At 37.9% G+C, this 139,026-nt stretch overlaps 2 protein-coding genes across 2 annotated transcripts; both read left to right on the forward strand.

The window, feature by feature from the left end:
* Window positions 1-1,285: 1,285 nt before the first annotated feature.
* On the forward strand, window positions 1,286-89,802 carry LOC139709418 (sodium/glucose cotransporter 4-like). Its single transcript, XM_071621389.1, has 13 exons — window positions 1,286-1,394; window positions 28,768-28,839; window positions 29,605-29,709; window positions 34,280-34,444; window positions 47,799-47,985; window positions 48,935-49,143; window positions 54,476-54,611; window positions 64,140-64,241; window positions 80,180-80,375; window positions 82,493-82,617; window positions 83,304-83,569; window positions 84,491-84,689; window positions 86,272-89,802. The coding sequence occupies exons 1-13, from the start codon at window positions 1,311-1,313 to the stop codon at window positions 86,496-86,498; spliced, it is 2,073 nt and encodes a 690-aa protein (XP_071477490.1). The 5' UTR covers window positions 1,286-1,310; the 3' UTR covers window positions 86,499-89,802.
* Window positions 89,803-101,634: 11,832 nt separating this feature from the next.
* On the forward strand, window positions 101,635-122,834 carry LOC139709296 (sodium/glucose cotransporter 4-like). Its single transcript, XM_071621246.1, has 12 exons — window positions 101,635-101,706; window positions 102,918-103,022; window positions 105,957-106,121; window positions 115,308-115,494; window positions 116,060-116,268; window positions 117,373-117,508; window positions 118,438-118,539; window positions 119,005-119,200; window positions 120,007-120,397; window positions 120,894-121,055; window positions 121,640-121,730; window positions 122,608-122,834. Exons 1-12 carry the CDS (start codon window positions 101,638-101,640, stop codon window positions 122,832-122,834), a joined length of 2,040 nt encoding a protein of 679 aa, XP_071477347.1. The 5' UTR covers window positions 101,635-101,637.
* The last annotated feature ends 16,192 nt before the right edge of the window (window positions 122,835-139,026 follow it).

Here is a 139,026-nt window from a genome sequence, read left to right on the forward strand (position 1 = left end):
GAATACTGGTGCAGTAGACATTTGCATTCAACCCTCGCATTGAATAATTCCCGTAGACACTAATCATAGGGGTAATTGCCGAGGGGGTACGTAAATTTTGTTTTTCTTTTGCGCTTTTGTGGATACCATCAAAGATCGTACACTCATACGACCTTTGATATCATCACACTCTCGGCTTGCTATAATCAAAATATCCCGCAAGAAAACGGCGTATTTCTCGATTTTTAGCGCTTTTTCCGCGACCCGTCGCGTAGACAATACTCTTAAAACTGGACTTAATTCGCGCGCGCTTGGAAAAGTTCCGATTCTGCACTTTTGACGGTGGAATTTGGGATTTTCGATGGATTTGTGGAGGAGACTTAAGGACTTTCCTGTACGTGAATGAGTGTTAATACCGTATGTGTAATGATGTGATTTGCGTGTGATGTGACTGTAGAACCAAAGATCGTACACTTCAGTGTACGATCTTTGGTAGAACTCACTGGCTGGTGATAAAGCACACTGGCAATTAAGTGGCCGAATTCTGGTAGATGACCGAATGCACATTATGTTTACCCCGACTTTGTACTTAGGCGTGGGTCTGCCGCCTTTGACGGCCTAGTCTGGTTTCCAGACCCTTTGCCAACTGGACTCCGCGGCGACGAAGTCGCCGCCTTTGCCGAAGGCAAAGGCGCGAGAAAATCAACTTAAACTATACTAGTTTTTGACGTTGATGGCGTCAATATCATGGATAGCGAAATAGTATGGGCAGAGGGTCTGGAAGCCAGACTATTGACGGCCCCTCTCTAGTTTGTTTTTGTTTTTTGTTGTTTTTTTTTTAAAACACGAACTTAGTAAAGAGGTGGAAGCTCCCAACACCCAAAACGGGTCTAGGGTAATAATTACCCCCTGGGCAATTACCCCGGACCCTTCAACTGGCCCTAATCCTAATCCTAATCCTGAACCTAATCCTAACCCTAACTCAAACTCCTAACCCTAAACCTAAACCTAACCCTAATCTTTACTCTAACCTTACCACTAACCAGTATTAAGCCCGGGGGGTAATTGCCCTCTGGGGGTAATTGCCTGGATACGAATTCGGGTACTTTAATACACCCTTCCAAAACAACGTTGCGTTGTCCACGTCATGTGAATCCTCGACTGAGCGAATGCGTGGCAAACTACTAGTACACTGTACCCGGCTATGAGTATGATGAGCGCGCGACGAGCGACTGCAGCGCTGCGTTGGCTAGCAGACGGCGAATATCTCCCATAAAGCCCCAGCGGAAAATACAAATTGGTGCATGAGCAGATCGGAAAGATCCCACATCATGGACGGAACAGGAAGTTTAGCCGCAGTCGATGTCGGCGTCATCGTCGTATATTTTGTGCTAGTGTTAGCTGTCGGTTTAGGGGTGAGTATGCAGAAAACTGATGTTTTCTTTTCCGTTGTTGTTTACTGTCACTCCTCCGCTCCTCCCCCTGTCGCGGCACACCCTTCCCGCCTTTCGTCGCTTCTTCCCTCCCCGACCGTGCGCCTGAACGAGCGGACATAACCAATGTAACCCGCGGCGGCCTGTGGCTCAGTCACGTAAACGAGAATGAAGAGTGCACACCGGCCGCAAACACAGTGGTCAAAGAACAATCCAGATGGTTGCAGAATGTTTGCGCGGTACTACGAAGAGTATGCACGTGTTCATGTGTTTGTAAACATGTCCCTTGCACGTAGACCGTAGTAATTCCCCCCACCCCCCCCCCCCCCGCTCTCTCTGATGTTTCGGTGTACACACTTTGCATTGGTCAGGATAATGTTCCAATAATTGGATGATCCTAAAGCGATGATCCAGCTATCACTGCTTATCAGCAATGAAAAGTTGTAGGAATTGATGATGAAATGAAAGCTATGACAACACAGCATTCGCCGCGGTCGGTGAGGTGAGGGGGTATACACGTACTGTCATTGCATCGCATACAGTATTTAGTAGATAGATATATGGCATGCATGCAGTGTTGTGACTAAATCCATGTATTTTGGGGGGTTTTGCGATGATATTAACAGTCATTATCATGTACGGTATACGCACGCAAGCCTGATTGATGAAATATAAATGGGAGAATAGAACTTTGCGAACGCATCGAACGATCGTGAATCTACGATTACACTACCCCCCCCCCCCCCCCCCCCTGCTAGTTGCTAGCTGCTCACTGCTCACACGGTCCATCCCCGCCCGGCCCCAGAGATAATAGACCAGCATAAAATATGTAACTGTACGTCTGGGGTGTTATATTGCGTTCCAATAGTAAAGAAAAGTACATGTACAACTGTATTATAGTTTCTTACACGACTCCCAATTTGTATCTTTGTGTATGCATGTGTGTGTATGTGTGTGTGTGTATGTATGTGCTTTGTGTTAGGGGGTATAGTGGGTGGGTTGGATCTTCGATAAGGGCGCTCCGTCGCAATGCTTGGCATGGTCAAGGTCAGAAGGTAGCACTGGCACCCTCCCCCAAGCCCCTCCCACTCACCTCCCCCCTCCCCCCCCCCCCCTCCCCCTTCCTTCCCGGCACACTCAGAAATGATTCCTGCATGTGGTCTTTGTTTTAGTGGGTTTGTAATCTTTATAACAGAATTTCAAATATTTATATTAGAATTTCCATACGATGAAAAAAAAATGTATCTACGAGCTACACGCACACACGCATAACCCACCAGTAAGAGTTACAATGATTATTACTATTGATATTATCATTGCCATTTTATTATCATTATTGTTGTTATTATTGACACTGTGCAGGTAGGTCTATAGTTAGAAGGAAGTGCAAAGACGCAAGACAATACAAATAAGCAGTAAAGCACACTTCACATCCAGTGCTTTCAGTCTTTTTTTTTCTTTTTTTTTTCTTTGTATGTGAAGTTTAAACGAATAACACGTAATACATTAAGAATGAAGTATACATGCGCTGTAATACATAGTTTTTTAATTTTTCATTTCATTTTTTTTTTTTCACTGTTATCGTGCATACAGCGTAATAATTATCTGGCAACCTCGTTATATATCGACTTCCTTGTCAGGCTATTATTGTTTTCTCCTCGAGATGAATCATCTTTATGAGCAATAAAATAAAGGCAAAAAAAAAAAAATGTCGAGCTAGCACTTGACTTAACGATGCTTCCATTTTGGAAGATTGCCTTGATAGTGAAAAGCCGAAAGTGTAGGCTATCACGTGAGTCCCCCCCCCTCAAGCGACGATCATTAACCAGCGTGTACACGATGTTTGGAAATACTCGCAGCGAATAATAATCTATTTATTTATTTATTTATTTCTAATCTTTTGTCAGGGTAGTCCATTCACCAATAAATAGTGGTCTTCCATGGAGCCCTGAATAATATTGATGAACATATGTACATTAAATAGCAAAACGTATATACAGAAGATGACATAATACAGTGTAGATACATACCAGCATACTGTACATTGCAAAGTAACATAAAAAGTATAAATGCCACAGCAAGAGTTCACCAGAATGCCGAAATAACAATTAAAAACGCTATTATACAGGAATGATAAAGCCCAGAATGAATTTCGTGTGTTACTTACAAATAGCAACTTTGCTTAAACAATCTCTTAAATGAATATATGGAAGAAGCTGATCTAATTGAATGATCTAGCCTGTTCCATTCAAGTACAGAGGATACGATTGGGCTGCACTTGTGACAATCAGAGCGAAATCTTGGCACACATAGATTTCCACTGTCTATTAGCCTTGTATGATGTTCATGTACATCACTAGGCTTAACTAAGTGCACCTGAAGGTACGAAGGTGCTAAGTTATGGACGCATTTATATATCATCATAACGCGGCTGAAATCAAAACGTTTGTCTAGTGTCATCCATTTAAGACTTTTGAATAAATCAGCCGACGGTGTGTCATATGTTTTGTCCAAAATTATTCTTGCTGCCCTCTTTTGAATTTTTTCTAGCTTAGTTGTATGGTATTGAAATCTGTTTGACCAAACAACAGAACAGTAATCAAATTGTGGTAACACTAGACTATTATAAAGTAATTTTAGGGATTGTTGGGGCAAAAAGGCCTTCGCTCTCTTTATCATGCAGACACTTTTTTGGGTACGTTTACATACATTTTCGATTTGTTTAGACCATTTCAGTTCTTCATCTATTAAAACACCTAAACATTTAGTGAACTGAACTCTTTTAATCCGACTACCATCTAATGAAATACTGAAATTTTCAATTTTCCCGAGATTAGCACGGGAGCCGATAATCATGACAGAAGTTTTGTCAGTGTTAAGGACGAGCCGATTTTTCTTAATCCACCCCATTACTTTATTTAGTGCAACAGTTATCTTTTCTTCTAAAACTGTTGCGTCATTAGCACTGACAGTGAGGGTCGTATCGTCAGCGTACATATCTATAACACCTTCTGAAGTACACTCGGGTAGACTGTTGACATATATTGAAAATAAAAGGGGACCAAGAATTGACCCTTGAGGTACACCCAATTTAATAGTTGAAGGGTGGGACTTGGCTCCTTTGAATTGCGTCACTTGCTGTCTGTCACTTAAATAGGATTTAAACCAATCTACAGTCGTCTTACTACACCCTATACACTTTAATTTATGTAAAAGTAGGTCATGATCTACAGTGTCAAATGTCTTCCGAAGATCTATGAAGGCAACTCCAGAAATTTGATTATTATCTATATTCAAAGACCACTGATTCACAAGTTTTGCAAGAGCAGTTGATGTGGAATGAAATGGTCTAAAACCAGATTGATTAGGGTGTAGTAAATCATTCGCATTCATGAATTCGCTCAGTTGTTGATGTACGGCCCTTTCGATAATTTTACTCACTGTTGGTAAGATTGAGAAGGGGCGGTAGTTATTCAACGAAGAAATATCTCCCGCTTTAAATATCGGTACTACCCGAGCCTTTTTCCATTCACGTGGAACAACTCCCGTAGACAGGGATTTGTTGATAATATCGCAAAGAGATTCTGCAATAACATTCTTTGTCATCTTTAAAAGTTTGCAGCCGATGTGATCTTCTCCGGTTGCTTTATCTATGCCAAGAAGCTCGATCTGTCTCAATACAAAATCTCTCGTTATCATACTTAAATTAAATTGAGAATGAGATGGAACAAAGCCTTTGTCCTCATCAAATATCATTTGCGAAGTATTCCTCTGCAGGTCTTTTGTAATTTTAGTAGCATTAGATATGAAAAAATTGTTGAATGCTTCAGCAATACTTGCGTTGTCCGATACTTCTGCATCATCAACCTTTATGGTATTGGGAGATTAATGGGTGATGATTTAGGCGTAAGTTCCCTCAAGCTCTTCCACATTTTCTTACTGTTACGATTTTGTAAAATTTGGTCAGTGTTATACTGTTTTTTTCTTATTCTCATGAGATGAGTAACTTTGTTTTTTTAGATATTTATAGGTATTCCAAAGATCATCACTATTGTTAGATTTAGCAGCTTTGAGAACTTTATCACGTTCCGTCATGAGCTTAACAATCTCATCAGATATCCATGGACATGCATGTTTTCTTATCCGCTTTTTGCGCAAAGGTATGTGCTTGTTGATGGTTCGGTGTAAAAATGGCAGAGGTAAAAATGGCAGGGGTAAAAATGGCAGGGGTAAAAATGGCAGAGGCAAAAATGGCAGGGGTAAAAATGGCAGGGGTAAAAATGGCAGGGGTAAAAATGGCAGGGGTAAAAATGGCAGGGGTAAAAATGGCAGAGGTAAAAATGGCAGAGGTAAAAATGGCAGGGGTAAAAATGGCAGGGGTAAAAATGGCAGAGGTAAAAATGGCAGAGGTAAAAATGGCAGGTGTAAAAATGGCAGGGGTAAAAATGGCAGGGGTAAAAATGGCAGGGGTAAAAATGGCAGGGGTAAAAATGGCAGGGGTAAAAATGGCAGGGGTAAAAATGGCAGAGGTAAAAATGGCAGGGGTAAAAATGGCAGAGGTAAAAATGGCAGGGGTAATGTCAGAGGTAAATAATTATGTCAGTGGTAAAAATGTCAGAGGTAAAGTTGTCAGTGGTCGAAATGTCAATGGTCAAAATGCTTGAGATAAAAATGCCATTGATAAAAATTTAGTCGTTGAAATGCAAAAGGACGAGGTAAAAGTGACAAATTTTTTTCTTCATGTTTCTGACACCTTTCTCGCAATACGCGCTTTTCGTGCCTTCTGAAATAAAGCACGGGGGAGACCGGGGAGAAATGGGACACGAGAAATATGTGACACTCATGTAACTTGAAAAATGCTCGGCCAGTCAACAATCCAATTATATCAGTAAACAGATGAGCACACCTGAAAATGGACATATTAACCACTATACAGCTCTACAGGTATCTTGTCAGTAAAACGTCAAACTTACTTTAGATCTGGTAGGTCCTATACTATTTTAACATAGGTATTTTAATATCAGTGTGCAAACTTCTGAAAATAAAATTGCTTGATAACAAACATGCAGGTATGAAAAATTGGCAGGGATCTTTTACTGTTTCTGTTACCACTGGGAGAAATCTAACAGGGCAGTGTTACATTTATCCCCGCGGCACATGTAAATCCTACTTTGGTCATGATGGTTATCCAATTTCTTTCCAGGTTGTCTCATTTCTCCCCGCTTGATGTCCCGCTCCCCCAAAATTAGGGGTTAAAGAAATAATTAATGACACGAAAATGTTTTTTGGGTATCACTATAAAATACTCTTAGTGGGGCAGCTTAGCAAACCTATCGTGCATTTTGGGATACAAGCACCAAATTTAGCACAAAATGTACATTAACATATTGCAAACATTTTCAGATATTGGGCCACTTGGAATTCTCTCTTTCCGCCATATTGAATTTCAAAATGGTCGCCATTTGAAATCTACAGTTGCGATTATCTCAGGGTCTAATGGTGCTATTGACCTGATTCTGGTGTGTTCCGGGATTTACACCCATGCTTTGGGGCAACAGCTAAGTTTGAGAGGCATCAAACATTTACATTTTTTCGCCTGCGGATTCGTTCAACAATAGTTGAAAGAAATCCAATGGCAAACTATCGGTTTTTACTCTCACTAGAACAGTCTATTGCTAATGTTCCTCTTCAGTTTTAATAGGCATAAATTTGTAAAATGACCACAAAGTGTTCATTAAACTTCGAGATATTTGTTTTTGCGTCATGTGATACTTGTAATAATGTAATAAAATGTTTTGCAAGAGCTTACTTATGTCTGCCGGTACATCTGCTGTAGTTTTTTTTTTTTGCGTTTTGTATTTTTACTTGTACATTATGTCGCGATCAGGCCTTGTGAGATAAATAGACTCCTACGAAACATGAATGTGAGAAAATAACATATAGAACAGATGACAATTTAACGGTTTGCCTCGACTATGTCTCCTTCACTTCTTTACACTAAACAGTTCAAAAAATGAAAAATAATGACAATATATATTTATATATATACAATGACAATAGCCTGGACGTGAGCGGAATTCGTTTGTGTAAGGGTGTGTATGTGAGAGTATATGTACATGCGTATATCTGCGTATAGAAGTGTATGTTTATACCAAAAGTGGGTTCGTGCGTGTGTGTGTGTGTGTGTGTGTGTGTGTGTGTGTGTGATAACTTCATTGGGCAAAATAATGTAGGATTATACTGTTTAAGGGCTTTGCAGCATTGTTGCAACCCCCTTATAATGATAGATACTCTGTAAAAACATCGGTGTTAGATTTAACACCACGGGTGTTAAATCTAACACCGATCAAACTTCAATAAAGGACCACACCCACAGGTGTTAAAAATGCACTGTGATGGTGTTGAAAAGTGTTCACCTGACACTTCGTGGTGTTAATTTGACACTGTACCTGGTGTTAATTCAAAAATGACACCACATGGTGTTGATTTGATATTTGATGGTGTTAATATCAATGGTTTAACACCCGTCCGGCTTCAATAAGAGACCACACCAGCTGGTGTTACTTTGGTGTAAATTTATTTTCACATTTTTTCAAAAATCTAGTATTTTGATGTAAAATTCTTGATCGTCTTGTTTAAATTAAAAATCAACAAGAAGTGCAGTTACTAAGAAACTCTTCAAAAAACAGTTTAAAATTTGGAAATGACACCCGGAGGTGTTAATTTAACACCATAAATGAGCACCGAAAATTTAACAACAGCTCGGTGTTCACTATTTAACACCGGACTTTTTGCAGTGTAACATTAATAATAATAATGATAATAATAATACTGAATAATAAAAATAATTTCCCATAGGCCTACTAGGCTCTCAGCTGGTTTATCATTCCTCTGAACAGACAGATTACATCACTGCACTTGAATCAAACTCAGAATGAGAGTGCTATAATCTTTTTAAAACATAATCCAATAAACTTTCTTCAAATCTGCAGTTTGGATTTGATAATTCGATAACACTTTGATCTGGCTAGGTTATCATTCAAAACCTCTTCATACGCTTATCTCTGACGAAATCGCTCTCATTACTTCTAACATTTTACCTCTGCCATTTTTACCTCTGCCATTTTTACCCCTGCCATTTTTACCTCTGCCATTTTTACCCCTGCCATTTTTACCTCTGCCATTTCTACCCCTGCCATTTTTACCTCTGCCATTTTTACCTCTGCCATTTTTACCTCTGCCATTTTTACCTCTGCCATTTTTACCCCTGCCATTTTTACCTCTGCCATTTTTACCCCTGCCATTTTTACCTCTGCCATTTTTACCTCTGCCATTTTTACCCCTGCCATTTTTACCTCTGCCATTTTTACCTGGCACCTTGTTGGTTACATCATTGAAAAGAGTCAACCACATATCCCACGCATCATCAACGTCGTCTATATCTTTTATGACCTGCCTCATATTCCTCCTCATATTCCTCCTCATTAAGATTTTTGAATGAGCGAAATTCCGCACATTCAGATTTTTTATGGATCTTTGCACTGAAGTGCAAAGATCCATAAGAAATCACGCCATAAAAGATCCATAAAAGATCACGCCATCTATGAAGATGGCGTGTCCTATATCAGGCCTATACCTTATAATTATACACAGGATCACAATGCCTTGTTTATCCTTGGGTGCTCGTCGATTCAGCACAATATTTTAACTTTTAGTTTTTATTCTAATTGTTCTCGATGTTTCTTATTGATCACAAGATCTCAAATTCTCATTTTTCAACCGATAGCCAATGAATGTACAGTAAATGTGTGATTCTCGTCCAGCCCGCGTTACGTGTATACTTCATAATAACCTGTATCATTGAAGTTATATTCATTATGCGATAATTATTGATCATTAAAGTCCGTTTAGGCCTTGATGTTTTCATGTTTATTATCATCTTTATCATTTAGAGTGGGTAAAAGCAAACTTTGTTTATATAAATATATTAGTTATATTATGTCTGAGGTTGAAACCATAGTTCTGAGGAAAGCATTTTCAATGCTAACGTTTCTATCGTTTATCTCGTCTCCTTTGAATCTGGTAATATAAGAAGATACACGATGATATTTCACCTAAAGGCCACCGCACACTATATCCACACGATCAGACTGGTCTTAAAGTCTTAAGCCAAGCTGGGTCTTAAGACCAGTCGTACGACCGGACACCGCACACTATACGACCCGACTGTAAAGCGCGCGCAGTGCGCACTGCGTGCGTTTGCATTTTGCTGCATTGTGAATGGCTGAAAGCTCACGACTGGTCGTAGAGATTCAACATGTCAAATCTCTACGACTGGCGCTAAGACCCAGTCGTACGACTAGAAAATGGCAAGACTGTGACGTCACACTTCTAGTCTTAAGGTCTTAAGACCGGTGAATCGGGGCAAAATCGTGTAGTGTGCGGCGGGCTTTACAGTTAATAACGATATGCCTATTTATTGTTTGTACACTTTGGGAATTCCTTATGTACTTTTTCGGTTGTCCCCCCCACCTTTTTTTTTTCTTTAATCTATACCCAATGTGTATCGGTGCCTCGATTCTAGCACATGCGTTGCGTTACAGAAACTTTATCCGGAAGGCGTTTGTTCAACATGACTTCTGTTCAGCTTCATTCATCTTCACTATAATCTCGGGTAGTTTTCACCCTCATGAATATTCACAACCTCGAACGGCCTCTTAGCTGAATGAAGTTGGGAGTTGTACACGCTTGCGCGGGAACTCAGAGACGCGTATCACCGCCCGTCAGCTCGAGCTCGTTGATTATAAACCACGGACAGCACTTGGACACCGCATTAGTGCTTATACTTCACAGCTCTAATGAACTGTGCAAGTTTACAATATTATTCATATTAATTTCATTTTCGATTATCCGACCTTGGGAATCATTTAGTTGTGGCACTAACTCGCGATTGATCACTACTTCATCATGGAGGGAAGGGAGAATTTAGCAAAGGCTGACATTGCTGTTATTGTTCTCTACTTCATTGTAGTGCTAGCTGTTGGATTAGGGGTGAGTATATCGCTCAAAAGACTCGCGTCTTTGATGTTCGTGAAGCGAAAATACTTCAAGCGGCAATAACTGTAATCTGGGTGAAGAAGAGTGTGTGAGCAAACGTTGTAGGAGGCAGCAACTCGTCTATTTTATTCATATAATTGGTTTGCTTTTCTGCGTGATATACACGGGTTTAGATTTCGTTGCGTATGGTAATAACATTATGCGCAAGGCGCATCGTCGACTTTGTTGAAATTATTAAAGGAAGATTCATTTTGTTGACAAGATTATCATTCATTAGCAAGTCAATCTTTGGTAGTGTATTTGCTCATTTTACTGTTTGTTGGTAAATATCGTAATAACCTTTTTTTTTCTCTGTCATTTTCATTCCCAGTGTGCATATATATTATACGAAATGTGAGCTCAAAATGTGATTAACTACATAATTTCTCATGTATAGTTGGACCTTGTATAAACGTTTCCCTTTGTTGAAGTACACCGTTAGAATGCATAGATATTGCCTTTATTTTGTTTTACAAAAGAAAGTTACATTGAAGCACAATCTATAAAATATTAGTGGGGTGGATCAAATAAATCTCGTCGCTGTGATACGTTGAAGTCAACCACGATTAAATCGATTTCATGCATACAATTCTTTTACTTGAAAAGTTTTACCAATCGAGTTCTTCCAGTGTATACAGAGCTGAGCGTTGCGGGTATAGGGGGGAAATGCAACGGGGTTCATACGCCACCACCCGTTGACATTTTACGACCGCGAATCTCATTATGGTGATGGTTATCTCCATAATTATAGCGCACAGCGAACAATTGTCTGTGATTATAATGATACAAAACAGTACCGGTAGGTTGTAAGTTCAGTAGTAACTATTGTTCAGTGGTCTGATAAATATACGCGTATGGATACTAAGATTTCTGAACTATATCACCTTGGTACAAAGGATAGTAGAATAGATTGGGGGAAATTATTGGAAAACTACGGCATCACCAGGCAGCGCGATGGAGCTACCCACTTTTCGGTTTGAAGCTGTAAAAATTCTTCGTCAAAATACAAGCAAACACTTCGTCACCTCAAGCATAAGCCCTTCGTCTGCCGTTCTTCAAATTTTTGGAGAGCTGCTTTTGTTTCGGTCACGGTGGATAGACTCGCCCGAAAAACGTTTCCATCCACGTACACTTCACGAGTGGAAAAGAACATCACACTCACAGTAGAGCGGGGCGTGTGCATAAAAACAAATAATAAAGCAAACCAGAGCCTCCAAATTTCACAACTTATGTAGTGGATCAGTCGCATACGAAACTCTTCGAATCGTATGTGCACTGGAAGTGTAAGACCCTACACAGTTCATTTTTCTTTAATGTCATTTTTTATATATTTCTTTATTGTTGAATGGTATACTCTTTTTACGAGGTTACTGCGGACATACTAATTATGTGTCGTGATGTTTGATTTTTTATTGTAGTTATACACACGCACTATAGCTTTGATGATAATTATGTATAAGATGTTTTGCTTGTGCCTCATCATCAGCCACGACATAATTGAGAAGTAAGTCAAGTCGAGCCATGATTGGAACTCTTTTATTCCTCTCAGGGGAGAGCCGTGTATCATGATCGCGTGACCAAAAAAAGTCGTTTTAAGGGGACCGTTTTATATGGCGCCTCCAGAGTGTCATTATAGTGACACAATATAGGTGTGGTGTTAAAGGGATCGTATAGTTTTGGTTGAGACTTAAAGGGAATGCAAATCCAAAGAGCGATGTGGATTGAGTGAAAGCAGTAACATTAGTAGAACACATCAGTGAACGTTTGAGGAAAATCGGACAATCGATGCAAAAGTTATGAATTTTTAAAGTTTTCGTGTTGGAACTGCTGGGTAAGGAGACTACTAGAGGTTATGACGTATGAGTGGACTACAATAATCATGAAGGCAATATAAAGGGAATTCCACAAAAAAAAATCATTTTTCATGAAAATTACACATTCCATCAACTTGATACTGACATGTTAGGGGTAGCACTTATTCCCCCTGCTTTCTGAAAGCGGTTAGTCAAGTACTCTTTCATTTTACTAGAAAATGAACTTTTGTGGAATTCCTTTTATATTTTCTTTATATTGTTGTCCACTCATACGTCATAACCTCTAGTAGTCTTCATCCAGCGGTTACAACACCAAAACTTTAAAAATTCATAACTTTTGCATCGATTGTCCGATTTTCCTCATACTTCACTGATGTGTTCTACTATTGTTAATGCTTTTACTCAATTCACATTGCTCTTTGGGTTTGTGTTCCCTTTAATATCGCCCCTAGGGCGATTCCCCCTTAGGAAAACTACCCCCTGGATAACTACCCCTCGGATAACTACCCCTGGATAACTACCCCCTCGGATAACTACCCCCTGGATAACTACCCCCCGGAGAATACCCCCTGGATAACTACCCCCGGAGAACTACCCCCTGGGTAACTACCCCGCGGAGAACTACCCCCTGGGTAATTACCCCCTAGGACAACTACCCCCCGGACAACTACCCTCCTAGGGCAATCACCCCCTAGGGCGATTCCCCCTTAGGAAAACTACCCCCTGGATAACTACCCCTCGGATAACTACCCCTGGATAACTACCCCCTCGGATAACTACCCCCTGGATAACTACCCCCTCGGATAACTACCCCCTGGATAACTACCCCCCGGAGAACTACCCCCTGGATAACTACCCCCCGGAGAACTACCCCCTGGGTAACTACCCCGCGGAGAACTACCCCCTGGGTAACTACCTCCAGGATAACTACCCCCCGGATAACTACCCCCCGGATAATTACCCCCCGGATAATTACCCCCCGGATAACTACCCCCCCAGATAATTACCACCAGGATAATTATCCCCAGGTTGATTACCCCCTCCTCCGAAAACTAGACCCCAGATAACTTCCACCCGATAACTACCCCCTCCGATAACTTCCCATGGATGATTACCCCGGATAAGTAGGCCTACAACTCCCCCCTCCCCTATAACTATCAAGAGGAAAATTTCCCCCAGGACAGTGCACCACGCCAATTACCCCCTGGGTAACTACCTCCCGGGTCATTGTCCCCACCCCCCCCCACCCCCAATCTTACTTTTAATAAAAAGAATATCATTACTACAGGAAACGAAGTTCTTTGTATTATTTGCCAGGAATCACGGAGATGCCACACTGATACATCATCTTATGAAAACAACATCTTAAGGATTTACGATTTGTATCGTTTGCATTTAGGACGATTTGTGTACAAGCTTAATTTCTCCCTCTGTATTTTGACTCTATGTTCATAAAAAAACGAAGCTGTCCCTTCATATCCTACCCGGTAATACAGTAAATGTCAATGCCTTTAACCAAAACTATTTTCGCTAAATCTGTATTTTCTTTTACTGTTCCGAAATCTTGAATTTTTCTTGATAGTGATAGTATAAAAAAGTTTTAAGTTTGAATGCCTTTACCATTGAACTAAAGACATTTTGAAGAAATGTTACACTTCAGAATGAGTTAAACTTTTTGCACTATATTTTTTTTTTTACCACAATCGTCTATCGTTTACCACAACTCCATGTAACACTTCTTTATTTTGAGGCGCTTATATCTCATGCCTCACGTGCCCTGGTTTTGACCCATCATCTTCCTCTTCCCTCTCGCTTTTCTCTGTCCACCGTGAAGGTAGTCTATTCCTGTCATTCATAACTCACCTTTCCTCTTTCTCTCATTACAAGGGATTTATCTCGTTTGTGTTCATGTGCAGTGCACTCCCGTTAAAACGAAATGCTCAGGACCGGCATTTTTTTTTTCGTTTTAACGAAATTTCGTTATAACCGAACAAATATAATATGCAATGCATAACGAAAAGAAGGAAACAACGCATAAAAAAATTATGTTTGTTGAATCCTCATCATACGCTGGAAAGCTATGTGAAATGGGAGATTACCTTTTTAATTTCGTTTAAATATTACATTTTAAAAAGAGCATAAAGTTGTTTGTGTTGTCACACATGTGTAGAAAATGACGGTGTACGATTTGGTTACAGTTCGCTATTCCAAAGGTTCTTTTCTTACTAAAGTACGTTACTCCGAAGGCTCCTTATTCCGAAGTTTCGCCATCCCCGGGATTCCGATGGTTTGTTTATGTGAAGATTCGCATTTCCGCAGAATCATTATTCCGAGAGTTCATAATTTAGATCAAAATAATATATTGTTCATTTTCCGAAGGTTCGTTGATCTGAAAATGAAATGAGGTTCGTCATTCTGAAGGTTTATAAATCAAAAAAAGAGAAAGGTTCACTATTCAGAAAGTCCGTTGTTCCGAAGGCTTTTTCATCCGAAAATGAAATAAGGTTCGTTATTCCGAAGAAATTTTGTTGATGAAAAAAAAAAATGAGAAAGGTTTGTTATTTCGAAGATTTATTTATCTTAAGACGATTATAAGAATTGCAATTCTTAAGCTTTGTTAGTGTACTCTCCTTTTTCCACCATTGATTAACGATACTTTTTGTAATGTTCCGATTAACGAACGTTTTGAATTCCTTTCATTTTCGGACTAACGAACCGTATAAGAATAAGAATAAGGACCATATTTTATTATCGGATTAACGAACCTTTGGAATAACGCCAAAATGTGCTTAATAACAAACCCTCTTTCATTTCCGAACTAACGGACATTTAGTTGTATCAGAATCTGTGTGTTTTGTATTAAAGGACTTCGGAAGAATGAAACAAACCTTATCTGAATTCAGATTATTGGATTACAATAACGCAAGTTCCCCTCGGAAACTGTGCGTGATACACGGGAGTGAACTTTCAATGATGCGTTCGCTCATGCAGAGACGCTTTAAAAATGCTTGTTCCGCTATGCATTTTCGAATGCGATCCGCATTTCGTTATAACGGAGCACATTTCTTTTGTTTTTCTTTGTCAGTGGCGCTCAGAAAAGACTTCGTGATAACGAAAATTTTGTTATAACCGTCTCCGTTATAAGCGAATTTTGTACCATAGACTTTAATGGCGATGATTTTGGGACCAGAAGTTTTGCTTCGTTATAACGAAATTTCGTTATAACCGTGTTCGTTGTAACGGGAGTGCACTGTATCTTTATTTGTGTATTTCGTCTCTGTCTTAATGTGCTTTCTTTGTATTGTTTCATCAATTTTGTAACTATTTTACTGTTATACCGTTAACGCTCATTTCAGAATTACCCTACTGCATTATTGGGCATTAACAACTAGTATATCAAGGATGTGGGAAGAGATTGTCACCTCCTTGGTATGATCACCGCAGAGCATTACCTCCCTTGACAATTACTCCTTATTAAAATTTGGCTCCAAACAATCACCCCTCTTACAATAACTCTCCCCCAGAAAAGTACGTCTCTCATTGTTATTTTCGAACAACGTTTGCTATTTGAATTGAAAAAAAAAATCATATCGTCTGGTTTTGGTCGAGACCTAACTTCAGGTTTTAAACATCTTTTGGGTGAGATAATTAGAAACCCCTTACGAAATATTAAGGAGCATGTTATTCCAAGAAGGATTCAAGTTTTTGTGAAAAAAAAAAATACTCTTGAAATGGCCGGGATAAAACAGAGCAGCCCTACAATGTAAAAAGGATTCTGTCAACTACAACTCTCTATAGATCTATTCAAAAAGAGGGTGCAGGACAAAAGACTTCGTTAACAACTAGGGGTGTTTTATAAAAAAAAAGAAATACCGTTAAACTCGTAATATTTTACTCTTTCTAATGACACTAACTTATATTTGAACTGGATTTCCTCTTAAAGTGTCGAGAACATTTAATTTGAAAACTAGCACAATTCTACTTGTATGTAAAACAAGCTGTAATTTTACTCTTATGACAGATTAGGGCACCGTTTGATAAAAGTTGCCAGTTATGACATCTTGTTAGTCTCTAACAATTTCAATAAAACCATGGGTTCTGCTTGATTGATAAGCTCGAGTCACTGACTTGTCACCATGGACCTGCTTTGATCGACCTCCAACGATTGGTAATTGTGTGGAACTGACAGCTTGTCAGGACTGATAACTTTCATAAAACCGTGCCCGGATCCTATCAGAAAGTATGGCTTTATATCGAAGGGTCCCTCGCTAATGTTAAGGAAATATGAATTGCAGTGAAATCCACTCTCCTTTTCTTATGTTTATCGTCTAATGTGTTATAACGGTAGAAAATGACAAGCCAAAAGAGTAAATGATGACAGTGTAAGAGAAAGGTGCATCTTCTGATATGGTGTTATGAACTTATAGAAAAATTACAACGGGTGGTAACTTTCGGGGGGCGGGGAGGGAGGGTTGTCCAGTAGGTACGTATCAGGAGGGGGCGGGGGGGGGGGGTTCGGGGTATGGTTAGGGGGGGGGGGGTAGTTATCCGGGTGGTAGTTATCCTGGGGGTAGTTATCCGGGGAGTAATTATCCGGGTGGTAGTTATCCTGGGGGTAGTTATCCGGGGGTAGTTATCCGGGGGGTAGTTATCCGAGGGGGTAGTTACCCAGGGGGTAGTTCTCCGGGGGGTAGTTATCCGGGGGGTAGTTATCCAGGGGGTAGTTATCCGGGTGGTAGTTATCTGGGGGGTAATTATCCGGGGGGTAGTCATCCAGGGGGTAGTTACCCAGGGGGTAGATATCCAGGGGGTAGATGTCCTAGGGGTAATTGCCCTTGGGGGTAGTTGCCCTAGGAGGGTAGATGACCGGGTGGTAGTTGTCCTAGGGGGTTATGGCCCTGGAGGGTGATTACCCTAGGAGGGTAATTGTCCGGGGGGGTAGTTGCCCTAAGGGGGAATAGACCTGGGGGGTAATTATCCGGGTGGTAGTTATCTGGAGGGTAGTTGCCCAGGGGGTAAGTGCCCGGATACGGGATAATTCAACAGCTAGATGTTGTATTGTCATGATTTTGCTTTTGCTAAAAGAAGACTTGCACTAGTGTGTGAAATATGAGCCATGTGTAGCGTGATAATGGCGATCATGAAACACGCTTTTCAATATTCCATGAGTTTGACTCCTCAAAGTTTGATGTGTAAAAGTCGCGGTTTTATTTTTGACAAAATATAAAAGTTTGTTTAATTCTTTCCAAATCGTATATTTTGTAATACAATATTCACGGTTTTCATGTGATGTTCGCTCATTACCTGGCCGACATACGAATTATGCAAACAGAAGGACAAAATCTTTTGACATCAATCATAACTCAACTTAAATCAATTTCAGTGTGCACTATCGAGTAGCCGCGAAGATGTTTTTAACAGCCCTTATTGTCGAGCCCACCGGAGGTGCGGAGAGACTATCGGCCTAAGGGATCGCCTGTGGCGTCTGTCCGACCGTCCGTCCGTCGTCCGTCCGTAACGCTACAAAAACTTGAATAACTCTCTACTGAGGACTTCAATTTCAATCAAACTTGGAGAGAAGAGTGGTTATGCAAAATTACACATTTTACCAAACACGATGTACAGCTCAAGGTCAAAGGCCTCAGACAGGGGCCAACAAACTTTAGGGCCCAATGTTAAGTTTTTACGGCGCATTTCGATTATGGCTCATAACTTTTGTACCCTATGTCCTTTTGGGACCAAACTTGTATGGTAGCTGTCCCTTGGGGAGTTGAAGGTCATCACAAAGTCAAGGGCCACAGACAGGGGTTAACAAACTTTTAGGGCCCAATGTTAAGTTTTTATGGCGCATTTCAATTATGGCTCATAACTTTTGATCCCTATTTACATCTGTTTATTGTGACCAAACTTGGCTGGTAAATGTCCTGTGGGGATTTGAATGTCACCACAAGGTCAAAAGTCATAGGCGGGGTAACTGAACTTCCGGGAGTTAGAAAATATTTATTTCTTTTACGAGATATATATAATGGGCGAGACACATTTTGGTACTTGCCTTTTTTCTTTTCTTTTCTTTTTGCAATAAAGAGGAAAAAGTTATTTCATAGTGAAGAAAGGTCTGTGATGAAGCATAAGGCATTTCTATTTATATTTATTAGTACAGCGATAGACATTGTCTTCCGCAAAGTGTATGATGAGTGAAGCTTTCATATTTTACCCATGCAAGAAATAAAAAACAAGACAAGACAAAATAAAACAATCAGGCACCCCCCCCCCCCATGCATTGCCCCTATGCATTCAAATATACAACTTATTTTCGTCATTCTTTGTACTTGTTGCCAGAGAGTGTGCACGTTTGGTGTAAAGCATAATTACTAGTACATAAATACTATAGCCCTTCAAACGTACTTTCAACGAAAGAACCATCTAACGTGGGGATGAGGGTGAGGATTTGTCAAGAATGCCCCACCAGGGAGGTGGTTCCACCTCCCTGCCCCCACGCTGTTGATAGCGCAACGGCTATATAAGAGCAAAGGCCTTTGAGAAAGGCTATTGACGGGATGCATTGCACGCTTCACAAGCGATGCGTGGGAATCCTCGGATGAAAGTATCGTATCTCTCTCCATAGTTTTCCGCAGCTTCATGTGAAATTTTGAATACACGCTCATATATTCGTGTTTACACAGTTAATAGACATTATTTTAAAGTGTCTTCGCAATCAGGAGACCGAAAGAAAAGTAATATTATCTATGAAAAGAAAAGAATCATGGGATAATGTTCGTTATATTCCAAACCTTCGTTATTCCGATGGTTCGTTATTTCCAAATACTACAAAAGATGCCTTATAAATGTTCTTTAATCCGAAAATGATATAACGGTCGTTTTTCCGGAGGTTCGCTCATTCAAAAAAAAGAAAGAAAAGAAAAGCAAACAAGAAAACAAACGTTCACTACTTAGTACGTTCGTTTGTAAAAACAAAACAAAACAAAACAAAACAAAACAAAACAAAAGATAATACACACAAACATACAAAAAAGAGGATGCGAGCTTTATTTTGTTTTGTGATTAACGAATCTTGTTTAATGCGTGGATTTCCAAATGAACACCTTCGGAATAACGAACCTTCGGAATATCAAATTTTAGGGATAACGAACTGCAAAACCGTCTGTTGCTAGTAATCATTATGATAAATTTAGCTGAAATGTCCCTCTAAAGCCATAAATGCCGAATACGCGAGTTTCGAATTAGTGCAATATCGTTATTTGATGTAGTGGATAGACTAAAATTGAAAATATTTCTTTCATGCTGAATGGGATAATTTTCAAAATCAATGTAATCCAAGCAATAGATAGTGAGGGGGCATAATTATTATTAGCTCACCTGAGCCAAAGGCTCAAGTGAGCTATTGCGATCGTTCTTCGTCCGGCGTCCGTCGTGCGTCGTGTGTCGCGCATAAACTTTTTACATTTTCATCTTCTTCTTGAAAACCTCATGACCGATTTTCACCAAACTTGGCAGGTAGCATCCCTAGGGGGTTAGGATCTCGAATTGTTAAAATGGGCACCATGCCCCAGCCAGGGGGCTCCAGGGGACCCAACCCCCCCCCCCCCAAAAAAAAAAAAAAAAAAAAAAAAATTAAGGAATCTTTAAAAATCTTCTTCTTTAGAACCAGAAGTGAGAGAGCTAGGTTAATAAGATGAGTTAGTACATTGATGAATCGGAATCAGGGGTGCCCCCCCTCCCTCCCCTTGGGACCCGGGGAAGGAGGTGGGGGGGGGGGGGGTCCTGATGGGGCCTAGATTGTACATTTTGTACTTCTTCTCGAGAACCCCTTGACTCATTTTTACCAAACTCGGCAGGTAGCATTCCTATAGGGGCTGATAGGATCTCAATTTGTTCAAATTGGAACTGTGTCCCATCTGGAGGGCCCCAAGGGGCCAAAACCTCCCAAAATTAAGGAATCTTAAAAAAATCTTATCTAGAATCAAAAGTGATAGGGCTGAGATAATACTATGAATTAGTACATTAATTACTGTAGTTTCAAGTTTGTTGATAGCAGATCCAGGGATGCCCCTCTTGGGGGCAGGGGGAAGGGGTGGTGAGGTCCAAATGGGGGCCTGCATTGTACATTTTTATCTTCTTCTTGAAAACCTCATGATGGATTTTCACCAAACTTAGCAGGTAGCATCCCTAGGTGGTTAGGATCTCAATTTGCTAAAATAGGCACCATGCCCCACCCAGGAGGGGTCCCAGGTGGCCTCCAATCCCCCCCCCCCAAAAAAAAAAAAAAAAAATTAAGGAATTTTAAAAAATTTAGACCCATATTGTACATTTTCATCTTCTACTTGAGAATGCCTGGTCAAATTTTGGTAGAGCTGTGAATAGATTAGATTAGTGACTGCGTGAAAGGTGAACTTGCGATACTCAGGTGAGCGGGTGACCTGCGGGTCTCTTGTATCGGAGTCATCCCATCAGTTACATAGGATTTTTAACTTTCTGCATTCATTTCAATGCCATGATAATGACATTTTTTCCCAATTTGTCCAGGGTAGCCTCTTTGATTTGCCACTACACTGCAAAAAGAAATCATACCAATGGTTACCTGGCATTGACAAATTCCCATGTATACACTTGGGTGGAGAGAGACCCCCCCCCCAAAAAAAAAAACAAAACAAAACAAAACAAAACAAAACAAAACAAAACAAAACAAAACAAAACAAAACAAAACAAAACAAAACAAAACAAAACAAAAACAAAACAAAGAAACAAACAAACAACCAAACAAATCTTGTGCTCTGAGGTGCACTCATAAGATTCGAACTCAAGACTCTACTCCAGTGTGCCAACTTATCAGGTGATGTTCGTTCTTCCAAATGTTTGTTAATCCGAAAATGAAATAAGCTTGGTACCGTTCGTTATTCCAATGATTCTTTATTTCGAAACACATATTGTTCGCTAATCCTCAACTAAAAGATCGTAAATGAGCAGGAAGTGTCTAACTGACCTTCGGAAGTGTACAAACATTATGTTGTTTTCAGATTAACGAACCTTTGGAATTATGAACCTTTTTTCTTTCTTTTCATATTCATCAAGCCCACCGGAGGTTAGGGCTCACTGAGCGGCGAACGTTTGCGAACGTAGCGAATTTGGGAATTCGCCAGGGTTCGTAAACGGTTGCAAAAGGTTCGTTAACATTCGCAAGAAAGTTCGCAAACGGTTTTTATTGTCGCAAACAGTTTTTCTTGTCGCAAAGAAATTTTGAACATGTTCAAAATTTCTTTGCGAACCTTTGCGAATTTGTATTTTCGCTAACAGTTGCAAACATTCGCAAACATTCGCAAAACACTCGTAAGAATTCGCAAACGGTCGTAATACGGTGTCGCTAACGTTTTTATAGGATTCGCCACTGCTAGCGAACAAGTAACCACATGGTTCCTATATAAAAGCTTCTGAAACAGATAAGGTTCCTCTCTAAGAAAGTTCTTGAAGCTCTTGACATCTCCATCATGATTGTAATTGCTTCAAAAGCTTTTCATATTGACTTAAGTCTGTCCTCTGCAACAAGCACTCTCTGACTCTCTTTCTTTTCTTCTTCCTTTCTTGTTTTTCTTTATTTTATTTCTCTTATGCTGCACAACTCTCTAAAAAAGAAAGAGTGAAAATGTTCACTCTTGAAGGAGTGAATTACAGAAAAGAGTGAGTTTTGAGTGAAATTGGAGTGAATTTTGAGTGAAAATATCTATTTTCACTCATTTTGGAGTGACCTCAGGGATCACTCGAAATTCTTGGAGTGATCCCTGAAGTCACTCCAAAATGAGTGAAAATGAACATTTTCAGTCCAAAATCACTCTAATTTCACTTGAAACTCACTCTTTTCTGTTATTCACTTCTTCAAGAATGAACATTTTCACTCTTTCTTTTTTAGAGAGAATAGCTGTAGCAGCAGCCTGACAGAGCAGCTCTTCAAGGATAGCAACACCTTGAGCCTCTTCTTGGCAGAAATTTATTTCCATATCCTGGAAATCCATCTTGAACGGTTGTCACAAGAGATCTGAATTCAGTGGAAGGTTTTATGTCGTTTTATGGGTCTTACTATACACAATCGCCTGGTTCTTTTCTAGGTCCAAGAACATTCGCAAAATTGTCGCAAAGGATTTGCAAACAGTTGCTAATATTTGCAAAACTGTCGCTAACATTTGCAAAATTGTCGCTAACGTTTGCAAAATTGTCGCTAACATTTGCTAACATTCGCTAATAGTCGCCACCTGTGTTCGCAAACACTTTCGCAAACATTCGCTAAAGTGTTGTTAATTGTCGCTAAACATCGCAAAAAGTCGCTAACTGTCGCTAATGGCAGAAGCGAACTTTGATTTTTCGCAAACATTCGTCAGAAAAGTTGGCGAATCTCAAATTCGCTACGTTCGCAAACGTTCGCTGCTCAGTGAGATACCAGCGCTGGTAAGTTCGCTTCTGCCATTAGCGACAGTTAGCGACTTTTTGCGATGTTTAGCGACAATTAGCAACACTTTAGCGAATGTTTGCGAAAGTGTTTGCGAACACAGGTGGCGACTATTAGCGAATGTTAGCAAATGTTAGCGACAATTTTGCAAATGTTAGCGACAGTTTTGCAAATATTAGCAACTGTTTGCAAATCCTTTGCGACAATTTTTCGAATGTTCTTGGACCTAGAAAAGAACCAGGCGATTGTGTATAGTAAGACCCATAAAACGACATAAAACCTTCCACTGAATTCAGATCTCTTGTGACAACCGTTCAAGATGGATTTCCAGGATATGGAAAGAAATTTCTGCCAAGAAGAGGCTCAAGGTGTTGCTATCCTTGAAGAGCTGCTTTGTCAGGCTGCTGCTACAGCTATTCTCTCTAAAAAAGAAAGAGTGAAAATGTTCACTCTTGAAGAAGTTAATAACAGAAAAGAGTGAGTTTCAAGTGAAATTAGAGTGATTTTGGACTGAAAATGCTCATTTTCACTCATTTTGGAGTGACTTCAGGGATCACTCCAAAGATTTTTCGAGTGATCCCTGAGGTCACTCCAAAATGAGTGAAAATAGATATTTTCACTCAAAATTCACTCCAATTTCACTCAAAACTCACTCTTTTCTGTAATTCACTCCTTCAAGAGTGAACATTTTCACTCTTTCTTTTTTAGAGAGTTGTGCAGCATAAGAGAAATAAAATAAAGAAAAACAAGAAAGGAAGAAGAAAAGAAAGAGAGTCAGAGAGTGCTTATGTTGCAGAGGACAGACTTTAGTCAATATGGAAAGCTTTTGAAGCAATTACAATCATGATGGAGATGTCAAGAGCTTCAAGAGCTTTCTTAGAGAGGAACCTAGTTTGTTTCAGAAGCTTTTATATAGGAACCATGTGGTTACTTGTTCGCTAGCAGTGGCGAATCCTATAAAAACGTTAGCGACACCGTATTACGACCGTTTGCGAATTCTTACGAGAGTTTTGCGAATGTTTGCGAATGTTTGCAACTGTTTGCGAAAATACAAATTCGCAAAGTTTCGCAAAGAAATTTTGAACATGTTCAAAATTTCTTTGCGACAAGAAAAACTGTTTGCGACAATAAAAACCGTTTGCGAACTTTCTTGCGAATGTTAACGAACCTTTTGCAACCGTTTACGAACCCTGGCGAATTCCCAAATTCGCTACGTTCGCAAACGTTCGCCGCTCAGTGAGATACCCCCTTAGGGATCGCCTGCTGCGTCTGTACGTCCGTCGTCCGTCCGTACGTCCGTCCGTAACGTTACAAAAATTTGAATAACTCTCTACTGAGGACTTCAAATTCCATTAAACTTGGAGAGAAGAGTGGTTGTACGAAGTTAAGATTAAGGTAATCTCAAGGTCAAAGGTCACAGGGAGAGGTCAATGAACTTTAGGACCCAATGTTAAGTTTTTACGGCGCGTTTCGATTATGGCTCATGACTTTTGATCCCTATGTCCGTTTGTGACCAAACTTGGATGGTCGGTATTCCTTTGGGAGTTAAAGGTCACCCCAAGGTCAAAAGTCACAGACAGGGGTCAGCGAACTTTTAGGACCGAATTACTTATTAAGTTTTTATGCCGTGTTTTGATTATGGCTCATAACTGTTGATCTTTATGTCCGTTTGTGACCAAACTTGTATGGAAAATTTCCCTAGGAGAGGTGAAGGTCATCACAAGGTCAAAGGTCACAGACAGGGGTCAACAAAGCTTAGTGCCCAATGTTAAGTTTTTACAGCGCGTTTCGATTTTGGCCCATAACTTTTGATCCATATGTCCATTTGTGACCAAACTGGGCTGGTAAATAATTCCTTGGGGAGAATGATGAATACTTATTAAGTTTTTATGCCGTGTTTCGATTATGGCTTAAATTTTGATCCCTTTGACCGTTTGTGACCAAACTTAGATAGTAAAACACAATGGTTCTTCACACACCCGTGCATGAATAAAGGAGTTGAATAGTGGGAACTGTACACAAATTGCGTGCCAAAACTTTGATAGAGCAAAAAAAAAAAAGATTATTATGTTTCTCCAGTGACCTGTTTACTTCTGCTACACTTGTTGCAAGATCAATGACGGATACAAGGTTGTACCAGTGGTAGTGTAATCAGATTTCAGATCTCAGATTGTGCCGTGAAGGAGGTGTGTTTAAAAAGTGGGTGTCTTTTCAAACATTGAGTAATTTGGTATTACTTATTTTGGACATGCAGAATGTTTTCCATGTGATGTTAAAGGGATATTCGAGATGATTTGATTTTACAGTAAATTGATAGTGTCATCTATATATTTTTGGTTTTATCGGATGGTCGTAGAGCAGACAACGCAATATCCTGAAAAACCAAAAACACCATTATCCCAATAACTAAAAATGGTAGATCTCAGTTTTTGTCTCTTTTTTTTTGGTAACCACTATAGATAGAGCAACACATCATCTTTCTTTTCTGTTCTTCTCTTTGGATGAAAACTTCAGATATTCCGCCAAAAATGTGCACCAGATTATTGAATTTCAATTCTAAAAATGCAGATACTCCCTTGCATTTAGTGGAAAGGGGATGCCCTCCCTCCATACACCCTTCCTCCACCCGATATCTGCGCTCGCATTCATGATTGCATGTTTTCCAAATGATGAACATAATAAATTCGTGCACAATACCCCATGAAAATATAAATTCTACCATGAACGTGAGGTATAATCATTTTCGCTCCTCCATATTCATTGTCAGAAAGTGATCAACCCACATGAAAAAGGTATTAAACAATCCTCTTCAGCAACACAAATCCAAGAAATTAAACTAGAGATTGTAATTTGTCATTACTGACAAATTAAGGTGATCCGATTTTTTTTAAATCAATGATTCGAGGTCTGATCGCAATAGGCATGACCATACAGGTTTCATCTGTGTTTAGAGACATTGGCCGTGTGATGTTTGGATTCTCATTTAAAAAAGGGAGTCATATCTGTCATCTTTGGTACCAAATTCTGTATACACTAGATAACGAAGATTCAGCAACAAATACATAATTTAGGCATGACCATACAGGTTTCATGTGTGTTTAGGGACATTCGCCGTGTGATATTTGGAATCTCATTTACAAAAGCGAGTCAGACCTGCCATCTTTGGTACCAAATTCCGTATACACTGTAACGAAGATACAGAATGAAGTATATTTGACCATTGACCCCACTTTGCACAGCCAGGATGGCATCTAAGCAAAAAGTGGTTATTTCGTAAAATGATTCTTGTAACATGGTCTTTGCGTGTGCAAAATATGGAAGAGATAGGACATGTATTCACTAAGATACAGAATGAAACATTTATGACCTTTGACCCTAATTTACATACCCAAGATGGTGTCTGACTAAGAAGTTGTTATTTTATGAAATAATGTACTTGACATGAACTAAACATGTGCAAACTTTGAGGGTGATAGACGCTGTTTTTCTTGAGTTATTGCAAAGAAAGTTGCAGAAAGAAAGACATATCTCAATACATTGAAGATAAGCTTTAATTTCAACCAAGTTTTTTAACGTGATCCCGACATCGTATGAAAAAACGAAGGGTAAAATACGATAGCCCAAAGTCTCAGCTACAACATATTAAGATCTGGGAGCAATTCACCGAAGCATAAGTGAGCTAGTGCTCGAAAAAGATAGTCATGTCAAATTTCATTTGCAGAAAAACTGCACTCCCATAGAGATAACACGTCATAATGAAGATACAGAAAGAAGAATATATGACCTTTGACCCCACTTTGCACAGACATGATGGCATCTGAGCAAAAAGTCGTTATTTTGTGAAATGATTCTTGTAACATGGTCTTTGCGTGTGCAAAATATGGGAGAGATAGGACATGTATTCACCAAGATACAGGATGGAACATTTATGACCTTTGACCCTAATTTACATACCCAAGATGGTGTCCGATCAAGTAATTGTTATTTTATGAAATAATATACGTGACATGAACAAAACATGTGCAAAATATGGGATTAATAGCCATTGTTATTGTTCATCTATTGCACAGAAAGTAGTAGAAAGAAAGAAAAATAAAGAAAAAATTATGTTATTTTTATAGAAATTTGAAGGAGAAGCATGAAAAAATCAGAAAAAGATAAAGTTAGGAAAGGAGATTCAGACTAACTAAAGAAAAAGAAGAAAAAAAGTGTTTAAAAAATATTAAAAAAAAGTGGCAGGGGTGAGCATCGAACCAGGGACCTTAGGATTACGAGTCGGATGCGCTATGCAATGACCTATTTCATGCTCCATAGGCCCTGTGTATTAAGCAAAATGACGCTGCATCGAAACCACATGCAATTTTTCAACCAAGTTTTTCGACGTGATGCCGACGTCGTATGAAAAAATGGAGGGCACACTTACGATAGCTCAAAGTCTCAGCTACAACATACTAAAATCTGGGAAAAATTCACCGAAGCATGAGTGAGCTAGTGCTCGAAAAAGATAGTCATGTCAATTTTCTCTGCCAGAAAAACTGCTCTCCCATAGAGATAACACGTAAACTGGTCAAATTTTACAAGGATACTTTCAATCCATTTTTACGAGGTGATGACGTTATCCAATCAAAATGTTGTTTTAATATTAATGAAAGAACATTTCATAAGCTACAACATACTGAAATCTGGGTGAAAATTGGGGAAATTTAAGTGAGATACGCTCGAGTGAATTTGAAATTTGATGACGTCATTTTGAAAATTTACTTTTTTACTTTATTAAGAAATTTGATATCTTTTAATCATTTTTTCAGTATCGCCAACCCATGAAATGACATGTACAACTCATCAGCTTTTAGAATATGTCAAGAAAATGGGGGGTCACCGTCCATCCAGACGAGTAAAATCCGATTTAAAATTGGCGGTTTTTTGGCATAGTTGCACTGTGTATCCCCATTGACGCACGCGCGGAATTTTGAATTTGACGGGCCCGTATAACGTCATATTAAGTCAGATCGACTTGAAACTTGATAGAAATATTCCTTGACATTTCGGACATCCGATCCGTGTGAAAAAAATGAAAATTTCTATTGCATATGAGCTGTGCGTGCGTATATGCGCGCGCGCGTACGCGTCCGTCCGATTTTTTCAATTTTTCAAAAAATGCTCTAAATGGTCTGAAATGTGTGCAAAAATTTGAGCTCGATTGGAGCATACAAATATTTCAACGCGCGCGTACGCGCACGTATCAAGCGAAAATGTGAATTTTGAGAATATGAGTAGAATGCGCATAACTTGAAATATATGTGACGTAAATTTCATTGAACAACTCCATTCCATTAATGAGATATGATTGAGAATGTGTTTTCATATAATGACGTCATAGTGACGTCACGGTCGACTAATCAATTTGATTTTAATTCGATTGCCGTCTTTGGGACACGATACATACATGGTATAAGTTTGAACTTGATAGGTATAGCACTTTCTGAGCTAACCTCTGCACAACTTTTGGGGAGAAATAAAGAAAGAAGAAGAAGAAAGAATCCGTACAGATACAGAAGGTGATCCGAGAGGATACTCGGATCACCTAATAAATGAAATGAAATGAAATAAATGAAACTAAATGAAGAAGGATGGTGCTGAATTTCATATAAGTTAGAATTGTAAGTTTATCCATTTTCAGTGACGATCATCAGCAACTGATTGTGTTTTCGCCATGTGAGATATACAAATGTTACATTGAGTTGGTTTGAAATTATGCTTGCTCATTTATGCTTGCTTGGTTTTGGTTTATGTTACAGATGAGTTTGAATATAATGTGCAAATGTGATGGTTGCATAAACAAGAATGCTTCTGTTCGTATGCATTTAACTGAGAGTAGAATGATAAGGCTGTCATACATTTGATTTTCTTCCATACTTGTTGAAAATGTATGACTTCTAAAAGGCCAAAGTGAATATCTCTACATTTTTTCCCTCTTCTTCTTTGACAGTCGATGTTTCGATCCAATCGCGGCAGCGCAGAAGGCTACTTTCTAGCTGGAGGAGCAATGTTATGGCTTCCTGTGAGTAGAGCTTTGTCTTTTCCAGGTGATGGTGCCAACATGTACCTTTTTTTTCAAGGACCAGCATGGCTCACATAATTTTTATAATCAAATCCATGTTTATTAGTGATCTTGATGATGATTTCATGAATGATCTTCGTTATTCCTGATCATTTTGAATAAAAGTGTTCATTGTTCATTTTGAATTTAAAAAATCCCAAATTGAAATGGGGTTCATTATTCCAAAACATACATATTCCATATTACCTACATGCTCATTAAATTGAAATTGGATTCATTAATCCATACATTTGTGGCATTATTTCAAAGGTGCATTAGTCAGCATATTAAATGGGACTAGTGTTTCGTGAAACCAATTTTAAGTGGTTTGAAAGTATTTCATCATTAGGTATTAAACAGTTAAGTATCTGCTGATCCCCATGCTTTTACTACTCAGAACCTTTATATCTGTGTCATATTTCATACAGACATGATAATTATTATGATAATGGAGAGAATGCATATTTGCGCATGTGTTTACTGAAGAATATTGACTATTATTGCAATAAATTATCACCATCATGTTTTCTGTTGTACAAAGTGCCTTTTTGCTGACAAGGATGTGTTTGTGTTTTGAAACCAATCACCTTTTAAGAATGTGATGTTTGTTTGACTCTAAATCTGTGTTAAAGTGAAGTATATCCTCCCATTTGTGCAATCATGGTACCAGTAATTGCTTGTTTGAGAATATTGGTCCCCCATATACAATTTATGTTCCAATCATAGGTAGGAGCCTCTCTCTTTGCCAGTAACATCGGCAGTGAACACTTCATCGGCCTGGCTGGCTCTGGAGCGTCTTCAGGGTTGGGCGTTGGTGCCTTTGAGCTCAATGTAAGTGGTATTCATTCCTCTGTCTTTTACAGAATGGGTGGTAGAGGACACAAGAGAAAGGAAGTCCTACCTTTGCACAAGGGCTTAAATCCAGCCTGGTTGAATGGAAGAAAGACAAACTTTGTGTTGGTGGGTGTTGATGAACTCTTAGGGTTTACATAATTTTGAAGTACCAGATGATATAGATATAGATAGATAGAGAGATAAACATAGAAAAGGGTAGATAGATAGATAGATAGATAGATAGATTGAAAAGTAGATAGATATATAGATAGAGAGAGAGAAAGATTGATGTAATTATATGCAAATAGATCGATAAGAATTACTATAGGTTGATAGATCAACATGTAGATAGGTGGGTAGAAAGATCCGTAGATATACATAAAAATCAATAGGTACACTGTAGGTAGATGGATAGATTATTATGAAGAGATTTATGTCGATACAGACACTGCATAGGCCGAAAGATATAACTAGGTAGATACATTATAAGGTAAAAGATAGGTAGGTAAGCATCTATATAGGCACACGGATAAACAGATAGATAGACATAAAAAGATATTAGTAATTGATACAAGATAAATACAAAATATATTAAGAATATAGATGGATAGATTTTCTGATAATTTGATGTATATATAGAAAAATGAAATATGACAAAAAGGAAGGAAAAGGAAGGGGCAAAAAAACAAAAGCCAGTGTGAATATTTGCAGAAAGATTAGCCCTATTCAGGAGATAGTAGAGTATTTGGAAGTTCACATGTGAGCTCACAATGGGTGTAGCTCCATTCACCATTTCTCTGCTTTGACTGCACTGACAGATATGGTAGAAAGTGTGTGTGTGTGTGTGTGTGTGTGTGTGTGAAACAGACAGAGATAGAGAGTAGGGGAGGGGAGCTTGTTCCTATGTTTGTGTTTGCAGAGGAGCCAGAAAATAAAGGGCTTAGTGTGGAATTGTGAATGTATTAGTGAGCTCTTGCCTTCACCGTGTCAAAAATAGATGTTTAAAAGCTTTGAAAAGCTTTCTTTTTTCAGTGATGCGATGCCCTGGTCACCACAACAAGGGCAACTTGTTGAAGAACAAGGCTTGAAAGTGCATGTGTTCCAGATCTTAAGCCTCATGTCTTCTATCTCAGTAGGGCTTGAAACATATTTTTTCTAGCTATTCTCTTTTATGGATGTTGATTAAGTGAGACATAGGATCGAAATTGAGCTTTTTGATGACAGCAATATTTGAAGAGCAGATTTCACAAAATGTTTGCAGAGGGTATATGGTGTAGACACATCCATGTCCTTATCGAATAAGGGGTCGATAATCTATATATAATGACTACTGACACAATATTTATCTGAGTTTTCCTTGAATACTGCATTATTTATGGAGTGGCCACACTAATTGTACAAAAATTTTATTGAACAGCAGGGGAAATGATGTTGATACCAGAAATGCATATAAATAAGCTGATGAGGTTTTTAGGAGAACCACAAGGGGGTATAGACAAAATGTGTTATATCGCCACCTCCCTCCACCACCACAATAAGAAAAAAGGAGTTTTTACTTTTAACCCATTGGGAACGGAATGATTTTGCTACGCATTTCTCCATGGACACCTGCCCTAATATTTTCGGGACTCATCTTCGACAGGTTTAAAAATATCTTCCCAGAAAATTATGTTGATCTGAAGGATATTATGAATGCCCCAAAGTGTAGGGTAGATATATTTTTGGACAACAGACTGTAGCCATATGATAGCCTTTGGCTGTCTAAAAGCATGAACCAGAAACCAAATTTCGTCCATGGAAAGAGAGAGAGAAAAAAATAACAAGCAGACTATCTGGAAATAATTCATGCACTTTAAAACTTTCAACTGACTCAAAGATGAAATCAGTTCAGGCTATTTCTTGCAATGATAGGATAGTGTGTATTAAGTGGTAGTGTGTATTAAATGGTACTGTGCAAAGCAAAGTGAAAATACTTGAACAGGCAAATGACATTGCTGCCCTTTTACATAGAACCATTCCTTTAGCAATCTATTAGAAACTTTATCACTGTAAAGCCACCAATGAGAAGTCTTACTTGCCATACAAATTAAAAAAATAATCCTACTTGCAAGCAAATAGTGTGAAGTCTTTTTTGATGAACAGAAAATATTTAGTCAGTGTTAAAAATTTCCACAGTCTTTCCAAGGTTTCTCAAGCTCTAAATGTAGATCATTTTCAAAGTACTTCTATGCTTCTAATTGTGTATGTTAACTCAATGGTCTGGCAAATATTATTTTCATCCTTCCATGATTTTGAAAGAAGACACCTGAGTGTGAAAGAAAAGGTACTACTTGTCTGCTTTGCCAATTCAAATATAACTCAAAATCAAGCAATGAAAAGAAATAGACACTTGCCTAGATGGTATACTGATAGTATGGCCCTGGCCAGATTGTCATTGTGAGAGATTTTTTTTTTTTAAACTATGAAACATAGATGTCCCTTAGTCGTACAAACGTACTGACCTTTTTTATTCTTATGTCAGTAGCAAGAGAATTGCAAGTTAGCAAAAAACAAGCAAAGAAAAAAAACAAACAAACCGAAACACCCCTTCCCAAAAAAACAAATAAATGAACAAACAAACAAAGATATAATAACTTTCACTGCTATGTCCGAATTATGTGATCATTTGCTATTTTGTACAGCAGTCCCAGTTTGTAATACAATGTATTTCCTTTTTTATCAAGTGAATGAGAATTTATTAATATCATTGACAGAAAAAAATGTGTGTGTTTGTGTGTGTGTGTGTGTGTCATATCAATTAGGAGATATCCATACTCCTGAAGGTATGGCAGAGGAAATCTGTTTAGGGATTTGCCAAAAGAATATGTGAAAATCTCTGATATGGGAGAAAAACATTTTGTGCTTGAATGACTACATTATGGGCATGTTTTTTTTTTCATTCAAAATGTAGGACCCTATCCTTTGTTGTGATCATGTGAAAAGTGCTCTTTTCAAACTTGGATTACAAAGAAAGTCTGCAGTGGGTAACACCATAAGTTTTATGTGTATATCTCTGTGTTTTAGGAGAGCATGTGTGTAGATTAAGTTACAGAAGTGCAGATTTGTGGTGTATAGATTATGTCGTGGAATTTATTAAAATATGTTTACAGTAGGTTTCATTTGAATGCTATAAAAATTTCAGTTTGCCGTGTAAATATGCTTACACTCTTGAACTTTGCTATGTTTGGTTTACATTAGTTTTTTGTTTTTTCACTGTCCTTCCGCCATCAAAGAGAAAGACTGTGCCAAAAGCATTTGTGAAATTAATCTTTACATAAGTAGTGTCAATTCCTTCTTTGACCTAACTTTAAAAAAGTGATTCACACCTAAACAAACAGTCATATCAAACACTCATGTTGTCATTAAAATTTGTGTCACAACTATAACAGGGACAATACAGGTTCTGAGTAAAAGACATATCCCATCAAACCGTTTTTTTTTTTTTTTTTTTTGGTTTTTTTTTTGTTTTTTTGCACACATACACATTTTGGAAATGAAACAAAGTGTGGAAACTGCTGTCTTTTTAAAGATGCCAAAGGCAGCATGGTGAGCCACAAGAGAAAAAAAAAACAGAAAGAAAACAGTAAACAAGATGGAAGATGCTGACTTTATGACTATCATATCAATTTGACACAAACAAAGATGAGTTAACAAAGAACACATACTGTAAAACAAGGAATGTTTGCGTGCATTTTAATTTCGCGAATTTTGCAAGCGCCAAGATTCTCAACGAATTTTGCAAGCGCCAAGATTCGCGAAATTAGAAATTAAAATGAACCAAAAAAAAGACGGTCGGCTCCAATTCGCGCAAATTTTATGCCGCGAATATATCATGTTTTACAATAGAAACAGTGGTAGAATAGGAATTTGATGACTTGATCTGATAATGAATGCCCACAGAGACCAGTGCCACAAGAAAGTAATAAAAACTGAGGAAAAACTTTTTGGATTTATCTCTTACCAGCAAAGAAATTATTTATTACCTCGTTTCGATTTATTGCTGCATATCAACATAGGAATACACTTAAAATAAATCAGAAAGAGAAAAGTACATAATTATGGTGATGCATATCTCCCTTAAATGCTCTTTACAATCTTCCAGATTTTGATGTCTGAATCTTTCGTAGACTTAAAATGGAGAGTGGCCCAAATTGTCAGATTCATCATCATTCAAAACCAAATGCTGTTCATGGAAGTAGTGCCACACGTTACAGATAGAATAACCAGGTGATGTTGATAAATACATTTCCGCCATCAGAAAGAGAAGTTGGTAAAAAATCCTGTAAAAATGGATATTTTGGTGTGAGTAATTTTATCATACTTTGCAAGTAAGATGATACTTGCTAATTTCTAATTCCACAGAATCACAACATTAATTTCTCAAACATATGGAATGCAAAAATATTTGTGTGCTTTTATTTTTGTACTATAGCATCTGGTTGCGCGAAATCCACACAAGAAAAATTTACTTTTCCGATAGACTGTTCTCACTTCTCCATGGTTTCCACTGCCATTTTCACACCCCCAGGCCATCATCATTCTCCAGCTTATGGGATGGCTGTTTCTACCAGTCTACCTGGCCGGTGGAGTCTACACCATGCCGGAGTACCTCCAGAAGCGGTTCGGTGGGGTGAGGATCCGGATGTACGTGGCCATCCTGTCCCTCATTCTCTACATCTTCACAAAGATTTCTGTGAGTACTTTTACTTGAGGGCTACTGCTGGGAAAGGGAAGAGTGGAAGAGTGAATGTTTATTTTGTAGGTCAAGTGGAAAGACTATCAATAGAGAATGAGATTTTCTTCTGGTAGTGAAAGGGGACCTCCGGATGATTTTCAGACTTTTACATTTGATCAACTATAAATCAGTTAAACTGAGTAAAGAGTTTCAGAATTCATAGTGATTGGGATGAGAAATGAGAATGTTTTCAAAATTTATAACAAATTGCAATGAACAAGGATGATGACATGGCAGCCTCACCATAAGAATGCATGAGTTGGGGCTCACGAAGCAGAACAAAAGAAGAAGGCATGCATAGATTCTTCACAGGTGAACTTGTTGAGCAAGTGGTATTGTAATGGAATTGCACTGCTACATTTCTGAAATATATGAGGCTCTGATGTCATCAACACTGTTCAGTGTAATTTGTTTAAGATTTTCAATTTATTGGTTTCTCTGCTCAAGGACCACGACAAATTCAATGAATCTAAACATGGAGCTGTTGATTTATGCACTACATGATGTAAAATTATGAAAATCGTCCGGAATGTCCCTTTAATTCCTCCTTCTATCTTGATGAGGAAATCTCAACAAAAAACTGTTTTATTGATATATCTGCTGAAGCAGGTATATACATGTATTTATATGGTCTATATACTCATCAATGTTGTTAGGAAATACTCGTGCACATTCTAGACTCTAGCTCAAGATTTCTAACAAAGCCATGTAGTGGCCATGTAGCCATGCATGTGATATAATCAGTGCATGACATGTAGACCTACTCTTCAATATTGCTATTAAAGAAATACTCATTCACATTGAGTGCTTTTGCTCCTAACAAAGTCAATTGAAATGTTTGTTAAATTCCTTGTGACATGTTTCTCATGAAGTTCATTACATCTTATATTCACCAAAACTATTCTTTGATCATAACCACTGAAGACTGTTGACACTCTATCTACATAGCTGTAAATGAAAATTTTCTGAGATAAATGTACAGTTCAAATAATCATCCAATCAATTTTTTAATTCATTATGTAGCTTGCTTTGCTGGGTTCATAAACATTTCACCTTACCAGACACCATGTAACTTCTTCACAGCAACAGGGCTGTGTATAGTTGATCACCCAAAATTAGTTACAAATTGCATGTGTATTCATATTGGCTCATTTCTTTTTACTCTCCTCACATTGTAAATTATAACGTAGAAAGTACTTCTTGAATTTATCCTCCTATAGTCAATGCTCATGGCTTCTACTAAAAGCAGGAACACTCTGAATTTAAAGATTAAACATCTCATGATCATGATATTTGTGTCACAATACAGTACATTCACCTCATGGGGTGTTGTTGTGTTTTTTAATTTAGCAAGGTTATGCTATATCTATATCATCTTGACCCTTCATTGGGAAGTTACGCAACATTGGGGGCACCTACCTTTAATTCACTTGGTGCTTGTGCTATTAACAATTGGTCATGTTATTCTAACCTACATTTCTTTATTTGTTCAGTCATCACCTTGCATCAGTCTCTAAAGGGAAATGAGAAATACATCAGTGTCTGTAATGAACATAAGAATATGTGGAAAAAAAAACCCTCAGACTCTTATCAACATTGTTATTCTGTTTCTTAATCAGTAAGTTCTTTCACACCTGTTACTTTTTTTTTTTGCATTGTTTTGTTTTGGTCTAGTAGAGCATGGAGCTACACTGGTGACTCCATGGGTAGAGCTACCAAAGTTTAATGATCTGCCATACATGTGACCACTGAAATTTAATGTCTTGTGAAACTACCTGAAGAAAGGTGTTGGATTCATTAGTGTGAGAATCTGAAGTCTCAGATGAAATCCCTGTTTGTACAGTTCAGTGAAGTGTTAAGACTGTTTGAAGAACACAATTTCTCCATGTCCTATATTACGATATTCTGCAAGATAATGATCTGCACGATACATTTCCCAGTCTGTAGGTGTAATTATAATTATAGTTATGTGTTTGCACATATAATTGTGTGCGTTTGGGTGTGTGTGTGTGTGTGTGTGTGTGTGTGTGTGTGTGTGCATTGTGTGTTCTGAAGATGCACATATTGCAAGAAATTGAGTATTAACAGTCTTAGATTATACCATGAATTCATTCTTTCATCATTTCATTAATTTCCTGTGATGCCACACTAACCTAAGCTACATTTTGATAACCATTTTATTCTTAACTTTGTAATGTATAAGGAGGTTATTTTACTTGTTCTCTTTTGGGCAAATAATGTGATGTAAGATTTTCTTATTCATCTAATGTGAATTCTTTATTCATGCCAAGAGAAAGATGTCAATTGTGACTTTTTTATTTTGTATCTTTGCGTATGGTGTGTATGTACTTGCAGCTTTACACTATCTTAATTTTTTTTTAAATAAACAATTGAATAGGCCATGGAAAGTTGGGTTTTGTTTTGTTTTGTGTGTTGTTTTTTTTTTTGGGGGGGGGAATCAAGGGTCAATGTATCAGAATTGTTTTGTTGATAGCCACTAGAAATAGATAAAAAGTTGCTGTAGGATTAAAGTTTTAATGGAGGGGGGGGGGGCATGGTCAGATTTTGCCTTTGCACTCTCTTGTAGTGGAATCAGCTTAATTGTTCTAGCATTTGCCTGCAGTGAGGCAGTATGTACATTCATGACTGCAATGCTAAAAAAAAAACAGTAGAGCATATATTTCAGTCTGTTAATGCAGACTAGTATCAATGGTCACATGCTGTGCTTGGGTGACTTAACACGAGGCCACAAAAGTTCAGTTAGAAAAGAATGTAGGGCAGTGTCGTTGTGCAGTGATGAAGCTGTTCTTTGGCCACGTCCCATGCAGTTTGGCACAAGAAAAGTTATGGGTTGATCAGATTTTTTGCTATTAATGCTTTTGCAGGGAGTAAAAATGAAGTCGGTCACCTCTCCTAGGTAGGTTTCACAGCTTCTATATAAGCAGCATCTGAGCTTCTGGGTGGGTTTGGAATCAGAGATTGCCAATTCCAAGTTCAGTAGTGTGTAGTTCATGGTTGAATTGTCTAGCCCAATTCATTTTGCATTTGATGCCATGAGAGGAGATGTGGAGCATTGTGGCATTATGCTGTAAAATACAAAATTATATCGTGAAGAAATGGCAGAATTTATTGATCAGTTTTCATTTCTTTCCCACACACAACACTGGATACTTTGCGATTTTCAGTGGTATTTTTGTTATACAAAAACAATAGCATTAAGAAAGAAATGATCTCTATGTTGATGACCATTTGTGAATGTGTGCTGGAAACTATTGAGTGGTAAATTGCGGACAGAGGTTACTCCACTTTCTATAATCCAGGTGCATGGTAATGTAGAAATATTTGCACTACTGGTCTAAACCAAACCAACAACAAATGCCCATATGCACTTTTACATTTCTTATGGCAATACTCCTGTTTTTTTATGCAATCGTGGGGAAAAGGTCAAAATAATAAACAGCAATTATTTAGCTAATCTCTAAGTTCACAATTGTTTCAAGGGATCGGTTAATAAGCTCAGCAGCAACACATCTGACTGGGCATATATAGCTTATATCTTGATTTACACTTTTAGTTGAAAAACCCAACTCTCTCTGAAAATATAAACACAAAAAAGAGTAAAAAAACAGTCTCTTTATTGCTATTTTTTTCAATGATCATCTCAATTTCATCAGAAATGTATAAAAATGCCAGTGCTGAGTGTCAATATATACTCACTTATACCTCTGTAAGCTTACTTCAGGCCCTTTCTACCCATTTTTGCACTGCTTCTTCTTGTGTGTGTGTGCATGAGATAAAATTATTATCCACATGTTTGTGTGCTTCCTGTGGGTATGGATGAATTATCTCAGGTTTTACTACCATGACTGTGTGTGGCTGTGTGTCATTGTATTTGTATACTGTATACGCTATAATTTTCGCGTACATAAATTTTCGCGAATTGCCGCTGTCACACATTTTCGCGAGTGGTTAAATTCGCGATTTGGGGACCAGAGAAAATATGAAGTGGCAAAGAAAGTGTGAATTTTCAACTTACTAGCAAATAAGAATGATACTAGTTATACACTGCATGAAAAAAACTTACCAAACTCTGCGAACTAGTAAGTTAGAATTCAACATTTTTGAAGTGGTTAAGTCCATCGCGCTAGATTTCTGACGAGTGGTCCCCTTGCGATAATGGATTGGCTCTCTACAGTATTCGTAAGTAGACGTGGACGTGCGTAAACAAGCTTAGCCAGTATGGTCTGTTCGGTAAGCCGTGACATGGTATACTAGTACTGAAATGTTCATATCATCAAGGCAAGGGATTCATTTTGGAAGGTAATATTTTCGTGTGTTGTTAATTTCGCGAATAGCTCCTGACTCGCGAAATTCGCGAAAATAAAATATAGCGTATACAGTATTTAAATACATGTTTTTGTGTTGAGGTTTCTCCAACAGACATGCATGCATGTGGTTGAATATGAATCAATTCACAACCCCTCCCTTGGGTTAAAATTTGAAATAATCTAAAAGTGTTTGTCATGCACAGGACTCAATCACACAAAGCCAGGAGTCCAAACTGTTCTACAAAGTTTGTGACTGTTATATGGATGTGTAAGGTAACTGAAATCAATGAATTTGGTTATGCAGAAGTTTGTTGTTGGGTTTTTTTCAGACAAAGTTAATGAAATAGGTATTGAAGATAACCATGGTCTAAATGAGCTTACATGGCCACAACTTGTGATTAAAATATTGCATTAAGCAGATGCAAAATGCATGAAAATGTCTTCAAATAATAGTGCATTTTGTAGTGGCAATGAATTTTAATTATTCTGTTTTAGCAAATTAATTGAACCATGTAAACAATATCAATTTCATGTATTGTGAAAATACAAAATTGTTATTGTCTCTGTTTGTCAGATCAACATCAAATGGTGATGTATTATAAATTTTTAAAAAAATAGGAAAGAGTCCTATGGAAAGTTAGCAGTATCTTTGAAGAGCAAAAAACAAAACACAACATGTTCATCTGCAATATGTTACTAACAATGGCTGAAATGTTCCTGTAGAGTTGAGCACACTGTGAATATTTCATCAAGATATAGGCTTTTTTTTTTGGCAAGCTTTTATTTTCCGAGATCTGATATCATTTTCATGACTAATGTAATGTATTAATACTGAAGGAGGCTGATTTTCAGGGGAAGTAGGAAAAAATTAAGATGATAGAGAGTGCTCTCATGTTTACTGGCTTTTCAATTTTCGTTCATTTATTCATGTTTTGGGGTCATTTGGTGCTAAACTTCTATTTTACTCTTTTGATTTGGGTTTCATCTTTATGTTCATTACCTATAGCTACCATATTATGTTTGATTAAGCCCAGCAAATCTGCATTTGGAAGTAACAGCTGTTCAGGGTACATTCATCCCACGTCATATACATGTGGCATAGCAGAATGATGAGATCTTTCTTTTCACAGGCTTTATATCTTGCTCTCTGTCAGTCTGTCTGTCTGTCTACATGCATTGCTTCTTTTCTTCACATTCAGATTTCCAGCTTAGACTGTGCAGGCATTTTGAGTTGGTTGACGGGATTATATTGACGGCAGAAAAATTATTCAGTGAGCGAAAAGGTGGCAGGGTGCGACTTAGGACAGATTTTCTGAAACGTGTGCGAGTCGATGATGTGCCGCCTGCCAAATTCCGCCTCCTAGCATTCTTGTACTATTACTCTTCAACGCAATGAGGAAGTGGGCTGCATCACTGGAAATTCATTCTGTCTTCAGGGGAAACTGCTCCTGTCGATTCAAATTCAAATTCTTCTCTTCCTGGTTCAATAGAGATGAACAAAAATAAAAAAAGGGAGGTGGGGAAGGGGAGTAGTGGAGGTTGTTAGGTTTTTCTTTGTTTGTATTTTTGTGTGTGTGCTATTTATGACTTGCTACAACTCTCAAACCTGAACACATTTTCCAGTACTGAATGGTTCCAGATTGATCTTGGCCGGTTCCCTGTGATAACTCCCTCCCCCAAATATACTGTTATAATGCAGTCTGACCTCTCCTTTCCAGATATCTCAGGACCAGCACTAATCCAGATAAGGGATTTGGCCCGCACATGGGACACTCAATGTTTAATGCATACAGCCACAGCTGCTGAAGAACGATCGCTTGTACCATGTCATGCCCTGATTTAATGAAAAGTTTTCTGCCCATGTTCTTGCAGTGATTTTTTGGTAGTGAATGTTTGCAGAATGCAAGTTTGATATTTAGATGAAAATTAGATGTGAATGTATGTTTAACTCAATAATGTTGAGAATTATATGTAATTCATGTGAGTTGTGCTGGAATTTTGTTTGCATTTAAAATCCCCCTTTTCCTCATAATCATTAGATTGAAAAAATGAAAAAAAAATCATGCCAAGATTGCATCCGGATAATAGAGAGATCAGGATAAAGGGAGGCTGGATAGGAGAGTTTGGATTGTACTTGAATTGAGGTTTGACCCTGCTGTACAACAGAATTGCCAAACTACATTTTAAAACTATCTTGTATCAGCTGGCCTTTTGATAAGCATTTTAAATATCTCTTCTCCTCTCTCCTTTTATCCTCTCCAGTTTCTTCCATTAATTTTTCTGGATGTATTCTCTTAAATAAACCTGAAACCTGAAACCTAAATCCATTCTCTTGCTTCGCACTGCATGCTATTTTTGAAGTGTGTTTTTTACTCGGTACTTCCTGTCATTGATGTCCACAGTTATATACATGTATATATATTTTTTTTTTCTGTCTACATACCTTGTGCTAGAATATACATCCCTTTAATTTTGTTTTACTTAAGCAGATTACCATCATATCCTTGAACCAGCTCATTTCTTTCAAGTTCTGCTCATTTAATTTTAAAAACAAAATTTTCCATGAAATAAACATGATAAATAGAAAAAAAAAATCATAGGTCATTTGAAATCTCAGAATATTATTGTGTTATGATTGTCTTCTTCTTTCAGACATTCTACCTTACAGAAAAAAAAGTTTTGTTCTTAATTGATATTCATATATTCATGCATATGATGCATATCTGACTAACATCTGTGTTCACTGAAACTAACTCTCTTGTCTTTAGCTGAACTACTGTAAAAGTCGATGTTTTTGCGCGACTAATTTTTCGCGCTTGGCCCGGTTAGAAGAGTGTCGCGTGTTTTTAATTCCGCGGAATCAAGACGTCACGCACAGGAACATATGGCAAGCAAAATATTCACATGCTTTTATTTTCGCGCTAGTTTTTGGTTGCGCGAAATGCACGAAAATTACAACACCGCGAAAATTTCCACTTTTACAGTATTGCTCATTAAGCTTCCTCTGTATCCCCAGCTTGTAGATCCATCAGGGAAGCAGACTTATGCTTTGCCTCATTGGCTTCATGGCTTAGAGTGTTGTCGTGTTGTGTTCCTGTCTGGATGTTTTATTCTGGTGTTAATCGCAACTTAAAGGGACTGTACAGAACTGGGTGAGGTGGGGATTCATGTTTTGAACATTCTTAAGTGAGATAATGAGAAACCTCTTATGAAATATGAAAGAGCATGTAATTTTAAGAAGGATTATTTGATGAAAATTGGTTTTCAAATGGCTGAGATATCAAAAAAAGTGATAATAATAAAAGGTGACAGGCCACAACTTTATTAGGATCTCTAAGTTGTTTCACCTTGTTTTTGGATATATCAGCTATTTCAAAACCGATTTTCATCAAATAAACTTTTGATACCCCTTAGAATTGCATGCTCTTTGACATCTCATAGAGTGGTTTCTGAATATCTTGCAAAATGTTAAAAACTAAATCCTCACCTCGACCAGAACTGTACACACCCTTTAAACATTATCTTGTTAATAGTCCAGGCTAGGCTCCATAGAAAGTGCACCTAACCTTGTTTTTTGATATATACAATGTTTTTTGATGGTTTCTTGTCAATTCGAGGGTGCTGATTCCAAATCCGATTGATGCCACTCGCGTAACCTTGAGCATTTCCGGCAAAATGCAAAAATCCAAAATGGCCGCCACATATGCTAATTTGGTCGTGATAATCACAATGATGTGCATTCTGTGACCAATTATTCCACCAAACTTTGTACATTTCTGTTCCGAGAGCTACTTTAAGTGCATTCACAAGATAATTTTCACTTCATATAGTTTCATTTGGCATTTAAAGCTCATTTCCCATTCAAAATGGCCGCCATTCCTATGCTCATGTACAATATGAATGGCAAAAAGTATGCATGGAAATATATAACAAATTTACTGTATTTCCAGTTCCGTATGCTGTTATAAAGTGTTGCATGTGCAATGCACATCTGATGAGTGCCACTAGCAAAACAAGCAAACAAACAAACAGAAAATATATTGTTTTTAGGCTTATATATTCTTCTTAAAACAAACCTTCAAAATGGGTGCCACTAATATTCCTCTGTACAATATGAACGGCAAAATGCATATGGCAATAAACAATTTTTATTTTTTTTTTGGTTTTCTGTCACGCAGCTACACTGGTTATCAATTTGGGTGCTGATTATAAATCAGAAGGTTGTCTCTAACAAAACAAAAAGCTGTTTTAGTTGTGATGCAAACATCCAAATTTGCTACATTGTATCTCAATCTGGATTTTTCCCGTAGGAATTGGGGAAAAACCCACCAAACTTGAATTGACACCAACATCAAGATCTTTTATCAGAAATTATTAGATATGAACATTTGATACTTATTTGGCTTGAGATGTTCAACATCATAATATTCACTGTGTTTCTTGAATTGAAAGGCTAAATCTTAGATGATGACACAAATGAAATTTCGAAATAACTGTTCTGTTCTACATTATCTAAAAACGATATTACACAAACTTTTCAACACCCTCATCCGAGAAAGAACATGAGGCAGGGGAAAGTGGAACAAAGGGACCACCTCACTTCTTTTCGTCAAATCTCTGAAATAAAAAAGCCCCACATTTTGCCATGTTAACCCAGAATATGATTTGCTTGAAAACACGAATGACAAATGACCTTCTGTCTTATCTGTATATCGTAGATAAGATTTACCACTGGTTCTGTGCTTGCATGATTTTCCCTACTTGCTCAAGGCTGATTAAAATGTAACAGCACGGACAAGTGTGTTTGGAGGATTACAAAGAGTTTGGTAGAGTATTGCTAGTGGTACCACTATAATTTTATATTTTATCATAGTAAACAGAAAGTCCACCACACCACAGTAGTCCTATTTTGAAATATCCAAGAATGATTTTGTATTTACTCTAGGAATGCAATCACTTAAGGTTGTAATGGAATCGACGCATATGATGCTGCCACTGTAAAAGGGACTAATTTTCTGTCTGGAGATGAGTACTTTGCTCACACCTTTCCTTCAATGATGAGTTGTGGAATCATGGAATATTTACCAATGTTAATATAACGCAGAAGATTCATGATGAATATATGTGTAATGGGTCCATTTCAGTCAAAGGGCTTGTTTTACACCTGCTTGCCCCCACCTCTGTTGCTGCCCAACCCTCGGTTCCGCGACCCCTGCAATCCTGCAATTGCCTTACAAGGGGAAACGTTTTGTCTGACAAGTTTGTCTGACAAATTTGCTCTCAGCCAATCAGATACAAGGATTCTAGTAGCTTATAACAGCTTGTTTAAAAAAAAAACCTGACAAAGCGCTTCATGGCATGCCCCCCGAACAACCTGCCATCAATGCGCTTGAAATCCCACAAGCCAACCTATAGATTTCCCTCCTTCGCTTCAAAGTTTTGATCCCAAAACAGGGTGGTGCAGATGCTGGGCTGATGTCATCTCTGATACCACCCAAGTTACCTACAACACAGTCTCTTGCCTGGCGACAAAGCCAAAGGGCTTCACAGGGTGGTGAAGCAAGTCTTTGATGTCTTCATTCTGTTTCTATGGCAAAAAAAAAAGAAAATACCCTCTGACCCCGGAGAAAGTACTGAACATAATCAGATGTGGTTGCAATTAAGGCAATTGCAGGACTGATATGTATCTTTAGCCTGAGAATCTTGCAAATTTGGGGCTGATGTCACCTGCTGCCAAATATCCAATTAAAGAGATCTTTAAAGACAATAAAAATGAAGAAAATCAAGTTTGCTCGATAATATCAAGGCGTCACTCCTAAATTATATCATAATAAAGCGATGGAGGTTATTATCTATTTAAAACTTGCCTCAGGACTCCCCCTCCCCCAACTTCGAGCTGGAAAAAAAAAGCTACATTGTAAAGGGTTGTTAGTTTTGTCATTAATGTTTTTGTCCGCAATCATGTATTTCTACAGTACTGTATATGATTTTTCTGTACCTTATTTATAATGGTTTTAGGGGAATGCATAGAAGCTTTGCTTTCTAGCTTGATAAATGATATGCATCTAGGCTTCTTAATATATTTTGTTAGTATTACACTTTTATATTCAAGCTGCTTGTAGAATATGATGGTACATTATGGATTTTTTTTGCGTGGTGTTTGGTGCACTTAGTATATATATTCTTTGTTGAAACAAAATAAAAGATTTGACATTGTGTTAAACATCGCAAGGTCTATGATTGTTAAATGCTCGAAACTCCATCCGTAATTCCTAGTGAAAATCCTAATTTATGTGGTGAATTGGGACTTTTGCATCACAAAAGAAAAACTTTCTGTTAAGAACATCCTTGAGATAATGATCAGCACTAAATCTTAACAAACTATGTAGCTGCATGTCAGAAAAAACAGCAAATTAGTTTTCTATTTCCACGTATATTTTTGCTATTCATATTGTACAGGTGAATAAGAGTGGCGACCATTTTAAATTTTTGCATTTAGAAGAATAAAGATGCATGTAGGCCCCCTATATTGTAAGTGGCACCCATCATATTAGTAGGCCTATTGCACATGCAACATTTTATAACAGCATAGGAACGGAACTGGAAATACAGTAAATTTCTTATATATTTCCATGCATACTTTTTGCCATTCATATTGTACATGAGCATAGGAATGGCGGCCATTTTGAATTGAAAATGATCTTTAAATACCAAATGAAACTATATGGGAATGAAAATTTTCTTGCAAATGCACATGGAGTAACTCTAGGAACAGAAATGTACAAAGTTTGGTGGAATAATTGGTCACAGAACGCAAATTATTGTGATTATCACGGCCAAATTAGCATACTTGGCGGCCATTTTGGATTTTTGCATTTTGCCGAAAATGCTCAAGGTTACGCGAGTGGCATCAATCGGATTTGGAATCAGCACCCTCGAATTGACAAGAAACCATCAAAAAACATTGTATATATCAAAAAACAAGGTTAGGTGCCATCTAGCCTGGACTATTAAATGATGTGTTCCATAGAATTAACATTGTACATGTGTCATAAATCAATTCAAAATAAATTAAACTAAACTGAAGTACGGTAATGATTTGTAGTATGGGACTATTTTAAGAATTCCAGTGATGCTAAAATGCCCCCCCCAAAAAAAAAAAAGGACAACAGCAAATGTTTATAGGGAAAGGTCACGTGCCCCTTTCACCAAAAAGGGAAAAAAACAATTCACAGCTAATATCTAGTGATATGTGCAGTCTAGCAGATTTTTCCAATTTCCTTGCTTTCGTTGAGGAAGTACCTGGTATCTCTATTTTTATCATGTTTGAAACAGAACTTTCAAAGTGCCCTTGCAAATTAAGGTAATCTGCAATGTATGACATCATCATATTGCATTATGGGAGTGATGAGCTCGAGTGAGGAAAGTGTTTTTCTGTCGCACCCTGCCATTGTGTGTTTAGATGTAGTTTGTAGAATGCTAATCTGAGAATTGCTAGAGAGCCTGAATTATTATGTCACTCCATATCCATTTATAAATGTATTTGATAAATAGGGTTAAGTAAAATAGAATGGTCTCAGTTTGGTCAAAATTTGGCACTAAAGGATGAAGTTATGGAATGTGAAAGTTTAATACATTTTCACAAAATAGTGATGTCCTGCAACAATCACAATATGTAAATTTATGTAAGATGATGATGATAGTGTGACAAGCCCACGTATTCAAATCTGCAATAAATACGAATTTCATTAGTGGATCGTAAGGTCATGAATTGTGTTGTGATATCTTAATTTCTTTTACAGACAGTTTGGGACTTGTGAGGTAATAATAACCTCAAGCCTTTCATAATTATCATATCATGTATTATGATATGATGCTTTTATAATGCATATCACTTCCATTGTGTCTCAGGAAAAATTAAACAGAAGGGCAGAAAGATGCTATCGAATGCAAGCAAAACTCATTCAAATTGCTTTTTGAATTTCTAAACATGGGATTTCTTGAATGAGTCCTTCAAATATTGATCATTCTGAAGTGAAAGGGCAGTGTGGATAAAGATCGCTCTCTGTAAAACTTGGTCTAAATAACAGGACAATGTGAAAGATTTTTCTGAACTGCTTTGAGATGTGTTTCTATGTCAATGTTACCACTTATTAAATTGGAATAACACAGGTGCATTTGAAATTCCAAAAACTTTCCAAATCTATGTCTGATTTTGATGAAACTTGAATCATTCTGTTTGTTAGACTTTACCACTATGTATTACACATACTGTGACATAGTCAACTCAAGCAGGGGAATGGCACATTCATTCTAAAGAGGCATATCTGCATACTGTTGCTGCTGTGAAGGTAACCAGCAGTGTCCTATGCTGTCTTTTATTACTACTTAGAAGGACACTGCAGCTCGTACACCACTGCTGCTGAGATGAACACTGTTTTAGCATTTTTATGGGTTTTTTATTCATGCTTTAGACTGCAGTTAACAGACAACAGCTGTTGATCTTCATGTAATTTCAGAAGTCTGATCAATATTTGATACATGCAGTACTAACGATGGAATATTAACAATAATAATGTATTCCTGTATCCAAAGAGAAAAGTCTTCATTTAATCACTGTGATTATCATTTCCATGTCAATTATGATCACTCGTATCATTCTCTATAATAACATAACATAACTTGTAACATGTTTATTTGGATACTATATTATAGTATCCAAATAAACATGTTACGACTGCTCTGTATTTTGCATAACCATACATGAACTAACAGTTTCTTCCAAACCCATCTACCGATGTAGAGGGTAAAAACAATATCTGCATAGGACCTATTGTATGTATCCTTAATGTTAACCACGTGTACAGACAGTGCAGAGGATCAAGTAAATTTTTGCTAATTATCTTGATGGTGGCACTACCTTACCATTCTTGCACCCATTTAAATGTGCCTTGTAACCCACTTTCTTCCCCGCCTCCCAACAGGTGGACCTGTACTCCGGCGCCCTCTTCATTCAACAGGCACTGGGCTGGAATCTGTACATCTCCATTTTCTCCCTACTCGGTGTGACAGCGCTCTACACGGTGACTGGCGGTCTGGCCGCTGTCATCTACACCGACACGGTGCAGGCCATGATCATGTTATTTGGAGCCCTCTGGCTGTGTGTGGAAAGTAAGCAAGTAGGGATTTGAAACTCGTGTGGTTAGAAATGTTTCAGCAGGACCACAGGATGCTGGGCCTGAACTTCTGCATCTTTGCATTTACTTGTGTGTTTATTCCATTGTAACACTCTCAACAGCTTTCACTGCAAAATGGAAATGCCAAAGGCGTGGATCTAACCAGCAGTGCAGCATGTTTGTGCATAAGGTTTACGAGCCCAACCCCCATCAGCCATTAATCTCATCGTCTCGCTGCTCCATTCTTGATTGTCTCTAATTATACGAGCATTGGCCACAAGCAATCCGTGATTATGCTAGTAATGTATTGAGACATTAGATGTTGGAAAAATGTGGCGATTTGTTCAAATAGGGTGATGAATGCGTGCACAGTTCAGGCAGAATTCTCAGATATAATATTAGTGTCTTGCCATACAAATATTGAAATAGTCGCTCCTTTGGACTTTAGAATGGCAACATTGCACTTCGTGTAGCGTTGATGGCATGTTGGATTCAGAGTTAGCAAGGCAAACTCTGAAGAATCTTGGCTGCATAGTGGACATTTGAAAAGGTTTCTAGTATAGCGGAATTCTGTCTTTGAAATGGGATGTGCGCTCTCAGTGTGAAGCCTTTGTTGTGTATTGGCAGCTTAAAGGGAAAGTCTTCATTTGATTGGGATTGCATCGATGTTTTGGTATCATGAATATGGTGAAGCTGTGTGATTGCAGCTATGTGTGTTGAGAGATCATAGAGCCTATATAGGCCTCCGAGAGGATATTACCCTCATTTGCTGCTTGCTGGGAGCGTAACCCCCAAAAAAGCCTGAACATTAGATGGAGCAAACATAAATAACATGCTTGCATACTTTATTCTATTAAAATTCCTGGGCACAATTGCAAAAGTTAGAGCACTCACTTAATATAATCAAGTCTATATTCCATCTTTTATGTCATATGGCAATGTAGGTTTCAGGAAAATCGGCGGCTACCATAATCTCCAGACACTATACGCTGACGCCATTCCCAATGCTACCCGCTATTTCAACGACAGCTGCGGGGAGCCACGGAGCGACTACTTCAACCTCTTCCGTGACCCGGTTAACTCTGACCTCCCCTGGCCAGGCTTTGTCTTTGGGCAGACTGCAGCCTCGTTGTGGTACTGGGCAACTGATCAGGTCAGTTTTTGAATAGTCCCTACTGACAAATCCTCCTCAGATCATTTCTGTCTTCCTCTCCATCTAATGCAATGTCCATTCAGTTTGTGTGTTTTGTATTGCAGGATGGAACTTGAAATCATTTTTAAGGATGGTATAGTATTGGTTGAGATGGGGATTGAGCTTTTAACTTTTTGTGAAATACCAAGAAACCACAAATGTTTCAGAGCATACAATTCTAAGAGGAATTCCAAACTTTCTTTGAGGAAAATCAGTTTTGAAATGGCTGAGATATCCAAAAACGAGGTAAAACAAAGCAATCCTTATAAAAGGTGGGTCTCACCCTTTGTTAGGATCTCTTTGTTTCGGATATCTCAGCCAATTCAAAACAAATTTTCCAATTTTCTTCAAATAAACTTTGAATTACATTCAATTTCATATTTCATACGATGTTTCTCATCTCAAAAAGTTGGAAACCTGAAGCCAATCTCACCCAAAACTATACCATCCCCTTAAGTTCTTCAAGAAATGCAGTGTTACAGTTCAAGATATTTGCCAGAACTGCAACACTGCTGACGAGATTGTCAAAGAACCATTTGCTCTTTGTATGTGCATACATGTGAAATTTTGACAAAGAATCAGTAAATGCATAAAAAAAAAGCACCTGTTGTTATTTTGCATATGATGTGCTCATACATGACTCTGTAGCTTTTATTATGATATTTAAGGAAGATTACATATTCATCTACACTGCAACATTCCAGAAGTCCCACTGGTGAATATCAGGATGCATGTAATGTTGTTTAGCAGTGATATAGAACAAAGTAAAGGTTTAGGCCTTCCCTGCTGTCAACTTGTTTGTTTCAAACACTCGGAGGATTCTGAAACTCATCTCACCTCAATCACAGGCTTGCATTCTGGAACACATGAGTGGCTTCAAGTTAGTGAGAGGCTTCAGACGTAAATGTAAACAAAATTCCTTCATTCAGAGGTTTTTCTTTCTTTTATCTAGATGCATTACTGGAGATAGGGCCTTCAAGTGATGACCTATGATACGCTTTAAAAATCTGATATCTTATTCCTTATGCTTCAAATGATCATGCTTATTATCATGAAAGAAAAAAAAATGTAAAAACAAAAACATGGGTCACGTCCACATTACAGCTCATAGTTCTACTGAGGGTTGTATCTCAAGTGGGTAAAGTTGGAGTAAACCTCTTTAAGCCCACTGTATTCCTGATGAGCAAGTGTGGTAGGTGGTTGCATGCAGAGCTGTATGGTCAAGGCTAACACAAGTAGACCTACCAGCATTCTCCAAACACTTGTTGTTGTTGTTGTATTTTTATGAATGTGTATTCATAGATTTCATGCAGTCATCAATCCCAAGATGGTGTCATTTACAGCAGCATATATAATGATTCAGGCAAGAAAAAAGGGGAGAAAAAACAAAGAACGGTACATTTCAGTGAAGATCTAGATACATAAGTGCAGTCCAAGTAGCAATAGTTGCCACAATTTATATTGTATGTGGTGGTACGGAATAACATAATTGTGTCTGGAAGCTAGAATACTGGGAAGTAATTTCTTTCGTTTATTCATTTCCCCAACCCCCTGGAAAGTTTGCGCCAAGTGGGGGAAACTTTTTTTTTTTAATGCAACCATAAAACAAACAAACAAAAACACAATATAAACAAGAAACTTGATAATGAAAACATATGACAAAATACATGTTCTCAGTCACGCATGCACACCCGCAGAACATGCACACTTTAGCATAAACAAGAAAGTGACCTTGTCAGATACGAGTGTTTCCTTTTGCAACAAAATGAGCAAACATAAATTTGATACTTTTCCTTCGAGAAAGAATTTACCTCTGGGACTGTCATTATGTCCTCATAATATTCACCGTATTCTTTACATATAAAACATAACAAAAGAAAAACAAACAAACAAACAAAATAAAACCACCCAATAACTTAAAGTTCAAGGGAATGTTCTAGGTTTGTGGCATCACATGCTTATGAAGCACCTGATACTCTCACTTTTTTTATGTCAAGGATGGAAATTTACCGGAAATTCACCCCGCATGAAGACAGTTGTTTGAAATGACTGTAGTGGTATGTAAAGCAGCTTAGTAATGAATTTCTGGCAAGAATTTAGACCAAATGTGAACCTCTGACATGTCAAGTGTTGCTTGCTTGTGGGGGCTGGTTGCTGGCACACTAAAAGAATATCTTAGTGACATCTTCTGGAACTGTTGAAAAGAAATAACTTGAATAAGAAGAGAGCAGGAATTCGATCTACAGTGGGACTTTATATTTGATACAAATAAGGAAACTTGATTTTACATTTGATTCAAATAAGGAAACTTAAAGGACAAGTTTACCTTCATAGACATGTGGGTTGAGTGAATGCAGCAATATTAGTAAAACACATCAGTGAGAGTTTGAGCAAAATCGGACAATCCATTAAAAAATTATGAATTTTTGAAGTTTCTGCTCAGTCACGGCTGGACGAAAAGACTACTGTAGCTTGTGATGTCACATGAGTACAACGATATAAAGAAAGAATAAAGAAAATTCAACATATTTCCATTTTTCTCGCATAACAAAAGAACACTCGACTTCTCTCTTTCAGAAGGCAGGGGGAATAATATTACCCTTAACATACGTCAGTAGCAAGTCGAAGAAATGTGCACTTTATTCAAAAAGTAAAGTTTTGTAAAATTCTCTTTTTATTTTCATTATATAGTTGTACGCATGTGACATCATACACTGTAGTAGTCTTCTCTTCCAGCAGTGACTGCGCAGATACTTAAAATATTCGTAACTTTTAAACGGATTGTCCAATTTTCCTCACACTTTCACTGATGTGTTCTACTAATATTGCTGCATTCTCTCAATCCTTATGTATATGAAGGTGGACTTGTCCTTTAATCAAGATATCATAGTTTCCAGAGCCATGAAACAGGTATATGTTTGACCTGTCAAACTACTCCCACCTACCCAGTAAAACATTCCATGGTCCCTGAAATTAAGCGGAAATAATTATGCAGCATTTTTATGATTTAAAGTCTAGTGATGGGGCATTATAAAGTAATGTAGGATTTCTCCTACTTTCTTGAAACATACATTTGAAGAAAGTAATCATTTACAGCATTACTGTAAAACATGATATTATCAAAACATGATATTATCGCAGCATGAAATTTTAACGAATTGGAGACAATGGCCCTTTTTCACATTATGAAATTTTTGCAAATCAGAGGATATAGTGTTTTGTAGTAGGATAGTTAATAGAGTGTAGAGAATATATCCTTCTACTCACCATTTGTTGTTTTTATACACACAATATCTCCCACGTTGCTGAGCGGTGCCTGGAGTAGGTGGTGTTGCAGGAAATGGTACTCCAATAATTGAAAGTTCAGTTATTGCACTTCTCCCGTTTGGTAAATACACAAGAACATGACGCGACACAAAATATGATTCCCTGAAGTAGCACAATGATGTAATTAGGTCCAGCAACTGCAAAAGATCTGCCCCCGTAATATGACGTGTTGGTTCTGGGTGTGTGAAGAAGTGCTTGCGTGCTTGAGCGAAGGTTGCAAGGAGGGTGATACTGCTTGAGAAAATCTGCCAGCTATGTTGGGGAAGAACTACGAGTATGTTGTGCCTTGTAGGTCAGCAATGTTTGATCAGTTTGAACATTTATGCATTTGCAAACAGGTAGCCAGTGTAATTTTTTGAGGGTATGGGTTATACTTTGTTGACGAGAAGTTTGCGTGACAAGCCTGGCTGCGATGTTCTGCAGCATCTGATTGCGGTGGATGTGTATAGAAGGAAGGCCATACAACAAGCTGTTGCAGGAGTCTATCCGGCTGGTGACAAATCTTGAATAATTATCCATATGGAAAATGATCTGAGTATTGACCTTTGATATGTGAAGGTGGCCAAACAGCAATCACTAAAACAGAGATTTTTCAAACTAAAAGCATGTATCTCAGGTGCAGTGCTATACCTATGATACACGTGTATATCCTTTTTGGACACTGATTTCACAAAGATAGAAGATCTGTCTCACTTCATTCTTTCTTTTTGTAATCTGCTTAGATTTTATTTTATTATTTATTCTTTTTTTTTGGATGCTGCATCACATCATACTAGTTAATCTTCAGAGCAGGTTACATTCCTAGTGTGCAAAAAAGAAGTGATAATTTTCATTTATTAAGTTTTATTTTTAACAACTTTGAGAATATAAGTGCACAAAACATTATGCTTAAAAAGGAATAAACATATAGGCCCATTGAATGTATCAAAACATATAGGATACATAGTAAAATCACAATAGGTTATGAATCCCAGATGCATGACATTTACTAGTTTATATTGAAAATGATAATTTCATCAATTTTACCATTAATTTGTCTGTTATCACACAAGGATGATGTACTGCCTTCAGGTGGATGGCAACTTTAATACAAAGGTTGACTTCATCCCATAGATTCAGTTTTCTAAATAGTTAATAAAATAAGTAAAGAAAATATAAAAGGAATTCCACAAAAATGTACTTTTCTAGCAAAATGAATGAGTACTTGACTAAACACTTTCAGAAAGCAGGTGGAATAATTGCTACCCCTAACATATGTCAATATCAAGTTGATGGAATGTGTAATTTTCATGAAAAATGGATTTTTATTGAATTCCCTTGATATTTTCTTTATATTGTAGTCCACTGATACGTCATAACATCCAGTAATCTCCTCATCCAGCAGTTCCAACACCAAAACTTTAAAAATTCATAACTTTTGCATCGAGTGTCTGATTTTGCTAAAACTTTCACAGATGTGTTCTACTAATGTTACGGCTTTCACTCAATCCACATTGCTCTTTGGGTTTGCGTTCCCTTTAATATTTTCTTTATGTTTTAACAGCTTCTATTTGCGAATTTCTCATATTCACACGAATGGTGTCAATTCATTTTGTGATGAAATTCTTCATATAATGTGTCCCTTTACATGATGAAATATAGTGAGGTTCCTTGTATGGATGCACAAATAATGTATATGCTGTTATTTTCGCGTACAGATATTTTTGCGAATGAGGAGGTCACAGACATTTTCATGAGATGTTGTTTTCGCATATTGACACAGAGGCCTTCATATTGCACATTACTACCTTGGTGACTTGGCATGGTGACATTTTCACTTGTTGTTAAATCTGTCGTCCAACTGCGATTCGCGAAATTCACGAAAATTAAACCCTCGTGAAAATAACAGCTTATACAGTATTCAAGAATGGAATTGGATGCAAATGGAAACAATTCCTTTCGACCTCTTATATTGCCCCCATTTTAGGTGATTGTCCAGCGGGCTCTGTCTGCCAAAAACCTGGCTCACGGCAAGGGTGGCTGCCTGTTTGCAGGACTATGCAAAGTGACCCCCCTCTTCTTTATCGTCATGCCGGGGATGATTGCGAGAATCCTTTTTCCAGGTAACCAAAGTTCATTTCCTCTTAAGGTCTCTGTCCTGTAATGATGTCTGTTTTTCCTCGCACCATTTCCTCACATGTCACTTGTAACTCGACTAGATCTTGTTGACAAGCTTATTTTTGTTTCTATTCTGTTCAAGGGTCAAGGAGCTAATCTCTGATAATCTTTTACTTTCATTCCCTATCAATCCTAAGTATGTTGACTAGGTGCCTATATTAAACTGTTTTGTTTCCATGAAGAACAAAATGTCATTTTCATCCCATATACTGAGTATGTATTTGAACGAGAAACTGGCAAAAGACAATTTGTCTTTATATTGATGGTGGATTTTTTTTTTAAATGAAAATTATCAAGGAAGTTGATGAAAAGGACTGAGGTACCTACCCCTTGATCTGTCAAGTGAGCATCACATTTTTTAGGTTCACACAACATTTCTAATAATTAACTCAAAGTTTAAAACTTGGATGATTAGCTTGTAGTTTCGCACCATGTGGACATACTTGAAGGCTAGCACTTATAAAGATCAGTTGATGATTGGAACCATAAGACGTCTTAGGCTTCATGCTCTATTCTTGAGCTACAGGCATCTCCACTTCTAGTTTAGCATCTTGTGGACATGATAATCAATGAATTAGAAATTTAGCAAGATCTCCTTGTAAACTGTATTCCCTTAGCTTCTGATAGGTCAACCTTCATGGTGGGTCAACCTCTGACCATCCCTAGCGCTGTGTGTATGTTTTTCTTCCAGTCCTGTGAATGCATTTTCAAGTGGGACTCTCGCTCAAAAGTTTATTCTTTAAGATTAGGTGGCATGTGAATGTGTGTCGTAGTTTAAAACTACAAGCTAATTATCAAAGTTTAAGTCGTATGTAATCATACATATTAGAAGGTTGCATCAAGGAGGTACTAGGCGAGCTCGCCTAGTACCTCCTTGGTTGCATCAACCTAACTATTGTGATCAGGGGATTGATAGTCAGGACCAGTGCCATATATAAAGATAGTCTGGACAACTACTAAATTGGACGCCATGTTGTTGCCCCAGTGTTACGCGTTACAGGGTTAGCGTTTATGCTCAGACGTAATAATGAAAACCTACCAAAATAAGGGGTAGTGAACAGAGGGCACAGTATATGAGCGCACTTTGGTAATGACATGGCTCCATGAAGATCATGAGACCCGTTTTGACCAATCACAAGCTACAAAGCTCATAAGCTGAAAACCGAGTTGGCCAGACTCTCTTTTGTAATATTATACGGCACTGGTCAGGACTATGCATACCTTTCTGTTTGTGAGGCACCCAGGGTGTGGAATGAAATATGCCCACTGTTGTAACAATTTTGATGAGTAGGCCTGAAGAGATTCATCCCTGTCCTACTCTTCCTGTTGTGATATGTCCAATCAGGAAAGAAGTAAAAAAACAAGTCCTTTCAGACAGCTTCCTGACTCTTGCCAAGAGATAGGAAAACTTCTCTAAACTTCTGCTTGTTAGTTGTGTTGGTCAAGGAATGATGTGTGCATGGTCTGGGAATGAAGTGCAGGTGGGGGGGGGGGGGGGGGGGAGCTACAGACCAGAGGGGCAAGGAACACAAATAGTACCTCCCCGCCCCCAGCTTGCATCATCTATTCACCCGTTGAGGACTAATCCCAAGTATATTCGGGCAAGAGTCTATGGGAAATGCATGTTGTAGCAAAATCAGTCTGTCCTCAACGGGCTAATAAATATTGACTGCATGAAATATCAGTGCTCAGATTTTTATGGAATTGCCCCTGAAGGTGCCAGAGGCATTATGTCTTAAAATTGTGATTGTCCATTCTTAATACCCATCCAACCATCCATGCATCTCTCCAGCTCATCCATTTATCCACCCAGACTCTTTACCCAGAGCCTTTGACATGCCTGTATCAGTGTGAACCCCTGTGTGCTACATTATTCTGAGGCCGCAAAACATCAGTACATTTGGAAAAAAAAATTCTGATTTTCAAAGCCATGAAACTCTCTTCTAGCAGTGTTCATGCTTGAAGTGGAGTATGACAAAGATGTAAGCTTTGGTACGATGTAACCCTCATGACAGAGTCATAACCATTTCCCTGCAAATGACTGATCTTCAAAACACAACCTTAAAACACCCCACAAATCTGTAGTAGTGGTCACCATTACATGAAGCTTCATTAACACGTCAGGGAGGCTCGAATTTTTGAAGATACAACCTGGACAGAAACTCAGAATTTACTCCAAAATAGCTATGGAACACCACTTTTCAGTCCCATGAACTGTAAGATATATTGTGATCGATGGAATTATGTATGAGGCCTTCAATATACTGTAGCATGTTGCAATTAATCAATCAGTTTGTGCCCAGGTGCACTTAGCAAAATGTATGGAAAGGTAGCAGCCCATCAACTGAGTCATTCATGCAAACGTGTCACACTCTAATGATCAGGTCTTAGTAGAGCGGTTAAGCCCTCAAAATCAGGTGAATTGTGCAAAATTTGACTAAAGCATGAAACTTTCACCAGTGTTAGTACATACCATAAGATTTATTTTAAGATCGGGAGGTAAGTCTGATTTGACCTCTGATGACCTACAGAGGTCAATGAACTTTAGATATCAGAATATTGATGTTTGGAGACATTTGTGAATGATAGATGTGGTTATGTTGCACTAAACATACATTCATACTACAGAGAAATAATTTTCTGATTCTTACAGAGCATTGACATGTCCTTGCCTTTGACCTCTGGTGACCTCCAGAGGTCAATGAACTTTAAATACTAGAATATCGATGTTTTGAGACATTCGTGAATGATATATGTGGTTATAATGCACTAAACATGCATCTATACTTCAGGGAAACCATTTTCTGACTCCACAGAGCATTGACAGGTTTGAACCTTTGACCTCTGATGACCTTTAGAGGTTAATGACCTCAAAATATCGTAATATTGATCTGTGATGTCATTGGTTAATGGTAAACATTGTTAAGATGTACAAAACAAGCATATTTTTCTGACAATGAAATTGTCTTCATATTCTAAAGAGCAGACAGGTTTCTACCTTTTGACCTCTGATGACCTTTAGAGGTCAATGACCTCAGAATATCAGAATAGTGAACTATGACATCATAGGTTGGTGATAAACATGGTAAAGATGTACAAAACAAGCGTATTTGTTTTACAATGACATTGTCTTCATATTCCAAGGCACACAGACGGGTTTCTGCATTTGACCTCTGATGATCTCGAGAGGTCAATGACCTCAAAATATCAGAATAGTTTGGCATCATTGATTAATGGTAAACATGACGATGTTCTAGAGAGCATTCGCAGGCCCTGCTTATTAAGGAGCCATTACCTTTCACCTATGAAAGTAACACAAGGTCAAAGACCTCAAATGAAATATGAGGATATTAATCTTGATATTGCGATAGTTAATAGTTACTTGTTTATAATGTAGGGCTTATACAAACCATAAATTTCTGTGACCAAAAAAAGTGGCTGCTTATTCCGCAGAACTGTTCAGGTAATTATCTACACCGGGTGTCTGCACAGAGCAGGGGTGTCGATCTATTTTCAGGTGGGGGGGGGGGGACTTGGAAAATATGTGTAAGCATAAATCCATGATGCAAAGACCTGAAATCAGTGATTTAGTGCAGCTCTTGTTTGACGAGTGTGTCACCACTTATATGGGACTTAATGGTGGGTGGGCGCTTCTTCCCCCCCCCCCCCCTCGAAAATGAAGTTTTTCAATTTTTAGAATCTGATGCATACGTTTTGTGGAATATTTGGAAAATCATGTATCGCCAAAGTGTACCAAGTCTATATGAATGGGAACCCAGCAAGGGTAGAGTTGGAGAGGGTAGGGCATTCCACTCCCATTCGAGAAAGCTCCTGTCTTTTGAGAGATGAGATTCAACAATCTGGCACACATGCTCTTTTGAAGGAGTATCTCGAAATTTGTATCAGAGAGGTGTCGTAAGTCAGCCATCGATGGAGGGAGACGATTCATGGGAAGGATGTGGATGGAAGTATCACCCTCCTACATTATGGAGCTTTTGCATTCTTTTGTTATCAATTTAATGATCTCGTGCCACTCTGGGTTGAACTACCCTTTTGAAAAAAAAATGTTCATCCCCAAATGTGTAGCCATAATCAATGCACAGAGTGGAGGTTGATATAGCGAGAGAAAGGGTGTGAAAGCGGCTGTCCCCAACCCTTCCCATGCGAGGGACCCTTTGCATTAAAAATAGAAAAAAAATAATAATAATGCGTACACATTTATGATGGAATATGATTTTGGGAAATTATCAGTAAAAAAGTGCACTGATCCCCGATCTAAGAGTAGAAACCGGTGCAGTTTTCTGTCTAAAAAGCAAAAAACAAAAACAGAACATAACAAAACAAAACAAAACAAAGGTCCACAGCTCAGAATTTGTTGGGGTGGGGGTCAACTATCCCTGTCACTATCCCGCCCCTCCTCCAAACTGATGCCCCGGTATGTGCATGTGTTTCATTCCACTTGTTGAAAAGAAGAGAGAGTTGTAAGAAACAATATTGTTCAGTGGTCGCTATCCCAGTCAAGAAAATTGTTTATCAATAATGTGATTTCCTTCACCTGTTTACCATAAGATGATGTAGACCTGGTATTTGCTTTGCACATTATTACATCTATTTCTTTTTTAGTATTCTCGTTTATATTTTGATGTGAAAGTTGTTCACTTTGCCATGATTTTAATTGTACAGTACATGTAGAAAAAATAAACCCAAGGCTGAAAATGAAATTGACACATTACCTAATGACTGACATGATGAACATAGTGTGTATTTCTATAGCAATAAAAGTGAGCAACTCAAAAGGCATGTACTCATTTCACATGAACATTAGCGACTATCCTCTGACCTCTGGAGGATATTGAAAGATGCATCGAAATGTAAGAATATTGATGTCTGGTCTCATTGGTTTGTAATGACCAGCTGTTTATAAAAGTAATATACAGAAAAAAAATGCATTTTGTGTGTGTGTGTGTGTGTGTGTGTGTCCAACATTGTATGCAGACCATTCCACACACTATTCAATTTTGACTTCCATCTAGGACAATGAGAGGTTATTTCTTTTTTCTCAACTACACTGTAATATCAAAATCTATTGAAAAAATCATGGTGGTGGCTGGGTCCAACACATTATCATTCTTATGTGTAGGAGATCCATGCCCAATGGTCAAAACAAACATAAAAAACCCCAGATATCTCAGACCTAATTGTTATAACAAAGCATCATATCCTCAAAGACCCAACCCAACCCTCTACGCCCAGACAATGTAAACCACCCCAAGGACTTACTTGGAGCTTTAGAATATCCTTTGCCAACAGAGACATCCGAACCTTTGTAGTGCCGACTAAGATCTACCATGGAACTGATTGGTATTGGCTTTGCATCATTGACGGCAGATCTATTTTCCTCTTCTAAGCTCTTTCTTCCTCTTCTTCTTCTTCTTCACTATACTGTGTAATTTGTAATATTTTGCCATGGAGCCTTTTCTTAATTGGTTAAAAAGTTCTCCAAAGATCAATATGCAGCAAACAACAACAACAACAACAACAAGCAAACAAAAACAAAAAGACAGACATCTGTATTTTTGATAGCAGAGCTGAATATTGAGTATCTCTCTCCTGAAGTGTTTAAAAGAGATACAAGAGACAGCTGCCTATGGTAGCAATTAAAAAAAAGTCTTTTGGAGAAGGCCTTCTTCGTGTTCTTGCAATTAATGATGCCTGACATTTCTGGTCATTGGCCCTTTTTGAGGAATGCAGCAATGGTGCCACAACTTCCTGCAGAGTGGATATTGTGGAGTTCTTCATGCAGAACATCATCGCCTGTGCTGTACTTTCTTATAGGGATTGCCATTGTAGGTTTTTCTTCTTCTTTTTTTAAGTGTGGCTGGACTGCTTGTTTTGCATGTGATGGTCATTGCAGCTGAAGAGTGCATATCTTCTCTGGATCATTTCAAAGTTCATGATGTTTGCTTGGGTGAATGGATCCCAGATGATTCATGCATATATTCGAGGACAGTCCTGAGCAGTGTGGAGTAGCAAAGCACCTGAACTTTATGATATCTCCGTCTGGAGAGAGTCTTTGGTTGAAGTATAACTTTTTTAAGCTGCTGTGGCGATGTGATTCCAGCTGAGCCCCCTATGAGAGTAGTCCAAAATATTTTGCACAATCCGCTTTCTCCATGATTTGCCATAAATGCTAATCTATTCCCTGGGTAGGTCTCCGATGGCAATAGCTATAGTTGCAAAACACAGGATTGCTTCATGTGGAACGCATGTCTTGGGCCTCACAGTATGTCGAAGTTTTCAAGATGATCCAACGTCAAGGCGTGATTTGTACATGATCAAGCATTTACGATTAAACCAATGAAGCCAAACATTAATGTATAGGTCTAAAGCCTATCACAAATTCTGATATTCCAATAGGTCAGTGAACTTTCATTGTCCTGAGAGGTCAAAGTTGGATATAATATACAGGGTAATGACAAATGTTCCATTGAATGACAAGATTCTTCTATCATAGCATAAATGCTAACAGCATAATGCATGATTGTACATAGCAGTATTATCAAAAAACAAAAGAAATAAAAAACAAAAAAAATGAAATGAAAGCCTGGAAGTTGCACCAGAAATATTAGTTGCGCCCCCCCCCTTTACAGAATTCCTGGATCCGCCCCTGCATCGGGTATAAGTTGACCATTGGCTATACATTAAATATTAATATTCTGATATTTTGAGGTCGTTGAAATGTCACAGTCATCAGAGGTCAAAGGTAGGGACACGTGAGTAATTTCTCTTGCTCTGTGGAATAGGAAAACAATTAAATTGTAATACAAATGAATATGACATCTTAATCATGTTTATCATCAACCAATTGTACCAAATATCAATGTTCTGATATTTTGAGGTCATTGACCTCATCATAGGTCATCTGAGGTCATCAGAGGTCAAAGGTAGAAACCTGGCTTCAAAGATCTGTGGAACATTGAGGCAATTCCACTTACAAAAATGAGTTTATAGTACATAATTACCGTGTATCAGTAACGAGTGACGCAATAAAATATCAGTTTTCTTACATTTCGAGGTCATTGACCTCTGGAGGTCATCAAAGGTCAAAGGTAGAAACCTGTCAAGGCTCTGTGGAACGTGAGGACAATTCCACTGTAACAAAAATTAGTTTGAAGACACCAATTACGGTGTTAATCATTAACCAATGACGCAAAATATCAATTTTCTAACATTTTGAGGTCATTGACCTCTCGACGCCATCAGAGGTCAAAGGTAGAAACCTGTCAAGGCTCTGTTGAACATAAAGACAATTTCACCGTGACAAAAATTAACTTTTAGTCCTTTGTTACTGTGAATTATCATTAACCAATGATGCAAAATATCAATTTTCTTACATTTTGAGGTCATTGACCTCTAGAGGTCATCAGAGGTCAATTCAGACTTACCTCCCGATCTTAAAATTAATCTTTTAGCATGTACTACCAATGGTGAAAGTTTCATTCTTTAGTCAAATTTTGCACAATTCTTCGGCTTATCTGCTCTACTATCTGGGAGGCATAACTTTTTGAAGACACAACCTATATAGACATAAATTCAGAATTTACCCCCAAAATCACTATGGAGCACTACCATATAGTCCTCATGCACTACAAGCTGTATTGTGAGGAATGGAATCATGTGTGATGCTTTCAATATACTGAGGTATTTTGCAATTCACAGATCGGTTTGTGCCCCGTGGTGCATTAGAGCAAAATATGCAAAGATGGCGGGCCATTGACAGAGTCAGGTTTGGGAGCGTGATGCACAATTGTTACAGAAAAGCTCTCAATGGATTTTCATGAGGACCCGGGCATACAATGTTAGTTGGAGTTTAAATGATTACATTTGTGGCAAATTCCTTGACATCAGGTTCATGGGACATCGGCTGAAAAGTCCATTTTGACTATTGTGCCATCACTTTAGGCAGGGTTGAAATAAAGAGGCAATTATTGCATTGTGGGATGTGGGATCAAGGTTAGAGGTCATTGTTAGTGAAAACTGTCATTTCCACTCATGATTTGAATCTATGAGAAGTGCCCAGTGATCATTTAATTTCAGGGGTGAATCCAGGAATTCCGTAAAGGGGAGGCGCCTCTACAAAATGAATGAGGGTGCACCCCCCCCCCCCATTGTTTTTTCTTTATATTTCTTTTTTTTTTATCAAGAAATACTGAGGTGCACCCCCTCTGGATCCGCCACTGAATTTGTTTGCATGGATATGAGCAAATGTGCAATCATTTACATGAAAGATAGGGATGGAATGTCAAAGTAAAAAAAAAAAAACATTTTTACGGCCTGAACTTCAGCTGTGAGTGTTTACTGGTGACATTGTTTGGTGAGGAAAATAGGTGTGTGTATTTTCGTATGAAATCACAGATGTGAAGAGTCAAAGGTCAAGATCAAGTTTCAGGAGCAGGAGCATCAGCATGTTTATGTGCCTAATGAACACACAGTACACTTTACTGTCCTGTATTGCAAGTTTCTAAACTAATATTTTTGGGGTCTCCCTATAAACTTCTCCCTGTCTCTCCCTGTCTCTCTCTGTCTCTCTCTGTCTCTCTGTCTCTCTGTCTCTCTCTCTCTCTTCTCTTTGTTTTTCTTTCTCTCGCCCTTCTCTCTCTATCTACCTATCCATCTATCTATTTACCCATCTGTATCTATCAATCCATTTTATCTTTCTATCTATCCACCTAGCTATCTATCGAAATATCTTACTAATTACCTGCCTACCTATGTATCTATCTACTCATCTGTATCTATCTATCTATTTTATCTTTCTATTTATCCATCTAGCTATCTATAGAAAAAATTTTCAATGTAACTGCCTTCCTACCTACCTACTTACATGTACCTCTCTATTTTTCTATATATCTATCTATTTGTCTATCTATCTATCTATCTATCTATCTATCTATCTATCTATCTATCCATCTGACTCTTGTATTTGTATGTGACCATTAACCTGTGCCCATTTTTCAGTGAATGTCAAATGTGTGTGAGAGGATTTTGCTTGAAGGCCACTGGGTCATGCATAGCCTTTAGCAAATGCGGTCTGAATTAATATTCTTTTTGTGTCTGAATTGAGACTAATTATGTTTCAACAGCAATTGTATCTTATTATCATTTTACATGTTCCATGACATTTGTTCCTGCAACACTTGCTCCCATCAAATATCTACACACTGAGCCATGCAACACTTGTTCCCATCGAATATCTGTACGCTGAGCCAAACATAAATTCTGCCCTCAAACATAATCCTTTACTTTAATACTACTCCTCATATCAAACTATTACCCGAAAACCTTAATATCACAGCATTAACCCATACCCTAAGTCCTTGAAGAAAATAAGACCACATTAATTGTCATGGAAGCAGATATCGTGTCACCCTTTTTAAAATATTAATCTCGGAATTTAACCCTTTTGCTCCCAGACATTGTTGCCTGCACTGACAACTGTGAAGAGATCTGTGGTGCCAAAGATGGCTGCTCCAACCTAGCCTACCCACTCCTGGTCATGCATGTTCTACCTTCAGGTAAGTCCATGGCTACCATTCACTCAAAATTGCTAAGAACTATAATCAATGTACAATTGTATTTTGTGTTTGTCACCATTAATATCATTCAATGTACTTTTTATTTTCCTCTTTTCATTATCATTTTTGTTATTATTATTACTATGATGATGATGATGATTATTATTATTGTCATTGTTATCATCATAATCATCATCATCATCACCATGATCATCATGGATGTTTACCATTGGTGGTAGGTGTTGTTTTGTTAACCCATTGAGGACCAGTCCCAAGTATACTCGGGCAGGTGTCTAAAGGAAATGCGTGTTGAAGCAAAATCAGTCCTTCCTCAGCAGGTTAATCAAAATATTTAGTGTCGTCACTGTCAATTAAAATCTCAGCAGCAACCACATATTCATGTAACATTTGAAATTACATGCGTTTTTGACTGAGATTGGAAAGAAAAAATTAATTCAAGTTCAAGCAACTTTGAAGGTACCAGCCAAATGTGCTCACAGTGGATTATGGGGAATGGCAAGTTTGTTTATGGACACACCTGTGACACACTGAGCCAAAGAGGCCAAGCTGTCTTGTTTGATTGCTGGCTACCTTGGTTTCTTTTGGCCTGAGCCAGCATCTGGCTTAGCATGAAGGGCATGATATTGTGAGTGATGGAGGTTATGGCCTTGATTTTGATGTTGTTGTTTAGGAAGGGGGGGGGGGGGGGGGGGAGGAGGGGGAATAGTAAAACAAAGTTTAACAAATTCAAACCAAGCGTCTTAGGGTTGAGATTGTGATCAGTGTGGTGCTTCATTCATATTCCATTCATGAAACACCATAAACAGAAGCCTTTCCTGTGAGTGTATGGAAGAAAAGATGAGATTCAAAGGGGAATATACTGGTAGTCAAGTCAAAATATGTTTTCCTCCCTTCTTGGTGCTCAAGCTATGACCATAGAGTAAGTTCGAGACATGCAATTCTGATGCTAACTGCCCATTAATGAACAACATTCAGAGGAAATGGGTAATGTTTTGTTTACCCCTCCACCCCCGTCCTCACCCCCAGGTGACTATGTCCATCCCATTATAAACATTCTATGCTTACAAGAGATAAATGCCAATAATTCAATTCTTTGCACAAACATTAGAACAAATAATGTATATTTCTATCACATGCTTGTTCAAGACAAGAGTCACTATGTAACACTGTTTTTAAGACAATAGGCATACAGTATATAGCCAAGCCAGTCCAGAAGCTATTGAAACAAAAAGAAACCTGCCCAGTGAGCACAACTATTCACAGTGATGGCTAGAATGGCTGTTTGGAAAACAAAGCTGAAGGACAACTATATACGTGTACCTGCATGCACTCTCGCTTCCAATAATCCACCCCACCCCTTTTTTTGTTGTTGTTGTTGTTGTTGTCTTGAATGTAAGTTGTAACCTGTTGAGGACGGACTGTTTTTGCTATATGTATTTCCCATAGACACCTGCCCGAGTATTCTCAGGACTTGTCTTCAACGGGTTTTAAAAGGAGGGCATGTTCATGCACTATACGTTCTATTTATGATACTTGCAAAGGACACATCGCCATCTTCGTCATCTTCGCCATATGCTTATGTAAGACGAAAGTCACCAGTAACACTGTTTTTAAGACAAGAGGCATATATAGCCAAAACAATGCTGAAGCTAGTGAGAAAAAAGAAAGAAATGTGTCTAGTAAGCCCAAACTATTCGCAGTGATGACAAGAATTACCATTTAGAAAACAAACCTTGCAAGGACAGCTGCCTGCACTCTGCTTCCAATAATCCACCCCACCCTGTTTTGACTTAAATGAAAGCATTAAAAGGAAGACATGTTCATTCACTGTACCTCCCATTTATGATAGAGCCTTCTTGTAAAGGGTGCAAAAATGATTTTATTTTAAAAAAATCCATTGTACTTTGTAAGGAGAAAGCTCAAGGATACACTATCAACTGATACAAGTTAAGAGAAATCAAATACCTGTGAAAAGGAAATATTAATATTGGTATGCAAGGAACTGCATGACCGGTAGACATATTCATACAACAACATGGAGACAAAAATATCTTCATGTAAGCTCAAAGACCAGGTATAGGTCTGGGAGAGAAGATGAAGAAACACCCCATTTTGTTCACAATGCCTTATCCGGCCTTACCTTATCAGGCTTTTAGACCTTTGTAACTCATTGGTATCCCATTGTTCAACTTGCATTCTTCTGCTAATCCTTCGACAGTGTGAACAATAGCAACCCTCTCTTGTTCCCAGTTGTCACAGAAAGTGCCCTTCACAGCTAGCATTCAAAGTTTGGTCAAAGGCTACCAGTGAGACTAATCACCATAAGATTTAGTACTTCTACTTCAAGCATCTATGGTCACTTGCATCAGGTGACTGTACCCTTTCTATTTGCCTACAAGTTGGCAAGATAGTGCTGCGGCAGTTCTTATTCCAAAGGCTGCTGAGTTCGAACTCGCCATTGCTGTGGACCATTGGTCACTGGTCACTGGTTAAGCATGCCAAAATACAATGCCCCAAGCTGAGGTTTTCTTTTCTGGAATTATGAATCCAGTATGATTATATCATCATAATCAGCCATCGTGTTTTGGTGGTAATTATGTTGAAAGCAATCATTAATTTTGTAGCGATTAAAAATGCAGCTTGTTGCATGGATCAGTTGACTCAAAATGAATGAAATCTATAGCTTAATTTGCACATTTAATTGATTCTCTTTATTCTTTGTTTATGTATTTATTTATTAATTCATGTACCAGAGGTATACTTATTCATTTACTTGTTAATCTGTTTGTCAAAATCCATTCTTCATATCTTTTGCTTTAATCTCTCTCTTTTCTTGCCATTGCTTTAATTTTCTATTTCATTAAATATTTTTAACTTCTTAATCAAATTGATGGGTATGTTTGGCATTTAAGTTGCCTTTCCAAAGAAAATTTGATTGTTGCTACATAATGGCCTGCTCATACCTAGTTGGGGCATAAACTTGGACAAAAAGTGACATACCAGCAGAGATGATGACGTAATGTCGGGCTGAAAAGGCAGAATTTATTGCTCGTGAGAGTTTCAGTGCATGCTGCTGGCACTCTTACAATGTAGATTAAAGAGGATTAGTCACAGACAGAAGATACAATCAAGAAACCGAAGAGAGAGAGAGCCCTAGGCTTAAACTGTAAGAACAGTTGGCCAAGAAAGCAGTTAGATAAAAAGCGCTCAGTCTTACAAATCGCCAGTGTTCCAGACATCCACCCAAATCTAATCTACAGCATATTGTTTTCATTTATGTTGTTGATTTTTTTTTCTGTCTGATGAGAGCCTCTAGTCCTGCATTTTCCACAAATCTCTTCTAAAGGGGAACTTTACACATGACAAAATCTGGCCCAAGAATGTTTAAAAAAACTGGGGTGTATTTCACTTTTCCCTCAGAAATTTCTTTCAAAAAAGGAAAATTTTTTTTCTCTCTCTCTCACTCTGGACTACTGAAAATTTTCAAGAGGAGGTTAGTGAAAATATCAAAAAAATGATCAAATCTCACAATAAAATTCCTTTTAGAGCTCATTCCTCATTCAGGATTATAATATTTTGAAAATGGAAAACAATTTCAGTACTATACAACTTCAAGTTATGTAGCAATGATTAAGCCAGGTCGTCATGTGAGTCAATGCAAATATTGGCTCCGTTCCAGGTGTATCAACGGATCCACTTTGATCAGCTGGTTACCACCAGATGTTGTGCAGGTCGATACTTTGTGTGTATCAGTGAAAGGATAGAGTGAAAAATATGTAATCATTTCAGACAAGTGCTACTTCTGTTGCTGAAAGAGAGATACTTCATATATATATCAGTACCCTTCACTAGTAGTTTACATCTTAAGGTGCATGTTATTGGAACATGTAGGCTCTGCACTCGGTTGTTTGGAATTATATGCAAGGTGCTGAATAGGGAGTTCTCTAAATTCACTGTGCAAAAATGTGTTATAAAAGTTGATGTTTTACTGGTTCATTATGTCAATGTAGATTAAGCGAAGTGAATACATACTTTATGTTTCACGATTATTTCTCACAAATAAGGGTAAATATTTACCAAATGCTGGCAGAACCAGTTTTAAGATGTACCATTACAGACCAAGGACAAGACTGTCATTATTTCATCCATTATGGCACTGAGAAATTGTCTCTGCTCAAGCCGTAAATTATACTATACATCTGAAATATATATCTTTATTTCTAGCTCTTTTTGTGTGTGTTTTTGAAGATATTAAATGTGATTGATTTCAAGTTATCAAGGGCAGGCAGGTTACTTATCAGACAATATTCTTTGTGCTTGCACAGTTCATGTAAAATCAGTTTCCCAGTAGTCAGAGATGCCGACTGTTATTATTTTTTTTGGCAGTATTTTGCACTTTTTTTTTGAAAAAAAAAGAAGAATATATACTGTAGACCATAAGTTTCATAGAAGATACTGTACAATGTATTACCAAATCATACCAGTACTACACAATTCATGTCTATTTTAGAAAAGTTAGAAATACTCATTTACCACCAAAACTACACCATTTCAGCCCTCAGAATACTGCTATGTCTTTCACAAGGTTGGAATCTATGCATTGATAGGTGTGCAGGGCTGCTAATTCAGATGTTGTTTTGACTCAAAGTGGTACAACAAAATGTCATGTGATCTCAGAGCTTATGACCAGATTGTGACCAGGTTAGTGTCAAGTTGTGTGTTTATCATTAGTGCTGAATATCCATTGCCAAAAGAAACAAAAGTACATAACGATTGAACTGGATGAAAAGGGCATGCAATGTACTTTATTAAAGAGCAACTCATGCTCCTTGCATACAGTTTCATAGATAAAAAGAATAAAATCAAACAAGTAGGAGTTTCTACAAACTTAAAAAAAAAACAAGAAAGAAAGCAAAACACTGAAGATATGAAATGGCAGAGTTTCACATATTTCAAAAGTAGTAATACATGTATCAGTCACTGTTGTATATCATGTGACTTTATGGGGGTGATTAAGGTGCAATCTCCTCACAATTCTTCCTTTGGTTTGTATGTTGAAATATTTGTTGTTATTGTTGTTGTTGTTGTTGTTGTTGTTTTTCCATAACATCCAAGCTATAAATGATGTGGTTTTTGGAACCCAGTGGTACCAAACTGAAATCCACCTTTTGTTCAATTGCTATTATTTTTGTTGTTGTTGTTGTTGTAGGTGCTGTATCGTGGGTTAAAAAAGCCTTTTCATGCATTCATCCATATAATTATCATCTACAATGCATTCATCCAGGCAGTAAATAAGCAGTGCAACTGTTTGTGGGATGTTCATGTATCCATTTCAATGAGAACAAATAGGATTAAGTCAATATGCTCAGCTGTGGGCAATTCTATTGATTGGCTTGCAAAGCTGCATGCTGCCCTCTAGTGGTGTTTGGTGCATCAGTTTGTATGCTTATCCAGTCCCACTTAGGGTATCCATTGGGCCGGATGCATAAACGCTAGCAATTGCTTGTGCTAGCCTTTTACTCGAATCCGTATGCATAAAAACAAGCAACTGCTTGCGAGCAGAAGCTTTTGCTAGCAAGCACAAGCAATTGCTTGCTGCCCGCAAGCAATTGCTTAGAGGCCGAGCATTTGCTTAAAAACGTATGCATAAAACATACCTTTTGCTAGTTCTTGCTAGTGTGAGACAGCAAAGTCTATCTCCTTCTTTCCAGTATAAGTTTGTTATGTACATGTACCTCAGTTGGGTTAGGTTCTTAGACAGTCCCACATCTCATTAACTTGTATTCTATTTCTGTCCCACCATTCTCATTCCTTTCCCATCCATGTTGTTCCTTCCCCATTCATGTTTACAGTTATCACCCTTGCTTGTTGTCACATCTGATCCTTTTGTTTATCATTCCATGTCTGCAGTTCTCACCCCAGCTTCTAGCCACAGTCATCCAGTGTGTTTTCATTGGTTGTCTTCATGAATAGGGTTCCTTCATTTTAGTTGGTCTCTTCCATTTCTGCTACTCCTATTGGTCCTCTTAGTTTATTTAAATATGTAAATATGTAAATACAGTTTATGCAGATCATGTTCATGATGTTGAGTTTTGCTGAGGGCAGGTCAGCCTGATAATAAAGCAGTGTGCTCCTCAGGACTTGAAGCGTGCAGGCCTCATGTTTACAGTCTGTGTCCCTAACCCTGTAGCTATCTTACAACTGGTGGCAGCGGTGGGATAGCTAAGTAATACAGGTGGGATCAAGCAGTACTAATTGGATCAAGCTTTAACAAGTTTGTGTGACCTGCATGAGAATTGTTCACCCTCCTTAACATCTGTTGTTTGAAGTTAGCTGTGTTAATATCTGGTCAATGAGTGGATTCATGTGGTGATATCTGATTGATATATGTGGATTCATTTAAAACTCTGGATTATTAACTGGATTATCATCTTCACAACATGACATCCTTTCGCCTTGAGCTACCCGAAGTGTTTACCGGAGAAGATGGAAAAGACTTCCACCAGTGGGTACGTCGATTTGAAGTAGCAGCACAAGCATTTCCGGATAGCTCAACTAAGCTACACTCCCTTCTTCCAGCAAGACTTGCTGGATCAGCATTTACTGTTTGGGAGAGCATACCTGACTCCGAGAAGAAGGATTTCAAGAAGGTGAAGGATAAACTCTCGCAAGTTTTTGGTCGAACACAATTCTTAGATACTTTCAAGTCCTGTATCACTGCCCGCACTCGCCGACCAGGTGAACCGCTTGAAGTTTTTGCAGCAGCTATAGCGTCGATGGTCGAGGAAGCCTTTCCTGCCTACGACGATGCAGCCAAAGCTGGAGAAAAATTTAGGCGCTTCATTGCAGGGATCGAAAAGACTCTCCAGGTCAAGGTGTGTGAACTAGGAGGCAGCAACTTTGAGGAGGCCCTGAAAATTGCTCTTCGAGTAGAAAGAGCAAGTCAGTCACAACAAGACGTCAGCGTACAAGTAGCAGTGACAAGCCAACCAACCAATGACACAATGCTGGCACAGTCACCAGAAATGCAGCTCATCCTACAAAGGCTGAATGAAATGGAGCAGAAATTTGAAAGGATGAACTTGAAATTAGAAACTGCTTCCAAGTCAAATATCCATCCCAGATCGAAGCCCGGATCTCCACAACGTCATAACAGCCGGGAAGAGAGGTTCGATGACAGATATCAGAGACGCCATGATTCCCGATCACCAACCCGTTCTATGTACCGTTCAAGAGAACCAAATCGCTACCAGTCTTCAAGCCCACACAGACGAGAATGGCAACGTCGTCATAGATCGCCAAGTCCTCAGCGTGCCTCACAACATCTCAACAGCCCAGAAGCGAGATTCGATGACAGATATCACCGTCGCTACGACTCTCCTTCACCAACCCGGCATGTGTACCGCTCGAGGGAACAAAACCGGTACCAGTCTCCACATCCACACAGCCAAGAATGGAGACGTAATAACAGATCTCCAAGTCCTCAGTATGCTCGACAATATCAACATCTCCATCCCTCCCGTGAAGCCGACTCTCCTAGACATGCTCCCTATCGTCAAGTTAGCTTTGACGATACACCGTCGGAAAACTTCTGGTAGTTGACGAGGAGGGCCACTCATCAACTCCACCTGCCAAGGCCCAAAACCAAATTCCTGTAGACTCAGTTTCTTCATTGAACTCACCCTACATCCCAGTCATCATCGACAATGTCTATGCACTTGCCTTCATAGATACCGGAGCTCACATCTCTCTCTTGAGTGCCGATTTTCTATCATCTATTCCTGCATCACAAAGGAGCCCACTCGAAAAGTCCACGATCATAGCATCCTCCGTCACTGGTGAGCCAGTAGACAACATTGGAACAGTGGTAGCATCAGTACATTTAGGGAGCAAGGCAACTCAACACCAATTCTTTGTTGCGAGGAACATCACGCATCCAGTCATCCTCGGATGGGATTTCATCACCAACCAGAATGCATCAATATCCTCTGCATCATTCAACATGCCTGGTTCCACCATCCCTTTCATCGATCGGCAGCAGTACCAAGCCCCACTGAAGTGTAAAGTTTCTCTTGTGGGACACTCACATATTCCACCTATGTGTGAAATCCATGTCCAGGGAAAATTGGCTTCTCCGCAGTTTGACATCATACCTAGAGACTATGAGGGCTACTTTGAACCGGCTACACAAGATCACATTCCTGTCATTGGTGCCAGATCTTTGTTTAAGCCTCAGGATGGTCTTATTCTGGTACGTCTTATTAACCCCTCTAATGAAGCAGTGGATTTGTCTGCGGATACATGCCTTGGACAGTTTTTCTCCGTGACGGGAAACAAGGAAGAGGAGTATGAGATCATGAATGTAGCTGCTGATGGAGAAACACAACTGAGTGACAAATCACTAGCACCCAGTGTTCTCCCTTCTTCTGAACTCTCTAAGTCAGAGTACAAGAAAGCCGAGCACCTACTCCAAGCCTATGGTGACATTTTTAGTGCAACTCCCCATGACATAGGCCAGACTGATCTCCTTCATCACCAAATCAACACATCCACCGAAACTCCAATACGACAGAGAGCCTACAGAACTTCCCCAGCCATGAGAGTAGAAATTCAGAAGCAAGTCGACGATCTCCTTCAAAGAGGCATCATTGAAGAAAGCTACAGCCCGTGGGCTAGCCCGATAGTAATGGTGAGAAAGAAAGACAATACTTACCGATTTTGCATTGATTATCGGAAGCTTAATGCAGTGACGGTCAGGGATTCACATCCTATCCCACGGCAAGATGACACGATTGACTCTCTTTCATCATCTACATACTTCAGTGTCATGGACCTGTCAGGTGGATATTGGCAGGTTAAGCTCCACCCAGAAGACAAGGAAAAGACTGCTTTCACCACAGGCACAGGACTCTACCAATTCACGGTAATGCCATTCGGATTGGTCAATGCACCGATGACGTTCCAGCGTCTTATGGAAGTTGTCCTCCACGGCCTGCACTGGTCCAGATGTCTGGTATATCTCGACGACTGTATAGTCATGGGCAAGAACTTTGACAATCACCTCAAAAACCTCCAAGAAGTATTTCAACGCTTCAGAGATGCTGGACTTAAACTCAAACCATCAAAGTGCAGCCTGTTCAGGAAAGAGGTCACATACCTTGGTTATGTAATCACCTCCAATGGAGTTAGACCAGATCCAAACAACATTGACAAAGTCAAGTCCTGGCCCCAGCCAAGAACTCCAACACAGGTACGCTCTTTCCTCGGTCTAGCGTCATTCTACCGACGATTCATTCCAAGTTTCTCCAAGGTTGCATCCCCCCTGACGACCCTAACACACAAAGGTCAACGGTTTGTCTGGACAGCAGAGTGTGAAACAGCCTTTCTTCACCTGAAAGAGGCACTAACCAATCCACCACTACTCGCTTATCCAGATTTTGACAAGGAGTTCATTTTATCAACTGATGCTTCCATTGATGCAGTTGGGGCAGTCCTCTCACAAATTCAGCATGGCAAGGAACGAGTTATCTCCTATTTCAGCCAGACGCTCTCCACCTCCCAGAAGAAATGGTCAACATATGATCGCGAACCGTGGGCCATCGTTTCATCAGTTCGCCATTTTCGTCACTTCCTCCGATATCAGCACTTCACAATCCAGACTGATCACAAGCCTCTCCTGGCTCTGACGAAGTTTCCCATCCAAGACGATACATCCGGGAGGAGAACTAGGTGGATAGTGGAACTCCATGTGTATACATTCAGCTTAATACACAAGAAGGGTCAATCACATGGGAACGCTGATGCACTATCTCGACGACCAGGAGACATCCAAGCCACCTCCACACCAACGAGTCAACAGCCAATTAAGTCTATCCTCGCCCAGCCCAAGTGCAGTGCAGTTGAAACCCGTTCACAAAAATCAGCACCAACGCCAAGTCACCCGTTGCACAACCATCCATCAGATCTCTCAAAAGTGCAATCACCCCAGCCTTACAGTGGTGTAATCCTCAACAGTGATGTCGATGTACAACATGAGCAGCAACTAGACAATGACATCAGAACAGTCATCAAGTTTGTCAACCAAGGCGAGCGACCAAGTGAGCGACAGATTCGTCGTCACAACCCTCGAATCAGACGTTTGCTGTGGCAGTACCCCAAGCTAGTTCTTCACAATGACATCCTCTACCGAAAGAAGAAAGACAAGTTAGGCAACTACATGCTCCAACTCGTGGTGCCAAGCTCACTTGTTCCCAGAGTACTCCAAGAATTGCACGGTGATCCATCATCTGGACATTTTGGTGCACACAGAACACTTCAGAGAGCAGAATCTATGTGCTACTGGCCATTTATGAACAAGGAAATAACTGATTTCTGCAACACATGCACTGCCTGTGAGTCGTTCCGGTTACCAAACCCGAAATACCAAGCACCACTACAGCCAATTTCGACTACACGCCCTCTAGAGATGGTCTTCGCGGATATCGCCGAGCTACCTATCACAAGACGAGGCTTTCGCTACATATTGGTTGTAACAGACCATTTCAGCAAATACGTCAATATCTACCCGATGAAAGATCAGACAGCCTCAACCATTGGCAAGCACCTGTTTGATGACTATGTGAAAGAACATGGTGTACCAGAGATTCTCCATACTGATCAAGGGAGACAATTCGAGTCGAGATTGGTTCAAGAATTATGCAACAAATTGGGCATCAAGAAATCTCGATCAACGTCATACCATCCACAAGGTGCAGGTATAGTTGAACGATGTAATCGCACCATCAAAGATCAATTGGCGAAGTACATTTCCGACCAGGGAGGAGAATGGGACACCCACATCAACCAGCTCCAGTTAGCATACAATACAAGCACCCATTCTACAACAGGTTTGACCCCCTATTTCGTAATGCACGGAAGGGAAGCCCGCATCCCAGCTAGCATCACCTGCTCATCTCCCCCTCCACTAATGGGAAGCTCCATGCTGGAATACACTGCCAACCTGACCGATCGATTGAGGAAAGCATGGGAGTTCACAAGAGAGAAAACCAAACAGCAGCAACAACAACAAAAACAGCATTATGACAAAAGAACTCGCACATCTAGGTACAACATCGGTGACCTTGTCTGGTTAGACGACCAGACCAACAGCAGAAAAAAGTTGGAACCAAACTGGAAAGGTCCTTTCACAGTAATTTCCTCATCTGAAGATGGATTGAATTACACCATCGTCAACAACCAGGATGAAAAGACCAAGCGAACAGTACATCATAATCGCCTGAAAATGTATCGAGTTCGAGCCTCACATGAGACTTCACCATCCCTGTCTGCCCCCCGCCCTACAGCACCATCATCGTCATTACCATCAGATGGGACTGGAAAAGGTTCAACGCCACACCCACCAGTAGCAGATGGGACTAAGAGGCAGATGTCTCCACCCCAGCCAGCCTCTTATGGCCCTTCGTACGTCATGTGGTCACCCCGACCACCAAACCACGTCCATCAACGACAGTCAAACCAAGACCAACAGCCACGGTCAGGTTTGTCTGTTTGGTACCAGACCTCCAACCAACCCTATGGTGCCCAGCAGCAGTCGTCAACGAAATCTGACCACCAGCCACGGTCAGATGCAGCAGCCCCACCCCCAGTCGACAAATTCTGACCACCAGCCATGGTCAGATGCAGCAGCCCCACCCGGGCAGCAGTCTGACCACCAACCACGGTCAGATGCAGCAGCCCCACCCCGGCAGCAGTCAACGAATTCTGACCACCAGCCACGGTCAGATGCAGCAGCCCCACCCCAGCGGCGAACGTCTGACCACCAGCCACGGTCAGATGCAGCAGCCCCACCCCGGCAGCAGTCAACGAATTCTGACCACCAGCCACGGTCAGATGCAGCAGCCCCATCCCGGCAGCAGTCAACGAATTCTGACCACCAGCCATGGTCAAATGCAGCAGCCCCACCCCGGCAGCAGTCATCGAATTCTGACCACCAGCCACGGTCAGATGCAGCAGCCCCATGCCAGCGGCAGCTGAACCAGACCAGCTGTTCCCATGGGTCATCGCCGACTGACCAGCAGCCAATATCATCAGCTGACCAACCCCATCCCCGACATCAACCCAGTCACAGGCCATCATCGATTGACCAACTCCAACTCAGACCACATTATCAACTCCGTTCGTCGTCATCTGCTGAGCAATACCAACCTGGGTCATCACGACAAATTACCCCATCGGACTCCCAAATTAGTAGCTCGCAACCTGGCAGTCATCAACAACAACAGCAACAGAGTGAACAAGTAAATGACAATGAACAATTGCCAGAGAACAATCAAAGCAGGCAAGAAATTCACTCTAGATATGGCCGACAAATCAAATTACCATCGAAATTGAAGGACTACAAATTATAGAGACTGAGAAGATACCAACAAGTATTTTAGGCCTTTGGGAAAGACACCCATGTACATAAAAAAAAAAAAAAAGAGAAGAGAGAAAATGTTTTGAGTTTGTGATTGTGATCATAAGCATAAAAGTATAGCAAAGTGTTATATATGTTGCTTTGGCAAAAAGGTTAAAGTCATCACACCTGGTACAAATGCATCTGGGTAGTATTTTGTAGTAGTATGAAGAACATTTTTTTGAGAGAAATGTGAACGAATTATATATATTATTTTGTAGAAGACACTTACAATGTAGTTGAATGTGGGATGCAGTATTTGAAACACAGCATTATTAGGTTTTTTTTGGAAAAAAAAAAGGGAATTTTATAAGTTCATAAGTGTTCCAAAAAAAAAAAAAATTTGAAAGAGTAAATTTCAGCAGACAGGTCAGTTCATAAGTTATTTTTAATTGCATCTAAATGTTAACATCAGTTAGCTTCTTATTATTTGCAATGTTCACTTTTTCAGGAATATCAATTTCTTAGACAATTTTGTTCAAGCATCAAACAATTGTTAAAACCGTTTAGTGTAACCACTATGTTATATTGTCAACAAATTTTTTTCCCTCAATTTTGGAATTAGCTCCCTAATGATATCAGAGAATGTTCATCATTAGATCAGTTTATGTTTTTATGGAAGCTTCATTTGTTTGTAAAGTAATTGTTATTGTTTTGTAAATTGGTTAATGATGTGTTTTAGGTTGATATCATGTAATTTTGTGTTTTGTTTTTGGGTGTTCTTACACACGTATTTGCCTTTTCTCATTTAAAAAAAAAAAGCGCTTAGAGATTTAAATGTAATTTGCGCTCTACAAAGAGGGTTTATTATTATCATTGTTATTATGTCAACAGTTTTTGTATTTATTATTATTTTTTAAGTTATACGTTTTTGTGTTTTGAATTGAGTGTGTCATAAATTTTGATAATGATTATTTTGTGTATTTATGTTATAAGGTTTTGGCAACTTCCATCGAGTAAAGACATTTTCAGTGTAATGAAGTTGTAAACTTTATTGATGAGTAATTGTTAAAAAAAGAATAAGAATAAGATAGATAGGAGGTATATAATTTCGAAAAAGGTGAATCCTGTTTGAACAAGTTTGAAGATTGTTTATGGGTTTGAGAGAATAGCAAAGGGCAAATGTTGTTAAAATGATAGATTGGTCATATCGAGTATATAGTGTATGTGGATACAGTGTGCACATGTGATATTTAGATACACTGGAAACAGAGTGTATAATAGGGGATAAGGTAATTCATTTAAGTTAAATATTTTAAGTAGTTGTATGCTCGGATATGTATTCATTTGTTTCAAAGAAAATTTACCATCAATATGATATGTTGTTCAAAAGTGAAAAAAAAAGAGAGAAATTTGTTACAGATAGGCAAATACAGAGGTACAGAGGGTACAGTGTATATGTCAGTATTACAATTTCTTAGTTTATTCCATAGTAGTTTGTACAAACATTTGTATTTTTTGTTTTAGTTTTAAGAGAGTACAGCAGAAGGCATTTTTTTAGTTTCCAGTTCACAAGAAATGGTATAAAATGAAGTTTGCCCATAGTTGAGCATTTTTTTGCCTGATCACAGTTACATTTGATTGATATTTGCCTTTAAAATTGAGGACAATTTTTTGAAAGGAGAATGTTTATGTGAGACAGCAAAGTCTATCTCCTTCTTTCCAGTATAAGTTTGTTATGTACATGTACCTCAGTTGGGTTAGGTTCTTAGACAGTCCCACATCTCATTAACTTGTATTCTATTTCTGTCCCACCATTCTCATTCCTTTCCCATCCATGTTGTTCCTTCCCCATTCATGTTTACAGTTATCACCCTTGCTTGTTGTCACATCTGATCCTTTTGTTTATCATTCCATGTCTGCAGTTCTCACCCCAGCTTCTAGCCACAGTCATCCAGTGTGTTTTCATTGGTTGTCTTCATGAATAGGGTTCCTTCATTTTAGTTGGTCTCTTCCATTTCTGCTACTCCTATTGGTCCTCTTAGTTTATTTAAATATGTAAATATGTAAATACAGTTTATGCAGATCATGTTCATGATGTTGAGTTTTGCTGAGGGCAGGTCAGCCTGATAATAAAGCAGTGTGCTCCTCAGGACTTGAAGCGTGCAGGCCTCATGTTTACAGTCTGTGTCCCTAACCCTGTAGCTATCTTACACTAGCAATTGCTTACTATTTTCCAAGCTCTGTAAAATGAGCTTGAGCTTTTGCTTAATTGGGACGTTCCCTTTTAAGTATTATTTTCATATTCATGAAAGAAAGACTGCACTTGTGGAGGAGTGGTACAAATCTACAAGAAATTACTCATAAGTAGAGTAAGAAACTTTTTCATTTCAACAACAGGAACGTCCAGTGGTTAGCACGCAAAATGTGATGAAAAACAGGTAGGACATCTGACTTCGGTGGAGAGCAAAGAGACCTCTCACCACGTGCAAATGACGTGCGATCTGGAAGATCCGGGCTACTGTAAGCAGTGATGGGAATCAGCCAGTAATACATGTGTGTGTATAGTTGTGTGTATGTGTCCGTGTGTGCATTTATGAGTGTCATTTCATAGCTCTTCTGCTATGTCAGGAAATGTTTCCGCACACACATGCCCCTTCAAATACATGCAGCCACACTCCTTTGTTCTTGTGTTCGCACAGGCGTGACGTCCCTATTGTTGGAAACGCAAGCAATTGCTTGTGCGGGACAAGCAAAGGGTATAAGCACAAGCAAAAGGTTATGCATATGGATTTAAGCTATTGCTTGAGCTAGACCTTTTGCTAGACGAGCTTGTGCTTTTGCTTAAAGCAATTGCTTGTTTTATGCATTCGGCCCATTGGATAGTCACTTTGTGCAACAATATGGTACTTCAATTCAGTTCCATGTATTGAAAAAAAAAAAAAAAAATGTGCAATACATGATGAACAAGCATGATGCGAATTGAGACCCCACAAGGCTATGCTTGACCGCACACTTGGACCCTCATCTGTATGTTACAGCGATATAAAAAATTTAGGATAAGGTCAATTTGATCAGCAGTGATAAATTGCATTGATTGCCGTGTCAACCTGCGACTGCTCTTCAGTGGAATTTGGTGCATCAGTTCATATGCTAACCCATTTACAGGTATTGATTAGAATTCATTTCTCAGACTGCACAACAAATACATTCATTTGAATACAGGATGTCATGTGTGATGTATCAGCTGTAATTATGATTGTCATACATTCAATTTTGCATGTTTGCCCAACACTTCAATTATTCCAAAGCAGTAATTGATTTCACTTTATTATATTTTGTAAAGTAGGCCTACCTCGTATGTTACAAGAGATATTCAAATACTTCTCAGGCAGCTGTGTTTAAATTAATTAAAATGCGATGCGTGTGTTTGCCTCTTTACTACTTTTAATGCGCAGAGAGAAAGAAAACCACAAAGAATTCAAGGTTTAATATTCATCTGCGTTTCGTTGCTCTTTCCCAGGTGTTCGGGGCCTGATGCTTGCTGTCATGCTTAGCGCCCTCATGAGTTCCCTGACGTCCATCTTCAACAGCGGCTCCACCATCTTCACCATGGACATCTGGCGTCACCTCCGCAAGTTCCCCAACGATTACGACATGGCCCAGATTGACAAAAAGAGGAGAAAGAAATATGAGCTGGAGCTCATGATTGTGGGGAGGTAAACCTTTTTTGCTTGATATTTCATCTATTTGTAATCAATTGCCCTCTTACCCATAAACGTTTATTCTATATGTTAGCCAAGAGGCTCTCTTCAATCTTTGACAAAATTATTGTATCATTAATGCAGCTTGAATTTAATGCCTGGAGATACAGGAATATTGATATCACCTTGTTAAGTTTGTTCTACTCCACATTGTTGTGGGTCCCATTTCTATCGAAAAACACAAATAAAAAGAGGCACATTTGAAAAAAAAAAAGAAGAAAAAATGGTGCATAAAGCATATCATTTGTCCCTGCACAAAAATTACATTTGAATGTACTCTCTGTCCCTTTCTACATCTATCTTTCTCACAGTCACTATCTGCTCACACACACACACAGACACACACAGGCACTTACACATAATGTCATATATATATATATATTTGATATATATATTTGATATATATATTCTTCATTATACTTTTTGTTTTGCTACCCAGGATTAGACACACCCACATTACAGTCAAGCTACTCATGAGGACATTGATTTGTGCACAAGTTTCATATACCTACATTTCATCATTGAATCTTCCATTGTGATTCACAGCTGCTGTTACGAGTTCATGCACCAAAGTCCATCTGAGACCTGCTTTATAAAGGCATTTGTTATTGTTGTAGATAAACACAATCAAATTTTATTACCTCAGCAACAAATGAAGTTTATATAATATCACAGTTGAGTGGCCACTGCCCTAATGCTTCCATGGCATATGTGCATAGGTGGTATCAAGTGCTTCATGAATTGGAACTCTAGTGTGTTTGGTTTGGTTTCTAAACTGGTTTGAATGCATGATATAAATACTTGTCTATGATTGGTCATTATGCAATCACATGACTAATGCAGCAGGGATCAAAATCTGTATGTCATGAGCAAGTCAGATACTGTATACCCCATTTATTCAGCAAGTCTGAATTTTCACAAATGGAGACTTCACAACAATTTCGCAAGTTAAATTCGTGATTGTCGAGTACAGTACTGAACAGAGAAATGTATATGTGCACGTTCCGTTCATATCGGGATCAGAGTCAATATTTTCGTGAATAGCACCTGACTTGCAAAATTCGCAAAAATAACAGCCTCATGTAATATTCGGCATAAATACAGTAGTGAAATTCCAGAATTTCAGTGGCTACCGATGAGGCTAGAATGAAATGATGTGTATTTATGTCAGCCCCCCCCCCCCCCCCCCCCCCCGCCCCCCGAGAGAAAGAGAAACCATGTGGTGTATATGTTTGACTGTATTAGCACAGGTGCACCAGATTTTTGAAATACAGTCAAACCTGTCTATAGCGGCCACCCAAGGGAAACGACAAAAGTGCCCACTCTAGACAGTTGGCCACTATAGACAGGTCGATGGCCATTTTGAATTTCAAAACTTACATAGTATAATGGCATAAAATACCGCATGTTATTCTTTAAAAAAAAACAGTAAATAAGTTTGCATGAGCAGAGATATTATGGGGATCTTTTGTACAATTCACTTCATTTTAAACTTTCTTTTAGCCTACTTCTGTTCTTTTGATAGGACTCGGTAGAATTCACACAGTGAACGTAAAAGCTAATGTAGTCATGGCTGATTTAAAGGTTGAACTATATTTTTTGTGGATGCTATACACAGTTAGATATTCTCTACAGGATACAAAATGAGTGGCTGCTGACCATGTTAGGCAGGTGACCGCTATGTAAAGGGTCTATACTACAGCAATTTTTTTAATTGGCCACTATAGACAGGTGGCCGCTAAGACAGGTTTGACTGTATCAGCAAAATCAGAGACAGAGGTAAAAAGACTTTGGCATGACCACTTCAATAAAATGTAAGGTGCAATGACATTTGTATGCCCCTTTTCTAATAGCTGTCTTACTCCTGCTATTTCATCCATATTCACTTTTCCATTCGTTGTTAATGCTTTGTTTTTCATTCAAAACTGCTTTCTCTATCAAGGTTTTTATTTCCAGTTGTCTGTTAAATATAAAATGAACTTTTAAAGTTTTGCTCTTATTGCAATTGTTGATTCCTTAAAGATCCCACCATATCTTTATTGTGTCATCACTTGCTGTTTGCATGCCAACAGAGTCTTTGTGATCATCCTAGTGGTCATCAGTGTCCTGTGGGTTCCCATTGTCATGAGCGGTCAGGGCGGTCAGCTCTTCCACTACATCCAACAAGTCACTGCATATATTGCTCCAGCCATAGCTGGTCAGTGCTAAACCGCAAGCTCCCTTTTGTTGATGAGTGTGTGGTTGTCATGACTTGTATTGTCATAATGAACTTTGATTTGATGTCTTTCCTTTTTTTTTCCAGGAAAGCTTTGATGAACATTGTGTAGAATTCTGTACCTGACAAATCTTTACACTTTCCTCCTGTTATTGTCCTTCGTCATCTAGGTCTATTAGCAAGGGGTCCTGATTAAGGCTTCTTTTTTTTTGAGGGGGGGGGGGGGATGGGGTGTCAATTTACATGTCAGTATAATCCCAAGTATTAGAGTCTTAGTTTAGTATTATCAGAATAATGACATGTAGTGCAGAAACATAAGCTAAATAGAGCTCAGCTTATGAGGTCATGGGCAAAAGGTATTTTGATTTAAGGTATTTGACCCAAATTTTCATAATTCTTGAAGCTATTCTAGCAGCATGCAATGTACTCAAATTTTATGCTATTAAAGCGTGATAGCAAGATGTCATGTGAAGCTTTATTTTTCCTAGAAATATTTGTCGAAAACATTTTCCAATGTGGCACATGACTCCACCAGCTTATGAAGGATGAAAGACCCACTTTTGTCGTTAATAATTTTTTTTTTTTTAGAGAGAGAGAGATTTACAATTGTATGATAATAATTGTGTGTATCCCTTTTTTTTCTCGGTTGTCATCACCCAATTGGACAGGTCTATTCACTGTGGCGATCTTCTCTGAGCGGATCAACGAGAAGGGAGCCTTCTGGGGACTGACGTGCGGCTTTGTGGTGGGCATGATTCGCATGGTGCTCGACTTTGTCTACCCGTCCCCCCTGTGCGGGGAGCACGACTCGCGCCCTCTGGCTGCGCGTGCCGTCATGATACACTACATGTACTTTGCCCTCATCCTCTATCTCTTGTCCATTCTGGCCATCGTCATCATCAGCTTCGTCACCAAGCCCATCCCCAAGGAATATGTAAGTTCTGATTACTGTCAGATGAGCATTCTTCCACTTCTACAACTATATACACCATATATTTTGCAGGGTTTTTATTCCCCCCAATTTTACAAGTCGAATGCAGCTACAGTTGAACCTCTCTTATCCGGCCTCCCTTTATCCGGATCTCTCTATTATATGGACGCAATCTCGCCGTGATTTTTTTTAAAATAATTACGGGAGGAAAGGGGGATTCCCAACTCCTTGAGAACTCCTACACAAACACACATGAATTACATATACTTGATACATTTCTTAATAATTATTTAGGTAAATCATCCCAAGAATTTATAAAAGAAAATGATTTCATTCTTGCAAACACGAACCTCTATTTTGGGGTCTGTTACTGAGTGTAACAATGAAAAGGTTGTAGTATACACATTACTACATGTGGCACTACAATGGGCTACATCCGTACATGTGTTGGTATGTATATGTACATGTATAAAGCATTGAGTCTCCCGTATCCGGCCAAATCCCTTATCCGGATGATCCCCGGTCCCGACTTGTCCGGATGCGAGAGGTTCAACTGTATTCACAAATTCATCAACACATAAAAATATCAACAAATATGTACAGCAATTATTACCACCATTTCCCTTATAAAGCAGATTGCTCATCAAGATTGGATAATCTAAAATGTCTATTAAAAAAAATTATGAATTCAGATTCGAATGGAGAGAGATACTCCACAGGGGAAGGGTGGGTATGGGATCCACCTATTGAGACACCATAAATGTCTTAAACAGGGAATGCAGAATGATTTTTAGTGTGTGGGTGGGTGGGGGGGGGGGGCTGTGGACTGATTAGGAGAGTCAGGGGTCAATTGTAACCAATAACTATTTGAATTGTATGACAGTGTTACATAATTATACTCTCAATTTTTGTTGTATGCTGCAGCTCTATCGTCTGACCTTTTGGACACGTTTCAGCGTGGAGGAGAGACTAGACATCATGAAATATGATGAGAATGCCGAGGGCCCAGCAGCCAGTGTTAAGTCCAAGGACAAATACGAAACGCTGGAGATGAGAAATGAGCAACCTCCGCCTTACTCGGCTGAGAACGGCGATGTGGAAGACCAGACCATGAACCGCGAAAGTAAGTCCAGACTTGTAGAATTATAGCTATATTTTGAATGAATAGGGTGTATTCTTTCCATCGATGAGCTAGTCAGAGCTCAATAATCTCTGACTACAAAGAAATTACACAATGCAATTTTATTAAAAAAAAAACAGACAAATAAGCAAACATTTGAGTCTGTCTGATTTCTGGAAAAAGTGGTATTGACATCAAATGGATGATTATTTACGTCGAAGTAGGGCAATTTGTCAATCAGTTGCAATGAAAACATCTCGACGGAAGAATTTCATGAATTTGAATGACATCAAATGGTTAGGAAATAGCTGATTTATCTACCTTCTACATTTCAGAGCAAGAAAGATTTTGGACTTGCAAGTCTTGTAAGCTTGCAAATGGCTTCCAATGTTATTGAGAAAGTCTGTCTCACTTAAATCACGTGTAGAATTTTAGATAATAAGACCAAATTGTAACATACAGTACTCTCCGCGTAATCGGGTATCGCTTAAACGGGTACTCCGTTTAATTGGGTAGTGTTGTCAGAGTCAGTTCCAATGCACATTAAAATTACCTGATAATCGGGTTGCCTCTCCGCATAAACGGGTAAAAAATTTTCTTCTAATCTAATTTCTACCCACATTTTATCACAGATATATACTACTTTAAGAAATCATGCATGTCAAATTTTTCACGGCTAATCACATTTTCTGCTTAATTTGCAAAGAAGTCCGATCATTTTGGGAGTGATTAAACATGCAAACACTTGTACACATACCGACTTCAAACACGAAAACGAACATTTCAAATGTAGCTCGCACTCACAACTGCATAGACAGACAGAAGTTGAACACACTTGCGCTCCTGCCTTGCTCCGCAACAACATTCACAATATATACGAGAAGTTTACAACGAAAATCAGGCCATGCACCATCTGGCCAGCTCCATATAATTTTGCTTTTCACAAGTCACTTCTTGAAAAGTAACCCGACGTTCTACGTGTCGTGTGCACGCAAAGAGACGCGTTCATTTCTGAAAACGTCCGTGTGTTAGCGAAGAGTCTACAGTCAAACGACAAAGTGTTCTAAAGACATATTTGTCCATAAAAAAGAGTGTAAATTATATTGCTCGTGACTGAGCAAGAGTAAGGTATCTATAATGTGCCGTGCAAGCACGGGTGTTAAGCATACGGTGTAGGTGTTTGGTGCAGTATACAATGCATGTAAATACACATTGTGTGTGAATGAGACGTGTTCTTCTGTTAATCGGGTACTCCGCTTAATCGGGTAAGAAACGCTCTGTCCGAGCCTACCCGATTATGCGGAGAGTACTGTACTAGTATATGATTATAATAGTATTATAATCCTTTACTCAGTATATTCCTTACAACATATAAGGAATATGAAGGCATGTATATTTTGTGTGGTAACTTTGGAATATGCAAATTCTTATCAATCATCCATGGAGATGTGCTCATGATTCAAGTGTTGTGTAAAGTGCATGTGTCTGCTCGTGTTTAGTGTCCACTGAGAAGGTTTTGATATGGTCACTTGTTAGTCACGCCACTACCCTGATTACTCTCTTACCCCCCCCCCCCCCCAATAAGGTGATGCGCAAGGTCACGTGCAGGACGTGGCGTATTGGCGCCGTTTCTACGACTGGTTCTGCGGATTCTCCACCAACACGGAGGCGATGACAAAGGACCAGCTGCAGCATCGAGAGGAACAACAGATGGCAAAGGTCATCGAGAGGCGTCGCGACAAGATCATCCTCAACGTCACCTGCTTGTTCGTCGTCGGGATAGGTGTGTTCCTGTACGCCTTCTTCGCTTGATGCAAATTCATCTTAGCATCCCAATTACAGCAGTATCCTGCAAAAAAAATGAAATAAAATAGATGCTGCATGTACTGGTTGGAAACATACATGCAGCTTTACATTATTGTCTGTCTCTTTCTCGTATGCATATTAATGCTGATATATTTTGATGACCTATGCATGTATGCCTATCATGGCTAATACAGGAAGAGAAATATTTGTGCTGACAAAACAAAACGAAGGCAATCAAAATGATCCTATTGTTTCATGCAAGTGATGGCAATTCATTCATCTCCTTATTCCTCCATTAGGGATGTTTTCTTGTAAATAATTTTTCACATCATGTAACATTATCTGTTGTATGTTTGTTGTTTGTTTGTTTTTTGCAAGTCACTCTTACTATACATTTACAATTTGCTTTACAGATCAAGGGAAAATTTGACATCACCATAGCCTAGATCAATATCATACAAATGAAAGAAAATGATGGCAGACTTGTGGTCGAAATATCAATGGAAGACTTGTGAATTATTTTGTGGAGTAACAGCCTGCATAGTAACAATCAGCACATTTAAACTACTAGTAACAGCATTATTTAGACCACGCTATTTAATCTTCATGCAATGGACAAATTTGTTTGCTCTCCCTAAACTTTGAGAAGTTCATATCAAGTTTGTAAAGAAATGTCAACAATTTATCTCAGTAGTGCAGGAGTTCAAAAAGAAACTTTTAGTTTTGATAATGTACCTTATCTATCTTACCCTAGCTGAAACATTTAGTAAGGGATTCTGGTGTAATATGAGGAAGAAATGTTATGTTGTACATTAAAAATATTCCTCTAGCAACCAAACAAATGAAACAATGTATATACAGTGGACTCCCGTTATAACGAAGTCCTCGGGACCGGCAGTTTTCTTTCGTAATAACGAAATTTCGTTATAACCGAATGAATAAACAATAAAAATACATAGAGTTGATAATGTTGCGGCCCTAAATTTTATTTTGTTGTAACCGGAATTTCGTTATAACCGTGTTCGTTATAACGGGAGTGCACTGTATTTCAGAGCTCTACTTTTATCTTTTTTATAATATGTTTAATACTGAAATGTTTGACGTCCAACGTTATCATGCACGAAGCATTATTGTTGTTCCACATTATTCTTATGCTGCCGCTTCCAAGATCTCGTTACCATGTTCGTGTGTTTTTGTGAAGGTTGAGAATGGCAAGCCATTGTGATGTGCTTCCGATGCATCTTTGTGAGAACATCTTTGTGATAGACATGAAACCATTTTACATTGTCTCTGTCATTCTTTTTTTTTTTCTTCAATCTGACAAATCTTGACTACGATCATAACATCATTCCAGGAAATGCTGATATTTAGCAACTCATCATATATCGCGATGTACAATATCCCTGTAATCTAATATATGTGCTACGTGTACGTGTGACATTTTTACAAGTCAAAATGTTCGTCAACATTAATGTCTGAGTAAAAAAAAAAGAAACAAAAAAATGCTGCTTTATGGAAATATAGTATGGCTGAAATGACGTCTCGCAGATTATATATTTAACAAAGCTTCTATCAATCGTATGACCAATGTTGAATCCAAGCTTGACTGAATCTCCTAACAAACTGCTTGTCATTGGGGTCTTATGGAAAGAAGCAATAGTAAATGAAAAAAAAAATACAGGCAGGAGGAGCAATTCATGATTGTCTTTTTTTAATGTAATTCCATTCATTCTGACTATTTTTTCACTCATGAAGTGAGAGTCATAAAGAGACCACTAAACTTTGCTTTGCATGTTTTTACAAGAGTTTAATGTAACTGCGATATGCTTGCAAGAGGGTGTATGGGTTAAAAAAAAAGGAAAAGGAAAAAGAATTCCTCTACCTCATCTGTATGTCGTGTAATGATGAATATTACAAGTTAATGTGATAGATATGTGTACTTCTTGGCAAATCATATCATCAGAAATAGAGAGAAATATTTAGTGGTGACGAATTGATGCAGTATCATCCATCCCAGGCCTGTTAAAGGGGAAAACGTCCCCAAACCAAAAATGAATAAACTTCAAAGAAAGAGACAAATATTATTCCCTACAGAATGATACAAAAATGACAAATATTGGACAAGAACTAGGGAAGATATGACATTTTGAAATGTGTTTTTTTAATCATTTCTTGACCAGTCCTTATGAATATTCAATGAGTATTAGTTGATGATGTCATTCCCTCATAAATTTTCATGTGCGTTATACATGAAATTTCGAAAAATTGTTATTTTTAGCTATAATACAAGTAAAAGTATGTTCCCATACCATGGTATGTCCGAGTTTTTTAGCATTTGTTTTTCTTGATTTTGGGTGGTTTTAAGACAAGTTTTATAGTTTCACAGCTGAAGTATGAGATTTTGGGCATTTCTGTATATAAAATGAATAAAAAAATTGTGAGAGCTTGACATCGTCAACTTGCTGATTTGAATATTCATAAGGACTGGTCAAGAAATGTTTTCCAAAAAAATATGAAATTTCAAAGTGTCATACAGTGTCTGTTTTATTTCTTATAAGATTTTTTTTCTCCATTTTTGTATCGTTCTGTAGGGAATATTTTTTTCTCTTTTGAAGTTTATTTATTTTGGGGGTGGATTTCCTCTTTGAGAGTGTAGGAAAATTTCAGATTTGTTAATTTCTTGTTTGAACACATAAGGGAGCAGTCTTTTTATGCCTTGTTGAACAATGATTTTGAACGAGCAGACTTAAAAAAAATCTCCTGCTGTATACTGTGTGGTTTTGCCAGAAAGGTATATGTCGAGTCAGTAATTGACATCAAATATCTATGTGTACAAATGCAAGTCTTCATCAAGTTATTTTGTTCAGTTGTTCGTGAGTCCAAATTGATGTAATAGGGCCAGGCGTTTATGTGCTGAGTTCAGACGTTTCACATTGTGAATGCATTCGCAAAGCACTGTCGAGCCCTTTGCACAGGGTATGTGATACCATACTGCCTGCATGTTTGTGCTAGTCAGGGACTAGCGAAGTTTGATTTTTTATTTTTTTTTTACATTTTCTTCGTGGTGCCTGTATAGCTGACAATTTCTCTTAACGCCACAAGTCTTTCATTGCAATCAGCCATGGACAAAGTAAAAGTAGGGGTAAACAAAAAATGATGGATGTTCATGAGAGAAACGTGATTTTCAAAAAGAAAAAGGTGCGATGGGAACGGAAGAAGTAATCTTGATGTTTGCACATTGCTACCAGACTTCGCAATAAAAAAGGTTTTTGAATTGGACATGACACAAATATTTTCAGTGACACTATACGGCGTGATGATGTAATTGTAGTTTTTCCCTCTAGTGCTTTATCTGCTCTTAGTAAAAGTCTATGTTCAGTAATCTTTTGTTTTCCTTTATTATTTAATTGTTTTCATGGAGAGTGACCTTTTTAAATATTGGAGCTACACCACATGTGCCACGTTTTCGTCAAAGTCTTTTTTGTTGTTGTTCTGAAACCCATCGGAAACCCATCAATTTCCCCGAAACAAAGGAGTACAAGTTTATAGATGTACTCACTCTCTTTACAGCACACGGTTGGAGCCAGTTAGCTGCAATATGATGCTAGTCTTTCAAAGATGGGTTTGCGCTTGGGGATAACTTGCAATTGATCAGTCACAAGGTATATTGGTGTGGCCATGTGAGGAAATTTATGTTGTTAGAGTTGATTTATTCATTATTTCCTCTGTCTCTGTTTAGGTCAGCAAGTGTCCCACTGAGAATATTAATGTCTGTATGCTGCACAACGCTGCTACACATTTTAGCATTTTTATGCCTCCGCCATGAAGGCACCATGTTTTCGGGTTGTCTGTCCGTCCGTCCGTCTTTCCTCTCGTCCATCCTCTCATCTGTAATCATTTTTGTGGACAACGTAATTTGAAGGAGCGTAAAGGCCTAGTATGTACTTTTTGATTAAAAATGAAATTTCGTGGAATTCTCCTTGTATCTTTTTTTTAAATATCGTTGTCCTGTCCAGCATTGTCGGTACTGAAACTTTTAGAATTCATAACTTTTGAACGAATTGTTCGATTTTCCTCAGACTTCACCATATGTGTTCCGCTAATATTGTGTCTTTTACTCAATCCACATGTATTTTGGGGGTTCCATTTTCCTTTTGAAACCTTATGAAATGAAACTTGGAATTTTTATGTATAGGCCTTGTGAATGCACGAAGCTGCACCTCTCATCATGTGGATGCACGCGTTCAAGGTCAACAGTAATAGGTTAAGGTCAAATCCTAAAATGTCAATGTTTTCCCCATATCTCTGCAATGTCTGAAGGTATTTTCATGCGCGTAAACAGAGAGTAAGCATGTATGTGTTACCATGTACACTATCTCTCGGAAGAGCTCTTGGCTAAGGGGTCCAAGGTTAAAGATCAAGTGAAAATGCTATGATTTTACTCTTTTTTTTCTCCGTATCTCAGAAGCAGCTCAAGGCATCTTCATGAAACTGAGTATACATTTATTGCCTGACAATGAATCTATTGGGAAGTTTTTGGTCAATGAGTCAAAAGTAACTTTCTAAGGACAATTTGAAATGCAGCAATTGCACCATTCATGTGTCAATACCTTTAAAATTACCTCCTTTATACACTTGATTAATTGAAAGCTGGTATGTATACAGGCATTACCACAAAATTGTTCTGTCGGAAAAGATATTGGTCCAGGGAGTCAAAGATCAAGGGTCAAAGACATGTCCAATCATGTAAAAACGTCGTCACTCGATGTCCAGATGTACTGTAGACTTACTGGGAGAACAATGCGATAGGCATATACGTGCATGGCGCCATAGCGACATTTCTTGGAAAACTCTTTATCTATATCGAAATTTCTTATATTTTAGCGTAATTTTTTTTTCACTATTTGTCACTATTTCCAGGGCTATCTTTTCTGTATTTTGTTTGTAATAGAAAAATTTGTGAAATATTCTGGTGTGCTTATAGGGATATCCTTTTTATTTGAGTATATACATTGTACAAAGGGAAAACTTTATGCTCTTGAATTTCTGTTACTCCATAACACTTCTTGCGTAGATTTTTTCAGACTTGCATTTGCATGTAAATTCATATATAATACATTATACTTTTTATTTATGTGGCTCATTCCCTACTGAAAGTATATAGCCTCTGAAATCATATACCAAACCATGCTTCAGAAAGTACTGCCTGTGAATACCCATATGGTGCTCGATATTTTTCTATTTTTATTGACATTCGAGGCGTTCTGACCATTTGTGTCATCTATTTTTTAAGCAACAGAAAGTGTCTTGAAAGAATTCCTATATATTTTATATTTTATTATGAGCAAACGTCTTTTGAAATATTTTTTTTTTACTGTTCTGAAATTTTCAATGAAATATTGCGAAACAAAAGAGAGTTCTTCTTATTTGAAGTTTCAAATGGCTTTTAAATAACTAATGAGTGATGGCTCTGAAAACATCTCATTTAGCGTTTATAATGTACTGTCTTTTGTTAGTTCCATATCGTGTGTTTTTAGGGGGGGGTGGGATTGAGCCAAAATGTGGCATAGATGCCTAGTGCACACTCTTAAGACGATGACGCGAAAATTGTACTGTTGTGCTCATGCGACTGAAAAGAAAAGAACAAATGCCAGGTTCAAATTGTTAATTTATGTTGACGTATGTTTAATGGTTGAACACGGCATTATACAACGCTCAGAAGCTGCGGTCACACTGGCAAAACTTCGCTAAGTTGAAGTTCTCGAAGATTATTAAAGTTCTCAAAGTTTAAGTTCTCGAAGATTTATCGAAGTTCTCGAAGTTTTGATAGTGTCACCGTGGCTAATGAGTGATCACATCGACATTTGAATGCGCTTTTGATGTTGATCAACATCCTACAACCTTCAGGTTGTTGGTACAGTGGTATGTATACTAGCGTATACACAATACGTATATATACGAACTGTTGGTAGTGGAATCAGTGTTCCTTATAAAAATAGAATAGAAAGTTCTAGTCTCAAATGTGGAAAATGCTGGTGATGGATATCAATTGTGTGTTTGGGGTTTGTTTGTTTTTTCGGTCATTTAGTGTATTTCTTTTTTATTCTTTTATTTTTGCATGTCATTGGACTCCTCGCGATTTTACGATCCTTTCGGCTGGACGCACTGTAGTTTGGCAGCATTGACCAATGTGTTGATGTGAGAATGAGAAAAGGTCATCATTTGTAGTGGGCAGTTCACTTATCAGTCCAAAGGAGATCACGTGGGTCATTGTCATCCTTGTCTCGTTGGTTGATGAGTGTTCTTTGCAACTGTAGCTAACTTGACTTTTTAATAGGCACCTCAGTTTTAACGTGCCGTTCACGTGCACAAAATATCTTGACCAGTACATTTCGAGATATTCTTTGTATCTTAAACAGATTGGCGATGAAATGATGTGCTGCAGCTGTCACGATTTTCTCACTCGCTTTGATAATAATATGATACATTTAATTGTAAATGGAATAAAGCTGCAGTATAAGTGAACCTCTTATAAGTGAACCTCTTATAAGTGCGCGGTCTAATCGTATCACTGTCCAATGGTCTTATGCACTGACCTCCAATGGTCTAATGCTACAATTGTATATACACTGTATATACTCGTGTCGAAGTTTATCATTTACGTCATGTTTCGTAACTGATGTGCTAACAACGTCAAACAATCAAAATAATACAAAGAGAAAGAAATTAAAGGTGAATGTTGCATGATTATGCCTCCGCCACGAAGTGGTGCCGGAGGCATTATGTTTTCGGGTTGTCCGTCCGTCCGTCCGTCCGTCCTTCCGTCCGTCCGTCCGTCCGTCCGTCCGTCCTTCCGTCCGTCCGTAATGAATTTTGTGGACAAGGTAACTATCAAAACCTGTTGAGGTATCCTAATGAAACTTGGCATGTATGTGTATTAGGGGGTGAAGTTGTGCCTATCAACTTTTGGGTGCACATGCTCAAGGTCAAAGGTCAAAAGGTCAAGGTCAAATACATAAAATTTCACTATTTCCACCATATCTATTGAATGCCTGAAGATATTTTCTTGAAACTTAGTGTATACATGTATTACCCAATTAAAATTCTCTGGTGAAAGTTTGGGTCATGAGGTCAAAGGTCAAAGGTCAAAAGGTCAGGGTCAAATACATAAAATTTCACTATTTCCACCATATCTATTGAATGCCTGCAGATATTTTCTTGAAACTTAATGTATACATGTATTACCCAATTAAGATTCCCTGGTGAAGGTTTGGGTCATGAGGTCAAAGGTCAAAGGTCAAAAGGTCCGGGTCAAATACATAAAATTTCACTATTTCCACCATATCTATTGAATGCCTGAAGATATTTTCTTGAAACTTAGTGTATACATGTATTACCCAATTAAAATTCTCTGGTGAAAGTTTGGGTCGTGAGGTCAAAGGTCAAAAGTCAAAAGGTCAAGTAAAAATATTAAAACTTCTTTTTTTTCTCCGTACCTTGGAAAATTGTTCAAGGTATCTTCATGGAACATAGTATATACATGTACTGACTGGAAGTGATTATCTAGAGAAGTAGGGTTCATGGGGTCAAAGGTCAGGGGTCAAAGGTCAAGTGCAACACTTCAAAATTTTACTATTTCCCTCATATTTATGTAATGCCAGCAGGGTTATTTTTTTTTTACACTTGGTGTATGCATGTGTAACCTAATAGAAATTCTCTGGAAAGTTTTTTTTTTCTTCTTTCTTTGCCTCAAAGGTCAAAAGGTCAAAAATCAAGTGAAAGTGCTGAACTAACTTTTTCCTCCATATCTCGGAAGTGGCTCAAGTTATCTTGAAACTTAGTACATACACTGTATTATGCATGTTCTACCTGAAAGCGATTATCTTATGAATTTTAGGGTCAAGGGCCAGATGAAAATGGTAACAATTTACTATTCAATTCAGAAATTCACACCAATTTTCCACACCTGTACCTTGAAAATTACTCAATGCCTAAATGTATGAATGGGTCAAAGTCAAGTTAAAGTCCTTAAATCCCTACAAGGTAGATACATGCTCTCCTATTCATCCAATTAAACCTAGGTCAAGGAAGGTGAACATTCAACACATTTGTGACAAATTTATTATTTAAATATTTTGCCAATTTTGTGAAAATGTAATCACACATTGTCCACATGTACTATCTAGACCTATTGGGAAAATCATGCATTATGGCGGAGGCATACCAGTCGCCAAAGCGACATTTCTAGTTGTGCAATGTTTTCATACAGTTGTTCCCATGTAACGTTGTTTTCTTTATGCACAAGGCTCCCAATATTATGCACAAGCGGTAAGAGCGCATAGTATGCGTTGTTGTATATGAGTGCATGGATTGTTTGAAACATATAATATGTATTAGGTCTATCATATCATCACCTTTTTATAATTCAGAGTTTTCACAAGATACGACATGGTGTCCTGCTTAGATACTGCAAGTGTGTGTAAGTTTCAATCAGCATTTCTCCATCCAGCATAACAGGAAAGTTGTATTTTGTGCAGATGCCGTTGGGTATAGTAATTACGTAACATTCAACATTCAAGATCCAAATGTACTTTCATTTCCATCAAATAAACAGAGATTATATATATACAATGCATAGACAGAACATTTTGTAGTACAGTATTGCAAAAACGTGATTTAACAAAGTACATGTGAAAATGAGTAACAAATTAAGAAAACCCAATTGTATTTTGAACAAAAACAACATGTATTTATAAAAATTATAACTGCCAGTGAGGTTCCTTTCAAGAGATTGATACGATATCATTTAGATGCACTGCAGGAAATTGCATAACAAATGACATTAGCTTGACTCTCCGTCGGTGAGCGTACGTCAGGGTGGGCCGTCAGATGACTGTTGCGTGATAATTCTGATCGGCAGTTCTCACTCACATAAACTTGCGTGAACTTGAGGAGTATCGTTCCTTCTCTAGATTCATAATGTTTCGATTGGATTGACTTTAAAGTTTCATTCAAAGTTTATAGATCAGGCAGTCGTTATAGCACGCGTTTTAACCATCTCTGCCAGATTCCGTGTGCTGGAGTAAGACGAATACACAGTATTAATGGCTCGATAATGCCGCATGCAGTTTCATTATAATTTAATTTCATCCCATTTCATCCCATTTCATTTCATTTGCTGTCCATAAAATGAAAAATTTTCAAGACTCTAGGGGCATATACAAGGCTACTGTATAGAATGTATGTAGATGTGAAATGCAAGAAGTAATACATATTAAATGATAGATTACAGTATATGAATAACTCAGAAATAATTCCGCCCGCTGGTATATAAAGCAATACATACATGGCCTAAATGTTTGCAACTGTTTCTTTGAAACCATATACACCTACTTACGTAAATGAATGTGAAACAATGCGAACAACTGTCTGTTTACATTATGCCTATTAATATACCTGTATAAGTATAAGTATAAGTGTGTGTGTGTGTGTGTGAAAGTATGTAGAAATACACGGGTATGAATTTGTTCAATTATGAATATATTATAAAAAATAACAACATAAATATCACAATGCCTAGTGATAAATAACTAACTACAATATTGTTTAAATTATCATTTACTGTAAATGATATCATACATCCGAATGTCCTACAGACAAATTCAGCATTGGAAATAAAGACAACCCCCCCCCCCAAAAAAAAAAAAAAAATATATATATATATATACATATATAATAATAATAATAATAATAATTAAAAATAAAACTGGTTACTCCGCCAAGAAAAGACGGCCATCTTCTAAAAAAAAAAAAAAAAAAAATACTGTGGAATAGTTTGCCAGCACATTACGGCTTTGTACGTCAACAGAACCTTTCAAGAGAAACGTAAAGACATAGGATAGACTACGGTACTTATTTTCATCGTAATGTAACGACATTGGAGAGCTGTATGTAAAGCGCGTAGAGCAGTCTTCAATTCATTATGCTCTAAATAAGCGTCAGTTATTACGATTATTAATAGTAAAGGAGCAAAATGATCTGGCTCGGCCTTGGTAGCAAGATGCCAAGGACCTGATGCCTGTGAAGAGGCAATGAATTTCTTGTCGGTAAAATTATCAAGTGTAAACGTGCGGTGCATACAGAGTTTGCATGTGTACCACTATTTGTTTACGGAATGATAAGGTTGATGAACTATCTAACGGGGCGTGACAGCAGAAAGGGCAAGGGTCACTAGTCATAGACAATGACACGTGTGACCACCTCATTGAGGAAAACTCGCGCGATAGATCGAGGTCCGCCCATGGCTGTGGGAACAGACCAAACACAAGGAATCCCAGCATATAATTATGTAAACAGCAGAACGTCATTTATCGGGCGTGAGTGCATATTCCATTTTCGCGAATAGGTTGAAAGGCAAAGTGGGAATATCTTTGTTTGTTTTCTACCTTTTTTTTAGTCAGAAATGTACGCCATCGGAATAAACGAGAGGAAGGAAAAATATCTTAATTATAACAGGCTTGTCAGCCTATATACTAGGAACCCAGAGGACCAATTATGCACTATAAGAACGCGCGCCGTTGCCGAACGCCTGTGCAACCGAGTGATTAAGTCAAGATGACCCTCTGAGAAGCAAATAGAAATATAGAAAAACAGATGGATACCACGATAGATGGAACGATTACCAAATACTTCATAATATACTCATAATTATATCATATAAACACATTTTGGGGAAGATTATATGTGCATAAAGTATAACATGTTGTTTTGATTATGTGCCAGCTCCATGCAAGTTACAAAAGCGTACAGATCGACGAAATGCATTAAGGTATATTGTTTAATGTTTCATGTACAAACATACCAAATCACACACACGCGTGCATATATGCATATATATATATATATATATATATATATATATATATATATATATATATCAGTATATAGGCTTAAGACAGTATAGTATTTCACGGAGACGTGGCTTCTTCTTCCTATTTCCTTTATTTTGTGTTCGAGCTTTCGGCCTTCGTCAGGATCTACACAAACAAAATGACAAATGCGCCACTGTCAGTGACAAAACATATTTAAACGTTGGCACAATATTTCTTGCACATTTCTTGCATATATATATATATATATATATATATATATATATATATATATATATATATATATATATATATAGCACATTCATGTGTGTCTGTGTATCTGTTGGTAAAGATAAGTAACCCATATTTCAAATCCTTAACCCTGATATCTTTATTCATTTCACTATGATTCTAACCGCATTTTTTTTCCAATAGGCCCTATGCCCAATGACAATCATTTCACTAAAACACATTTGAATTGAAAACGGACAGTATTCTGCCACCAATATTATCATAATTATCTAACAAGTCAGATATACTGTTTTAAACACGCTTTGAGAAACACGGCATTACTGAGTTTGATGAAGCGTTCTGACTCAACATATTTGATATTCATGTGAATGCTTTTTTGCGTATATTTGATGTGACTTTAAAATGTGTGATGTGACTTTCAACTTAAGTCGCTTAGTGTTATCTATAATACATGCGTTGCATCATATAATTACATCGTGTTTGTATGGTTTGCAAGATTTATCTAAAAACATAAATATAGATTTTGATAAAATGACATTGACAGCGTGAACTTAAAAGTATGAATTGACCAACACCTCAGTAAATATTTAAATGTTCAAAATTCAAAACTCAAGGGCCTGTGAAACCAAAAAATCGTATTAAAGCATTTTTTTTTCATTAGAGGTATAAGTATTCACTCAGCACGTTGTGTCTAAATTTGTTTAGAAGAGTCAATCACTCACATGCATTGCAAGCAATTAATATGTATGTTAATTGACCCTACAGAAAAATAAAAATGTTCGACAAGCCATGTTATTTATCAGAGTCAAAAAATACCTGCATATTCGTTTTCATGTCATTTGGTTCCTGAGATATAGTTTCAAAATTGTGTTTGTTTATTTTTTCTTCTAGATTTACATCAGTGTGAGATTACACATTTTGTTCAGAAAGACCATGATTTACATTGTATTTGATATGATTATTTCCTTGTCTTTTGGCTTGTTATATAGAGAATGGTCATATTCGATCAAATCTGCAACCTTTTGCACTAAATATATATACATTGTATCTAACAGGAGATAATTCGAAGTTTTGTCATTTTGCGTCATCTTTTGGATTCAGGTTTTTTTTTTCTGCTTATAATGCCTATGCCAGCTCGAGAAGAAAATAAAAGAATAAAAATGAAAAAAATCAGACTGAAAATCAAATACAACAGTTTGGTTGACTCAGTCGATTTAAGCAGGGAGGTCCATCACCTCCCTGATTTAATAAGGTATCTTTACAACACAGTTGCAATTAGTCGCAAAATCATTCAGTTCGTCTAAGAAAGCAACAAGGTTTATGCAACGATACGTTGGATGGATGCGGTGCGTGTGTGTGAATATGTGTGTGCGTGTGTGTACTTTTGTGTGTGTGTGTGTGTGTGTGTGTGTGTGTGTGTATTGGGTGGGGGGAGGAGGTAGTTAAGGGTCAAGATGGACTTTGTCACCTGGCATCAAATACCATCCTCACGTAAACAGTGTTTCCATAACACCAAGTTATCAAACTTACTCAAACGGAGTATCATTAATTTTGTGTATATTATAAATGCCGATAAGAGTAAGTAAAAACGGTAAAATGCAGGGTCCTATCTGAAAGAAATGAAAAATAAGACAATAAAAATAATTTAATTTTACATCCATTCTATTAGAGGGCCTTGTATAGGGCTTTGTTAGTGGTTTTTTTTTCAGTATTATATGTATATATATATATATATATATATATATATATATATATATATATATGAATTCATCATGATAGTTATAATAGTTTCTCTGTAGCCAACACTTTCCTGTACATGTTAATCGACTGATAATGGTTTTGAGGGAAATGCATATCAAAAGACATGTCTTTTTAGCTTCTCCCTCATTTTTTTCTTTTTGTTAGCATTACATGTTTTGTACACATACATTCTTTGTTGAAATGAAAATCAATAAAATATATGACAACATAAATAATTCATTTATGAACAGTTTTAGGCACATAACATGTGTATATATATGTTCTTCCTGTGACTGGCAACAAAATGGTGTTGATTGTACTCTTCGTGATAACAGAAATTAAACCACTGATCAATTCAGTGCTTATTTACGTCGATGTAGGGCAATTTGTCAATCAGCTGCAAAGAAATAAATCAGTTGGCTGTGAACGACAATAATCTACCATCAGTACTAGAGGTTATCACGGTATGATTTTGAAGGAGGTGGGGCAGGAAACGCTACCAAGATGACCTTGTCGTAAGTTACAGGTGAGCCATTGAAACCTGGCTTCAGAAAAACACAATATATTGACAAGATATTGACAAAAACGATTGATGAAAATATTCCTAGACGGAAGACGATCGGGGGTCAAAGTTCTTGTCTTGTACGACTGTTACATCATTGTAGGCCGTGGGAGGTAAGGAATTAAAAGATCCTTATTTGTATTTACCTAATGGACCCCTTAAAAACAGTTACCTCAACTGGTGCGAAGGCCTAATTTACACACAGCGAGTCAGAGTAGTGCTGGCATGATCAGATAAGTGAAGGAGGATTAATCAACATCAAACACAGCCGTGCTGCAAGACACTGTGAGGCGGGTGTGCTTTACACTGGTCGTCCTAGAGGTCCACCCAGTGTTTATTCATTAACCCTGTTCGTTAAGATTCAGACACAGTCATAATATAACACACCGAGACAGGTATAGGTGCATTCCCGCACTTTTCTGCCCAACCTGTGATCATAACAAGAAAGGCCCAAAGTTAATGTCGAATGTGCTGCAAAACTGCAAAAGAAACATTGCCGTAACGTAGTTAGAGGAACTATACGATTGGCGCTGACTCTTAATTGAACGGGTATTGAATCCGCCGATTGCTGATGACCCAACGTACCGCCTCGTGAGTAGTGGAATACTCTGGTAGCTTGCCCTCGTTAGCCGAAGTGCGTCTCTGGCTCCAAACCTGTTCCTGAAGGAGTGCTTCGTCTTTGCGCACTAATAGACATCTTGACGGAAACTCATAAGGACGAACAAAATGATGTGACTTTGATATCAAGACAGCTTGTGAAATCGATACAGTTTCCCAAAGTTTCATTTACGTGGTAATCGAAAGATGTCGGATCTCCCTGGACTTAATGCAACATTGGACCCCCTTGATATTGGGGTACTTGTCATTTACTTTGTGTTGGTAATATCAGTAGGTCTTGGGGTAAGTGATTTGCATTTTTCCTTTAAGTATTATTTTACTCTTTTATTTGTCTTTTCTAGGTTATACACATTAACACATTATATACAAGAGGGGCCCACACTCTACAAGCATTGTCTTTTTAGTGGGTCCCTCCGTTTTTTTACACACTGCATATTGACAATTCTTTCATTTTCGTTATTATACCTCTGCAACAATTGCAATGTATTGATACTGTTAGTTTTTCCCATATTGTTGTTTTCTTTGTACGAATTTACATGCATTGTTTCTGTCACTCAAGAAAGTGAGATTAATGTTTATATTACTTTATTGTGGAAAAACGAATAAATTCGAACTTGAACTTGAACATTATTATATATTTACATTTCTAGAGAATTATACATTGAAATTGTAGATTAACAAGCTCTTCACGAAAGGTTTCGAGACTCGTGAGTTAAAAGTTAAAGCTAGTGATTACTAATTGGCGAATATCGGTGCGTGTTTCTTAATTCTATCTTTATCATAAGACAATAGGACATATAGGATGAAATAATTCCTTGAGGTAGTATTGTTTCTGCAATTACTGCAAATCTACGTATAATGCAAGAACATGTAAAAAGAGTGAGAAACAGCCAATATTGCTGTGGTGTTTGGTTTTTTTTTTTATACTTTTGTTGATGTTGCATTTCGACATTGTTTTCCTCCGCTGTTGATATTATTATTTTCTTTTTCGTCTGCATATATTGTTACTGCTGCACTACATTTGCTTTAACCTTTGCATGATAATATAAATTCCAATCATTGTTGTGATTGATGTTGTTTCAACTAAAACTTATCATTTCAGTCTATGCTGAGGTCAAACCGTGGAAATGCTGAAGGCTATTTTCTTGCTGGTGGTTCAATGATTTGGTTGCCGGTAAGTAAGCAATCTGGGTCCCGTCTCACATCAAACTTGTTATCAGTAACAACTGCCACATTTCTTTGACAAATTTGCTCTCAGCCAGTCAGATGCAAGGGTTTCAGTAGCTTATAACAATTGTTGTAACTTGTTATTGATAACAAGTTTTATGAAACGGGGGTCGGATTTAGCTATAATGCTACCGAGACATGTTGCGTATATATGCTGCTCAGATACCCTTCAGTTCTGCATGGGTGTAAAGGATAGTACCGTAAGGAAAGGGTAAAAATGTCAACGCAACTGTATGCATGATTTTACCCTACATGATTATAGGGACATTACCATGAGGAGCAGTGATTTAACGTGTTTGAGTTAGCACATTTGATGCGTATGTGTAGGTCAGCTGCATCACAAAACATCTTACCATATTACAAAAGTTGTAATAAAGCCTCAAATATAAGGATATATCACCATTTTCTCAATAGAAATCAACTGTCTGACTGCAGACGGTTTAGTCTAGAAACATTTTTATTATACTTATTGTACTTATTATCACATTTTGTATATCTAACATTACTTAACATTGATTATACTAATTGAAATATTTACATTGATTGTTTCTATCCTAAACTCACATTTTAGAACTAAATGTATTTTGAAGCACTAAGTGGGTTTTTGTTTCATCTGCAAATGGTAAATAATGCCTTTAGAATGCCAATATTTACGTGGAACGCCACCCAAAAAAAAAATGCAAGCAACACAGACAAAATGTATGACTTCTTGAACTGTAGTCTAATGCATGTCTTAGGAATTTTAACCATTTTATCTGAAATATCATAACACACTGCGATTTTCCATAATTCAGAATATTGATAAGTGTTCGCCAAAACACCAAGAGCCGCCAGTGATTTTTGTTTTTACTCATTGTTATTACACGTCAATTTAAGATCTACTGAGGCGAAATTGTCGGATCTAATTCTGTAAAGTCATCAGTGATCATCGAGATTTGTCTCTGAACATTTTCATTACAACTTTTTGGCAGAATGATAATAACATAATCATGTGCAATAATCTTAAGCGCTATCCTATTGATTTTGGTTGATTTTCTTGGTGTAACGATTTTGGACATCAAGAGCCGCCAGTGCTTTTCGCCTCAATATCTTGGCTTCTGACATATGAGTATTTGCTTTTTTCTTTTGATCTTTTGTTTTAATTTATGTTGGCCAAAGGTTGGTGCTTCTCTCTTTGCCAGCAATATCGGAAGTGAGCATTTCATCGGGTTGGCTGGATCGGGGGCTGCCTCGGGAATAGCTGTTGGGGCCTTCGAATTGAATGTGAGTAAATTGCTGCCTGTTTCAATGCTCCCACTAAAGATATCCGGCAACGCTGCACACTGGCACTGGTCTGACGGTCCCTGACCAGTGAAAATCACTGTCGGACCAGTAACTTTTTGAGGAATTTAAAGTAAAAACTGGAAAAACTGTGTACCTATACTAGTCCGACAGACAGGTCAGACCAGTAGAAGAAATGGGTTAGTGTGTAACGTGAAAGAAATATGTATATAATACAATTCAATTCAATTTATTTTCATATTTCTCACAAATAGCACACACACAAAATGTAACTACATCTACAATACGAAAATTATACAAAACATAAATTAGATGAAACTTCACCTGAATGTACAAAAGTGTGTCTTCATATAAACACAAGGTCTGTATACGTGAGAGTTGAGCTATGGTCATAATGCGAGAAATATGATGGGGCCTGCGTAAAAGCAAGCTTGTACATACAGCCGCAGATCCCGTGATAAATCAGATAAGGGGAACTATGAAATACAAATATTTTTAAAACCATATATATTCACATATATATACATATATTGTGGATGAAACATATGTGCTTTGTAGTTATGAAGTTGTGATTTGACTTGTCTCACGCCATTCTGCTCGAAGTGTGAATGAAATGCTATTCCAAAATATTTATATCTCACGGTGTGTTGTAGCGCGCTTGACGTACCGCGAAGCGGTGAGTAAACGCTTCCTCATAAGATCTCCATAAGATACTGGCTTTGCGAATGAACCATTAATACAGACTATAAAACAGGTAAGTAAACAAGATACTTTCCTCCGAATCTTTTTAGCAAAACATAGTAAAACAAAACGTAGCGAACGTAGACATTTTCTTCTCTCTTCGATGCACTCTGATAATTATTGGTCTCTCTGTCAACGTGGCGTATACTTCCAAAATTTTCCATCACGAGAAAAATACGCAACATGCCATATTTATAGGTTAAGGTATGCGACAAGGTAAATTGACACATGATGACGAGGGACCACGTGCACTTAATCAATTTACTCACGCTTTGTTTGCTTTATGATCATTTCAAAAAAGACTTCGATAATTATTCTTCCCTCGTTTGTTTTCCTTTCTCAGTCTGTTTACAGCTGGGACTCTGCTATCGCCATGATAGTTCTTGCGTAGTTGTTTCCCATGTTTCCGGGATTTTGTGTCATGTTTCATGCAATTTAGGCATAATCATACTATTTTCATACACTCTGGGAGGAAGAATCGTTACATATTACGATGTACAAGTGATGGGCAAAGATGATAATTTGCGAAGTCACAAAACGTCCAGGGTAGCTATGGCTACGGTGAGATGCTACGCTGTGATATCATTATGTTCCCTGTGGGCCTACACATGACTTTAACAATGTTATTTTTGTCATCAGTATTGTCATTTTCAAAATTGCTATGTTAATATGATAATCATTGTTTTAATAATCATATATCATTAATCATCATTACTCTAGTCATAATCAGTATCACTGCTTTTGTCTCCAGTATACAAGGTATCAATGGTCATTAACCTGCTTGTTCCAATCATTCTATGACTTCCAGACAATGTGCTGTGCGTTCTTCCTATCTGCTGGACGCAATATCGATCCACTCCTCCTTCTCTCCACCCACCCCCCCCCCCACCCCTCCCCACCCGCCCCCGGCCATTGTACCCTCTGTCTAATTTTCAGAGTTTTTTTTCTTTTCGTTAGGATTCATATTTAATGTGTTAATACGAGAAGAAACTAACTTGCAGCTGAACAAACAAACTGACACGACGTTCGTTTCAACTTGACTCGAATACTAGCATACTGCCATCCGATGAATCCCCGTAACATGATAACACAATACGTGGTCTGGGTGACGGGTGATATTGTTCGTTATTTCGAGGAATCGTTAATCTACAACTAGATTAGATGAAGTAAGGTTCATTATTCCGAAGGTTCGTTATTCAAAAACATTTAATGAAACTATGATTATTCGTATAAACGTTTGTTCGTAAAGTAAAACAAGGTTTGTGACGTTGTTCCGAAGGCTCGTTATTCCAGTCAAGGTTCTTCAATCCGAAAATGAGATAGGGTTCGTTCCTCCCTAGTTTCGTTAATCCATTTTTTTTTTTTGGGGGGGGGGGGGGGAAGAGGTACGTACTAACGAACCTTATTTCGCTTTCGAAATAATGAACCTTCGGAATAACAAACTTTTTATTTTTGCATTTTGGGATTAGCGAACCTGCTGAATAACGAATCTATTTCATTTTCGGATTAACGAACCTCCATGAAAACGAATTGTATTATAATCTGGCGGCTGACAGAGGCTGAACCTTTTTTTTACCTTCATCCAATGTTTTTTGGTGGTTTAATCTTATTTAGAGAGTGCTGCATTCAAATCTGGATGCTACAACTCTAGCATCTTTGAGGTTTTTGAAATGTTAAAGGTGGCTGCCAAAATTGAATGGCCGTCAAAATCTAGCACTTCAAATATTTCCGTATGGATAGAGAAAGGTGATATACTCGTCAGTGATTGGGTATAGGGAACATGTTGTAAAGAGTAATGTTATCCATATTTCTCTGCACATTCAAGTTGAGCAATTTTGTAACGTTAAACAAAATGGTACCAAAATGCCCCTGAATGGTAATCTGCAATAAAACCAAAGGAGATCCGAATATATCTGAAAATAAAGAAAAATCTAACTTTAAGTCGAAAAAACCCCAAAGATATGGCAAAAATTACATTATGTATATAAGGCATTATAATTGGCTTTGAAAATAGTAACCAAGAGGGTTACTTAGATTTGAAATTGCCGGAGAGGTGTATATTATATTACTAATAGCTTCTTCTAAAATTCCCCTATTTTGACTTGTGTAAATTCTATGAATCGGTGATTCAAAAATTATATTCTGGGTAAATACATTTTGTTTCTGTTTGAACAGGCGTTAATCATCCTCCAAATTCTTGGATGGCTTTTCCTACCAGTCTATTTGGCCAGTGGGATCTTCACCTTGCCCGAGTACCTGCAGAAACGCTTCGGTGGAGTTCGGCTTCGTATGATCATCGCATTCGTCTCGCTCATACTCTACATCTTCACGAAAATATCGGTGAGAGGAAAATATTCCATCGCTTCTCAATCACTTGCCTATTTCGGAGATTAATTGATTGTTCAGAGGCGGTTCAAAGGTCATATTAATCATGAAGTTTTCTTCAACGAGATATACGGGATATAAGTAGATATACTTTTCTCTTCCCTTGTGATTTTTTTCTCTCTCTTTTCTTTTGTTATTATTTCTAATCATTGTTATACGCTGTTATTGAATCTTTGTTTTCGTTCTGTTATATTGTATACATACACGGACTTTCAGAATAACAGTCGATGGCTGAGCAAGTTTCCTTTTTATTACCGTGTTGAAATGAAAATGAAAATGAAAATGAAATGAAATGAACGCCAAATTTACCTTCCGCTGAACGAACATGAAAGCGGGAGGAATGTGGTCGTGAAACAGCAGCAAAAAGATGAAATCATTTTCACTTTTGTTTAAATCTGATGGGCTGTGATGTCTCAAAGATGAAAGGTGTAAAGCCACAACCATGAAATGCAAAGAAGCCATGCCTTCTTAAACTTGTATGTTTAGTCCTTTAAAAAAAAATGTTCTGTAGGTTTGTTATAGGTTCAGTACAGTTTATCTTTCGAACATGCCCCGTCTGATTTGTTTTCAGACAATGACATCTATTCTAAACAAAAGAAAAGTCATCGTTTAGCTTTAATCTAATATTGTCAATAAAAATGCATTTCTTATCGAAATGCAAAAATAGGGGGCGCTATCCTATTTCTACGTGACAATGATTAATATACTCTGGAGCCAGAGTAACGCAAGTCTATACTTTCCTATACAGCATAGCTATATTGCGACTGACACCAGCAGGTGTGTAAGTCTATAGAATGTCTATGATATCATCGAAAGATGTGGACTCATTGTAGCGCCGAGTTGGACCAATTTGAAACTGTGCTGTCGCATCCGCTCCTTTATGATCGATAATTTACAGACTGCCAAAACTTTGCTGATCAATCCGCACCAATCGAAAAAAAAACCCCACTATCTATATGAGGGGGAAGAGAATCCCTAAAAATGTACTTAACCAGGAGTTCCATGAACTGATGACAATGGAAGTGTTAGGGGAATACGAAACTCGGAGAACGCACAGCCCAGTAATCCAATGATCCAACAATCCAACCATTGCAATGGTTCAATTTTACGACAAACAGAAACAAAACAGGTGACGAATAAATATTGGATGGTGGCAGAAAATGTTGTGCAAGTTTCGACAGTTGTGATGAATGATAGTGCACTGATGACCAACGTGGTTGATTCTGGAGTCGCTGTTCGGACACGAGTGATCAATCACAAGACCTTTTGCTTTGTGCATGGTAGGCCTTACTATACTAAGGCCTACATGGTAGGCCTTACCCTTACTAACAACAATGATGATAATAGTCTTACTTACGCAGTGCAGGCTCTTAGGAGTTAACACCGCTCTACACAGAATTGCCACTTATCCATTTACACCTAACCGGAGGGCCAAACCCCCCAAACTCGCTTACTTTTCGAGTGAGTTCCACTCTCTCTACAAACTAAGTAAACCATGCTTATTTTCAAGTTGTAATTGTAACAAACAACATTCCACTGGTCTACCTCAAAAAAAATTTGTTGCGAAAGCCTCCAAATCCAAGATGGCGTCCAAGATGGCCGCCATATTTACTGAATTTGTTATTTGAAAGATAGAATTTGATAGAAAGATCAGATTTCAACAAATTTGATGTCATATGAAAGAAAATCAAATTTTCTACAAGTTGATACCATTTTTGTGGGTTATTGTGATAACTTAATGGAGATTTTAAGGAAAAGACACTCATTTTTTGATATTTTTCTGAAAAAAAAGAAAATCATGAAAACGCTTGATTCAGCATAAATCAAAGAAAGTCTGAAGGATTATCTTGAAACGCTTGAAGAAGTTTGTTTGTTATATAATTAATATTTGGAGAAAATTATGGGTCAGTACCATTTTCGGTTCAGGAGTTATAATGTCTCAAACTTGAAAACTCACTATGTGAAAATGGCCACTTTATTTGTGACCAAGACCTTGTTGGTCGTAAAAAAAAGTCTGTGCACACCAAGACTACTAAACGCACCACTGGCGCTGGCGCTTGTAACAGTGCCAGTGGTGCGTGTAGTAGTCTTGGGAAATGCAGACTTTTCTTTGACAAAGGTTTGTGCCTGCAAACTAACTTTTCATACCAAGTGGTAGCTCAGGTGACGCTAATCGCTATTATTTCAAAGTAGATTGTTCTGAAGCAGATGAAATGAAGCAAAAAAATATTTTTCAAATAGAGGTAGAAGTTTGAAACTACCTTGCTATAGAAAGTTTAAAACAAAATTTAGATCAATCACTCAAAAAATTCAAGATTGCAGGCCATCAAAGCTGACATAGTGTATTGCGCCAAAGTAAATGTAATATTTCGACTTTGATACAATTATGTCTTTTTTGCTGTCTATTTATATGGTTTTTATATATTCTGAACATTGTAATGCTATTTCAAACCGTCTTAGGTTTTTATGGAGACATTTTTCAGAATGCACCATCATGAATATTCTCTAAAAAGGAAACAAAATTGAATTTGAAAATGTTTATGAAAACCATGTAAAAACTAGATCTGTCGTCTTTGGGACACGATACATACATGGTATAAGTTTGACCTTGATAGGCATAGCACTTTCTGAGCTAACCTCTACACAACTTTTGGGGAGAAATAAAGAAAGAAGAAGAAGAAAGAATCCGTACGGATACAGAAGGTGATCCGAGAGGATACTCGGATCACCTAATTAACATCTTTCCCATATAATTAATATTTGGAGAAAATTAGAGGTCAGTATTGTATTTGGTTCAGGAGTTATAATGTCTCAAACTTGAAATCCCATTTTACATAGTATCATGTATTTACACGCACCTGTTCCCAAAGACTCCACAGAGGGTCAAATCCAAGATCATGCTTACTTTTCGAGTTCCACTCTCTCTATAAACAAGACCATGCACGATATTAAACATAATAAGTAATATTCCGTGAGTACACCTCAGTAGATTTGTTGCAGAAACCTCCAAAGTACAGGTGCGGTCCAATAGGGCCGCCATTTTTATTGAATTTAACATTTCAAATATAGAATTTGATAGAGATATTGGATTGCAACAAATTTGATGTCATATGAAGGAGAGTAAAACTTCCTAAAAGTTGATACCACTTTAGCTGTGTATTGTGATGAATGGGGGGGGGGGGGTGTTTGCTTCTCTTTTTTTGGGGGGGGGGGGAGGAAATCAATACTTTTATATTGTTTTGAAAAAAGGAAAAATTGTAACAATGCATGATTTAGTATTTATCAAAGAAGAACTGAAGGATTATTTTGAAACCTGTGGTTGAGATTGAGATTTACTGAGATTGAGACACAATTCATATTTATGGAATTACAGGCAATATCATACATTGTTGACAAATTAACATCTCAAACTTGAAAAAAAATATATATATTTATGCATTATAAATTTTGCATACAATGTGTTTACACGGTCGCATGTAATACTGTAATGGTCTAGTGACTTGCAAGTGCCTGCAAACTAACTGTTCATGCCATGTGGTATGTGACGCTGGTCGCTATTACTGTAGCATTTCATAGTAGATTGTTCTGAGGCAGATAAGATTGAACAGAAAGTATTTTCCAAAAAGAGATAGGGGCTTGGAATTTGGCACAAATTTTGCCAATGTGTCATATTTAGCGACAAAAATAGTATCCACACAAAATTCAAGATGGCGGTAATTAATCGAGGTTGTCGTTAAAGGCATTATTTACCATTGGTGCACGTGAAACAAAAACCCAGCTTTAGTTAATTCCTCAAACTAGTTCTAAACTGTGAGTTAGGGATAGAACAACTAATGTACAAACTTAAATCAGTATAATTAACGCTGAATATTGTTAGATATACTAAATAGATCTGATAAGAATTCTTTTTAATACTAAGCTGTCAACAGTTATGATGGTTATGGTTTCTTGAAAAGAAATGGTGATATCTCCGTATGTTTTAGGCTTTATTATATATATATATATATATATATATATATATATATATATTTTTTTTTTTTTTTTTTACATGGTAGAATATTTTGTGATACAACGAACCTGCACATATAAATCGAATGTGTTATCTCTCCCAATGGTAAACAATACCTTTAGTGTGTTGCGTCAAAGTTAAATCTCAACTTATAATTTGATATATTTTTTAATCTTCTTATATTGCTGTCTATTATATGTTTCTATATACATCCGAACGATATCGTACCAGTGTAAACCATACTGAGGGTCTTTTTTGGGGGGGGGGGGGGAGGGAATGGAGCTCATTCCAGTGTTTGGGTAAGGCCCGATCTTTGATTAAAAAACAGAAATGCTTCTGTATCAAAGATATACTTTTTTACTTGTATGTTACTCTGCTGTTGTAGAAACTTAAATGATGATGGTATATGTGTAATAATGTCTGATCCGTAGATGTCCATGAAAGCCCTTTTGATCCGAGAAAAAAAAGCCCCCCCCCAAAAAAAAAAAAAAAAAAAAAAAAAATTGTCCAAATTAATCATTCGTGCTGTATATTCACATTTACAAATAAGCATGCTGAAACTGTATTTACTGTTATTAGATTTTTTTTACATTGTTTTTAGGCTGATTTCATGTGGGTTATAGTATCACTTGATCTGAACTTGTGCCAGTGGTGGATGCTTTCCCGTATTAGATATCAGGATCACTCGAGAGTGAAAATGTTCATTTTCATTCATTTTAGAGTGACCTCAGGGATCACTCGAAGAGTGACGAGTGATCCCTAAGGTCACTCTAAAATGAGTGAAAATGAACATTTTCACTCAAAATTCACCCCAATTTCACTCTAAATTCACTGTTTTCTGTTATTCACTCCTTCAAAAGTGAAAACTTCCACTCGATTTTTTTTCTTTTTCGTAGAGTAGAATATCACTGGTTTTAAAAAATGTTTCCATAAAAACCTAAGACGTTTTAAAATAGCATTACAATGTTCAAAATATATAAAAACATATAAATAGATAGCACAACAGACGAAATTTATCAAAATCGAAATAATACACTTAATTTGGCGCAATACACTATGTTAACTTTGATGGCTGTCATCTTGATTTTTTTTTTGAGTGATTGATCTAAATTCTGTCCTAAACTATCTTTAACAAGATTGGTGCCAAGTTTCAAGCTACTACCTCTATTTGAAAAATATTTCTTGTTTCATCTCATCTGCTTCAGAACAATCTACTTTGAAATAATATCGATCAGCGTCACCTGAGCTTCCACTTGGTATGAAAAGTTAGTTTGCAGGCACAAACCTTTGTCAAAGAAAAGTCTGCGTTTGCCAAGACTACTACACGCACCACTGGCACTGCTACAAACGCCAGTGCCGTATAGTAGTCTTGGCGTGCAGACTTTTTTTACGACCCACAAGGTCTTGTCACAACTAAAGTGGCCATTATTTTTTACATAGTGAGTTTTCAAGTTTGAGACATTATAACTCCTGAACCGAAAATGGTACTGACCCCTAATTTTCTCCAAATATTAATTTTATGTCAAACAAAATTCTTGAAACGTTTCAAGATAATCCTTTAGACTTTCTCTGATTTATGCTGAATCAAGCATTTTAATGATTTTCCTTTTTTCAGACAAATATAAAAAATGAGTGTTTTTTCCTTAAAATCTCAATTAAGTTATCACAACAACCCACAAACATGGTATCAACTTGTAGAAAATTTGATTTTTTCTTTCATATGACATCAAATTTGTTGAAATCTGATCTTTCTATCAAATTCTATCTTTCAAATAACAAATTCAGTATATATGGCGGCCATCTTGGACGCCATCTTGGATTTGGAGGCTTTCGCAACAATTTTTTTGAGGTAGACCAGTGGAATGTTGTTTGTTACAATAAAAACTTGAAAATAAGCATGGTCTTCTTAGTTTGTAGAGACTACTACACGCACCACTGGCACTGCTACAAACGCCAGTGCCGTATAGTAGTCTTGGCGTGCAGACTTTTTTTACGACCCACAAGGTCTTGTCACAACTAAAGTGGCCATTTTTACATAGTGAGTTTTCAAGTTTGAGACATTATAACTCCTGAACCGAAAATGGTACTGACCCCTAATTTTCTCCAAATATTAATTTTATGTCAAACAAAATTCTTGAAACGTTTCAAGATAATCCTTTAGACTTTCTCTGATTTATGCTGAATCAAGCATTTTAATGATTTTCCTTTTTTCAGACAAATATAAAAAATGAGTGTTTTTTCCTTAAAATCTCAATTAAGTTATCACAATAACCCACAAAAATGGTATCAACTTGTAGAAAATTTGATTTTCTTTCATATGACATCAAATTTGTTGAAATCTGATCTTTCTATCAAATTCTATCTTTCAAATAACAAATTCAGTATATATGGCGGCCATCTTGGACGCCATCTTGGATTTGGAGGCTTTCGCAACAATTTTTTTGAGGTAGACCAGTGGAATGTTGTTTGTTACAATAAAAACTTGAAAATAAGCATGGTCTTCTTAGTTTGTAGAGACTACTACACGCACCACTGGCACTGCTACAAACGCCAGTGCCGTATAGTAGTCTTGGCGTGCAGACTTTTTTTACGACCCACAAGGTCTTGTCACAACTAAAGTGGCCATTTTTACATAGTGAGTTTTCAAGTTTGAGACATTATAACTCCTGAACCGAAAATGGTACTGACCCCTAATTTTCTCCAAATATTAATTTTATGTCAAACAAAATTCTTGAAACGTTTCAAGATAATCCTTCAGACTTTCTCTGATTTATGCTGAATCAAGCATTTTAATGATTTTCCTTTTTTCAGACAAATATAAAAAATGAGTGTTTTTTCCTTAAAATCTCAATTAAGTTATCACAATAACCCACAAAAATGGTATCAACTTGTAGAAAATTTGATTTTCTTTCATATGACATCAATTCGTTGAAATCTGATCTTTCTATCAAATTCTATCTTTCAAATAACAAATTCAGTATATATGGCGGCCATCTTGGACGCCATCTTGGATTTGGAGGCTTTCGCAACAAATTTTTTGAGGTAGACCAGTGGAATGTTGTTTGTTACAATAAAAACTTGAAAATAAGCATGGTCTTCTTAGTTTGTAGAGGGAGTGGAACTCGACCTCTGTTTTTAGCTTTCGGCCCCCGGTTAACCTGGTCAGGATCGAGAGGAACATCTTGGGTTAGAAACAAAAATAAAAACTAATCTTGGCCAGGGACGTAAACACTTGTTAGGCCTCGAACACTGGACTGCCGTTTCAAAGCCCAGAGTGTTATTCGCCATGCATTCTCTCAGCTTCTTTGCGATGATTTAACCTGAATTATTTTCATTCATGGAAACTTCCATTGTTTATTCTTTTTTTATCTATCTAAAACTGATTAGAAACTGTCTTCACGTGAGGAAATAGTCGCAAAGTACTGCCAATTGCAGGGTAATGTCAACATAACCCAAGACAAAGAAATATTGACTCTTAAAGTAGGTTAGGTCAATCAAATTGATTCACCATATCCATTAGATAGTTACTCTGAATTATCATATCGCCTCTTCATACAGACTGGCTCGCCCCCATAATTGCACCATTTAGCTTCAATAAAACTAGTTTACTGCACTTGTCACATCTTTATCATATATCATCTACTCAAACAAGCAATAAAAACAAGTGAGGTCCTAGTGAAATGGGGTGGGATCGGCGGGACATGAGAGGACTCCTCCCTGATTTCACGTTACCATGCCTTTGGAATCACTGGTTGTTTAAGATTAAATATTTTCGCGATGCTCACTGTCCTGGGCCCCGTTGCAAGAAAGTTGCAATCAATTGCAAATAATTGCTAATTTTGAAACAACCGTTCTGATTGGCTCAGGGTCTACCCTATTAAGAAGACATGCATGCAACAATGATTTTGATTGGCCAGTGACAATCAGTTGCAAGTTGCGTTTAAACGCAAAGTTTCTAGCAACGGGGCCTTGGAGTGATAACATTTCGAAGTGGTTTTATTTCTTTATTTGTATCATTTTATAATGGTTAGTTCCTTTCTCCAGGGCCTCCCTGATTTTTGAGTGGTTGATCTAAATTCTGTCCTAAACTATCTGTAACAAGATTGGTGCCAAGTTTCAAGCTTCTACCTCTATTTGAAAAATATTTTTTGTTTCATCTGATCTGCTTCAGGACAATCTACTTTGAAATAATATCGATCAGCGTCACCTGAGCTACCACTTGGTATGAAAAGTTAGTTTGCAGGCACAAACCTTTGTCAAAGAAAAGTCTTGTTAAGCCTCGAACACTGGACTGCCGTTTCAAAGTTCAGAGTGTTATTCGCTATGCATTCTCTCAGCTTCTTCGTGATGATTTAAACTGAATTATTTTCAGTCATGGAAATTTCCATCGTTTATTCTTTTTTAATCTATCTAAAACTGATTAGAAACTGTCTTCATGTGAGGAAATAGTCGCAAAGTACTGCCAATTGCAGGGTAATGTCGACATAACCCAAGACATTGACTCTTAAAGTAGGTCAGGTCAATCAAATTGATTCATCATATCCATTAGATAATTACTCTTAACTTAATTATCATATCGCCTCTTCATACAGACTGGCTCGCCCCCATAATTGCACCATTTAGCTTCAATAAAACTAGTTTACAGCACTTGTCACATCTTTATCATATCATCTACTCAAACAAGCAATAAAAACAAGTGAGGTCCTAGTGAAATGGGGTGGGATCGGTGGGACATGAGAGGACTCCTCCCTGTTTTCACGTTACCATGCCTGTAGAATCGCTGGTTGTTTAAGATTAAATATTTTCGCGATGCTCGCTGTCTTGGAGTGATAACATTTCGAAGTGGTTTTATTTCTTTATTTGTATTATTCTGTAATGCTAAGTTCCTTTCTCCAAGGCCTCCCTGATTAGTAGAAACTCTCACCTCACCGGTGACTCTATACTGGGACAGGTGGTCTCCCATTCTGTTTGTACATTGGTCACAGGAAAATGGAATTGATGCTCTCTACCATAATAATGTCCCGACTCCACAACGCACAAAAAGCAAAGAGTGTCACCCTGTATTTTCTTCTTAAAATCAAGAATGAATAACGGAATAATAATTAATTATTTTCTAACCCCGTTTTCTAAAGGTGGATCTTTATTCGGGGGCGCTGTTCATCGAACAGGCCCTTGGATGGAACCTGTATGTCTCTATTCTCGTTCTACTGGCCATCTCCGCCTTGTACACGGTCACCGGCGGGCTGGCGGCCGTCATCTACACGGACACGGTACAGGCGATCATAATGCTTGGTGGCGCCCTGTGGCTGTGCATCGAATGTAAGTTGTGGTTCACTGAAGGTAGGGCTTGTGTGAAAGTCACGCCTATTCACTTCGAGTTACTTCAATGATGAATATTTGGAAAGTTTACGATGAATCAGTGAGAATTAGAATCAATTCGAGGAAGGCTTGGTCCTCAAAAAAACGATAACACTTCCGAGGAAATAGAGTTAAAAGTAGCACTTGAGAAGATAATGATGGCAGAAAAATCAATAAACAGAAATGGCAGTAATGGTATAGTAGTAGCGTCACAAGAAACAGGAATAGTAGTGATAAGAGGAAAGTTCACAGAAGAGATGTATACTGCTGACAGAAGAAAAAGCAAGGATCTCTGTTATTATCTAAAAACGTTTAATCTTTCCCATTCCTCCCTTCTTCTTTTTCCCCGTCTTTCTGCCTCTCCTTCTCTCCTTCCCTCTCTCTATCTCTCTACATTCCTCTCTGTCTATCTATCTATCTATCTATCTATCTATCTATCTATCCATCTATCCATCTATCTATCTATCCATCTATCTATCTTCACATTATACATAATTATATATCTTTCTCTATTTCTTATCCACAGCCTTCAATGCCATCGGGGGCTATGATAACTTGGAACCGCTCTACGGCGAGGCAGTGCCTAATGAAACAAAGTACGGGGGCAACGAGTGTGGCGAGCCGCGAGACGACTACTTCTCGATGCTTCGCGATCCGATCGACTCCGACCTCCCTTGGCCCGGCTTCATCTTCGGCCAGACGACGGCGTCGCTGTGGTATTGGACCACCGACCAGGTCCGGCCGCCGAGAGCGATTTCCATTATACACCATTTTTTCCTCATTCGGTCGTGATCGTCTAGAGTGTGCTTCGATGTTTGATGTTTGATGTTTGCGTGTGTGTGTGTGTGTGTGTGTGTGTGTGTGTGTGTGTGTATGTGTGTGTGTGTGTGTGTGTGTGTGTGTGTGTGTGTGCTTAAGCTAGACAGTATTGCGTCTACTTATAACTATTTTCTTCGACTAATCCCTTCCACTACTGCCATTACTTCTACAACTACTATTACAATGTATATCCCTCTAAAATTATTTTTGTCATCTGACTGGTCAAGGGCATTGAAAGTGACAACACATATTCAGCTATAAAAATCCTAGCTGGTTGGTTAAGGAAGGATGCAAGTTTCGAGGCATAGATACTAACTTCATAACTTCACCAAGCTCCTGTGCTAAATCTTTATTCTCAGCACCGCTTGCCATTTCAAATCTCTGGTTTCATCTCCTTCTATTCTTTATCCTAATCCACTCTGCTTTCTCCTTCTTCAATGACACAAACATTATAATACCTATCATCATATGTATAGTGTTGGGTCAAAATCACTGAGCAGTGAGTTGGTATTTTTTTCCAACCTATTCACAGCAGCACAACTAGGTATTAACATATCAGGGTTTAAAAAAAACCAACAACAACAACATAACAGCAACTTAGACTACGTGACGTCAGGATTTCTTCCTTTTCCAAAGATCCAAGTATCTAGTCAATCCAATTAAAACAGTGTGTTTGGTTGTTAGATGTTTGTTTGTTTTTTTGTTTTTTTTGTCTCTGAGCAAAATGACTCGAAAACTTTTGAACGGAGTTAGATGGAAATTTCATGGTATACTATAGGAGAATGTTTTGGTGATGATCCAGATCCGATCCGAATAGAAGATTTTTGTTAGAGGACGAGCGCACAATTCTAAGGCGTTAGTGACCCTCTAATGAAGTTGGCGCTCTCCAACACTCTGTATAGCTTTATCATCATCACCATCATCACTGCTTTCATTACATCATCATCATCATCATCATCATCGTCGTCATGATTATCATAATCGTTCCCGATATATCTCCCACCCTATTTCGACTCGCAGGTAATCGTCCAGCGCACACTCGCTGCCAAGAATCTCTCCCACGGCAAGGGGGGCACAATCCTGGCCGGCATCTGTAAGATCACACCGTTGTTTTTCATCGTCATGCCTGGCATGGTAGCTCGCATTCTCTATCCAGGTACGTTTTTATACGTGTGTGATACCTTCTTGGTATACCCTACAGATAAATACCCTTACAATACTGCCCTCAGTGGCAAAGGAAACATGTGTCAATTTATCGAATTGCATCATATTATTTCAATATCATATTTTTGAATGGAAAAGACGCGAGCCACTTAAATATTATGACTTAGATGCTTTGAACACAATCATTTTGTAAAGATACATGAAACGACAATCAAGAGACTATCAGAATAATTATTTATACAGCAGGTTGCACGACTACAAAAACCCTAATTGCACCCACCCACACCCCATGCTCGCTAATTCTTGTGTTTATCCATAACGTACTAACTTCAGGTTGTATAACAAGGAAACTTAATCCTCCTATGAAAGCATAATTATGATTCCGCTAGTTATTCTCAAACTGAGCTGATGCGTTTTTGTTTTAAATCTGGCTCAATGCATTACGTTCCTTACAATGCTCAAAGTTCATCGCTGATTGATAAGCCACTATAGAGGAAACAAACGTACCTCCCTTGACATTTGACTCCGGTGACCATGTCATGTTTATGGCGGAAAATAAGGCATATCGTTATTGATGTAAATTATCATGGGACATCGGCTGCCATGTTCAACGGCAGCGTGAAATGGAATGCCATAGTAACGCATATTCATTGTTATCGTAGATGGATACGAAGACCACTTGTGCATGATAAGCGTGTGGTTATCACAGGTAACACAATAATACAATACCGTGGTAAGGTTGCGTGTGTGGTGTGTGTGTATGTGCGTGTGTGTGTGGGGGGGGGGGGGGTGTCAGTGTACAAAATTCTACGCAGTAACCGATACTGAAGGTCATTGGCTAAATGACGGGATAAAGCTACAAAGGCAAAAGTAAGTTCAGAATACATATTATATTTGGCGGCTTCTCCCTGCATATTTCAGATATTGTTGCCTGTGTTGAAAACTGTGAAGCAATTTGCGGCAGTGAAGATGGCTGTTCAAACTTGGCCTACCCGCTGATGGTCATGAATCTACTTCCTAAAGGTAAGGAATGCGATTTATTATCCCTAACGTTACCACGTAAGAACTTCCTCTAATCTTACGTTTTTGTTTTTTATTTCATTTCATTGACATGAATGTAGATAAAAATGATGCTATAATATGATACATCATCATAAAAAATCATGTGTTAGTGTATCGAGACATATTATACATTTATGTATATTGTATAATACATCTTTCATTGTATGTGTATTATGTCAAGACAAGAGAGGTAGTGACGATTATTTCCGATTGACTTTATCTGTTGTAGGTATAAGCTACTTGACATATAGTAACGAAATGCACGCACTAGGTCTAACCCTCAAAAGACTAAAGAAATATTTTTGTTGTTTTTCAAATCACAATAAGTTAACAGTCAGAGATATTAGACTTTGTACACCACGAATTTGACATGAACAAAGGCAACGATCTCTCCCATCTTTCTCTTTCTTTCTGTCTTACAAACAGGTGCACGCGGTTTGATGATGGCCGTAATGCTTAGCGCCCTCATGAGTTCTCTGACGTCCATCTTCAACAGTGGCTCCTCCATCTTCACCATGGACATTTGGCGGCATTTTCGGCGTTTCCCTTCGGAGAAAGACATGGCGAAGATCGATGCCAAATCGAGGCGGAAATATGATAGAGAACTTATGATAGTTGGGAGGTAAGAACCGTAATCAGTTCACTTCGGAGAACAATGCTTGTTCTTATTCGAATAATATATTCTACGTAATTTTGCATCACTCAGTTTGTGGGAAACTTATCATCTAAAATATACACCTAATTGATTTATTTGACAGGATTTTGGCTTCAGAATGCAATCTCGCGCTTTATCAAATCGGGAGATTAAGTGAAAACAGCAATAAGAATGGGGGCAGATTGATGCATCAATTTGCGTAACACAGTTTGATTCACAATGTATGTTTGTGTGTGCATCGCAGTAAGTTTGTAATCACACCTGCTTTGGACATGTGTTGAACATGAAATTGGAGGTGATAGCTGGAGACGTGTTAGTACTGGGGTGTCAAACAGGGAAACATTCTCATATAGCTTAGAATATATATTATCACGTGAAACCATTTTAACCAATCACTGGAGGATTATTATTTTTTTATCCAAAATGTAATTATTATACTTAATGATCTTTCCGGTAAAATCATCATCTGCATCGTTTCTATCTCCCGTTTTCTCTTCGTGTTCTCCTCATTCTTCCTCAATACCGAACCCCCTTCGGAATCCTCTCTGTGTTTGTGTTTGTGTTTTTGTTTGTGTCTTTGTCTGTGTCTTTGTCTGTGTCTTTGTCTTTGTCTGTGTCTGTGTCTGTGTCTGTGTCTGTGTCTGTGTCTGTGTCTGTGTCTGTGTCTGTGTCTGTGTCTGTGTCTGTGTCTGTGTCTGTGTCTGTGTCTGTGTCTGTGTCTGTGTCTGTGTCTGTGTCTGTGTCTGTCTGTGTCTGTCTGTGTCTGTCTGCAGGATCGTAGTGCTCGTTCTGGTTGCAGTCAGCGTACTCTGGGTGCCCGTCGTGCAGAACAGTCAGAACGGCAAACTCTTCGACTACATCCAGCAGGTTACCTCCTATATGGCGCCCTCTCTGGCCGCCATCTACACGCTCGCCGTCCTCATCGAGCGAGTGAACGAGACGGGCGCCTTCTGGGGCCTGATGAGCGCGCTGGTTATCGGCGCCGTACGAATGATCCTCGACTTCGTCTACCCCGAGCCCAGCTGCGGGGAGGTGGACGACAGACCTGAAGCCATTCAAGCCCTCTTGTTCCATTACATGTATTTTGCCCTCTTCCTCTTCTGCTGGACAGTTCTGATCGTGCTTGCCATAAGTCTGCTGACAGAACCGATTCCTAAAGAATACGTGAGTGTCGTCAGTAGCGGCGATTATAAAATCAATCATTATCAAACCAAGAAGGTAACCATTGATTCATTCATGTATGTTGGTTTGCTAGTAGAAGTATTAAGAGTAATGGTTATAGTACTTTTAGTAGTAGTCATGGTGGTAGTAGTAGTAGTAGTAGTAGTTGTTGTGGTAATGTTGATAATCAAGAAGAAAACAAAGAAGAAGAAGAAGAACAATGATAATGATAATAATGATAATAATAATAATAATGATGATAATGATAATAATAATAATGATAATAATAACAATAATAATAATAATGATAATAATAATAATGATAATAATGATAATAATAATATGATAATAATATGATAATATCATACATGAACGAAAGCACTTACAGGTGCATATAGGCCCTATACATGTATAATAGACACACAAAATAAGACGATGGTTATCATCGTCAGCACCGTTCCTTTGTGTGGTCATGTGTTGTGTTTGTTGTCAATCACAGCTTTATCGACTTACGTATTGCACACGCTTCAGTCGAGAGGAGAGAGTGGAGTTTTCCCAGAAGAAGAAATTCAACGCCGAGCTCAGCGGGGCTGACAACCCGGTGGGACCGGTAGACCAAGAGGCTATGGAAATGAAAGAGAGCTATCGGAAGGTCGATGAGGTACCTCCAATTTTCCACGTTATTTCCTTCCACTTGAGTTTTTTCCCCTAAAACAAAAATTGATATTATGTTTATGTGTTGTCATGGTTTCCCTTACTTCCTCCAGACATGCCTGAGAAACTTTTTCTAGACCGTCACCGGATCAAAAAACAATGTCTTATAAAAATGTGACGTAATGAATTTTGAAAGACTGTTATCTTGGCATGGTGCAACTCATCTGGTAACAGCATTAACCATCTCGGATGTGTTCAAGCAGTGGCAACGTCATTTTGCCTGATAGTAGATATTCTCTCAAATAGGCTTATTCTTCTTTTTGGTTTGTTTATTTGTTTGCTTGTTTGTTTGTGTGTTTGTTTTGGGGGTCATAATTTTCGTCGCCGGACTGCATACTAGGCATGACGAAATGTTTCAGATTTCCCTTTGGATTCAATTTACATCTCCATTCGCAAAGGTCACTTTCTTTCATTCTCTATATATCTGGTCTCCTTCTTCTAGTTTTAACTCCGTCTGATCTGCCCCCTATCACAAATCTCACTTCCAAATCTAGTCATCCTCCGCATTTCCCCAACTTTCTCCATTAACAGGCCGGGGTTGAAGCCAAAAATCACGACGAAGCAGCGCCCTCGTCGGTGGCAATCGAGAAAGTCCCTGATGTGGAATGCATGGATCGATCTCGTGAGTATACAGTCATGTTTGATTCGAGTTTTCCGACAACTGAATCTAAAACAAACAAAACATGAATGAATACAAAATAACACACAAATACCAGTACACAAACACACACACAAACACACTACAAGAAACGGGGAACATAATATCTCTACTCTGAAAGATGCAAGCCTAGTCCTTGCACCCGTGTGGGGAAAAAAAATCAATCTTGGACAAATTCGAACTTCATTAAACGAATAATCGTCCAAATTGCAATGTCACTTTTAATCTAAGATTTAATCACAAACATTCAATAATTTGAAAATGTTATATCTGATACGTCCTCAAGGCATAGGACGACTATTCCCTCGTCAGAAATAGTAAACCTTGTTATCTTTATTGCAATGACCTATCTTTATGCATATCTTTCTCTTTTTTAGGTGCATGTTTTTCAGGGTTTGTTGTGATAAACCAAATATTCAAACTATCGAGGAATTATTATTTTCGTCTTATTAGTCCAATTATTTTTCTTGGCTAATCACCAATGTGATGCCTAAAATACAACAATTCAGCAAACAATCTTTGATTATGCAACCGACTAATCAACAAACCCGTAATCCATACAATCAATTAATCAATCAATCAATCAATCAATCAATCAATCAATCAATCAATCAATCATTCAATGAGGGTATCAGTCAACCAATCAATAAATCAGTTAATCAGTCAATCAGTCAATCAATCAATTAGTCAGTCAATCAATCAATCACTTAATCAACCAACCAATCAATCAATCAATCAATCACTTAATCAATCAATCAATCAATCAGTCAATCAATCAATCAATCAATCAATCAATCAATCAATCAATCAATCAATGTTTCATTCACCAATCCATCCACAGCGGCCGCGTCAATCGAAGCCGAGCAATCGATATTCAAGCGATTCTACAACTGGTTCTGCGGGTTTTCGCCGAGCAATGAGGACACGATCTCGGACGAGGATCTGCGGCTGCGCGAGGAGCAGCAAATGGAGAAAGTCATACAGACAAAGAGAGACCGCCTCATCGTCAACGCCTTCGCCTGCGCCGTCATCGGTACCGCCATATTTCTTTACATATGGTATGGCTAGAATACTTAAAGTATGGTGCAAATGGAGAGACTACCCGTACAGGATTTTTTTTGTACGCCGTTATGAGTTTCATCAACTGTTGTAAGAATATACACCGTTTATCATAACAACCATCTCGTACAACTACCGTATTATCCTACTTGTTATATGAATTTGTATATAGAATTGTTACGTAAGGGTACGATGTGCTCCTTCTTGGTATCAAAGCCCCATTTGTATGTCCCTCAATAAGCATGACATGCTTAATACTGCCTGATTATATTGTGGTCAAATTTTGTTTGAGAAACCTGTATTGTTACTCATCTTATCTGAATTCATTGTTATTACTTCAGGAACGTGCTATTAGCATTATGACTGTAAATCTACGTGTCTTTCTCATACGGAACCTCTAGTTTATCGCTCAAAGACTTCAAAGCTCTAAGAAATTTACACTTTACAAACATCCACGCCAGCATGTTCATGCGCAAGTACACAAATAAATCGTTCCTCACTATTTCACTAAGGTACTTCATGTAAACTCGAATATTTTCACAAATCCAATTTACCGTTAGACAGACTATCACCTCGTGAATCCCAAAACTGTTTTAACCAAGAACACTATCAGATATTTATGTTACAGCTCGTCTGAAACAACTTACTCTATCAGTGAAGTAGTGTACATCACCTTTTTTTCTTCTGAGAAAGTAGGACTACTTGTTATCCAATATGTTCCCCGTCAACACTAGTGTCCTCGATATGTTTTTTTCTTAGTTCTGTCCACTCCTGAAGTAGAATATAAATTATTTCTGATTTTACATACTCTCGTTCATCTTCTCATCATTATGATTACAAGAAAAGGGCAACAATTTACATTCTAAACCAATGAAATGGGAACAAGTTTAAAACTTTATACCCCAAAACTAACATCAGAATTCACCATGAACTTGCACTGTTACACTTGTACACACACACGCACAGACGCACGCACACACACACACACGCACACACACACGCACACACACACACGCATAAACACACACTTGCAGTCAATGATACAACGACTTCATCTAAACCCATTTGCTTAAACATGAAATTTTTATCCCACGTGTCACCTCTCCCTCAGGAATACGATCATAATTATGTAGGGTGAACAGTGGATATAAATATACGTAACGGTATACTAATAGGACCTGCACGTAATACTGCAAAATGATTATTATGATATAGATGATGACTGGCGGGGGAGGAAACTTACCGAATGTTCCACCCGAAGGGTTTGAAATGCTATTGAGGGAGGTAAGCATTTCAAACCCTGAGGATGGAACGTTTGGTACATGTTCCCGACAACAAAAGTCATCATACATGAGTTAGTCAAATACGTCAAATACGTCGTCAACCACCAGCACAACGCACTCGATCGCTCGCTCGCGCAGAGCCAAACTCACTGTGCGCGCGCAGTCTTAGGCCTTCCCTGTCATTTGTTACGTGAAAATGTTTTCCCATGGGAGAACATTACAAGAATGTTCGCCTATGGGCGAACATAACGAATGTACCTCCATCACGTGACTGTGTTTAGCCAGTCACTAACCGGTATTTGACTAACCCATTTTATATAAAATAATGTAGCCCCACCCAATTCATGCTCCGCCTGTGAGGACGATCCCCTGTGTTGTGTTCTCCCTTGTTTATGTATGATTACAGCGTACGCAATGCAATGTCGCTATTTTCCAATGATCTATGTTATCACGGACAATATTGTGACGTAATCCACAATTTGTATTATAGTGTTTGTATCTTTTACTTCTGTTTTTTTACATTCTTTGTAGAAATTTTTTACGTGAAAAAAAAAAGAATTGTAGAAACAAACCTGAACCAAATAAAACTAAATTTGACTATCCCCGAGAAATATCGTCGCAAAAATGCCAACATATTTCTTACTCAGGTAGATTTGTTTAGTTTATCGTGATCGAATTTGCTTATTATCTGAAAACAAAAATAAAATCATTTTAACATGTGATGCAGGTCTACTATTTACGAGCAAATAATGTAATTATGAACACTTCGATGATTTTGGCAACCATTTGAATGAGGCTTTGAGGCTGAGTGCAGCAACGCATTGGTATATAAGATATAATAAATAATCAGCCACCATTAAAAATCATATTAAAACCCCCCTTGTCAGTTGTTTCCATGGCAACACACTTCTTTATGAACACCAACATTTTGTCCAACAGTGTCGTTTTTGCCGTATAACGGTGATTGGTTCTTCTGAGTGGCGATGATTTCCGCAGACAAAGACACGCAAAGTGTCGTTTTATTAGATTGAATTCTTGCCGAGTCTTTCTATAAAGCAGTAGCACAAGAGCAGAAAAGGCCTACCATTATTGGTGAATTGCGTCCGTCATGATCAATCTGCAGTTCATGACTCCTTTCCTTCCTCGTCTTAACAGTATTTACAGTAAAAATGTCATTTGACAAATTAAGGAATTACGTGTGCTAGGTCAAAGTAGTATATTGAGTGGAGCCTGAGTCCATGAAAGTTTGTTGAACCATTTTATCCTTATCCGTTACAGAGGGCCCTGTATAATAATTATTTTCGTATCCTTCTCGTTAACATGAAAATTACAACAACAACAGCAACAACAACCCTCCTCAACCAAACTCATGTCAAGCTGTGTCGACCATCTTTTTTTTTCCCACTATGTTGTGTATGCAAAGAGAGGGTGTGTGGAGACTTTGCCTTGATATATCTTACAGTGAATAGATCAGTGTGAGACTGAATATCGATTTTTGTACCTGCTAAAGCTATATAATAATGATAATAATAATAATAAGTACAGCATTTGTAGTGCGCCTTCGATCTAGTAGCCTATTCTGAGGCGCAGAGGGACGTAATTATAAAAAGAATAGCGTACAATATCGTCATAATTGTACATAAGAAGGTTGAAAAAGAAAAAAGAGATATATAGAAATACACACCCAATGAGCAATTCGTTGAAAAATTATAGGATACACCTCGGCATCACAGAGGTCAAGATTTAGACGTTACCCTCAGGCATATTAAATATGAATTTTTCACAGTTTAACTTCTCCGTCTGAATAATCAAAGTCGTGTGTTTGCTCCACACATCTCGAGTTTAGAGGAGAAGAGTAATCTGTCAAAATGATGCTGCAGAATTTAGGGCTCCATTTTCTATATTCCCCACATTCCTCAGCAAGGGGTTACATCTGAAGAAGTCGTGAAATGGATGAAATTATGCGAGAAATGAAAGATGAAAAATTAGTTTCAAATGTTTTCTCGTGCATGCATAAAATAATATTTATTTCACATTACATTTAAAGTTAAACTTGGACGAGGACGCGATGTTTGACGAGTTCCTAAGATAGGAGACGTTTCTTTCTTAAAACGTTCAATAATTGAAATGAATAAATGTAATTTTAATTCCTTGGACTGATGATTGAAACATATCGACCTCTCAGTGGATGCCTACTTGGATGAGTTATGATAAAGTATGATGATGAATTGCCAATTGTTACTACCGGCTTTTTACTTCTATTTCTCTTTGCGCATACAACCGACCAGGAGTCTTATTTTGTTGCTCTCATTAAAGTAGCTATGATTACAGGGAAATGTTCTGCTTGGTTTTGTTTTATTGAGAATTCTTGTGTAGTAATGATATGTGCATTGCCTTTAAAACACTTATTTCCGTGCATAAAGTTATTGTATTTTCACTCAACTTTGCATTTTCTTTTGATTTGAAAAGCTTGGGAGAAGGGTATAGCTAGCTTGTATAAAACAGAGTTGAAAAATATCTGGTTTTAATTTGAGCACATTATACGAACAATTCTGTTGTCGAGACTGTCTATATGGTCCTACAGAGCTCAAATGTCTTCGTTTACCAAATGAGAAATCAAACGCTACTTATGCTGTGCGGCTAAATTTAATGCAAATCCCTTTTTTTCGGCCGCTTGAAATTTGTAAATGCTGAAGAAGAGTAATGTTTGTCTGTTTCAAGAATAAAGTTGTTATTTTGTTATATGAAGGGCTGTTTCAAAAGAGCATGTTTCACTTATATAGGGTGCAATGTTTGTATGGATCTGTGTGTGTGTCTGTGCACGTCTGTGCACGTGGAGTTGTCATAACACACTGTCATGTTCTTTTGCCAACAGTATTTATTTGAAATTTCTGCTCTTCGTGTATATTTGCAAAGTCATGACTGTTGCTCGCCTGCGCTGTGTACGGTAGGGAGAGATGCAATGTTAATCTGTGCTCTCGTGAAAAAATGACGTCAACCGATGTCCAGCATATATGACTTCTTGACGTATGGGATGTGACGTGTATCATGATAATTATCAGCTTCTATAATCTTAGTTTGCAGATTTTTCGAGTCTATGTTTCTCTGAAAGTCACTAAATCTTTTGTTCAAAAAGTGCAGAAGGGAAACTCTAAAATCAAGTTTTTCTCTTTTCATGCACTTCAAAACAGTTTTAAAAAAACCTTACAGGCACATACTCACAAACACACACACACACACACACACACACACACACACACACACACAAAACACACAAACACACACATACACACACACATACACATATGAACAATTTGAACGCAAAACGAATGCCATGTTTTCTTTTGAGCATGGTTATCATCAAATTGAGAAAGGGTTAAGTCTTTTCAACAATGCTGCACTCGTTTCATAACAAGGGGTATTTGTGAAGATGTTTTTTAGATTTTGTCCCATTTTAACAATTTTCCTCAGCAGCTTCAACCTCGAATATTTCAAGTGGAATAAAATGGATAGTAATTCATTTTTGCTTTGAAACTCTTCATATATATATATATATATATATATATATATATATATATATATGTGTGTGTGTGTGTGTGTGTGTGTGTGTGTGTGTGTAAATATATATTCATCTTTTTTTACTGAAGCGACTTCTCGCGTGTGAAGGACAGCATTAATCACTTCAGAAACCCTATAATGCGTGAAGCCTAGATGCATGGTGAACAAATTAAAGAAGTCTTAAATCCCATGCCTCCTTTTATTCCATTTTTTTTTTTTGGGGGGGGGGCTTGTTTGCTTGGTATATAAATATATATATATATATATATATACAGTTATATGTAAACATATAGTCCGTTTTATAGCATTTACATCTGTCCTCTTTCGATTGCTTTATAATTATATCATCAACTGTATTAATTTGCCTTCTTCTCATTGATCTTTTGGTACTCAATCATTCTGATCTAGTTTACGAGAAGATTTTTTTTATTGTTATCATTATTTCTTTTTAACATCGCACTTTTTTACCGAGATTTGAGAAGAGTTTTTTGTTTATAACAAATGGGTTTAAGCGTATAATTTTGAGCGCTAGTATGTATATAATGTTTTATTTGTATAATTCAATATAGTTACATAGTTGTTTATAAGGTTCAAATAAAAAAAAAATACGTGCTTCTTCACACTCACACACACACGCACACAGACACACAAATCATGATTACGGTAAATACTTATAAATGGCAATGATGAGATGAACAAGTCACCAATTAGCGTATACCCTTCGCACGTTACCAGAAAGAAATAGTCGCTAATCAAATCCTTGTACCTTAAATTAGAACAAAAAGGCATTTATTGGTGATTAACTCTTGGTGTGCTTTGACTGCAAATTGGCTCAGAAAACCCTGCAGCTTCGTGCACACTGTCCGAAGTCCCTGGCACGGAAAGGGTTAAAGTCGAACCCATAGACGCTCGAAATTTTAAAAATAGGGAAACCCTTCAACGGAAATCAGGGAAACCCTTCAATGGAAGTCACTAAAGTACCAGTGCTATGAACGACCTCCTTGAGCTACTATATTAGGGAGCTTTAGATTTCAGACGCGCGGACGTTCAAAGGGAAAAAAACATGATCTGAGCGTGCGCAGAAGCGTGTGTCAACTTGACCCGCGCTTCTGCGCACGCTCAGACCATGTTTTTTCCCTTTGAACGTCCGCGCGTCTAAAATCTATATATATTATTACATGTTTTACAGAATGTCGGTATATTAGAGAAAGAGTTTGAATGGTTCTCTTCTTATCTGACTGAAAGAAAGCAGAAAACAAAAGTTGGTAAAGACTTGTCTGACTGTATGATCATTAAGCACGGTGTACCACAAGGTTCGATTTTGGGACCGCTGCTCTTTGTCATGTATATAAATTCGCTCCCGGAAGCGGTGACAGAAGTCAATTGTAAAATCCACATGTATGCTGATGACGCAGTTTTATTATTTGAAGGTTCATCAACAACGGAACTAGAGAATGATATGCAGAAAAGTTTGAGTGCTGTCAATGATTGGTTGAAGACTCTTAAATTAACAATGAATGCCGGTAAAACAAAGTATATGCTTTTTGGATCAAGGCAACGCACTCAAAACTTTCCTAATATGAAACTTTCAGTTGACGATACAGAGATCGAAAGAGTAACAGAGTTTATGTATTTGGGTGTACTACTAGATGAACATTTAACATATGAAAGACAAGTAAGTTATACCGCAAAAAAGATATCTAAGAAGATTGGTTTTTTGAGAAGGACAGCCAAAGAATGTGTTCCAAATGAAGTGTTTAGGGTATTTTGCAATGCGCTCATAATGCCCCAATTCGATTATTGTGATCTTGTATGGTCAAATTGCTCGTTGGCTCTATTGAGAAAGTTGGATTTGTTGCATAATAGAATGGCGAGGATGATACTGGGTGCTCACCCTAGAACACATATTGTTGATATGTTCAGGAAACTAAAGTGGCAGAACCTTGAAGAAAGGAGACATGTTCATAGAATGTGTGAGGTATTTAAGTGCGTTAACAACATCGCGCCTCCATATCTGTCACAACGCTTTGCAAAGCCCTCACACACAGTGGGTACTAGGTCAAAGACAAATGCATCTCTATCTGAAGGTGGTTGTCAAATTTTGAATAATAGTGGCAAACGCACTTTCCAGTACGTGGGTACCAAAGAATGGAACAGCCTCACACCTGAGCAAAGGCAACTAAATACAATCAGTGCACTACGAGTATCAATGAGAGGACACACGCGGCCCATCCCTTAATTGTAAAAACAGTGTAATCCGATTTATGTGCTTTGTTTCTCGATTGTAGCAGATTTTGTTGGTATTGACGTTTGTTTGTAAGCCGTTCACATTTACTTTATCATGCTTTCGGAGTGCCTTCCCTTCTTACCCCCTCCTTTAGTTATCTCTTTCTTTTCTTCTACTGCCTTTTCCTTCATCTTTCTTCTTCCTCTGCAAATCTTCTTCTTCTTCTTTTCTTCTTCGTACTCCGCCCGTTTTACTGTTAAGATATCTGTGTAATGACTGGAGTGATTCTGGGAATAAGAAATGAGATTAAATACTTTATCCGTTTATGCATTGTGCAATTGTTTTTTAAGGACCATTTCATTTTATCATACTCATGGAAATTAATATATGATAATTTCAGATATGTGTGTGTAATAATAACGTATATTTCGAATGATGTATTAATGATTATGTTTAAAGACATTCTAAGTTTGTTTTATCAAATGTGTAATTATTTTTTGAACTTATGTTTTGTCAGTTGCAGTTTTATCTGTAAACCTTTGTTTTCAAATGTCATGTGTTGTATTTGTATGTTTTTACCCATTTGCAGGGCCCTCATGGAAAGCAGTTTTATAACTGACGAGGCTACCCTGGTTAAATAAAACTGGAAATAAATAACAAATAAAAATAAAGCTCCCTAATATCACTTCACGGAGTTGAAGGTACGGTTGCTGTGGGATTGAATAATGATGCACACTGCCATTTCGTGTGGCATATTCTATAGAAGCAGTCGTGGCAGGACTGTCGTATAATGTACATGAGGACTTTGAATACCTAGCATGCCTAGGGAATAGGTGACAAACGAACAAAAAAAAAAGTCGTTTTAACAATGTAAAATGGAGCAAACGTTGTGAAAAAAAGAAGGTGTAGCTATGATCATTATGTGTCGCACGCAAGATTTTGCATTGTTAAACATTTTGAAAATTAAAGCTTCGTAGCTGCCCTGTTACCGCAATTCGCTCCATCTGGATCAGATATTAAACAACAAATTTAATATGCCTATACCAATGCTGATCATTACCATGAAATTAATGTGAAGACAAAGAGGGCGCTATTTCTAATGAATTTTGACGTCCATCGTACATCATGCCTGGGCAGGGAAAACACAATATTATGACCCTCCAGTTATGCCGTCTGTCTGATGAATTATGTAAAATATACGCTGCCAAAAATAGCTAGCTGCACTATCACTCGTCAGTAGAAGCAAGGAGGAGGACCTGGCAAACTCGGTCTGGATTAAATTCGTCAAGGATTGTGTTTATTTGGGTTTGGACACGATTCGGAGAATTGGAAAATGGCAAAGCTGATTGGCAAAGGGTTCTTATCATTTTCTCTCACAATTCATTACTTCATGATTCCGGATGGCTGAAAAGTGTATATTTTTCTCTTGTCCTCCCCACTCCACCCCTCTCTCCCCCCTCTCTATCTCTATGTATGTATGTATGTATGTATGTATGTATGTATGTATGTATGTATGTATGTATGTATGTATTACGTATCTATCTGTCTATCTATCTATCTATCTATCTATCTATCTATCTATCTATCTATCTATCTATCTAAACGGTATGTTCCCCTTAAAAATGACGATGGGACTTCCCTTTTCACCCTGATAACTGTCAAAACTATATTAAAAAAAAAAATCTAAATGCCATTTCCGGGTATGAAATTGTAGCTTCCTTGCTATATATATCGCAGAAAACCCCATGGTCATGGTCATGAAGAAATACAGATCTTCGTTTCGCATGTCATGGGTCCATTTTCTCCTAAGTGCACTGGTTGATGCTCTTCTCATCCATAATAAATAAAAACATTTTGCTCACAATTGACAGGGCAGCCAAAATATGAATTCAAACTCTGTGTATGAAATTACATCAATATGTAAGTATACAAATTTGTGAATATACAACTATTGCTGTCACAATCATCTCGATGACATAAAAAAGAGAAACCCCCCCCCCACAACAACCAAAAGTGGAGAAGAATTCATTCCACAGTCTTCACATGGATAATGATTTCATATCTTCCTTTGATCATTCATTTTCACAAATTAATAATGTTTGCAAAACACAAAAATCTGCACCTTTTTCACTTCTTAAGTGAAAAATGAAAAGAACCAAGCAGTCACTTTTTCAAAAGAGATTTCCTGACAGGACACAATGGGAAGTTTGGTATTTGTAAAGGCGTGAACACGATGGACAATGCGTCACCTTATACATAACATGGAGGGAAGGGACTTCTGATATGTTTCTCTATGATCACTGAAGCAAATTGAATGCATTTTTTTCTACAGGATGTAGGTAACGAATTGTGGTTCATACCCTGAAATTGCATTTTGATCGATTCATTACTTTTCAGGTTATCGTTACAGAAAATCCGATTGCAACTTTTAATTTGGGGGGGGGGGGACATACAGTATATATGTATACACACATATATACACATACGGTACGTGTATATATATATATATATATATATATATACTATATGTATATCATATATACATATTATGCTACATGCGTGTGCATTTATTTATTTTGTCTATGTTTCTATCAATCATTTGCGTGAAAGTATACGAAGTCTGTCTGTCTGTCTTTCCTTCTCCTGACCTGTTGGTATTTTATATGGGCTTTCTTGTTGTTGTTGTTGTTGTTGCTGCTGCTGCTGTTGCTGCTGCTGCTGTTGCTGTTGTATGTGTGTGTATGTGTGTGTGTGCGTGTGTGTGTGCGTGCGTGCGTGTGTGTGTCTCAAGTCGAATTCTTTCGACAGCTGCTCTTCATGCGTATAGCATTGTAAAATGCCTTTTTTCTGTCACTATCAGATTGAAGGCGCCCAAGTGAGTGGTAATCAATTTAAGATCAATCTTAAACCCTTCTTACCACTCCACTTGATGTAATGTAGCTGGGTAGGTCGGAGAATATAAGAAGTCAAGATGAGTAGTCGATATTTATTTTTAGCTCGCAGTCTGTTGCTTATTTAATATCCGACGAAATCGTCTCTTTGAGCTCTTAGCCATTATTCCGCCCGCGATTTCGCCGTAAAGTCGCCACCGCTTTCTTTTCTGCCAAAGACACACCTTGTCACAGATGATAGTTCTGTGACGAAGTTGCAATTCTTGGGGGTACTGATATGTAGGCTTTGTTCCGGCTCTTCCGAGCTGATGGAAGAACAAGTCAAAGTAGAAAAATCCTTCCGCCACTTTTTTTTTTCCTATGACAGCAAGACCTTGTTACAGAATGATGGTTCTGTGACGAAGTCGACTTTCTCGGAAGTACTGATCTATAGGCTTTTCTTTTTCCAGCTTGTGGGAGGACCGGTCAAAGTAAAAAAATCCTTCCGCGTCGTAGGAGGACTCCAACGTTATATTGAAGATGCGGTAATTACGATCGTTAACACATTGTAACTATTTGTTTCTCTCCATCTGTCTGCCTGTCTGTCTGTCTGTCTGTTCGTCTACCTCTCTGCATGTCTTTCAGTCAGTCAGTCTATCTTTCCGTCTGTCTCTTTCTCTCATTTGATAGTGCCTAAGTTGTATGTATTCAGCAATGAGAGTTTATCATTTTTTGTTGTTAATGCAAATAAACGAACATAATACGCAGCGTTTACATTTAATATAGCCAAAATAATGCCATCTATTGACTACAAGTACATCAACAAGGGATACAATGTCTTTAACAAATCTATTCATGCAACTTACCAACACGCACATACACTTATACACACTTATAAAGCCAGAATGGTTGGCAATATATATATATATATATATATATATATATATATATATATATATATATATATATACATATATATATAATATATATATATATGTATAGACTGCGAGAAGGGGTCTCGACCATTTACAGCACCAGTGTGGCTCCTTCATTTAATATTTATATTCAGTGCGAGAAGAAGAGCAATCGTGGACGTAGCTAGGGTCAACGTGCCTGTTTATTGCCGAGCTTTCGGTCCCGTTAGGACCTTCATCAGGGCTGTAACGATACAAAGATGATCACTCGTATGGCTACACTAATAGATATAAACATATATATATATATATATATGTATATATATATATATATATTTATATACTAATATAAACCTAAATGGCGTGAGTCTGTAATGACTATGTAATCAATCAATCCGTAATTATATAACAGAATCCAATTTTTGTATCGTTACAGCCCTGATGAAGGTTCTAACGGGACCGAAAGCTCGGCAATAAACACGCACGTTGACCACTAGCTACGTCCACGATTGCTCTACTTCTCGCACTGTATATATGTGATTTAAAAAAAAAAACCTGAAATGGCATTAGACTATATATATATATATATATATATATATATATATGCTAATTGAACAAAAATCTAAACACGATCAAACTAAGCACAATGCAACTGACGAAACAAAACTGAACAAAACAAAAATGCTGATTGCGTTCATCCATATAACCCTTTAAGCCTTGTTTGCTAAGTTTGGAATGCTGATAATCTTAATCACGCACAGTAAAAAGTTAGGTGAATCTTCAATTGCTTCCGACGCATGCGGGGAATAAAAATTGTCCCAACGGATTTCCACGAACTGTCATAAATGTTTTATACCCACAATAATATTGTGTGTGTCTCTCTCTCTTTCTCTCTCTCTCTCCTCCTAATCTACAATAGATCACGTGCCGAGCACGTAAGAGTATAATAGCACTGACCCCAAGCCGCATCCCTCATCGGATTCCTCCGCCAATGATCTCCTCCCGAGAGAAGTATGAAGCCATCATAAAAGATGACAATCGTTGGCAGTTATAGATGTGCACTTGTCAACTTTGACCGATCAATTACCAATCCGGCCGAGAAGAATTGGGGAGGACAAGGACTGATGCGAGATTTATAGCGATGTATAAAGGCAGTGCATGATAACCGCAGCGAGGAAGAAGACCTGTCTAAACAATTTCATACTTCAGTGAAACTTCTTTTTGTGCTCTGTCTTCAAAGAAAAGAGGAGAACACACCGAACGATCGATTTAAAATGTTTTTTTTTTTATAATAATTTGAAGATGTGTCCATGATGAATGTGCGACAAAGCCAATTTTCCATACCATATTTTTATACATATTTTGGACAATAAAGAAATGAAATGAAATGAACTTCGTGTCCATGCGTTTTTATAAATGAAACCATGTGAATTAATTGACAGATAAACTAATTTTTTCGCAGTACATACACACAAACGGACATACACATACACATATGTTCATAATAATGTGTATTAGAATGAGAAAATGCACACTATATATCATATCATAAAAGTACATGAATATATATGTGTGTATATATATATATATATATATATATATATATATATATGTGTGTGTGTGTGTGTGTGTGTGTGTGTGTGTGTGTGTGTGTGTGTGTGTGTGTGTTCAAATATCGTCCCGGAATGAAAACAAAGGTCGTAATCATTATTTCGATGATAGCCGGGAACTGAGCACTTATTAAGACCCAGTGTGTCATACCCTTTATGACAGGGAAAGAGATATAAAGATTTCCCAAGGAGTTTAAGAATAATTTCTTAGCTCTTCTGCTTCCTTTTTTTTTTCCTCTGTAAGAATATTAAGGGCATGAGGAGTACTTTTTGTCTAGTTACTCCGTCATGCATCTTTAAACTGTAATTAAACTAAACAAGGACTAATTACTTATTCAGAATAAAGGAAACGGACATACTTTTGTGATTTACATTGAAACCTGTCTTGCGTTCAATTTTGTCGGCGTTATATTTCTGCAGGAACAAGACTGCTATAATGCACAGAGCAACAAGGCAGGAATCTTCATGAGCTGGATGGCATGTAACTCTTGAAACCGACTGGCTAAAAGGAGATCGAAATCGAAATCCTCCACAATGTAGAGAAAAAGAGAAAACAGAGACATTAAACGAGAACTGAAATGTTCAAGGATCAAAGGGTCACGTGACATCATCAACAAACCATCTCATAGCTCAAGGCCTCAGTTCCTACCCGCGTCTTCCGCTTGACGACAAAGAAGATTGATTTGTTGTTATTGTTTTTCTTTTTATCTCTTTAGTGACCAGAAAAGTTTTGCATCTTATCAATTCCTCCGAAACTTCTAGATCTCTGTAAAAGTTATACATTTAATTTTGGTGTACATGAAAAAGATAGAAAAGGTTTGGAAAATTCTTTATCGCTGAAAGATAATGCTTCTGAGTTGAAAATTTTATCTTTTCATTTGCGCTCCAAAGACAAATAAAAAGTAACGTGTAGGTACTATTTATAGGACTTCTAGACGGCGATCATCTATTCTAATGTAAATGTCAAGTTCTTCTGCTTTCTCTTTAAATTTTCCAGTTAATGCTAACTTTCTGTGTTGCCTCTTCCTTCCCTGCTTTTGCCTATCCCCTCAAAAACAGTTATCGAACTCAATCCCCTCCCTCAGGTGTCCCCCCTCTCTCTCTTCTTCTTCTTCTTCCTTTCTTCTTCTTCTTCTTCTTCTTCTTCTTTTTTTTTCTCTCTCTCTCTATATATATACATATATCATTATATATATATATATATTTATATATCAGAATATATATTGAACAGGTGACGAAATTTATCATTCTAATTGCTAATTTCTGCTGACCATACGGAGTTTGTTCGTCCTGTAAATTTGATTCGTCCATTCGTAAGTTTTTCTTTCTGAAGCGTATAATATCTCGGTGTAAGGAAAGCAAAGCCTGCAAGAAATATTGTGTACAGGTCTATATCATGTGCTTTGGTAGAATTGTGCTCAGGTGATATGTTTGGAATAATTTAAACCAAAACCCAAGTGCAGAGCCTACGTTAGTTATGGTGTCTCGTGCACACCGTTCCAATCGGCATTTAAAATGAACATGGATTATTTCGACATAGGTTAATCTTGTTTGCGCGCGTATTTTATAGATGAGCACAATGTCGATTTCGATCAACTATTTCTGGACCCATTTCATATAAAAGTTGATATGATGGCGACTCTTGCTGGAATGGTGTCATGGTAACGACAAGAATCTAGCTTCCTGATAGGCTGTTGCTAAGGGAGTTGCCATTCAAGCAAGAGTTGCTATCCGACCATCTCTTATGAAATGGGGCCAAGAAATTGCAGTCACGTCAACCGTGATCTCAGTGGCAGATGTTCATGTACCGGCCCTCACCTGTCGTAAGAGAAGAACTAATATTGTAGCTGTAGAAGTGATATTGGTGAGGATTAATGTTGTCATTGATATCGTCGTCTTTGTCAGCATTATATTCTCTGTCGTGGTTTGAAGTATTTTCTCTGCAATAGAACTAGTGGTATCATCTGATGTAGCAGTGTGACTATTTCAATAGATTCATTGTGATGACGCGAAATTCGATCTACAGTAATAATCAAGCTGCATCGTAATTATTTATGCTGAGAAAAACGTGCAGTCATCATTCTTTGTGACAGGCACAATGGAATCGAAATCGATCTCAATGCCGGCAGCGTTGAAACAAGAAATACAAGGGAACTGCTTTCCCGTTAACTATTGCGACTACAAAGGCAACAGATACATACAAGAAGAAGACGGGAACAATCCCCTGCTCTAGTTGCGCTCCTTCGTTATCTCTTTCAACATCCGTTGCGAGTTTCAAATTTCCCACGAAACGAAATCATAATTCATATTACCAGCTGCGACAGTCCACACCGCAACCCTCGGGCCGATTGTACCATTAAGGAAATGATGCTCCTTGGAAGAGTCAACCAGTTCTTCCGTACGTGCTAGGGAAAGGAACGGCAGAAGGAAAGAGAGAACAGACAGATAAACAAACAGACAGACGGAAAGAGATAGTCACAGAATGGGAAGGAGAGAAAGACGGGTGGGGGGGGGGGGGGGGGAGAGAGATAGAGATAAAGAAAGAGATAGAGATAGAGAAAAGAACAATCATTTATCGACAACAAAAGATAACGCTCTCCGGGATCGCACCTGCCATTGTATCCCCCTCACCCGCCGTTCACTCGGTTGCCATGGTAACGAAATTTGACCCGAAACGACCAGAAATGTAATCCTCCATCTCTTACAAGGGCGATGCTGTCGCGCTGGCGTCGAGCGTGCGAGTACTACACACACGACGGGAATGAGGCTGTCTGCATTTAAGAGTGAACAGGAAGTGGCGGTAGAGAAAACATCAGATGCTCTGTGAGCAACGCTGAAACCAGGATGTCTGACCAGCCGGCAGGTTCATCATGTCATATATTGAAAGAAGCACACACACGTGCATAATAAGCATAATAAGTGCTTTGTGCATGTATTTCAATCCACCCACATCATAATGTATGTCTGTCTGTTTGTATGTATGTATATGTATATAAGAATGAATGGATGTATGTATATCTGTATGTATGCATGTATGTATGCTTTTATGTATGTATTATGTATGTATGTATATATATATATATATATATATTATATATATATATATATATATATATATATATATATATATATATATATATATATCCTGTATATTATTATACGTAGGGCCTTCGTATGTATATGTAATGTATGTATAATACATACCTATACATGCATACTTATGTACGAACACTATAGTTAAGCATAATTTAGGCGTACACTAACGTCTTGTTTGTTGGAATGTACATGTGGTAGATGTGGATGACGATATTATATAACAGTAGATGATAAAACACAGACAAATTTAGGAACATAATACCAACAGACGGACTTACTTATCGTGAGATGAAAAATAATCATCTTTTGTTTTTATTTGATGTATAAAATGTTCTGATATTCATATAAAGCACATCTGCGAGTTCATTTACACGAGCACTTTTAAATGCAAGTCTCCGTATGATACAATACATTACAAAGATGTACATTATCATCGACATGTCAAATATAATATTATATAGTACATATTGCACTACTGTAAACACATAATACACACCTCATCAGCGAATACTATTCAACCTCCTTGTACTGAAAAATTTCCATCGCCATCCCCCCCCCCCCCCCACGTACTTTACGACATGTGCAGGTTACGAAGGTAAACATTGTATCATGAAAACTGATGATAGCTGCCGTGGAGTGCAAT

Source organism: Diadema antillarum, unplaced genomic scaffold (assembly GCF_040938485.1).
Source record: "Diadema antillarum isolate AM-2024a unplaced genomic scaffold, OU_Dant_1.0 scf00000037, whole genome shotgun sequence".
NCBI classification, from domain to species: domain Eukaryota; kingdom Metazoa; phylum Echinodermata; class Echinoidea; order Diadematoida; family Diadematidae; genus Diadema; species Diadema antillarum.

Bases quoted from the DNA above. Each gene is read 5' to 3' on its own strand.
- LOC139709418 (XM_071621389.1), top strand. From the start codon at position 1,311: ATGGACGGAACAGGAAGTTTAGCCGCAGTCGATGTCGGCGTCATCGTC. The intron at 1,395-28,767 runs GTGAGTATGCAG...CTTCTTTGACAG, and splicing joins TGTTAGCTGTCGGTTTAGGG to TCGATGTTTCGATCCAATCG. The intron at 47,986-48,934 runs GTAAGCAAGTAG...ATGGCAATGTAG, and splicing joins CCTCTGGCTGTGTGTGGAAA to GTTTCAGGAAAATCGGCGGC.
- LOC139709296 (XM_071621246.1), top strand. From the start codon at position 101,638: ATGCTGAGGTCAAACCGTGGAAATGCTGAAGGCTATTTTCTTGCTGGT. The intron at 115,495-116,059 runs GTAAGTTGTGGT...TCTTATCCACAG, and splicing joins CCTGTGGCTGTGCATCGAAT to CCTTCAATGCCATCGGGGGC. The intron at 118,540-119,004 runs GTAAGGAATGCG...TCTTACAAACAG, and splicing joins CATGAATCTACTTCCTAAAG to GTGCACGCGGTTTGATGATG.